The following is a 128,718-nucleotide window of genomic DNA, read 5'->3' on the forward strand; positions in this document are numbered from 1 at the left end:
AAAACCCTGAGCAATCAGGGCTCCAACTTTGTTAGAAATGTACAGGAGCACCAAAGAGTGACATGTTTTATTGAGTGGTGCTGCTGTACTCACTCAGGAAGGAAAACACTAGTTTCTTCTCAGAGCTCCTGCAAATGACTGAATGAGGGGTTTGTTTTCTCTCAAACTACTTTTCTTCTCTGACCTGCCCAAATACACTATATGCCACCTTGGCTGTTAATGCCACACTTGCAGCTTCTCTGCATTGAGGAATAAAGTGTTTTGAACAGGAGACATCAAGGACCACACTCATTGACAATTTATAGGTGCACTATTGAGGATTTCAATGTGTTTTATTGTCAACTTTATCACAGGTTCAACATGGTGATGTCACAGAAAAGCAGCAACTCCTGCCCTCACAGTACAGAGCACCAGCACAAGTCACACTGAACCACATTAGTTACAGGCACTGTTGCAGCAGGAGTTCAAACACCCTCTGCTGCAAAGGAAACCAATGGGGAATTCTCCTGTATCAGGTTTGCAGAAATCACCCTTTTTATGAAGTTACTCGCAGACTTAGTGAGTTTTTATTCCAGCTATAGTCAAAGACTTCCTTCAGGTATTCTGCCACCTGTGTCCTATGATGTGGGTAAGAATCCATTCCTCATACAGCAAAATGTTTTAAAGTCTGACTAATTAATTTGGGAAGTTCATTTACTTCAAATTCTGAAGAAGTCTTAATATTAAAGGTGGAAACAGTTTCTTTGTGATTGGAAAACATAGATTATTTACAATTACACAGTACTGTAATACAAGAACGTACAAAGAAGGTCTTGATCACATCTCAGACTAAGGAAGAAGGGGATACATCAAATAGCCTGGGAATTTCAGATACCTCTTGTGTGTGTATGCACACATACAGGCACATGCAAACTGATCACTGCAACAGTTCAGTCTTAAGGCAGCTCTGTGTCACACCAATTACCAACTTGTTTATCCAGTGGCAGCAGAACAAACCAGCAGTTTGAAAGCAGAAACCAGCTACAGACTTGGTACCTAGGTTCTCTTACCTAAACTAAAATGATTAATTCATTATCTACATCTATCCACATGTTTGTACTTCTTTATTAAAACAAAGTAGCCAGATCTAAATTATTTTAAAAATATTTAAAACAGTTAAATGCTTGCCAAGTAAAGGATTTGGGTTTGGTTTTGCAATGACTGTGAAAATCAAATGTCGTGATTTCTTCAGAACAGGAGCAAGTCAGTTGGAGAATCTGAAAACTCTGCAGGACCTTGTGTTATCTGATATTTACACATTTTAAAAGTTCATAGTGCTTTGTCTAAAAACAAGAAAAAGCAGGTGAAACTGCAACTGTTTGACTTGGGCAATAATTTTAAATATAAATTAAAAATCCTGCAATAGCTGCACAGAAGAAATAAATGATTTATACATAAGAGAACTTTAAGCCACTGGTGTTTCCCTCATGAATTCCTCCAGGACAGTCACTACATTCCTGGCTTCTGGCATTTCTGCATGTTCTACTTTCACAATCTTCAGCAGGATGTCCCCACTGCCACAGTTCTTTAGGAACAGGTAGCACTTGAACAAGGCATAGTGGTTCATTTCAGCCTGGCGGATAAACCTCTTCAGGTTGTTAATGTCCTGGATAGCCTGGGGAAAGAGTAACAGAGCATTTTCTTATCCTCCTACACGGAAGGAAAACACACTATAGAGGAAAATAAAGGATAAATAGCAGCATTTCCAACAGAAATTTTGCATTACTACTTAAGAGTAATATAAGAATTGAATATTGTCTTGGATGCATATTACATCTTTTACTGTAATGATGACGAATGTGTGGACACAACATGATGTTCCAAGTTGTTGCAATAATTTTATTATGGCAGCTCACTTAAGAAGTGTTAGCTACTGAACCCATGTTACCAGCTGCATCAGACTCTGTATGCAATGTTCAGATTAACAGTATTTGAGGAAAACAAACAACAGCAACAAAGAAGGTGAGTCTTACTTTAAATTTGAGAAAGCACCTTCACTGAAGCACTCAGTGAAGCATGAATTCGGGAGCATTCACTGAAGAAACTCTCACTACTTTACAGCTGTTCTTATCAGCAACAGTAAGTCAGCCCTCAAATTAAGCTTCAGAGTTAACCAGTTAATGACATGTATATACCATAATAATCTAAAACTTTTATTCACTGCAAAATAGTATTTTGAATATAGTATTTGCTCCCTCACTACCCCAATATCATCTTCAAGTCTTTAACATATATGAACAGATACCTTCAATTTAAAGTTTTCCAAAATCTGCCGGAAGAGAAATGGATTTCCACCTTCAGCACCATTCACAAAAGCTTGCATCCAGTCCTCACAGAATCTGTTGCTTCCTGTTAAATGTTTAGGAACACAGAGAAGACATGAGAAAAAGCAAATAAGCTCAACATAAATATACAGCTGCATTCACCTGGTTTAATCACTCTCACATAACAAGTGATAGCAATACACCTGGGCCAGGAAATGAGTCTTAAGGAAAAACAATACACGTGGAAAAGAAAAGCAAACACAGCTACAGTGATCACACAAGACTGTGTTCTCATAGTTGAATCCCTTTTCCCAACATTTGTCAAAACCACAACAGGAAAAAAAAAAAGTTTTGCAGATTCCCTGAATTGTACAAGTCGTACTTTCATGGTCCACAAACTAAATGTACTGTGGATTTTATTACCAAGCATTTTTAACCCAGAGTTCCAGTGTGTCTGGTGTAACAAAACTACTCTGGTACCTCAGGAAAACAGAACCCAAGCTTTCTGGGCAGGAGCCTATGAGCTTCTGAATATCCTCAACTGCCTGTAATGTCACAGATTTCAGCAGCTGATGGATCCAAAGGAGCAACATAAAGCATTCCCAGCTGTAATCTCACCTGCATTATGCAGCTGGGGCTGAGGTCCACTACAGTCTATAACCATGGACTTGTGCTGCTCTTCTGTCATGGCAATGCACAGGGAGGTCATTGTGCCTTCCTGGACAAGTCCTTGGAGGCTAGCAGCTGCCAGGAACCTGACACAGAAAGTTTTTGTCAACTGTTTGCTCCTTTACAACTCCTGGACACCAAGGCGACTGTCAGACACAGCAGCCAAGTAATTCAAAGTTCCCTTGGGCTCAAAGTATCTTTACCTGCTGACGTCCTTTTCTGTTCTTTCATCTGCATTTTTTACTTCTACAGGAGTGTAACTCAGAGCCTTAAATGAAAAATAAGAAACAAAATGAAAAAAAGGAAAAAGATGTATGCAACTTTACAACTTCAGTATGACTTTTGTTGCTATACTGCAGTTCTGAGCAATAAATACATAATGTGGTACTTTAAAAATTGGTCTTGTCAAGGCAGTACCCTGTATTATTGCCATTGCAGCTGTTTCTGCAAGCAGATGAAATTCAGCACTTACACTCTGTTAGCTATTCCATCCAGAACCTCCTCAAACTCAGGGACTAGAGATAGGATTAGTCTCTTTTCTGTTTGCAGTGAATAACACAAGGCACATATACAATGTAACATTCCTTTTAATTCAGAGGAATTGTGGCATGGACAGCCTGCTCATGCCATTTGATTTTCTTGTTCTAATTTCACTGTGGACACCATTAGGTAACTATTTTTTAAGTGCTTTAAGAAATTGTTACATGCTTCTTTATCAATAATCAGGGGAAAAGTACTTGCTCTGAATTAAAAAAAAAAAAAAATTAAAAAAAACCCCACAGCCAAAAAGATTAAAAAAAAAAAAAAAAAGAAAAAAGGATTTTTCATTTCCTCCCTCTGGGAAAGCAAATGCAAGAAACATTTTAACCATGCTGGAGTCACTGAGATGCCTTCTGGAGGTTTTTTAGCTACCCGGTTTTAAATACACTTACAGCATGTAGCAGAGAGGCAAGTTTGTCCTGGAAGAGCTGCACCACCCTCTGGATAGGGCAGATGGCATCCTCAAACCAGCTCCTCAGGTAGGGGCTAACACAGGCCTCCAAGTTTTTTTGCTGTGACACATTGAAACATTAAAACTTATACCAAAAGTTCAGATTTCTACACCAATAGAAGCCTATTAATAATCTACCCAACCTAAAACTGAACGTTGGAATCTTCATAATCTCAAACCACAGTGAACTAAAATAATGAGTTTGACATTTAAAGCCTCACTTAATCAGCACTGAAAGGCTTTGCATTTTAAAAAACAGCCAGAACTGTAATATTATGGTATGTATTGAGTGAAGACCATGCAACAGCAGATGGGATGACAAAGAGACTTAAAATGCAGAACTTCCACTAGAAAAATGTGACAAGAAATCCACAAATGTCCTTTCTTAACATTCAAAACTGGTAAGAATCAAGGTGGACATTGATAAGTTCCTTGCAAACCATTACCTTTTGTTGATTATTCTTCTCTCCAAATTTAACTGTAAGTGACCTTTAAGAGATTTATGACTGACACAAAAAGGTCCCCCCTCTCTTTTTTTCCTTTTGACTTGTGTGGCTGATAGCACCTCAGACATTCATTGTACTACAGTGAGTCAAGTGTCTCTCCCAGTGTTTCATACTGGTACTTGAAATACCTATTTTATCTCTATAGATTAAATATTCCAAATAGTTTTAGGAATTAATCTGCATAAATACTAACTTTCACCACTTTCAAACAAAAGTTAGGATTTACCTCCAAATCAAGGTTTATCTTCAGATTTTGAATGTATTTGTCCAGCTCAAGTCTGAAAGTATTTTCTTAAGGAAAATAAAATGCATCAGTTAAGACCTGTATTTTTCCTTTCAGTATATGCCTGTTACTGACATTTTCAGTTACTGTAAGGTGTGCACAAACCAGCTGATTTCAAGTAGGAACAGACAAAACGATAAGATAATTTGTACATCATCTCCCTCTCCATACAGGTAAAGAAAGTTAAAGGTAAGGATATAGTTCCAGACCTTTCTCTGAGCCACCTAAGAAACAAACCACATATTCTGGAGCATTGGTGTCTGATTCCAGCGTTGCCATTTCCAGACCTTCTTGTTGAAAACGACAGTAGTAGCAACCAACTTTACCTTCTGGTATGCTATGAGAAAAGAAAAAAAAAAAAACTTCCTTTCAGATACATCACAATAAATAAGTGCAAAAAGCAGGCATACATGATTTCTGAGGTAATTTTGACCGTTAACATTGGTGGCTCCTATGGCTGTGGTAAGTACAGCCATAGGTGCAGCTCTTAGACCTTCTCTTTTCTCTTGTGTGTGATCAGAGTAGTTTAAAAGGAAATAATCATAAACATCTGTAGTATTTTTTAAGTATTCAAACAGTAAATTATTTAAAACAATATTTTTCTCAAAGTTACCTAAAAAAGGAAAGTGCCACTGTGTAAGGCTGTTATTAACAGCAGCAACAGACTGAGAACACAGAATCAGAACTAAACTGAAGTGCAGCAGCAGGCAGGCAAGATGAGCCAATGTTCTTTTCAGCTCTCATGCACCAATAGTTTCAAAAAATTACCTGAGCCCCACTGATGCTACATTCCCCATTCCTTCAAACAGTGCTCCTTTAGTAAGACGCTTCGCAATGAAACTGCGCAGTTCGGTCTCTGCTTCAGCTGGTAAGTTGGTGTCCAGCAAGGAGAGGCTTTAAAAACCAGAAGAAATCGACACCAAAAGGCAAATATTACTGTTCTGTGTCTCTCAGCATGTGCAGAACCTGCCTCTAGAGGGAGGTCCCTGCGATCTCTCTCTGGTGACAGCTAAGGCATCTCTGTAACTTTTGGCCCATCATAAGCAGTCACTGGTTTGCCCACTCACCAGGAGCCTGGAGATGTGGTGTCAGCTCACGCTGACCTTCCCAGCAGCTACAGACAAGACACTGCCCTCTTTGTTGCTATGTTTCCCCAACTGTAATACAGTTTATGGAAAGATGTCCATTGCGAATTAATAAATTCTTGTTGTAACCTACGTGAAAAACTAAGTCAAGACAGCAATATCAAGTTATCAAGTACTAGTAGCAAAAAGAAAAAAAAAAAGATTTCAAAGTCAGGCATGATTGGTTGTGTTTTGAAAGGACTTTAGAGGACCTAACAGTGATCTGACAGCAATACAACAAAGACTTCAAATCGGGGTGTTGCTGTGATTGTGCTGCTCTTTAGCTGGGCTTTACCTGAAGTCTTCGGTGGAGGGTGTGTGTGCCACAGCGCCGCCGGCACTGCCATCCCCGCCAGCGGCTCCCAGCTGCGCGGACCTGGAACCCAAGCGATTCCCGAGTGAACAGCCCTGACACACAACAGGGAACTGGGGCTGCAGCAGGGAGAAGGCACGGCCCGAGGGCGAATCAAAGCAGGAGCAGGGAATCGGTGCATTGCGGGAGGGGAAGAATCTCATTGGGGAGAGGGGGGGGGGGGGGGTGGAAATAAAGGGAATTCAGGGAGCTGGGAACGGCCAAGGCCTGGGCACGGCCTCCCCGCCGGGGAGCGCGGCACCTCACCTGCGGTAGCCATAGAGGCCATGGTAGGTGCAGCCGTGCCGCTCCGGCCGCCGCTCCTCGCCCGCGCCGCCGCCCTCCTCGCTGCTCTCCGGCTCCCGCTCGTCGCCGTCCGGCAGCGCCGGCAGCATCGCGGCCCCGGCCCCGCCCGTGCCGCGGGAGCCCCCGGGCCGCGCTGCCGCCCCGCCCCGCCCCGCCGCGTGCGCCGTGAGCCCGCCCCGCCGGGAGGAGCCTTCGGAGCGCGGGCCGTGGGCTCACCCCGCCGGGAGCGGTGCCTGAAACGGCTCCGGCCGCTGCAGCTGCCCCGTTTGTGTAGCACTCAGAAAAGTGCAGTACAGGCGCCGCGGTGCCTCTGTCAGTACAAGTAATCCTTCAAAAGCCGGTCTCTGACTTAACGGCGTGACCTGCTAAAATCACATCTTAGAATCGTAGAATGGTTTGGATTGGAAGGGGATTTGGCAGGATTAGACATGCTGTCTGATTTTAAAAAGTTCTGCTTCTGAAGTACTCTTTCGTTGTTAAAACAGCACATTTGTTAATTCGGCTTTGTGGCTACTGGGTAATTACGGAATCACAATCACAGAATCTTTGGGGTTGGAAGGGACCTCTGGAGATCATCCAGTCCAATTCCCCTGCCAAGGCAGGGTCACCTGGAGCAGGTGACACAGGAGAACATCAAGGTGGTTTTGGAATGTCTCTGGAGAGGGAGGCTCCACAATCTACTTTTGCAGACCAGCCCTGTAGGGAGCAGCTATGACCCCCGGCTGCAGCACAGTCTCTACAAAGGTTGGACGTGGCTGATGGCTAGACTTGATGATCTAAAGGTCTTTTCCAACCTTAATGATTCTGCGATTCTCTTCTGAGCACCTGGTGGACCTGGGGTGAGCAAGAGAGCCATGGAGGTAACACAGACACACACCCTCGCTGGATTGTCACTGTAACAGATGGACCAGCTCCAGTCCAGGTGCAGATAACTGAGGTAGTGACGGCTTGACGCACTTAAGATGGTTTTATTGTGTTCTCGGGCTTCCAGGCTCCCCCACGTACCACAGCCTCGCTGTCAGCACCCAGCAACACAGGCACAGGCAGCACCAGAACACTGCACACAGCAGCCAGCTTCTTGCCCAGTAACATTTAGTAGGGAAAGCAGTTTCTCTGTGACATTAAACACGACGACAAGCAAAAGTTAGATTAGGAGAGAGCTCTTTGCTCTGAGAGTGCTGAGGCCCTGAGCAGGTTGTCCAGAGTTGTGGCTGCCCCATCCCTAGAAGTGTTCAAGGGCAGGTTGGACAGGGCTTGGACCAACCTGTTTTAGTGGAAGGTGTCCCTGCCCATGACAGAGAGGTGGAACGGGACACTCCCGACCCAAAGTACTCCGTGACTGTTTCTGTGACACTCTCGGGTGCCTCACACAAACCACCCACAGCCCCAACTGGACAAAATGGCGGCGGCGGCGCGAGGCATCACGGGACAGCCCGGTGGGGGCGAGAGAGTCACGTGGGCATCCCCCCCACCCTGCCGGCGCGGTGTATTCTGGGAGTCCGGAGGCCGCAGCGGTGCCTGAGGGAGCTCGGCCGCCATTTTGTGCCTCTCGCTCAGTCCGGGGCGGCCGCGCGGGCGCTGCGGCTCTGAGGGAGCTCTCACCTCTCCTGCTCTGTAAGTCGGGGCGACGCCGCCATGGGCCGTAAGAAGAAGAAGCAGCTGAAGCCTTGGTGCTGGTATCCTTCTGTGTGGGACGCGGTGGACGCGGAGAAATGAGTGGGGGAGGGGAGCGGCGCGGCTTGGCGTGGTCGGGACTCGGTCCCGTCCCGTCCCGTCCCGTCTCGTCCCGTTCCGTCCCGAGATGCGGCTCAGCCATTCTCCCCACGCTCGTTTCGGTTTGTCTCGGTGGTTGGCCTTGTTCCAGCCCTCTGCTCCTCGGGATGGGGCCCAGTCCGTGCCCTTCCTGTGCTCCCCACCCCCGCACGGCCTCAGGCCCGCTCCCGAGGAGCCCTCGCCAAGGCCGCGGCCTCCCCTGAAGCCGGGACAGCGGGAAATGGAGAATGGTCTTTATCTCTTGCGAAGGAGATTTTAAAGGGAGGAAAACCTACTGCTAATAAATATATCTATTCACGGACGGGTGTGGGATGTGGTTAAAAGAGAATTTTTGAAAAAAAAAAAAAATTCCTTCGTGTCGGAGGGAGCTTTCAATTTGTAATTACTGCATGATAATCACGTTTAATTTTTCGGTATCCAGAAATACTGGTGGATTTTTATTTGATCGCTCCTTCAGAACGCTCACTGTTGTGGAGTGATTACAAATCTACCTTTTCTCTTACGCTTCTTTCCTCTAGCATTGTTTAATAAATTTAGAAGGTGCTCCGAGGTATCTTACCATTTTGTCTTGGAAGGCATTTGTACTTTTTTTAGACATTAATTTATTTCACGTTTCGGTGGAAGCAAGGGACACATTGTGTTAGTAATGTTAACATTTTCTTAATAAAAAGCAAACGTATATTTGTCTCACCTAGGAAATGTGTGGAGTGTTTGCTGAAATACCAATGCTGACCCACGGAAAGGAAGTGCACTTTGCCTGTTCTGTTACATAGATGTCCAAACAGTTCTTTGCTTTAAATATTTCTTTTTAAAAGCAGAGAATTCTTGAGTTACTGCAGCAAATTATGCTGTGTCATAAAAATTGATGGCTGGATAACTGGAAGAGGAAGGAATTTTTAACTAAAACCTTTGTTCTCTTTTATGACTGTTAGTTACTGGTAACTGATTAAAGAGGCACTTCTGAGTAATTTGCATAATTTCCTTTTTGCTAATTTCACACCGTTTTCTCCTTCAGTGCTGTAGAGCATTGAAGAGACAGATAGGTAGGACTTGAACACCATGAGTCAAACAATATGGAATCAGATGATGATTCTGATTGCATGCAGAGACCTTCCCACTTTTGTACCTGTGTAAAGAAGGATGTGCTGGGTTGGATGAGGGTGTTTGGTTTTAGACATCCATTAAATATTTGTCACCCTTTTTAATGCTCGGAGATGCTTCTTGTGCCTTTCTTTTGCTCCAGGAAAAGTCACATTGGTGCTAATTATCTTAGTCGTATCTAAAAGGTCACTTTTGGTATTAAATGTTTCCTTAACAGTCTTCAATAGGTATTGTAATAGGGATTTTGATGATGAGAAAATCCTTATACAGCATCAGAAAGCAAAGCACTTTAAATGCCATATATGTCATAAGAAGCTGTACACAGGACCTGGTTTAGCTATACACTGCATGCAGGTAAGGAGTTTTAGTTTTACGTGAGCTTTTCTTTACAGTATCTAAAATTTAAGTGAAGTGCTCTTAAGAAGGTGGGGGTTGGGGGCTTTCAGAGTCTTTAAAACTGGTGAGAAAAAGACAGCAATGGCCTGCTTGCAGCACAGGAGTCCTGCTGTGTCAGCAATCCAGTGGCCACTGTGCAGCAGAGATCTTTGTCAGGAGTTTTGTCGGAGTGAAGGAAGTGTACTGCCTTGGTTTTTCCAAGTTTATATAAGATGGTTTTAAGGGTAATAGTAGTTATCAGAGATTAGGAAGCACAGATCAAGAAAATGCTTGGCCAGAGAGATTATTCTCGTTAAGGATATTCCTTTTCTGTCTTGAAACTGCCTGAAGAACACAGAGCATTTACCCTGAATTGTGATCAGCAGGATTTTTTTTTTCTTTAGGTACATAAAGAAACAATAGATGCTGTTCCAAATGCTATTCCTGGAAGAACAGACATTGAACTGGAAATCTATGGAATGGAAGGCATTCCAGAAAAAGATATGGAGGAACGGAGGCGGTTACTTGAACAAAAAACTCAGGGTAAGGTGTAATGTGACTTGTTGTCTGTTACTTCCCTGGTATGTTCCTTACTCAGCTGTGGCACTCGGTGAGGGTGGGATTTAATGCATTCTCTGACTGCAGCTCCGGGCATTTGCCAGCCACGTGGGAGGCTGGGAGGGATTTGTCCTTTCCTGTTCAGAAGTAGCTGCTGCCAGAGGAGCTACAATTACCTAATTAATATGGGCATGGTCATTTGTGAGGGTAGGGAGGGGAAAGGCTTAGAGGTAAAACTATCCTGATGACTTTCCAAGTGTTTCCGTTTCTTTGCTGTTCGAGCATACTTTTGGTTAACTGCTTATGGTTAACTGCTTTTTTGGTTTATGCTGGACAGCATGACCTTGACACAAGGACAGATCCCTCTGTATGTTCAGGGTCATGGCAGTGTGAGTCATGTTCCTTCCCTTTATTTGTGACTATGGGTTGGCTCACATTGCATTCTTTCTTTGTATTTCTGTGGGTTTTTGAACATTGGTTTGAATTTTGCCATTAGTTAATTTTGTAGAATATAATTAGTGTTCAGTTTGATCATATGCATTGTACTGTCTGCAGAGAGCCAGAAAAAGAAACAACAGGATGATTCTGATGAGTATGAAGATGATGAATCTGCAGCTTCAACATCATTTCAACCCCAGCAAGTTCAGCCACAGCAGGGGTACATTCCCCCAATGGCACAGCCAGGTTTGCCTCCTGTGCCAGGTGCACCAGGGATGCCTCCAGGTGAGAGAGTGTGTTAGGTAGTTGCTGAAAACCTCAGTAGAAACATGAATTGCTGCCTGTGTACTTGAATGATAATCTGCCCTTTTAACACTGGGGTCACAGAATAGTTCTGTGAGGTGCAGATAAACAGTTTCTTCATTTTCTTCCCCTGTTCTGTGAATGAGCATGTCTTCCTTGGTGTACTGGATTCCGATACCTAATGCTGGCGTTTAGATTGAAGACATCTGGTAGTAAGGCAGATTAGTGGTTCAACCAGTCTACCAGTGATACGTGTTCATGGTGTTTGTAACAGGGTTTTGGAAAAAGGGCAGAAAGGTTGCTGTGTATCTGGAGGCTGCTAATAGAACGCAGATACAGTGAGGAAAGAACTTTGATCAGTGAGTGAAGAATGGTCTCTTCTTGTAATAAGATGTCTTCTTTGGAGACCACTAAGAAAATTCGCAATCATGCAGGGCTGAGGACAATCAAAGTCAAATTTGCAGGTAGTATTTATAGTGCACTGTTTGTAAGCAATGTTATTTCAAAACCCAATAATTTAGAACTTTCAGTTCCAGCATTTAAAGTAAAAAATTTGAGTAAAGCATTTATCCAGTGCAAAGATGACTTATTCGATGACTTTTTTTAGCTGCTGTATGTTATCAGAGTTGTTGAAAATCTGTTTTTCTTTTAAGGTATACCCCCATTAATGGCAGGTGTTCCACCTATGATGCCTGGAATGCCTCCAGTTATGCCTGGAATGCCACCTGGGTGAGTAGCTAGAAAGATTTAATACTATGTGTTCACATGGCATTTCAAACTGTTAAAGGAAAAATAAAGCTAATTTATGGAATGTACATAGGGAATTGTGGACACTGTAACTTAAATATTAAGACTGACCAAAGAACTGGATGGCTGTAAACCAACATGTAAAATATGGCCAAATGGAGTTTATTCATAAAGTATCTTGTCTTTCTCCTGACTTAATAATTAGGAAGTAGTAGTATATTAGTATGAGTTGTTGTGTTGCTTTAGAGCCTTCTGTGAGCCACTGTTCCCTTATGTATTGCACTTAGGTTGTGCATCTGGTTATTAGTCATCAACATAACGGGAGAAAAAGTGCTGGAGAGTTTATATTTTTCTTGTATTTTGGGCAAAAGATGTTGGTTTTTATGCTTGATTGGGGTTGACACCATACCCTATCATAATGTGTTTGGAAATTCACAGTTAGATTTTTGATTTTGTCATAAATTTTCACAGATTACATCAACAGAGAAAATACATGCAGTCATTTTGTGGTGGAAACATGTAAGCATCTCGTTAATGTAATTCTAGGTACATTCATTATGCCATTTTACATAATGTTTTTTATAAGCTTGGAATTATTTTACTGAAAACCTTTGAATATTGCCTAAGAACTTGGGGAAGGTGTCTAGTTAGGTTTTATTACTGTATAGTACATAGTTTATGCTTTTGTCTAAATGAATATTAAAAAAACTGTATGTGAAATGCATTCTACAAAATATTGACCAAATAGACCTAAGTTAGAGACTTAAAAACCTCTCTTGAGACAGAGCTTGAACAACTCCATATGCTCCATCCTTCACACTGCAGGACATTCTGCAGGAACTCAGTTTAATCTGAACTTTATGTTCACTGAGATGAAAGCTCATTCAGACATAAGTATTGATTTAATAGTCTTTGAATTTAAAATTCATATTATAGTTGAACATGGTGTGGATGCTCATCAGAACTTTAGCTTTTCTGGGTGGAAACTCAACAGAATTTAATCAGGTTATTTGACACTTAGTCCTCATGAAATTCCTTGTTAACTTCAGGTGAATGTTATGTTACCTGTAAAAAGTCAAATGAATTTGCCAAAACTTCACTGCATTTCATTTTGGGAGGAGAGGGTGGTGTTGAGTTATGCTTTTGTCTATTCTAATATAAAATTTTGCTTATTTAACCTGATTAGCTTTTGTTTAAAAATTACCAAAGAATTAGGAGACTGGAAGCAGCTTTGGTTTTAGTGAGACACTGGTTCTAGCACTACCTGCAGTTTCTTGGGAAGTCATTCTTTTGGGGCAGCAGGCAGTGAGCACCCAGCACTTGTTTTGATGTCTGCTGGGTGGCAAGACTTACTTTGCATTCTCCAGGCAAAAAAGGGACAATGGGTCTTTGTTCCAAATCATTGCTGCTTCTGCAGTGGTTGTTCCCTGTGTAGCAGTGATAGAGGAGTTGAGAAGAGAAATCAGACTTTATAGAATGAATGCTTATGTGTTCATGGGATTTGATCTGAAAACAGCAGTGGTGAAGGTGTCTTGACTGTCATGCAAAGAGAAACTGATTCTTTGTGGGGTTTTGGTTTGTACTGGAATGCTGCTATCAGCATATCTTGCTCGCTAAAGTAGTAAACATTATTTTGTTTCCCTAATCCATTTTTGAATGTCTGCAGAAAATTAAACAAATCTAGATACACCTGTTTGTTCCCTGTGAAGGGCTCATACATATTCACCTAGGAAAAGAAACCAAACCCATTTTTATTATGGAGAAAAAAATGTTACAATGAGGACTTCTCGTATCAAAAAATCAATCCCACTTCAGTGTATGGAGTGTTTTCTGTAACTGAAACTCCAGAGGGTTTCTTGCCCTATGGTCTCTGCTCTGCTTTTGTCAGTATTTTTTGGACAGTTCTACAGCTTTGGGTTATCTGCCAGTCAGTGTCAGAGAGAAGTAATAGCAGATGTACAGCAGTTATAGTGTGGTTGGAGCTACTTGGTTTTCCTACATTCAGACTCCATGAGTCTACTGAAGTTGTGTTCTTGGAACATTCTGCTGCAGCTGATAGTCTGAGAGAAATTTCAAGAGACACTAGTCCTGGAAATCTCATAATAGAGGAACTGAGATCTAGAGAAATTAAATATTTTGGGTGCTGGGTTATGTTTTGGTTTTATTCTTGTGGAGGCAGTTGGTTTGAAATTGCCTCTCTTGAGAGCTTCTCAATCGTTTACCATTATTTTTTTATCTAATACAGGTATGTGCCTATTGTCTTAACATGTTACCATGAGTGTTCATACCAGTGCTCATTTTCTGTTCAACAGGATGATGCCAATGGGTGGAATGATGCCTCCTGGGCCAGGAATCCCACCTCTTATGCCTGGTATGCCACCAGGTAGGTCAGGGTTGTCGAACTCGTACTATGGTGAGAGTTTAATTTTATTTATTTATTTATTTATTTCCACTAAGATTTAGGATTTATGTAAAGAACATACAGAGTTATGCCACCACCCACCACCTTGATGTGGTTGGATTGCCACAAAAGCCATTATTGTGCAGAGGTGGTTGATTTACGGCTTCTGATTATAAATAATTGAGTTTTATATTATTGTTGAAGTAAAAAATAGAATACAGTGTTTTAGCTTTATTGCACTTTCTCACATTGTTGTGTTGCCTGGTATCTCTTCCTCCCTTTTTAAATTAATATTTATGGCTGCAGTTGGAAAACAGTAATGATTGAAAATGTGGAAAGTGGGGAATAGTGTTGGTGGTTTACCCAGCTAATGAGCCTGCAGTGTGAAGAAACTTAACCTACATTTTGGTCTCTTACCATAGCTAGAAGAGATGTTACTTGAGCAGCTCTTAAGCAGCCCTAAGCTCCCTGGGTGTTCCACCTGACCAGCAGCTGTGGTAACGAACTGAGATCTGCTGATTTGCTTGATGGGGCTCATGGGAGCTAACTTCCCACTGACCCTCTCCTAGAGATCCATGCACACCAAATGCAGGTGTTGTGGTGACACTACAAATGTCCCAGTCCACTTTAGTGATGACTTCAGCAAAGCTGTCAGTGTTTTGGTCACAGTTATGATAAAGTTCAGAAACAACTTAGTCTCTTAGATTTTGGAACAGTGTTATCCATGCTCTTGGTAGTGTAGGTGCAGTGCATCAGAAGCAGTTACGGCATTAATTGTGTTGGTTTATTGAGAGCATAAACTTCATTATTGCTGCTTTAGTAAAAAGCAACTTAATTCAGCATTGCTCTGAAGTGTTTGAGGATACTGCCTGTGCATGGTCATTGAGTTGTGACTGCTGGCATTGCCCTTTGTCATGTTTTATTTTACTGTTGCCTTAAAAATGCATGTTGTAGTGGGAAACTTTGTTCTAAGGAGCACTGGGAACAGGATTGTCTAAAGGAATGTTCCTGCTTCCTGGAGCCTGATCCGTCGCCCGTTGTTTGTGGTTTGTAGGGATGCCCCCTCCTGTTGGGCCTCGGCCTGGCATGCCTCCAATGACACAAGCACAGCCTGTTACAGCCCCGGGCATTCTGAACCGGCCTCCAGCTCCTGCTGCAACAGCGCCAACCCCACAACCTCCAGTTACTAAACCACTCTTCCCAAGCGCGGGGCAGGTAAGGTATCCCAGAGCCTGGAATCTCTTGTTATATTCTTCAAATATCCACCCTGTCAATAGTGCCTGTTTATTATTGAGGAGGCCCAAGAAATGACTGCTTGAGATTTTTGCTTGGGTTGATGTTTAAGTTTAATTCAGTGTAGTGCTTGAATGAATTTTTAAAGATTCTTTTGTTTGTCTTAAAACATCTGTGAAACCAGACAGTTCTGTAAGCACTGGGGAAGAAAGGAGTAGGCAAAAGACTCTTAAACACCTTTAGTTTGTTGTCTGTAAAGGAATTTTGGGTGGGTTAAGAAATGTTAGCTACAGGAATGTGATGGCATAGAACTCTACCTAAGATTTCCAAATTAAAAATCCTGACATGGCTTGTTCTCAGCTGTTCTCATAATGGGCTCTCTACTGGTAAATGAATGAATTTATTCTGTAGTCCTGTTAAACTGGTTAAACATTGCCCAAGTTAGGAGGTTTTATTACTTCAAAAAGTTTAGGAGTATGTCAGTGTAGTGAAAAGTTAATTTCAGTGTTTTGGGGAGGGAAGTGGGGAATTGATAGTGGCTTGTGACCTCTTCCCTTTGAATACACTTTGTTCTAGATCCTGGAGTTTTTATTTGCCTTCAAGTATGTTGCAGACGCCTTTGTAATGTACTGTTTGCATTTTGGGCGTCTGCAGGGAAGATACATGTTTACAGAAATACAGTCCTTTCATAAGAAAGGGCTTAGTGTAAGAAATCCTTTCATCTGGATATTTTCCACCCATTTGTTTGGAGACTTTTCACTGTTTCCTTTCTTTTATGCTACAGATGGGGACACCTGTCACAAGCTCAAGTGCAGCTTCCTCCAATTCAGAAAGTCTCTCAGCATCTTCTAACGCTCTGTTTCCTAGCACAGCACAAGTACGCAGGAAGTCACAGTTCAAAACAAATTGCTTTGCAACTTAACCCTTTGGACCGTCCTGTAAAATCCCAAATTGACTAAACATCTTCAGATAATTTCTGTTCTATTCCTGATTATGTTTAGCTGGTAAAACTGTAGAGTCCTTGATTATGAGTTGCATCTTCTCAGAAATAAGCATATCAAAGTGCCCAATTTTTCTTAGTGTGAAAGAATGAAATGTAACATCCTGGTTCTAAAGGGTTAAAAGAGCATGAAAGCAGTTAAATGCGTTTTAGTGGGCAGTGGTTAGCTTGATGCATGGTGAAGGCTTTTTAGTTTGTTGTTTAATATGGCACATCATAATGTAGGGAATTTTAAATTTGCATTATGTGCAAAATGTTAATTTTTTTTTTGATTGGGAGGTTTAATTGTAAATATGCAGTGACTAGAAACAAAGCATTCTCTCAAAACCAAGGTTTGCTTTGGAGATTGCAGGGTCTTTTGAGATAAGTTTGCAAGACGGACTTTTACTGGTTTTTGTAACAGAAGATTAGGAGATATGAAATTGGGATCTCTAGTGGACCTCTTACCTGCTTCCACTGATTCTTCATTCGCAAATAAAATTAAAGTTCTGTAGCTAGATATAGTACTTTGACAATACTGCAATTTGTTTATAGAAAAAATGTTTAAAACCCTGACACAATAGAGCTTTCTTAAATATTTGATTAAAATATTTTTAAATACCTAATTTTAATGAATACTAGCACTTTGAGCTGTACTCTAAACTAATGGTTGCTAAAATATGTTAATTTAGTGAAAGAATAATGAATTTATATTTAGAGGCTCCTAAAAACAGTGGTTCAGGAAAGATTTACTGAATTCAGTGTTTGAGATGAAATAGTGGGGTGGTTTTTTCTTTGTTGTTCTTTTGTTGTGGTGGCTTTTGACCTGCAAATTCTAGACTTTCCTCTGTGTGTGTGTGTAGATGTGTACATACTGGGGTTTATTTTGTCTTGATTTCAGTTACTCTAGTATGCAATAAGGCTGAACTTTACTTTTGTCAAGCTTGTTGTAATTGCGTATCTCACTGGAACGTTTCAGAGGTCTAACAGTCATCATTTACATTTTCCTGTGCTTTGAGAAGTATTGACCTGTCTCTGTGTTTCACAGGCTGCAGCAGCTGTGCCAGGGCCAGTTGGTACTGATTTCAAACCTTTGAATTCTACACCCGCGACAACGACGGAGCCCCCCAAACCAACATTCCCTGCTTACACGCAGTCTACAGCCTCAACCACTAGCACAACAAACAGCACTGCAGCTAAACCAGCTACATCTATCACAAGTAAGCCTGCTACCCTCACAACAACCAGTGCAACCAGTAAGTTGATCCATCCAGATGAGGATATATCACTGGTAAGTTAATATGTTTTCATTGTTTTACTGAAAAATGCAGTTTATGATGATATGGCAGGTTTAATGGAATTTCATCTGTGCTATGTATATTTTAGTAATGGTAAGAGTGTAAACCATGCAGAACAAATGTAACTGGGTGAATTTTTTTGATTGCAAAGTAATGACTGTCATATTGCAGTGGTCTTGCTGTGGTCTAAGCCTTAGTTGTGGTGGGAAATATCTTAACCTAAAATTCAGTTTGGACTTTCCCTGCATGTGTCTTAAACTTGAAGTTAACCAGGTCTGGATAATAAGTGCAGAACAAAAGACTGATTTGAAGTTGTTTTGATGCTATTACAGCAGCTAGAAATATGGAATTTAGGAATAAAACAAGTGAACGTTAATTACAGTTCAGCAATCTGTGTTTGTAAGAGAAAAAGGCTTTCTTCTGCTGGGGGAAAGGGAGAAGTTGAGTTCCATGCAGAATGCTCAAATCGGTGTGTATTAAGGAAGAAAGCCTGCAGAAAGGGGGGCACATCCTACTGCTGCTGTGTGTAAATGTTACTAGTAGTTTTTTGAATTTGGTAGTTAGAATAGTTCAGTAATCTACTTTGTTGCACCTGTATTTACTTTACTTCCAGTGAGTTTTAACACAACGTGTTGTGGTTGTCTGTTCTGGTTTTAGGAAGAGAGAAGGGCGCAGTTGCCTAAATACCAGCGCAATCTTCCTCGACCGGGCCAGGCTGCCCTGGGTAATCCAGCAGTTGGACCAATTGGAGGTATGATGCCACCACAGCCAGGAATTCCTCCTCAACAGCAAGGAATGAGACCTCCCATGCCACCTCATGGTAATTATAAGTTTCCCATCTTCCTGTTTCTGAAAAGATTTGTGAAGTTGCCTAAGCTAGCAGGGAGGGGTGGAGCTTTTCACAAAATGCATTTCTCACTGTTTTAAAAAAAATTTTAAAAATTACTCTTTGTGTCTTAACTGTTCTGTTTATAGGTCAGTATGGTGCTCATCACCAGGGCATGCCAGGATATCTTCCTGGAGCAATGCCTCCATATGGTCAGGGACCTCCGATGGTGCCCCCGTACCAGAGTGGACCGCCTCGCCCTCCGATGGGAATGAGACCTCCCGTAATGTCGCAAGGTGGCCGCTACTGATGCTCCTACTCACACTCTAATAGGTTTGGAGATTAAACCTTTTCTCATCTTGTGCTGTTAATATAGCCGAGCTTCCGTCAATTAAGGCTTCATTGTGACTTTAAAAAAATAAGTATCTTCCCACATGCAAGGAGCTATTGGACATTCTTATTTTTCATGGGAAAAATTATTTGGAATATTAACAGGAGCTTTTCCTGATGTTGCAATTTATACTGTATGGCTTCTTTCTCATGTTTCATCTAGGTTTTTAGAAGTGAAGTATAGTAAATATGGTTCGTTAAATTGTGAAGGCGCTGGAATTACATGAACATACCACCTTAAAGGCAAGTTCTGTAACGTTATGTTGCTATTTGTGAAATGATGCCTTCACAGCACTTCAAGTGCTGTTGGACTTCATGTCCCCAACGTAGTTTGGTGAGGGCTGTAACTGTTCCCAGCTACTTGTACATTAAAGTCTGAACTTGTAACAATATTTAATGTATTTAGAGTTGCTCCTGTTCCAGGGTTTAAGTAAACTGACCCACTAAGGTCATGTGACTTTTCTGTACTGTTATGAACTTCATTGTAATAAAAGAAGAGAAAAATTTATATGCCTTTTTATTCGTGACCAGCTGTGGACAACTGCCTGAAAGGTTTGTACAGATGCATGCCGTGGTAGCCATTGGTGTAATGAACACAGTTATTGGTGCTGTTTTGATAAAGTCTGAATTCCTTGTTCTAAAAAAATCACTCCTTAGCTGTATGTCTGAGTAGACAAAGACCTGTACACTTATTAACTGACTCCTCAAAACTGAGGCTGCAGGAGGCACATCCTAACTCTTGGTTATAATTTCTCTTAATGCATATGTTTCTTGTGCTTTCTTGTCCTTAGTAAGCTTTAAATTATTTCTAGTCCTGGCACTTGCTAGTAGGATGTGAAACTGCACTGAGATACATCCTAGTGCCAAGGTATATCCCATTAGTTCACTCTGCAACTGATGCTTTTTAATGTGCAAATGGAGGGGAAATTTAGGAGCTTTTTAGGTAAAGATTTCTAGAAGCTTAGGTGCATGGCACATGGGTGAGTGACTTCCAGCTGATGTATTGAAGTTGACCTGCAAAAGAGAAATAGTAGCTTAACCCTCTTAATGCATGGAAGAGTCAGAGCAGGCAAGAGTAATGTGTTATGTGCTGTTTTCTTACTTTAAGTGTTCAGAATTTCATGTTTTGGCAGTTTCTGAAAGGTGAACATCTGTAACCCTCTGTCATGTGCTGTAATCAGGTGTTGTCCAAGTTTCTCAAGCCATTCAGTGGAGGTTTCTGGAGCAAGAGACCTTTTTATCCAAGAGAGGTCTTCCCTCTATGAATTAGTTAATTCTCTGTTTATAAGAGTGGAGGAACAAGTTCCTCTTCAGGTTGTAATTAAGTCTGACATCATTTGTTCCTGTGTTATATCTCTAATGAGAATGTAGACAGAGAGTTTTTGAAGGGGAGGGAGGTGAGAGCCTCTCTGTCCTCTTCTCAACAGAGAAAAGAGTGGTGAATTTTTCATTTGCAGGTCAACTTTAAATACATGTGCCAGCCTCAAGCCTTATCTACAGTTTAATTAATGGGGATATCTCTTCTTTTAGGGTAGGGTTAGAAGGATCATCTGCATTTTTGTGTCACTGTATTCATAGATGGTTGTTCTAGATGTTTGGAGTTTTTCACTTAATTATAATACTGAACTTTATGGCTCTGTTTCCTGGAAGTCTTGCAGTTTTTTAGCTGCACTAAAGTACTTCATGTGGCTTCATTGTGTACTGTCTCTTAAAAGTGCAAAAATACAGTACAGCTAAAATTTTACATTGTCTCAGCTTCTGACCTGTGGTCACAGAATGTCTCAAAAGCACTAGAGCATCCAGAGCAACCTAGTTACAGCAGAGTGCCCTTAGTTTAACCATTAAGAATTGCCAGGCACTTTTTTTCTGAAGTGTTCAGCAGTTTTAAGACCATAACTCCAAGCCTCTGTTGAGAAGCAGTTCTCTCTAATTGCTGGTATGTACTGATCACCTGTCAGATGTGCAGTATTTGGCTTGCAAATGTGCTGAGTGGGCCTTGATGTCATTTTTTTTTTTGTTAGCTCTTCATCTTACTTTAGGCATAAGTCTAACAGATAAAGCTTGTTTTGCTGAGGCAACACTTGTATATTGTTTTTCTTCTGTTTACCTAATTAGGATAATTACACTGAAGAAATTTTTATGATGTCTTGTATTTATATTACTCATAAAATTCACACATTGTAAAGTGATCTTAACTACTGCTTGTAAAACTATACGACTTTTGCTTTTTCTGAGGATCATATTGCTGCTCTGAGGATGCTTTGCCCTTCTGCCCCTGTCAAGTAAATTCCTTCTCCCTTTGGTGTCTTTCTGTAATTTTCCATATGTTGTTTTCAGACCCCTACTTTTCCTGGGATAAAACCTTATTGCATGCACTGTTAACTCAGCATATTCTGCAAGTTATATTAATTAAGTTTCACTCTTTTAAATGGTGAATGTCTCATTCTGACAGTGGTACAGTTTTGTAGCTAATGCTGCATAGACTTCAAGCTTGAATGCAATTGAGAATGATCTTTCCTTAGTAATAATGTTATGAAAATCCTTAAGCACTGCCACATATATTTCACTGGTACTTGCATACAAGCAGGTGAACAGTTTCCTATGATTTTCACCTGGATACCTACTTTCCTGCTCCTGTCATTCCTTTGCAAAATAAGAGCTGTGATGTGGCTGCCTTTAGTCTTCAGTTACTCTTGTCTCTTGTGTGATTCTTCTGTAAAACAGGCAGGTGTTTCAGTGCCTGTGTTGTCTGTTGGTCCTTGCCTTCATTTCTTTGGGTACTGCTTCTTAATGTTCAGAGAGTTGGATTTATGGTGCATTTACTCAAAAACAGGAAAACTACTTTGAATGTAATAGTTGCTTCTATAAAGACAAAGACTTGGTTTACAGTACCAAGTGTTACCAGCTCTGCCAGCAAAATCCTTCATGTAATGCAGCCACGAAAATAGGGTTTTGCATTAGTCAGTCTCTTTCTGGAAAGAGATGGCAGAAGCCTTTGTGTTTTATAGCTGTTTCAGGACTAGTGATGTAATTACTTAGGCAGAAGGTTTGTTTTTGAGTTGTTCCCTAAATGTGCCATGGCAGATCTTGCAGTAAGTGTCACACTTGCAAGTGCATTTTGACCAGTCTTAAAATGGCAATATGATGCAAATGTTGAATACAAAAGATTAGGCTACAAGAAAATTTTGGACACAGGTGGAAAAATAGGTTTAACAAAAAAACATGCCAGAATTTATAGCATCTAGGATTGTGTAGAAGGTTCTCAGTTATTTTATGCATGGTCTCACAGTATCGTAATAAGCACATATCATAATCATAATAATGATCTTTAAGACAAAATGGATGAGACTGGCATAGAAGAACCTTGAAAAAGCCTGGGTTAGTTTTTTAGAAGGCTTTATATACTCTTCCAAACTGCCATTAGAATAGCCTTCTGCCATTGGCAAAGTTGCTTTAAAAAATACTACTTAGCTAGCATATATAAATTGAAAATCTCTTCTGAAACCTTTGGATTACAATTTTTCTCTCTCACAGATGATTATTTTAGGTGCTGATAACAAATTTGAGGCTGGGCTGTTTATCTAATAACAATGGATAACTCTTCCTCGCTCTGTGCATGCATGGAACAATGTAAACAAGCTTCTAGAAAAAATTCAGCTGTATCTGCCTTCTGTGGTTTCTGCTGGTATTTTAGTCTGTGGAGCTCTTGAACAGTACTGACAAAGAACTGGATAACTTACTCTTTTAAAACGTGGATGAAATTGAATGGGATAGATAACCTACAGTTATTTTATAGGAATCAAAGAATTCTGGATACAAGATGAAAACTAAAATACTGAGATTACTTCCATTTTATGAACAGCAAGAAGGGCATTATGATCTTCAGTTAAATTGAGACTGATACATTAGTCCATGAGCTGGGGCCACAATTTAAAATTGTAACTAATGACACTTCTTAGTAAATGTCTTAATAATTGTACTGGTCTAGTTTCTACATGAACACTGAGACAAAGGTGAACATTTTCAGTGTCTGGTGGAATCTTTAACTCACCTTCTCATGAACTAGTACAACAAATACTATCAGTTACGGGAAAAATGCCCCAAGACAACTGACTGACGTTCCACTGATCAAGATGCAAAGCAAAACAAGCTGTCCAATTCAGAAATAGCTACCAACTACAAAAAATACTGTTTGGGCCTAACAAAAGAGGTGCTATAGCAGTCATTTTCTTTTGTTTGCTTGATCACTGGAATTTTGTTAATTTTGAATGCATGTCTTTCTCTTAATTGGGTCATGTTTTTTCTAAAATTTAAATTTTTCTTCTTCCTATAGCCCTGCCATAGGACAGGCTGAGGCAGAGTCTCAGTGTTGCCCTGTTCAGTCTGAGGCAAGTGGGATTTACTTTATTCATTCTAGGGGCTTTCACAGCTTTATGGCTGTTGGATATTTATGTCCCCAAACTTGCAGCAAGTTTGGTGAAGGCCCCTAAATTTATTTTAATTTAGGTTTTTTATTCTATTTTGGTAGATGGGCTCTATATTAATATTCATCTTTTTATTATCACTGTGTTTTTAAAAGTCTTAAGGGGAGGGAACCTGTTTTAAGATGTGTGGGTACCTTTTCTCTTATGGAATGCATTTCCTTCGAGGCTGCTCAGGTAGTCCTTAAGCCACACTGCCCCTTCCCATCTTTCCCTGCATTGCATTTGTGCTGTATTTGTTTTTGGGTTTGCTAGTGTTTGTGTAGTCTCTGAATTAGTGGCATGCAAATACCAATTATTAATGTTTTCTCTTTTGAGGGGTGTATCTGTTGAAAAGCTTAAAGTAGGTTTGAACTAGTAAGTTAATTGCTATAAAATTGTGTATCCCAAATTACAGAATACAGTTTTGTTGAAGAAAGTTGAGATGTTAATACTGCTGCTTGCTGCACCTCAACAAATATTAATGTAGAGCCCTGCAAAGAAATAGAAATCAGATCCAAGTTGATAACACAGAATAGAAGAGTGAGAAATCCAAGCTGTACGTTTTTCAGTTTGCCAGTCTCAGGGAGAACCTTTTCCTTAATCTCACATGCATCAAATTTGAGATTTTGACTATTGCAACAATAGTAAGAGTTGAAAAAAAAATTTTTTTGAAATCTTGTCAAATTCTGTTGCTTATTCAAAATTTGCTATTTGAAGTTCCTTCTTTCACACAGTGACTAGCAAAAATTCTTACCCTTTGTGAAGAAAAAGCTGCTCATTCTATTGTAGATCCATTGTTTGTGGATGCTGGAAGTTGCTTAAAGGCAACTTCAGCTTCAGAACAGCAGGTTTTCCCCAAGGAGGTCTTGCAGCATATCAGCAGTGAAATCATAAATAAACAAATGTGGGAGTCTGGTTTTCCTTTTTTTTTTTTAGCCCCCCCCCCCAAGTTTTTGTGATATATTTAAAGTTTGTGGTGAGGCTTTTTTTATGAGCATAGACTGTTTCATTTCTTCGAGATTTTGCTAAATAATGACCCCCTAATGGGATTTCAAGTAATTTTAATTCAGGTATATAGTTGTAATTAATTTAGAAGAGTGGATGGCACATTGCTGTTGTACCCTTCTCTGTACTCTGTTTATACTCTGCCCTTCACATTTTTCCTGTAGAAGGCCCCCACAAAATCCCTTTGTGCCTGGAAAATTGACATGTCCATGTTAGCTGTTCTAGAATGGGTATTTGAGCATGGTCTTGCTTTGCTAATTCTCGTTGTGGTGCTCCCCCAGATAAGAGTGGAGATAAGAATTTTTCAAGATAGGCTACTGGAACTAGTATTTTCACTTGCTTAATTTTATAGAAGCATTTGACTTAGTTCCTATTTCTGTAGAATGTCTAAGGAAACTGTTTAACTCCATACATTGTGGGGCCTGTACTTCTTGCTTCAAGTATCTGAATCTTTTCAAGTCGCAAAATAAAAAATAGGCAAGTTCCAAATGCCTCTTTATTTTGAGGGATGAAGCGTATTCTTCAGTTACATTCCACTGTTGCAGCTCTCATTACAGCAGTTTGTGTATCACAAAGTTGTACGTCTTGCTGTTAGTGAAATTTCTTTACTACAGGTGACGTTATTTCAGTGACATGACTTACAGGTAGTAACAAAATGAGGTCTTGGAGTTCAGTGTTTTTAAGATTAAGTAGGGGCATGTAACTTCTTAAGGAGGTGGGGTTAATGATACTTGGCTAAATTGGGAAAATTTGCACCTGATGTATTAAATAAGCAAAGTAACTTGGGAGATGTGGTAAATGAAGTACATACCACACACAAAGAACTTTTTAAAAAATCTGTATGCTCGCAGTCAAAACAATCAGACCAGGGAAACAGTGGTAGTGACTGGGTTCTGTAAGAATGCAGCTGCCTGTGACTGTTTTGTCTGTCATGGCTGGGGTAGGTTGGAGGTAGTGGAGAGGAAAAGAAAGTTTTGGGACAGCCATTTAAGGCATCAGGATGAATCAAAGTGTAATTTATATAAAGATTCTTTCTGATGTTCTGAAAAACACTTGGTGAGAGGTTTCTGGCACACTGTAAGCAGCAGCTTAGTGCAGTCTTGATCAGATCAGTCAGCCAGAGCACAGATTCCCAGTAAGGTTCTGTTAAAAGAAATGCAGTTCTACTGCAGTCTTGTGAAGGTGTGGCTGAGCACTGGAGCCTGCTGCTGTGGCAGCCAGCCAAATCCTGTCCTGAGCCCCAGCATCCAGGGTGTTCTCCTCAAGCCATTTGTTCCTGGCATCCTGCTGGGTAGTTTTGACTGTCCCTGGTATGAATATTTGCAAGGCTTGGTATTTGTATACCTGGATGCCGTAGTGAATAGTGAGGCCCTTGCACCTTTTGAACAAGTTCACAGTAACCTGTTAAATTCTTTGGGGCTTTCTTGCTGTAGGGACAGTCGGCAACACTGCTGTTTTAATGGCACTGAATTTGACTCTGCAGAAGTATTATCTTGAAATTACTTACCTTAAGGTTTTTCTTTCTTGAGGATATTAAGAAGTGAAAAAGGTTTGAGAAAATAGTAGAACTTTAATGCTAATATCTTAATTAAAAGCAAAGAAGCACATGACACTGAGAGCTTGAAAGCTTCCTTAAAAATTCTCTTGTTTGCAGTTAAAGTGTGTTACTGATGGCTAACTGCCTTGTACAAGGTTCAAGCTTCTGACATTAAACCTTTTTTTTCCCCTTAAGTTTTGTCTAAATCTCTACCATATTCCTAGGTATTCAGAAAGGAGACGTGGGTTGTTGTAGAATTTCAGCTTCTGCTGCTCTTAGTAGCCAATATGTGTAACTGGTTTTTGTTAACAGCCATTTTAATGACTAGAAATTAATGCAGTACAACCAAAGGAAGCTATTTCACCATCTCCCAACTTAGGAAGCTATGCAATGCTTTGAGATAAAGACGTCATACAGAGCTTTTTTTCTTTTCTCTTTTTTTTTTTTCATTGGGTTACTTGCACTGAATAATTTAGTTTCTTTCTCATAAATTTAAGTGGGGAAAAAATACATTTTGCTCTTTTACTTGTAAAGTCCAGAATAGGAAAACACACTTAAAGACTTTAATGAAGGAACCTGGCAATGTAAGTATTGTAATTTCCTTTTGTGTTTTTAGTAAGCAAAAGGTGACCTTGTTAAACTTAGGGGTTATGTATGAAAAATCAGAAGGGCAAATTAAAAGTAGATTCATAGTTGCCTTTACTTCATATGCTTTTCTCAAGCAACAAGTTGCAGTAATTGAAATTGGCAGCTTTTTTTTTTTAATAACTAAATTTGGGTTAAACACTTTGGTTTAATACAATTTGTGTTTCTGTTAACTAGCAGCAGAATTTCAGCATTTGCTACTTACTGGTAGAGAAGAAAAATTCCACAGAACTGCCAGTACAGGTTAGTTTAATCTGTAAGTACCTGATGTTCCTATTTGAAATAATTTGTTCAAATGATACCACTTAAATACCTGAGGGGAATTTTGGTCTCTGAAATGTGATTGTTACCCACTGCTGATTCCAGTAGTGAGTGAACAGGTTAGTTTTTTTTGGAAGATCTATAATGGATTTAACTATGCTTGTGGACAGGTAAAAAATATCTGCAAGCACCTTTAAGGAAAATTTAATACAGAATCTTGACAAGCAGCCTTTGATCTTACTGAAGGGTGTGAAAATCTGAAGTCAAAAATCACTGTGCTAACATGCCAGTTATTAATGAGGCTGTTTTTTATCAGCAAACCAACAGGATCCTGTGTTGTGTTGGGGGTTAAGCATTTCTGTTTGTAAGAATCCATAGCAGTTTGTAATCTTTCCACTTTCTTTAGCTATTGCTAATTACCCTTTCTTACCCACAGATTTTTACTTTGTTAGGCTTGTAAGCCAGGAGATTGTTGTATGCTTTTTTTTTGATTATTACTTTTGTTAGTTCATTTCAGCACTTCAGAGGCTACCTATGAACATGGTTTTGTCCAGCTGTTTTATCTTACTCCACAGTTACTGTTCTGCTTCATTTAATTCTGCCCTTTCCATATTCCCAGAAATTCTTTAAAAAACCTTAAAATAGGGAAGATTCTTTGTGAATGGGTAAAAGATGCAGCTTTCTCTGGAAGGACTGCATATATTTATTTCTATTTTGACTTTGTATATCTCATCTCTGAATATCAGCAGAAGAGATGAAAACTTCCTCTGTGCTGTAGCACGAAACAGAGATCCACAGCTGGATGGGCTGTAAGACTGCTATAATTCACTTTTTAAGGCCGTGATGTCCCACTCTGAATTTGAGGGGCTTTTGACATCACTGGGGGATAATTAGTCAGTACTGGGGAGGTCATAGTTATGTGGTAGCTGAACAGACACTTCAGTTTTGCCAGCTCATCTGAGGGGGTCTAGAGTGGGTTTATGAGTGACTTTCCACCACCAGCAGGATTGCTTGTATTAGGGTTCTGAAGTCTTAAAGGGTGCTGCAGAATTCATCATAAAAATATACAGTTTCAAGGCAATTTTATCTTCCCAGGTTTTAGGGTAATTACACTTTCAACCCATTGTCTGCCATCTTCTCTGCATCAGTTCTTGGTAATTCACACTAAATTGCTTTGTCTTCAAAAAACTAATGTTGCATAGGTTTTTCTTCCTGGAAGGGGGGAAGAAAAGGGAAGTTACACATTAACACTAATAATTTAGCTTTGTCTCTGTTTGCTTAATCTTAATTACAGGTATACAAGAATAAAAGGGATACCTTGTTGTGAGGCCATTACCCTGTTAACAGAATGTATCCATGGTTCTTACACCCTCTGTTGTTGACCCCAGCTAGTACTTAATGCAATGCTCAATACTAAGGTGCAGTGAGTAACTGGTTTTGGCTGCTCAATTACCTTACCAAGTCCTGGTTTTGACAGTGGTTGGATGCAGATCTGCACTACTTGTACAGCAGCCTGGCAGTCAGTGGGGATAACTAAAGGGCAGAGTGTGTTCCATAGTGTCTTAACAAAGAAAAAGTGCATTTCTCCACGATGGTAGTAGAAATCTGGTAGAATATCATCTCTTTGTGGAACTTTAAATAGCAATTACTTACGGTACTTTCTGGTAGAATAAAGTTTTTCTTTTGAGATAGGACTAAAACAATACTGGAAATTTGAACTTTGATGACCAGGTGAGCAGTGTTAATTTGTAGGTCAACTTCTGACACACCATTAGAGCAGCTGTCCATTGTAAAGTGGTTCAGTAGTCTTCCCTCCCAGTTCTGGTACGGTAGATTTGGAACAGCTTGTAATTTCCTACTATTTCCTTAGAGTCCTTGCTGACACACAGTTTTCCTTTTAGAGTTCCTTGTCACTGTGGAGCAAACAAAAATGAACAAACTCCAGGTTTTTAGTACCTTCACAATGGACCTTTAGGCATATGAGTGAATAGTGTCCCTTCTCAGCAGTATGAGCACAAGTGTGTTTTGAAGGGGTTTTTTTCTGTAACTTGATACTGCTTTTGTGTTAAGTGGTATGAAAGGGCTGGGATTACTGATCTTTTTAAAAAGACAGGTGGTGGCAAAATACTGATGTTGAATTTAATTCAAGAAAGTGAAAGACTGGTAAGTATGTGCATCACTTTAATGCATGCAAATAATAGTAACAATAACAAGCTTAATTTTATAGCATTCAGTTTCCAAAGAAGAATAAGAGAAAATACAGAGCTAACATCATTTGCGTCTGCTGGGAACCTTCTCTGAGCTATTCTTCAGGAATGTGTTATTGCACATAAAACCATCTGTAATGTGTGATCATTATGTAACAGTCTCTGATTAAACAGAAGTGAATCACTGTTCCTGTGTAATTTTTTTCTACTTGAAAACCTATTTAAATTATTATTGCAACAGATGTTACAATGGCAATAACTTGGTACCAGCTTTTTGATTCTCTGTAAGCTGCAGAGACTCATTTATGTGAGCTCTGACTTAAAGTGGAGACAAGCAGGTGAATCCTAACTTCTTAACCTGTAACTTCCTGTTGCTGTTGATCAACTGTCCTGCTGCTAAGTATACTGTACAAAGCTATTGAAGTTGGAAGAGTCAGAATATGGAGGAAAAGTTTCTCACTGTTTTCATGGAAGTTGGTGCCATGGGCATGCTGGGAGGTGCTCGGTTCTAAACCCTTTTTGAGCAAAATGCCAGAGAGATGAGGTAGCTTGGGAGATGGATATCCTTGCACCTCCTGTGTACAGGATAAGAATGGATTACTGTGCTAGGCTGGTTGGTCTTACTTAGCTACCACTGTTCACTTACAGGTTAATTTCTGAGATGTGGCAAAGGAAAGACAAATGGATATTTTAATGCTATGACATGGAGCAGTTGGAGACATTTTGAATTGGGTGTGTGTGACAGGGAGGTGCAGTAGAGGATCCTTCAAGGGAACACAGCTGCTCTGCAGAAGCTCTTAATGGGCATTTGTGCTCTGGCCCGTTCAGCTCTGGGGAAGTCAGAGTGGCATTTGGGAACTGCTTTATGCTAAGCTGGAGCAAGGGCAGTTGTATCTTGCCTGGCAGGTTAAAGCCCTCCCAGTGTGAACGTGACTGGCAGGAAGGGTGGGTCTGCACTTGCTGCCCTGTGAGCTTCAGCTTGGCCTTGTAACATGTGATCCCAAGAGTTAATCTGCAAGTTTACACTTTTTCTCTTAAAACTTGTTTTGGTTTTGGGTTTTTTTTTTTGTTTGTTTTTCCAGAGGGAATGAACTAAAGAGTTTGAATCTAAACTTTTTATTTCTTAAAAGGTAGAAGTGGGCATATTTGAAAAGCAAGACCCCTGTTTATACCTTAAAAACAAGACTCAAGCTTGTACAGTAGTACAAGGGGCAAAGCACTGCTGTCTGCAGAATAGAGTTGGGTGAGTGCAGGCAGAAAAGTTACAAGACAGATCCCTGGCCAAGCTGGCTGTAATTTTTCATCATGGTTGACAGTTCTTTTTCAGAAACAAAGTCTGCTTCTGCCACAGCATTTGAGCAGGTTGTATATGTGGTGAGCAGTCAATGCTTTGCTTTTCACTCCCATAAAAGTTAGTTTCAGTAAGTGTATGTCCTGTTTCTGCTCTGGGTTGAAGCTGTCCCAATGCCCCAGGCTAGACTTGGGGAAGCTGCCTTTGCCCACTTACCTTCTCAAACACAATTCTGTCCCCTGTGCCAGGGCTGGGGAACAGGGGGATATCTCTGGCCATCCAGCTCTCATGTCTGGCCATTGTTTCTGCTACCCGAGGTCAGAATATGAAGGCTTGGATTAGACAATAATCTTGCATCTTCCTTCTGAATTCACCATGGCTTGCAGTTCATTTTACAGTTTTTGGCTGTGCCCAGATCTTGACTGCAGTTTGAAAAGCAAATCATACCTGGAGCCTACTGTTGGAAATACATCCTCAGGTAGGGTAATAAATCTCACACAGAAATGGTAATCTTTCTAATAAAATATGTTTATTAGATTAAAACAAGTTACATGATGGGGTTTTGGCAATTTTTGTCACAGTATTGTCTAGTAAACTGAGACTCCAACAGTGCACTACTAGAAGCTGAATGTGACATGGTTGCAAACAGCACTGAAAAACAGCTTTCCACTTTTCAAATTGTGGATGTATGCTCCCGACAAATTTGAGTTCTGTATTCTGTGGCATTCCTTGGATGATAATGCAAAATCGTTTCTCCAAGTGCACGAATTGTTTGGACTATGAACATATAACAGTGCTTACAAACAATCTTTTATGTCGCCCATGACTGCACGCAACCCCAAATACAGATATGTGTAGTTAGGTAACATTTACACAGAGAAGCAATGTGGGAGTTATGCAGAATTTGAGACCTGTTTTTAATCAGTCCTGATTGCAAAGTTAGTTTTAAAATTGTTTCCATACTGACACTGGCTTTGAGTTGGTTCTTACTTCATACATGGTACATGTCAGAGAGCAATGTCTGTTGTATGAGTTCACTGTTGCTGATTCAGGAAGCAAAATGCAGTTATATGGGACAAATTCTTTTACTGGTCGAGATTATGCAGAAATTAATTTCAAATCATAATCTGTGGGGTAAGAAAGAGATCGATTGCTGTCTTTGGTTTGAAATCTTGCTTTCTGTGACTCCAAAACTCAAAGGCTTGGCTCAAATTTCACTTTACTAATTTCAAAATATTTTAGTTATTTGGTCACTATTATAGTTGTTAATTCTGATTTTCTTGTTGCCTGGTGGTTACCCAGGGCAGTCCACTTTCAGTTTTAAATGTGAGACTGGACACTTCCAATGCAGTACCTTTCTAAGAGCATGGTGCATACAGTACTGTACTATGTACCTTACATTCTTCTGATGGCTGGATCATTTTCAACCTCAATATTGAAAGCAACAAGACCACTAAATGAAAAGCCCAAATAAAAGGTTACATTTTCATTTCCAGCAGGCACTGATTCACGATGGAGTGGCAAGATACAGAGCTCCTTCACATGACCACGTATAAATAAATTTCTGTCCTTGGTCCAGCCAGAAACTCTTTTGAGATGGTCACGAATTACAGAAATATTCCATACAGTTCCATGCAGCCACTTCATTCTCCTCTCATCTAAGGACCCTACCATCAACTTGTCAATTTTATTTCTGTGCACAATCTTACTTAAGCCATAACCCTTTCCCAAAAAAAAAGGGGTGTAGATTCTTTTCTTTCTGGTAGGAACATCTTTCATTTTAATGTCATATAAGCGTTTCAGGGTTTGAAGAGCTGAAGTTAAAATTTCATCTTTTTCAGGATTAGGCTCTTTGTCTAAAGCCTCATCTGGCCAGTACAGCAAGGTGAGCAAAAAAAAGGCACTTGCTGGAAATGGTCTTTTTCCTTTGACAAATCTTCGACTGAGCTCACGAAGAGTTGGCAGTGGAAGGAGTTTGGCTGATCCTGGTGATAAGCAGGCTAATGTGATGTGGCACAGAATGAAATTGATCAAATCATTGTCCTCCAGCCTGTTTTTCAGTAGGTTTTCTGGATAGAAATTAAGGATCCCTTCTAGCTTTTCAGCTGACCTGTTCTCTTTCTGATCTGTTAAGAATGACAGGATATTGGTGACATTTCCTCCACCACTTGCATAAATGCTCATGCGTCTCATGAGCTGAGTGTCAGGACCATTGTTGCTATCAGCAATAGGTGATGCTGAGATGAAGAATTTAGCATATACTGCTGACTGTCTTCTCAGCCACTTTCTGGGATTATAAATTAGTTCTTCCTTATCATCATTTTCGTCATCCTTCTCTTGGTTTTTATCTGTTTGGAAATAGCTTAGTTCTTCTGAAATCCATTCCAGAGCATTGTACAGGTTCTGGCGCAAGTGTTTTAAGGAGGAATGAAGCATTCCCCATGTTCTTTTTATGTCTTCAGGAATGTAATCTGTGGTGAGATATTTCACAAGCTCAGTATATTCCCCCTCTGGACTTCTGGGGAATACAGGCAGTGTGGACAAAAATCGAAGAAGGCGACAACCTACTTCTACTTCTCCAAAATAGCCAGCATTATTCATACTTTCACGTTCTTCCTTTGCTGCCTGTTGTGCAGCCCTGAAGCATTTCATGGCTTTAAGAGCAGTCACTATCTTCTCAGTGATCTGTTCAGGGGTCTCCTCCTCTGTCATTTTATCCACAGTGAAACAAAACAATTTCCGGTAGACTTGGCCTTCTGTATCTAAAATATAAGAATCAGTTGGCAAATGCGATTTTGCGACCTTTGCCCAGTATTCTGCATCTTCAAATTTTTCATTGCTGTAATTTAGTCTGGCAAGCTGCTGGGCAAAAAAAGGATCTTTTCCAAGGAGTTCATATGCAGCTTTTAAAACAGCAATGGCTTTTTCACAGTCTTCAGCTTTACAGACATGTTCAATGAATGGGGAGAAGAGAGTATCAGTACTGTCACCCCTGCTTCTTTTATCACGTCGAATAAACAGATGTCTGATAAACTTTATGAATTCTTCTCGTCCAAATCTGTTTTCAAAGAGTACCTTTTCCTGAAGAAGATTTGCTGCAAGTTGACTTTGTGATTGATTCCCTGAAAGCTGACGCAGAATTTCTTTTGCAACCAGGCAGTGTATTATCTGAACAGATGAAATATAAGTGGTGCTTTCCCTTAGCTCAATAAAAATCATTCTGACTTGTTCACTCAAGTGATATTTGAAATCATACGCTCTTGCTTTACTCTCTGTATATCCTCCCAGCCCCAGAAAAGCCTCACAGTGTGACAGTGAAATGTATGAATTGGGTACATAGCAGTTGAGCAGAGCCACGTAACGCATCAAGCAGGTGTCACGAGAGGAAGGGTCAATGCCTTGTAGTATGTGCATTACTGCATCTCGCACGTACTCTTCACTGAACTCCTCGCACATCAGCACAAATGTAAGTATGAATTTTGTCTCAGTGTATTTCTGCTGCAGTTTTTTAAGTTTAGTGTTGAACAGGTTTTTTTCTGACTCTGTCAGTTTGTGAGTGACAGCAACTGTGTCCAGTGGCGAAGCCTTGCAAAGCTTTTCAGGGTTATTTGATCGTCTACAGCATATGAGGATGAAGTACGGCCTGCAGGTATTCGTTTTCCTGGTTGCTACAGCCTCCATTAAATCGATCTGTAGTTCTTCAAAGTACTCGTCCTCATAATCTTCCATCAGGAGCAGCACAGGAAAACAGTGAGTGATTTCCTTTTCTTCATAATCTCTAAGGGCAAGCACATGCTTGCAAACAGTTGAAGGTGAATATGAGGTCTTAATAACAGCACATCTAAAACGCTTTCTGTTTTTCCACAGAACTTGCCGTGCTATTGTGCTTCCACCACTCCCGGGATGGTGAAATATCTTTAGTTTAGCCACAGAATAATTGTGTCCACTTCCTCGTAAAATGCCATCCAAGAGTTTGCTTGCCTCTATGCATGCTTCACGTTCAATAATATCCCCACAGAGTTTTTTATCAGCAAGCCACAAGTTTTCCCACATGATTTTTCTCCCACGGTAAAAATTTTGTTCTATTTCTTGTTTTTGTTTTTCAGTCCAAAGATTTAAGTTGATATCATCACATTGATCAGCACAAAGGATTTCTAGGGAATACATTTTCTCTTCTTCCCGCAGGGGAAGTGTACACACACCTCCAGTGGAAGCTGGCAGGTGTCTGGGCTGTGCTGTAGAAGGCAGCTTTGATTGGATTGTGGCATTTACGTGACTGAGCTTCATACCCACAATACTGCGTTGTTCTAGTGTCTCAATGCTGCAGGATTCCTGAGCTAGATTAGCCCACTTTCTGTAATTTTCTCTGGACTCTGTAATGCAGATGATGTACTCCATGCCGTTCATCTCTGTATAGAATTCGTGAAAAGTGTCCACAAGTGGTTTCTGCACTGGTGATAGCAACAGAAAAAGCACAATGAAAGAGCGCTCTGGCAGAATTTCCTCACAGATACAAGTAATTACTTTCTTCAGGTATTTTTTTTTTGTTCTAATCCATGTAGTCTCATCACAAGGTTTTTCATCCCCAAGAAAGTCACTGCGTCCATTGCAGAATATCCAGCTGGTCTGATCAAACAGTTTCTGAGAGGGAGAATTATCAGTCTTAATTTCTTTGAAAAAATCCTGTAAAAAATAAGCACTTGTTTCATGGTGCTCTTTGTATTTGCTGTACAGCCCTGACACATTAGAATGTTCGTCAAAGTCAAAGACACAGAAAATGTTCAAGTGCATTAAAAAGTTGATGTGGTTCAGATTATCCTGTTCACATCTGTTTGTGACGAGGATGTACCGTAGGGAGTCATCCATGTAGCTTTTGCCATCATTTAATAGAATTGATAATTTTCTTCCTAAATCTTGAGGTATTTCTGTAGGTGCTTGTGTGCTGGAGAGCTCAGCTTTTTCTCTTTGAGCATCCCTGTCTTGCATAGCTTGAATGAAAGCAGTGAGTTTGTTGCGCTGCACAGGTTCAGACTTTGCTCCTAATCTCTGATAGAGAGCTGGTTCTTTGGTCAGGATCACCTTCTGACTGCTTTCGTTGTATTTGGGCAAATAAACTTCAAAACAATTGCTCTTTACTAAGCTGAATGTTGGTTCAATGTCAACCTCCACTACAAATCTTTGCTCCTGGGAGTCTTTCGAAATCACTTCAACAAACACAGGTGGGTGAATACATTTCCTTGCAATTTCTTGTAAATTACTGCAAAAGCACTTTTCTATATAATCCAATGCATCAACAAAGTCTTCTCGGTTTTTGACCTTCACACCAATGATCTGTCCATGTTTCTGGACCTTATCCTCAACACTGTCCATGACACCAAAATGGATGGTGCCATTTGTTCGAATGTTCATGCAGGCTGAAGCAAATCGTATCACTTCAGAGGCAAATTTTGATTGCAGTTGATTTTTGTTCAGTTCTGCAGCAATGGCAAAAGATTTGTATTCGTGGCAAGGAATGATTAAGTCACTGACTCCTGATTCTGGAGCAAGAACTGTGTCTCTCACATATTTGAAGTCAGTATCCTGACTTCTAAATGGCCGACAGTTTCGAAGCTCTAAAACTTCATCAGCACGTTGGAGCTGGGATTTCTTGCTGCTTTTTTGTTTCTTGCCAGAAGTAGGAGCTGTGTTCTCACTGCTGGTTGTACCCACAGCACCTCCACTTGCTGTGCCCTGAGCAGGGGCATTGCTGGCTCTGGCTGGGCCTGTTTGTGCGTTTGTCCTGTCGGGTGTTTTACTGCTGGAGCCGTCAGCTTGCTGTGCATTGGTCTGGAGCTGCAGAAGTTCATTTCTCTTTTGGATTAAGATGTGGATTTGGCCTTTCTTCATTCCTATGTCTCTGAGGAAAGACTCATCCAGTTCCATAAGTGCTGGACCTGTCACTTCTTCTGCATATAGTTTATCTACATACTCCTTCTTGATTCCAGTAGATTCCAGCCAACATTTGACGTGGTTCTCAACCCATTCATTCACAGGTAATGTTTTGTAATCTAGAAGTTAAAATCAGGTATTACTATTATAAACTAATGTTTGCTTGGCCACGCTGAATGTTAGATTTTCTTTCTGCCAGTCACAGTGAGAGAGCAGGTCTTAATTTCTCAAATATGTCAGTTCCGATGACCAAGTATCCATTATCTTAATCAGAAGCAGGTCTGAACACTGGTGCAAGACTAATAAATCAGCAAAGCAGGAGACTAGGAAGGAGACTTTGAAATGATCCTCAAAAGAAGTCAAGGTAATAACCCAAAATGTTTTTTGGAGGGAATGGTAAGGTTTACGGGAATTGGATTCCCTAAACTGGACAGGTTTGGGTAGATCATGTACCCATTTAAGTTGGATTATTTTCTGCTAAATGAGGATACCATTAATACAAACCCTAAGATGATTATAGGACTACTGATTAGTTCCCCACTAGAGATGAATCCTTCAAATGCAGGTATTAAAAAGCAAATTGCTACATGCAAAGTAGAAATTTCCTGAAAGCAATACTTACCCATTGTCTTCAGTGAGGGAAATCCTGCTGTCAATGAACAAAACCCTGGCAGGGGGGGAAAGGAATTTTTCAGATTTACAGTTCATGTTCCTGTGATAGTTCAGCCTGACTTTGATGTTCTGTCTTCCTAACTTCCTCCCCACCTTTCTGGTCCAAGGTAATTTCTGTACTTCTAAAAGCCTGTTCTTGTCAGCCAAACTTCTTCTGTATGCCTGTGTGAAGGCAGCTGCTCCTGCTTCTGACACACATGTGGTTGTAAAAGAAATAGGGGGTTGCTGGAGAAGCTTGTGCTGACAGCTGAACCCCACAGTTCCTTCTGTTGAAGAAAAGGAGGCCCCTCACTACTGTCTCCCCCAGCTTCTATTTCTTACTTTTTATTGCTTTTTCTCACTTTCCCTGCCTTTTGTTCCTTCACACTCACTTTTTTCCCTCCATTCTTTGGTGGGTACACTCTGCCCTGCTCCTTCTGTTTTCCCAAATGTGTTCTGGTGCTTACCAAAATTTCCAAGGAGCAGTTCAACTCACTGCTGAACCCAGTAGAAGGTTTTCTGTTTAGTAGGGTGTCCTCGCCTCAGCTGTGACATCCTTCCTGTGCCCAGCCTGCATTCCAGGGGCTCAGAGATGGGTGGCAGCAGGAGCAGCCTGTTCTGTACCGTAGGAGGAATGGGATAAATACATCTGCTCGGTGTGACAGCAGAGACAGGAGACATTCACAGTCAGCACTAACCATCCATGGCCCGGTCACCAGGTCCCAGTAGAATGTGCTCTGTGGTGTTTCTTCTCTTACTGTGGTGTGGAGGCTCTGCCTTCTGGTTCGGCAGGTGCAGGGGCTCAGCTAGCCCCACCCCTACAGCTCGTGGTGCTAAGCAGTGCTCTGGGCAAGTGTCAAAGGAGCAGCCACCAGTGCAGCTGGTTAAGGTCTCCACAGCATCTGTAGGTGTAATGGTGGTCACTGAGGGAAGGAGAGGAGTGTTCACTTCTCAGGATCACAGCCTGGCAGGAGGTGAGTTCAGCAGAAGGGGTGGTTTGGGGAGATACTGGTTCTGGCAGAATAGGGTAGGCTGGAAAAAAACAAGTGCAGTTAACCCTTTCTGCATCTGGTCAGCCCTGTGGAAGCCTTGGCTGGCTGAGGCACCAGCATGGCTGGAGCTTTGGTGTGAGCAGGAGTTGGGGGTAGCCTGTTGAGGGACTGCCCTGATGCTGCAGTTGGTGTGTAAGGCATTCCTCAGAGTAAGTGTAAACAGGCTGGTTATGAAAATGGTGGGAGACGGATTTGCACTGACAGGTGGTGCAGCCTTTCCCGAGGAAGGGGGCTAAACCTGTTTCTGAAATACGGATCTTTTAGTGCCTTTAGCCACCTCCCAGGGCTGGGCTTGTACCGTGGGTCAGCTTGCGGTGAATCCCGTCCCGCCCTTGTCTCTCCGCCCCAGCACGCTGTGGCAGCGGACGTCAGGAAGCGCCGGAGAGCGAGGAGCCTTGCCGGGGAATCGAAACTGGAACTGGAGCGGGGGCAGGGCGGGGGGAGCGCGGCTGGAGGGGCCCGCGGGACCCGATCCCTCCACGTTCTAGGAGCAGTCAGGCCTGGCAGCGGCTTTTACTGCAGCGGGCTCTGGGCCGTAGGCGTGGGCAGGGAGGGGGTGCAGCTGGGGGCAGAGCTGTCTGCGCCCCGCTCCCACCTTCCGAGCTGCTCGGACCGGTCCTGGAGTGCTGCCCAGCAGCTCCGACCCCGGCTGGGCGGGTGGCAGTGTAGGGACATCCTCACGTATCGTGAGGATAAAACCTGCTACCAGTAAAATAACCCGCCAGGCTGAGAATGACCCCGCAGCGCACGGAGGGCTTACCTTGCAGAGCCCGCGGATGGCCGAGTGTCTCCAGCGCTGTCTGCCTGCAGGGAAAGGGTTTCTGTAGGAGGAAGGGAGGGAAGGTGCTCCAACACCTGCGGTGCCAGGCTCTGCACGGGCAGCAGCCTGAGCACTGTGGATGTTCTGCAGCTCCTGCCGATCTCTTGAAAATTACTCCGGAAATAAAAAAGAGGAAATTGCTAAGTCCCCACCCCCTTTGCTGTTAGACTCCAGCAGCGTTTGCCCCGCCAAAACCAGCTAAGCGTCAGAAAGGGGTGTGGCACATATTTATTCTTTCGCTTGTATTTTAAATTTTCAGATCCACCTCACATACTGCCTTCTATATGACCTACCTTCTCACTCCAGGCCCCCTCACCAGGTAAGTAGTGAAGAGGTTGGCAAGGGTCATAGAGCACTAGAGGCTCCTCAGCCCCGCCCTCTGTGCCACTGGAGCCCTGGGAGGCTGTGATGTAGCAGAACTTACAGGCTTTCTGTGTCCTGTAAAGCACGTGATCAGTGATCAGCTCAGTTTCACCAAAAAACCATTTACTTATGGGTATTCCTTATCGGACAGCAGCACAAATTCCTGCCCTGTTATCTCACCTGTGCACCTACCTCAGCCACCAGGCTGGAGGGAGCCGGTGTTGCCTGGGGACTGTCAGATTAGCAAAAGAAGCTCCTGGGCTTTCAGGGAGGCTCAGTGCTCCCCCCCTGTTGCATCAGCAGGCAGGCCATGGTTCGAGCAGGCTCAAAAACCAGGCAGGTGTCCCTTCCCGAGGGAGGGGCTGCTGCAGGCCTTGGCCCCTTCTGTGCTCAGCTCTGCCAGCACCAGGTCTGCTGGGGTCCCTGGGCAGACATTGGCACTAAAAGCTGTGGGGTTTTAATCTGAGCACAAGTCTTTATTTAGTAGATTTATAAAAGACCTTTACATGAAAAGTACAAAAATATCAAATAGGTTTTGAATCTTTTTAGGTAAAATTACCATTGTTTTTTCAAGCTTTACAAACATGTAATCTGCACAGTTTGGCATCTTAGATATATTGCTCTCACACATTGTAAAAGTAGGAAAAAATCGTCCTGTAAAGTATTTCCAGAAAAGTACTGTACGTACCCCATCATACATGTTACTGGCAATAATTTATTTAAGACACAATGGCACAGTCATACAAATTCTCACTTTGTAATTTCTCCTTTAATGAATTCCATTGAAAGATTCAGTATCACTTTCCTCTTCCAGTTGTTATCTGATGATTAAATATAAACACAAAATTGATTAAGACTGATTTGGCATGCTTTGTACTTGTACCACCTGGATTTGATACCACTTTGTAGTAAAAATTAAATAAATATAAATACATTAAATAAATAAATTGTAAAAGAACACCCCAGTTACATTAGAATTCAGCATTTCTTCATCTAGCACACGCAACACTTTGTCACAGCTTCAGGGCCAGTGTAAAGAAATACTGCATCTTTAACCACATCCTCCTGTGGATGGAATTACCAGACCACACACAGAGGAAATGGGATTCTACAGCTCTGTGGCACCCCTTAAACACTGCCCTGATTTCACTGCTCTGAACAGCTCTTAGTTCCTGTTTAGCTCTTTTTCCCACGACTCCTCTCACACCTGGCTTTGTGGCCTTTTCTTACCCCTTGAGGGACATTTGAAGTTGATGTGCCACAGGCAACTCGAGCAGATCTGTTCTCATACTGTGAGTTAAGTCAAGGACTGTTCAACCTCTTCTGTGAACACTGGTTCATATTAAACAACAAGGCTTATTTTCAGAATAGGCAAATCTTGAACTGGTGTTTCAAGTCAGTATTTTTTAAAACTGTTTCTGCTGAAGTACGAGGGACTTGAGCGTCCAGGGTAGTACTGATTAAACAGAAATGGTACTTTTATACCATTTTTTGGATAATCTTGAACGATTCCCTTTACAATCACTGTGGTGTGCCTAATGCCTAATGTGGCAGTAGTGCAAGGGCAGGTTCAGGTGAGTTGCTACAACCAAAGGGCTCCTTTTGCACATCCCAGTCCCGAGTAATTATATTATTTCAATCACTGATTTTGAATTTTTTTTGGTAGCAAACACATCTCTTACAAAATCACATACAGTACAGGGATATTGGATGATGGTTATATCCAGCTTCTGCTCTTCACTTCCAGAGTCTTGAAAACTGCCTTGGAGTCAGTAACTCCATCCCCAGGGTTCATCGCTTTACCACTTACGCCCTGGACTCCACCAGCTCCTGATCCAGCACAGGTACAAGGCACTTTTTGGAAACTTGGTTTCTTCAAAGAGAGAGAATTCAGCTCTTTGGTCCCACTTTTCCCTGTTAAGGATAGGCCTGTGCTTGGAATGTTGGTCCCAGAGAAGACAGCTCCATCCCTCTCCTCTCAAACCGCGTCTCCTGTAAGGCTCAGCTCTGCAGAGTCCTCAGCATAGTAATGCTGGAAGAGTCTTTCTTGGCAGCAGATATGCATAGCATGGTAGGTGTGCAGGAGGAGGCGAGGGAAACGAGCTGTAAAGTAACACACAAAATCATCTGGGATGGAGCCCAGGGTCTCCTGCACTTCGGGAGGCAGTTCCCTGTAATGGTGCTTCTGTGGAGGAAAACAGAAGAGGGAAAAGCTCAGTCAGAGGGTTTGTTCAGAAGCCTCTTGTAAACAGAGCTGTTGCTGTTCCTGGACACAGTAACCTCCTAGTGGGCTCTTGTAGAGGAGCTCAATACCCAAATCAGGGTCTGATACAGGCTGGCAACAGCAGCCGGAGGCAGGAGCCCAGAGTGCACGAGGAAAAGACCCCTTTACCTTATTTCTCATCGCCCTCAGAAGGTCCCGGACAGAGCCACCTTTATAGGATCTGAATTTTCGAAGATCTGCAAGAGAAACAACTTTTGTGTGTGTGTGTGTTGTGATGCAGTTTTAGGCGCTGGGGTGTGTGTCTGTAGCTACAGATCCTTGTAGGTGTGTTTCAGTACTTAAACACATTCTTGTATTTGAAGAAACCCTTCACTGGCAAGTAACAGTGATATGCCAAAACTGAGACAGTGCTTTCTGAGACAGATTTTTCTGTCCCAGGAAACTGGGAACAGCAGGTAATTCCCACTCTGCTAAAATGCTGTCCATTACCTGTCTGAAGAGGAACAGTGATGTGCTCTCTCCAGTCCATTTTCACCACTTCTCTTCCGCCTCTTTCTAACTGCTTGACTATTGGACCATCTAAAGATTCTTTCTCTATCCGGTCACTAACATCCTGGAAGAGACATTCAGATTATTTCTAGTTTTATTTCCAAGTTTTTCCCAGTATTTTCAAATTGCTGCTTCTGGCCAATTACAGCCTGTCCTGCTAGGAAGTTAGAATTCCACTTAACTCCATGATAGTGCCTGGGAATAGGATACAGAAGTTCGAGAGATTATTTGCTTCATCCTCTGCCAAAGCCTTTTTAGCACAGAGGAGAAGATAAGGCTGGAAAGGATCTCAAGCCCTCAGCCACTTCCCACTCCACAACAGGATTCAGTGCATGTTCACTCCTGTTCCTGAAAACCCTCCTGGCCCCGTTCTCTGTGGGTACTGCAGCTGCTAGAGGACATCTTCCTCCCACCAGCTGATCTTGGTTCCATCAGCTCTGGCCCCCTCTGAAAGATCTGCTCTAAGACTAAGCCCATTGCTTAGGAGCTCCACCCAGGTTTTACAACTGGGCTGCCTCATTACTCACAGTAAACTACTCACTCAGGCACAAAAGGGAGACTGAATTCAAGACTTGAAAAGGTCTACAGGAGCCCTGAGACCTGAGAGAAAAGGTCATCACAAACCTGAAAGAACTGGAGCTGTTTTTCTAGACTCCAAAAGAAGGGGTGTTTGAGCACACAGCTGGCAGATGGCCGTTTCTGAGGGTCCATGTTTATCATCTGCTCTATTAAGTCACGAGCAACAATGTCTTCTGCAAGGAAGAGTGTGCAAGGAAATTTACTTCTTTTATTTTTTCTACGTTGTAGTGAAATGTAGTGAATGTAAAATTTTGTAATTTTATAATATCTTATACTTCAGAAATTCATTATGGTCTCTACTTCCTCCTGTCCTGCTAGTACAAGTGCTGCCCTCACAGATGTGCTGGGCAACCAACAGAAAGAATATCAAAGACTAAAAATATCAAAGTTCAGCTCTCTCCCACCCTTTAAAAAACATCACAGTCAAGACTGCAGGGTTCCAAATTATGTATTCCAGAGTTGCTCTGGGGATACTAACTCCAAGAACATTAGACCCTTTATTTCAGGAGGACCTGAGGAGGATGACTTTCCTCTCTGCCAGGCTGGGATTAACTGTGGGCCTTGATTCTGTCATTGGTGTTGGTGTTTAGCACCCTGGGCCTCCCTCTGATCCCTGCAGTGCAGTCCTTACCGTGTCTCCCTGCATCCAGAGCCTCCAGGCTGTAAGCTCCCAGCAGGATGTTGGCTTGCCGCTGCAGGGACTTGCCAAAGGGATGGCCACCTTCAGACACCACGTAATAGAAGACACAGCCAGCTGAAAAGATGTCCACTGTGTATGTCTGCAATGAAACAGCCTTCAGTAGCAGTGACATCTTTTCCCCCTGAAAGCTCTGATTCTCACAGGGTAGTTATTTAGCATATGAAAGCAGAAGGAAATTTTCTGACATGCAGATTTTAGCTGCAAGGCAGCCCGGAGCCCAGGCACTGTGTGCTGCCTATTTTAGAGTCTGCCCTGGTCCTGGGGAGCCTGGGGAGGGTGAGGACTTACAGGGTTCTCTTTGCAGTCTTCACTCAGCATCTCTGGGGCAATCCAGCCTTCAGTGCCCGGCACGCCTGAGCGGCGGCTGAAGCTGTGCCTGCCCACTGCCAGCTTCTTGCACAGCCCAAAGTCTGAAATCATGGCTTTGACTTTCCCATGAGCATTGGGCATTGAGATGAGGATGTTGTGGGGCTTCAGGTCCCTGTGGACTGTTACAAACACCCACTTATTCATTCAGGCAGTCCCAACAATCATTGTAAATTTTAAAGTGGATTTCAAAGCTGTACCACCATTCATTAAACCAAAGTCATAACTTCAAATTATTTTCATTGGTAATTTAATTTTTTTATTCCACCATGTTTTATACAACTTCTATCTAAAAACTTCAGCACCCTGAATGGTAAGGACTTGCTTTAGTACTCCATGGCTGCAGAATGTTGCAGGGACAAGGCCAGTGTCAAATCATAGAACCACAGAATGGTTTGGGTCCAAAGGGACCTTAAAGATCATCTCATCCCAACTCCCCTGCAATAGTTAGGGATGAACAGACCAATACCAGATCCATTTTTCTTTATTTCCCAGCTAAGAAAATGTTCGGAAAGGAGAGACATTCTTACCAATATTCAGGGAGTGCAGGTAAGCCAGCCCAGACGTTGTCTGCTGCAGGAGAGTGATGGGTTGTAAGCCATGGTGGCTGAAGGCCTTCTGCTCAACATACTGCAACAGAGAACCAAGAGAGTCAGGCACAGCACTGCTTAGAAACTGCATAAATAATAAATCCATGCACTTCACCCCCCCAAAAGAGACGTGACTGGATAAATTGTGCTAGCTGCTAACACACAGCAAAGAGCTTTTTCTTTTTTGGCTGAAGGTGATGCTCTCTAAAGTCTCATTCAGAGCTAGAATGCTCTGTGCATTCTAGAAAGAAAACCAGTCTTCAAAGTCTGCATGGTAAGATGACTAGAAGGGAGTCCTTTACGAGAAATTTAAAATCAAAAGACAACAGCTTCCGTCCATAAATCACTCCAGGGTTAGGGATGTCCTTCCACAGGTCTGAAAACACCCCTGTTCTAGGACCATGGAATTGTCACAGAGGTGACATTGGGAGTAAATGGAACAACCCCTGTGTCAGGTGCTGCAACAACTTAAAGCTCAAGGGTAGTGAAGCCTTCCAGGGAGAAGACCCCAGGGCTGTGGGTCACCTCCTGCAGGGTGGCAGCGCAGAGCTCGATGGCGATGTACTGGAACTGCCGGTCCCTCTCCGTGCAGAAGTAGCGGATCACGTTTGGGTGCTCGTCGGACTCGCGCAGCAGCTGCACCTCCCGGTCTGCAAAGCTGAAGCACTCGGGGAGAATCCTCTTCACTGCCACATCACGGTTATCAAAGGAGCCCCTGCAGCCAGGGAGGGAAGGCACAAGAACCCTACACACTCTGGAGCCAGAGCATGCACGGAAAACATGACAACAGAAGCCATTGCAGAGACCAATGAAAGCATCTCCTATGCTGGAAACAGGTACATTTGGCCAGTTAACACTTCTTAGGGAAGTAAAGTAGGTTTTGCCAGTGAAAAAATGCGTGAAAATATTCCAGACACAGGCAAAAAGCTTCATTTGTTAGATGTGAGGACTTTCATAAAAAAAAAATAAAAGGACCTAATACAAACACAACATTGGTCTGTTTAATGCACACATTCTCTCCTACCTGTAAACAATTGTCCCTTCAGCACCATGTCCCAATACATCTTTAGGGTTAAACGAAATCTTGCCAACAACCACTCGGTTTGCTTCTCCATCTGAACAAGAAAAGAAAAACAAGCACTGATTTAGGATGAGGCAAGGCAGCCTTTTACAACTACACAGACTTTGGATGGGACCAGTCTATAAAAGTTCTTTAGCTCATGTTTAAATTTAACACACATATAGTCTGTGGTGAATCAGTGAGGCAACATCAAGAATCAAAACACATTTACACACACCTTATGGCTCATGTGAGAAATGAGCAGATCTCAGCAACCAAACTCTTTCTAAAAGTTTATAGATGTCAAATTTAGGAAATGATGACTGACACTTATGGAAGTGGGTTTAGTAGCCTTCAAAGGGACGAATGAGTGCACAGGAAGACCAGGCAGGAAGATTTCTTGCATCCAGTTAATCATTTTAATACTTGTATTTAAATTAGTATCTCCCTGGAATGGCTGCAAGTGACAGGAACACACTGCCCTGGGAACACAAGCCCTCAGCTGGCTGTTGATGTAAAGCAACAATCTTGCTGAGGTGCAGGGCTCAGCCTGAATGAGGACAATGGTTTTTCATCTTGCTGAGCTATGAAGTATAATCAGTAACTATTCTATTGTACCATCACACAGACTGGGGAAATAGAGACACAATAAACAGCACTGAGTCTACTTTACCTCCCTCTTCTTGCTCAGTGGAGAGGCAGCTCCCAACATCAGATGTGGAGACGTTGGAGTAGGCAGAGTGGTTTGATGCTTTGGGGGACAGGTTTGGGGTGCTGGCAGCTGAGCTCTCCGTCCGGCCATACGACGTGTCCAGGAAATCTGCCTCAGGCGGGAGCTCACCGGGAGCACTGAAGGGCAGCTTCTGTTGCTGCAAGAGCTGGATCTTCTCTTCCAGCTGATGCTGCCTCCGCTGCTGCTGGTGGACACTCTGTGAGAAAGGACCTCAGTGAAGATTTGACAGTCAGGTCATGCAAGAGAACTCTACAGCTACTCTACAGCTCTCCTGCACTGTCCCTGCCAACCACATAGGCTGGGGAATGTTCACTCACAATTTCTATTTCATTCTGGACTTCCATTGCCAAAATGAGAGATCACATGGCTTGGTTAAAAAAGCTGTTACTAGGTTGACCAGGCATCTTTAAACCAAAGAGGGATAAAGGTTTTGATCCAAGACCTGGAAAACCTAATAGTGGTGCAGGTGAGGAAGAGAGGATTGAAGCCAGTAGTGCTGAGACCATACCCAAAAAGAGTAATACCTACAAAAACCACAACTGGTGGATGAAAAAGAAAACCTGAGCTGGCACATATGGCCCAAGAAACCCCTGTTAAGTCAAACTTGTGCCTTTGCTCCCCCGTGAACCTCTGTGAAGAGGGAAAAATCCCTGGAGTGTGCCATGAACTCCTGTATCATTTCTGGACTCTACAATGTTCCTGATGCTCCCAGCACTCAAAAGCACATCAAGCCAGGTCAGCATTACCATTGGATAGGTGATGATAAAAGCCACCCAACCCACAAGCAGGAAAGTGCTGAGGATGATCGTGGCCATGTCCTTCAGCATGGAGTCCACCGGAGCCTCCGGCCGCAGGATGGGCCGAGCAGGAGTCTCCTCGATATCCTTGGGAGCAGCTGGAGGCCCTTCTGTTGAGGAGCCTTCGACAATGTCAATGACCTGAGGCAAAGAAAGCTCTTTTAGCTCAGTATCTCTGTGAGTAATGAGGCATTCATAACCAGCCTTTCTGCTACATCATTTTCAGTCATTTCTAAACCTACCAAAGCCAAAGTTTTGCATTTGGGGAAAAAGAAAAAAACAAACAGCAGAAAGCCTTAATTCTGAAACAAGGAATGACACTTCTGCATACCAGTGATTCTGTGTGCTAAGTACACGATCATCTGACACAAAAAATGTGAAGCAATTCCATACAGTTTTCCTTCTGTGTCCTTCCCTAGTTTCTACTCCTTTGTATTTTTCTCTCATGCAGTAAGAGAATTATTCTCATCACAAACCTCTTCAATAGTGGCTTTCTCAGAGTCAGCCGGAATCACATTTTCAGGCCTCTTTGGTAAGTTGCTTGGGAATTTCTCCAGGATCTTTGTCGGGGCAGATAATGGTGTTTCATGGTGCCCTTTAAATAAAACACATTTGTTGAAACAGAAAGTTGTCCTTTTTTAGCAAAGATGTCCCTGATTGCAGCACCTTTGCTGAATAGTGAGAACCTCACAAAACATGATGCTCATGTATGGAGAAGAAAAGAGAAAGGAGAGGGAAGACGGAGGGCAGAGGTCACTGAGAGCTGCAGAGGAACACAAAGTGTTTCAGGGAACTGCCTGACATACTGCAGGAGAGAGGATATTAAGAACTGATGCCTGGAAAGGCTGACCTGGAACAGGGACTAGACAGGCCAAAAGGAATAAAATATGTATTTATTGAAAGGCTCCACCTTGGGCAGTGCAAGAGCCTGGCTGGGACCACACCCAAATCAAATTCAAGATGGATCCCAGTCCAGAGTCTTTACACTTTTATAAGTTTTGGTTCATCTACATATTGGGGTTAATTATCCAACCCCAGCCCCAGGCTATGAAGTCTCAGCCTCCTGGCTTGCCCCTTTCCCTTTGCCATTGCTTCTGCTTTTTGAGTCTCTAGCTGGGAAGGGATTATTTTGTCACTACCCTGTGAAGAGAACTTACTAACACCTAATATGAAGTTTCAGAGTAACACACTAAGCAGCAGGGAATCTGAAAAATAGAAAAGCTAAAACCCAAGGCATTGCAAGGCAAGGGATCATGGGAAGAGAAAGATGGCACTTCAAAAAGCTGAACATCAGACAATTCCTCATTTTTGAAGCAAAATTGTAAATGCACTGAAAAGTCAATTCCAAAATTTAGGGACTTGGGACACACAGGACAGGCTGACAATTAATAAACATTATCTTCAGCCTCTGTGTTTTAATCCATTTACAAAATGGAAAACCTGACTGTCTGATCCATACGATGAGAACTGTGGTGACAGCATGCACAATAAAAAAAAAATCCAAAGAGACCCAAATACAGTATTTTCAGTAAATAATAAATTACTATACCCCCCTCTGAGGGAGGGGGCAAGTAAGCAATAAATAACTTTCCACACATGGAGCACTGCACAGTCACAGAATAAGACAGGAGCCTTGGGAAAAACAGAAGGCAGGTGGATCCGTAACACATTATTTTATATGCAAATGAGGATGAACTAGACACTGTTACTAGAATTCAGTAATTATGGCCAGGCAGGGCCTCCCACACCTATCAGCAGCCAGTCATTCCAGTAGTTGAGCTTGTGCTTTTCCTTCAGCCTGCCCGAAAACTTCACATCAGTGCTGGGTGTGATCACACACTCGCCTTTGTCCTCAATGGTGACTCCTTCTGTTTTTGGACCCTCCAGCAAGGGAATGGCACTGCCACGGGGCTGCAGAGAGATCAGTGTTACAATTACTGTTACCATGGCCTTAGAATATTTAAATAGGCAACTAAATTAAAAAGCTGGAGGTCAAAATGAGTGGGCAAGCAAAGATTACTGGCAGCAAAGTCACTGTGAGTAAACATGGCCATTATGCCCTTAGCAGCTGCTTCCACAACCTTGGACATTGGACCTTTTCAGGGATATGTTGCCTGGGAGATGAGATTACTTCTTTCTTTTTTTTTTTTTTTTTTGTTTTCCCCTAAAATTAAGCAGGATCTATATTTCCTACCTGGCAGCCATAATAAGCAAAACAGAACTATGATGCAGTTTCCTGTCTGTGAGGAGTTACTTTGATGAACAAACCAGCAATTTTAACATGAACCACGAAGCATCAACAACAGCAGTAACCTCAGGTCTGCTCCTGCTGAACCTGCCTGGCACAATTCCTGGGGAGCTGCAGTTACTGCTTTGCAGCATTAGAAATTATTCCAGAAGTAAGGTCATGTATTCTATGGTTGTTAATTATTTCAGGAAATACTTAATTTGCTATGCATTTCTTGATAGAAATCTCAAAACCTCACATTTCTGTAGATGTACAGGCTTCATTGTTTTATTTTCTATTTTAATATAATTTTATGCATGATTCCATTTCAGCCTTTCTTCCAAGCCCAGGACAGCAGCAATTCCATAAAGGCACTTGCCCACCTGGCAGCTCCCCACTTACCACAACAGTGACTCCCTCGTGCACCATGGAGGGCGAGGCGTACAAACTCGTGGAGTATTTCCCTACGTACAGGGTTGGGCTGCAGAAACACAGTCACTGTTAGCAGCAGGCAAATGGATGTGTTACCATCTCAAGCAAAAACCTGGGCAGCACAACCCTGCAGAACCAACACGGGAGCTTCCCAAATCATCAGTATTTGTATCTTGAAAAGCCTTGATCTGTAAAATTGTTTGAAGTACTGCTGTATTATGAAGCCTTTTTTTTTAATTATGAAAGCACTGTCAGTTCATTATTCACAGCATTGTTGCTCATTTGACATAACTCATATCCTATTTCTGCATTTTTCAATAACTGACATTTGCCAAAATGCTGTGCACCATTTTTATACTGTGAAAGGCTTCACATTAGGAAAACAAATTTAATTCCACATTGTGAGAAACTATTCAACACAGAACATCTGATAAAACTTAGGACCTAATTTTAATAGTTTTTTTTCTGTTTGGTTTCTGACTTTACATGCTAAAACGTAAAATATTATATAAAAGAACACCTGGAGAACTAGAAATGCTTTTATGCATTCTTTTCACCATGCTGCAACTTGTAGCACAACCCTTAACTGGGTTTAATGTTAACAGTTTAAGGACAAAGCTGTCAAATGGACAGTGAAAACAGCAGAATCTCAGGCTCACGTTAGTTTGCTCTTGGTCTCCGTTTCCTTTGGGAAGGGATATTTCCACTTGGTGATGTGTCCAACCTCCCCGGACATGAAGGTCAGGTAGCGCAGGGTCTCAATGCCCACGTTGGTGTGCAGGACCTTCCTCAGCCCCTCTCGCTGCCAGATGTAAAAGGCCACCACGGGGGACGCGTAATTCTGGATCCACAGCACGTCCCCTGACTCGCTGTCCACGGTCACCACCAGCCCGTCCCCATTGGACACAAAGTGGGACATTTCTGCAAATGCACAAACGTCTGGAGGTTACCTGGGCTCTGCAGCTTTCATCATGCACAGGAACGGTTCTGCCTGCTGTCACCATCACACCTTTCACTGCACAGCAGCTGAGCAGCAAAGCCTCGGCCAGGACTGGGCTGACACAAGTCCAGCTGCCAGTCAAGAGCACTGCAATCAGGTTGTGCACCACAGTCCAGATTTGCTGCCTCTCCTGCCATTTCTCTCTGATTTTAAGGAATCACACCTTCAAGAGCTGCACCCTCCTGGATTCAGTTTTGCTGGAGCTACCTAACAGGCTTTAGATATTGCAGTATGTGATGGATAAAAATGTGCAGAAGTACATGCACTGCACAAAAAATTCAGAATATCTTTGCCTATATACAAAGTTCCACTGCAGGAGGGAGACAGACAGCAATTAAATTCTTACTGTATTTTATGTCTTCATCAGGCAAAGTAGCTGCATAATCAAAATAGGTGGCATTCCATCGCAGCTCCTTCTTTTTGGTGTCATACATTGTGATTGTGTACTCTGTTAAAAAACATAGAGTCTGTGAAGCAAAAAAACCTATGAGAGAATAGAATCAATCTTCTCAAATCTGAGACACTCCTCAAACACCACACAGCACCCACTGCTGTCAGCATTTCATTTTCCCAACACTATCCGTCTTAAGGAACACATTGATAGGGAGGGTAAAGAACAAGTCTGTAACACATTCCTGTTTCTAGTCAGCACATCCATGGTGTTGCTCTAACTTTATTTAGCACTGTGCTAAATAAAAATTTTATTTAAATTTAGTTATTTAGCACACTGCACTTGTGAGCGGATCTGCTCTATTTCCATCTTCTTTAAACAGTTTTTAAAAAGCTGTATGTCACAGAGCAAACAGTTCATAGCTGGTACTGGAATACACCATTAATTACATTACAAATGCTACTTAGTCAACAAAAAGAATAATTACCTACTATCTAAGTTGAAAAAAACATTATCTCTCTGCTGTTAAAGTTAATAATTCTTCTGCATACAGTCTAAAATCATAATTCACAGTGGTTTTTCCAAGAAATAAACTTGAAAACCTGAACTCACCACAGGGTCATTTGTTATGAGCCTAAACTTTAAAAAACAGAATTTTCTTTTAAACTACAGGAGAAAAAAAAAAAGCATATGACCTGTTCTCCCAAGATACAGGAGGGATGTTGATGGGCAAAGACTTTCTGCAAAAGAGGAAGTCAAGGTCTGCTGTTTCTCCCCTGTCATGAGGTCAACCACGTACCAAATATCCTGCTTTTTACCTGAAATCATAATTTAAGCCACATTACCATTCAGTTGGAAAAACTGCATTTCCATTCAGCTTTTCAGTCTTCTTTTTTCTTTAGTAGACCCATGGATTTAGCACAAATAAAGCATTTTTAATAAAACAGTTTTTCATAGTCAGACTTCGCTTAATCATTTAGCACTACTGGCCAATCCAAAATACTGACCACAAACCCCAAACCCAAATACAATGTTTGGAAATGTAAATACTATTGGCTGAATGATTTTTTTTCACACATAAAATCTAACAGAGCTCTGAGTGCAGCAGATCCCAGGTGCTCTGAGATGAAGAGACTGAAGTTCTCATGTTGAATGACAGGAGGTGGAAAAAACAAGTGAGGGTCTACACCTTTCAAATTGCTAAAGCTTGTAATCCAAACATGCCTCTTAAGACTATGTGAGCTATGGCCTTAAGAATTTCTTTGAAGTTAACACATGTATGTTGTGTTTAGAAGCTTCAAATAAACATTTTTCTCTCATTTACTGGCAAGACATGAAATGGAGAACCAGAAAGAGCATTGGCCCTTCAGGAGATTTAAAATCCCCAATAGTAAGCTCACTCTGATCTTCATATATTTTACTGTTGTGATAGGTAACAACTGTCCTTTCTTCTCCTTTTCTCCTCCCAAATCCATCTGCAATTAGAATGAGTCAGGACAGTGAGCAAAAAAATTATTATTCGTACTATAAATGAACTGACTGTGCCTCAGACAATGGAGGATGTCTAACTGTGGTGCAGTGGGATTTCCAATTTTATCCTAATTATCACACAGTCAGTTACATTTATAATCATAAGAAGATTTTAGTAGAAGTCATATTTTATTGAGAGACTGCATCTCAAGAAACCAAAAATTCTCATCCAGGCATTTCACTGCTTACAAAAGGTACTTTCTCCTTCAGTAAAAGCAATTGATTTTTAATCATCACACAGTAAACTGCATTTCTGTCATCAGAAAGACTTATCAAGGCCCATAGTTAATACCCAAAATAAGGCCTATTTCCTTCAGTTTGTCTGAGAGTCTCTAGATTTTGTAGTTGCTGAACATCTTACAATGTAAAGAAGAGAAAATTTGAGCTCACCCATGTACAGGATCCCATCAGAACTGCGACAGGGAGATGCCTGCACCAACTCTGGGATAGTAAATGGAAGTTTCTAAGGAAAAAACAAACAAACAATAATTTTATTGGTTATTTCTGTTATTATAATAGCTGAGAATTCAGCCAGAGTAAATACTAAAATATTTAACAATACTGAAGTTCCTAAAGGAAATCATACCAGCTGAGGAAAAAATTCTTGTAGGAAGCCAAATATTTTATCCGAGTATCACCACAAAGTTTAAAAATGAAAGTCAAGCATTAGGCAGTAACTGTGGCCTATGTGGATTGGTGATGAATCTGAAAGGTTCAGCATTTTTGTTTGCTTACTAAATCCTATAAAGACCTTTTAAAGGGGTTAGCACAGAAAAAGTATTAATCCTGCATCTGACTGATGGTTTTAGAAATGTACGTGTTTGAGGAGAGTGACACATCTGATTGGTGTTATTTTGGGTACCTTTCCCATCAAATCACACTGAGATTATTCAAAATTTGGATAATAAAACATCAATTTTATTTGTAATTATCATTATTTTAGTGAGTTATAGAAAAGTTGTACATGGGGACAAGATGCGGTGTTGATATTTTCAAGTAGAAATAATTTCTTGACAATCACAAGGTGGTAACATTCTGCTCTAACAAAATGTAAGTATGTTTTCCTTCTGCAAAGGCACGAGGTTGACTGGGGCACTTTTTGGAGAAAATTTAAAAATATACTTACAGTCAAGCCTTCATTGTTCTTGCCACCAAGCGTGTACAAACTGCCATCATTTGGGTCTGGTAGAAATGCTGGCCTAGGATTTAAGCAGCAATTATAAATGATAAAAATGTACTGTGCTTCTCAGAGAGCAGGAAAGAAACTGTGGTCAGCACTGGCTTTACAGAGAAGTTCATCTGACATTAATTTTTTTGCAGTTTCATGTATTAACTGTGAAAATTAAAAAAAAATATAAGGAAGTTTCAGAACTGATAAAACATAAGACCAACAATGTATTTGAATACACAAAGATCCAAATGTGGCAGGCAATGACTCTGGTGAAAGCTTTTAAACTAAACCTACAAACTCTTAAGAATACACAGATTTAGAACAAACCCAAACAAATAAACAAAACCAGAGAGCATAAAGAAGGCAAGAAACAATGAAAGAGTTGCCAGAATTAAGTAAATTTGAAAGGTAAAGAGATCCCTACACCCAAACTACACAAAGAGCCCCAAACAAATTCAAATCCTAATGTCCATGGTTCTATGATCAAAAGAAGAAAGGAGATAATGGAAACAGACTTACTCTTCCACATGGATCGGCACCTGGAGGACAGGATCTGCACACACAGAAAAAGAAAAAGTCAAAATGCCAGCAATTCAATCCTTGAACTCACCAGATACAGGATTAAGTCAAGCTTACAACATCATGTTCTTTTTATAAAGGCTGATGCACAGTTTGAAAGTAAACTCTCTGCAGCCTCCTCTTGTTCTTGGAACTTGGCTCATAAAATGGGAAACAAAGCACTTGAGAAAGTCTTCTGAAGTCCTTCGCTCACTAAATACCTCAAAATTACTGAGAGCTTATAAATTCCTGAATCAAAGGGTTTACACTCCTGATGCCAACTCCATAGAAGTATCCTGATTTATAAGACATACTCTACAACTTCCAAGACAGACATGTGCTTATTAATGGGTTTACTGGCAGAAAACACCTCAAAAGCCAAAAGGATGCAATCCTCTAAGGATCTCCAGTACCACAGGTTAAATCAAACTCCACTGGAAGGAGTCTGATTAAGAGGATGAAACATGACCAAACACATACTATTATTTTCCTCTTCTGTCTCTGTACAAACATCATGATGCAACAGGAAGGAAATAAGAACAAAAACCCTGATGTTTTGACAGCCTTTGACTGGAAAACTGGCACAGATTCTGGGCAGCCTGAGTGCACTGGGATATCTGCAGAGCTAAGCAAGACAAGAACAGGAAAATCAGGGTTCAGTACCCAGGGCTTACAGAGTTGCTACCACTCTACAGGGCATGGCACCACACCAGCTGCTGGGTTTGATGGCAATGGCCTGCAAGGATGACCTGGTTTTACATGGATTAATAAAACATAACCCCCTACCCAAGCAGATCTCTGGCTGCAACACAGCTGAAAGCAGCAGTCACCCGAAGAAGCACATTTAATGCCAGAGACACAAAGAAAGCAGGATATAAGGGATAACAGTACAGTTATCTTTATTTCATTAATTCATTCTTACAACAGTAAACACTCTCAGAGCAGTTTTGTTCAAAACATAACTACGTGACATTTTTTTCTCTTTAAGCCTAAAAAAATACTACAGGATACACTCCCCAAGGTGTCAAAATAAACTCCAAACACACATCAAAGGTCCTAAGAATAATTAACATTCAAACAAAGGAGCTTAGTGACTCATCCTCTGTATCTGTCTCTACAGACCATGCTGCTTAGTCAGACCTTTTACTGCATTAACTACATCAAGCAATTCATTTCTCTCCCTTGTGTGAAGAAACTGGTTTCAGGATATGTTGGGAGGGACCACAACCCCCCACCTTATTGATTATATGTTAATTATTTCTCAGTGTCTTCTTCAGGTATTCCACAAGCTTTATAATATCTAATACAGCACGTGGTGACTTATATCATCAACTCTCCATCTCTAGGGAAAAGCAAGAAAAAAGCATTTGCTGCCCATCATATAAAGTGGATTGACTTGAGCTGAGCTGCTGGGTTGAACTACCAAAAGCAAACTGAGAAGTTTATGGACTCAGGGTATCCCTAAGTCTGGGTGAAGTGACCTAAAAGAAGAGAGACATTAAGAGGTTTTGTAATCACAAATGCTTTATGGGAAGGCAATGCTCAGTTTTGTGAAAGAAATAGCATCATGAATCAGAACAAGTGACACCTGGCTCAGAACAAGCAACACCTGCCTAAGTTAAGTAAGATTTAATGCAAACGCTACAAGCATTGTTAAAGGCAAAAGCCAAAAAAAACTTTGGAAGTTTCTTGATTAACTGATTACACAGGGAGTGTCTCATTTGGTAAGAAAATAAACTCTCACCTGTAGTGACAGTGTCTGTGTGAGACAACGGTAGTTTCACCAGGAGCACTGGGACAACTTTGTCCTATTCCTAAAAATCCCCTCAAAAGATCACCAGGAGCAACAAAGCTGCACAACTTGTTTTTGAAGTGACAACTGACTGCATATTTATTAAGTACAACAATGCAGATTTTCTATAAAATCACTTTCTAGTCAACCTAGGCAAAACATAAGACTAACTAACATAAATAGTTCCTTGTCAGAATAATCTTCAGGAACTTTTAATTTTAATAACAGGACTGTTTCTTCTCTGAATTAAATGGTGGTGTGAAGTTGTTATATGAAATTACTACAATCTGAATCAATCTCCAGCTCTGCTAACTGCACTGTTACTGACAGGACACATCAGCAGAACAACACAGAGTGGGATTGCCTCAAACACCTCAGTATTTCAGGGGTTTTTTCAAGCAACACTCAGGAAAACATGAACAATTACAGGAAATTTCAAAGGTAGATTATGTCTTCTGGCAACTGATCCTGGTTCCTCCATGACATTTGCAGGAAAGTCTGGTTAGTAATGCTTCCCTAGACCTCCCTCTCTGTCCTGAAAATACAGTGGAGAGTAGTAATACAGCAAAGCATTTTTGGGTTAATAGCTTATTCTTACTCAATTTTCTAAGACTGGGCATTGTATTTTTATCAACCAAAATAAAGTGCTCCCTTCTGCTCCAGTTATCTTAAAGATCTGAGAATTTTTGCATGGTTTTATTGACAACACAGCACCACAACAGTGAAAGGACCCATGCACATATCCGTGTGCAAAAATTACTTGCATGAGCTTTTATCCCTCAGCTTGTATTTCTGAAAGCTGTTGGGAAAATGTCACTTAAAGCAGTTTCCAATGTCATCAATAAATGTCTCCTACACTTTAATAAACAACGCCCCAATTCTCATGAATGTCTCTATGTTTTGCAGTGTTTTTCTGAAGCACTCCTGCCTATCAGATGACATGAATGAGTCTTATGGCAAATCCCAAGCTGTTCAGTGTGCACAGAAGCATCATTGTCATGAAAGTCCTTGAACTTCGCTTTGGTACCATGTCTTCAGCATCATGTACTTCATCAGAAATGAAAAAAATCCTGCTTTTACTTGATTTCTTAGCAACTGAAACTCAATTTATGAGCAAAGATAAAAAAGTGGTAGATAGAACAGATTAAGAAGTTACGACAAAGCAGCAGGATTTTTTTTAGTACTTAGTTGCACATGAACCAAAGCACTGATTATTCTGATGGCTTCCTGCACACTGAAGTGTTGTGTATGAATTGTTAGAAAGCATTTATGGATTTCTGATTCATTTCCACACATGAGGTTCTTCATAAGGATGGAGGAGCTAGTTTTCTAAAGGGAAAGGAATTCTTCTGTCACTACTAGCACCATCCACCTGGAAAGACAGACTGTAGAAAGCCATTTCTCAGTATTTTAAGTTACTGCAGTGATGTGAATTTTTTCATTTTCTTAACACTATCATGATCTTGAGCCCAAGCTGTGGCTCTGCAGAGGTCCTTTGAAGACAGACAATAAACTCTTCACATTCACTTTCATGTGGTTTGGGACCTGTTCCAACCTCTATTTCAAAGTTTGTTTTGAAATAAGAACTTGCTCTGAGATAAAAAGAGAATCTTAAGTTCAATTAATTGGTGCCAGGTCTTACAATAGTTTTCATATGCTTGAACACAGACCAGTAAAAGAGGGAGCCCTCTTGTGACTGAAGTCACTTTTTACTCCACAAGGGGTCAAACAGAAAAAGGTCTTGCAAAAGTCAGAGCACTGAGACCTTCTCTCCTCTCCAGCTGCTCCCCACTCAAGAGTTGACATGCTGGGACTGAACCACGTCACTCTGCTTTCAAAATTCCCTGGACTGCAGCTCCCTGTAATTGGGTAGGTCCCTCTAACAGGCCTGATCTGTTCCAACACCAACCACTAAAAGCAGCAACTGGAATGAAAGCTGGAGAGAAAATGTGATAAAACTGAAAAATACATCTCCCTCTCCTTCAAACTTCCATTCCATGTAGCAGAGAAAAGCCAAATTCTTGCAAGGTCCTACAGAAAGCTTTTCCCACTTTCTAGACTAAGAAAACAGATGTGAGAACAGCTCTGGAGCATGGTGGGGGTGAGTTAGGAAGCAGGACACCATCCTGTAAATATCTGCAGTGCTGGAGAGAAGACTGAGTTTTCTATAGATATTTCCATGTGTTTCCAATTTTTTTTCCTTCAGTCTCCACTAAGACAGATTATGTTACTGATTCCTACATTAAAGTCCTACAGTTCAGCAAGCACACACCAACTTTTGCTTTCTGAACTGGTAACACAGCCTCTGTTAGAAAAATTTGTAAAATAGCTTTGTTACCAAAAATAAAAGTTAAAAGGAGACTGATCCTACTTTATAAAGATTTATTCTACAACTCCAAGAGTTTATTCACAAGTACAGCAGTTATTAGAAACCTGTAAGCATAATGTCTGTCTAGTAATTTGGTAAATTATTTGGCTCTATTCCACTTGCCCAAAATGAACGTTTTAACCTGGCAGCAGGCAGATGTCCCAATCCAGTTTTGGTTGCATCATGGCCAGAATATATTAGTGAGTGGGCAGAAGTATATGATACATTTCAGATATTTCTGACCCACACTTTTGCATACGTATATGGAAAAAAAGCCTTATGAAACTGTACCTATACGCTAAATATAATGCATTTGACTTTGTATTTCATAACTACATTATGAGGTAAATTTGCCCTTTGACCAAACTTGGAGTATTTTTAATGTACAAGATAAAGTTGCATGTTGTCATCACTGCAATGTGCCCTTAGAGCCAATGGCTGAAAAGAAGAAGTGGGAGATTGAAACAGTGAATAAGTCACTGCCCCACTGGAATGAGCTGGAAAAAACGGTTTCCTGTTCTGAGGCCCTACCACAAGGTTTGGGCTAACGGGCCAGTTTAAAGCCATGTCATCCTCATCTGCTGCTGCAGGGACAGCAAATGAGGCTAGAGACACAAACCATGCTCTGGAATTTGCTGAAAACAGTACTGTTCTACAACTGTTTTGTTTTGCCAAGCCTTATTAATTTACAGCTATGCACAAAGATATTATTTCTCGCGTGGATAAAACCACTGTTATTAAAGCAGGACATACAGACTGCAGATGAGCCCTTTAAAATCTGCATATTGGATCCCATAAACAGATACAATCTTTATACCTTTGTCTTATCTTAAGAGCCTTCAAAATTCTACAGGTTATGAGTGAGGTGTTGGAAATCAAAACCTTTTAAACTGATTATGGGCCATCATTTTTTGACTGCTACAAAGAACTGAAGATCATAAAAAAATTTATACTGGCTCTAAATGAGGATCCAAATTTGCAGATATTAAATGTTCTTCTGGCAAAATACTTTGAATTATTTCTTAAAGGAAAGCTTTTAAGGAGCTCGTGAAAGGAAAAATAAAAAGAAAAAGAAAAATCCTTTTGAACAATACAACAGGACAGAGAACAGAGAAACAGCTTGTCCAAGACTACAGCTTGAAAAACTGCAGCCTTAGCATCTCAAATTTAGTCTTGTGTTCAATAAAGCAAGCTCTTGAGTTAACAGAGACATACAAGGTGAGTTTTACAAAGATCTGAGGGAACAGCAAAGTCTTAACATAACACTCTTAAAGCTCACACTGAAATCACCACTGTGACATAAAATCTGACAGCAAGAAGGAAAGCTTTCTCCAGATTCTGCCTTGCCAACAGGTTCTCATGACTATGTCTTTCTCTGTCCACCTGCATGTAAACACAAATCTAAAGTGCTGCACCTCTGTACCTTTCAAAGAGGTCTGTAGGAAATGACAGAAGTTGTTTTATTTCCATGACTGTTGGGAAAGAGGTTTAATCCTAAGGAACCTTGCTGAGGATGCTGACTAAGTATCTTGCTAGTGGCAATGCAGAAGATGTGGGAGCCTACAGGAGCCTGTCCCACTGTCACTCAGGTCTCACAGCTCCTTGTATTGATCAGGGGTGGCACCAAGAGCCTCATTCAGCCACTGATGTGAAATGTGAACCACAGCTTTTCCAACGGTGCTTTCAACACCAGCTGCTTGTGTGGGGTCACAGCACAAGCAAAGGTGCCTCTCAGAAATTACAGGGGAAGAGGAATATGGGTTTTTCTCTAAACTTTGCAACCTTTTGCCAGCTTTCAAATGCCCAGGAAATGAGCAGCATCAGCTAGCTGCTCACTGAAAGATCCTGAGAACTGCCAGACAGCAGGACCCATCAAAACCAACAGAAAATGAAGATTTCAAGATTTTAACCTCAACAAGTAAGTCCACAGTTTGATCATATGTAACTGCAGGGACACAGCTTATTTCTGACAGTGGGAAGTCCTATTCCTAACTGACCTACTTTTGCCTGCTTTATGGGCAGCACAAGTACTCTGCCTTTCTTGCCAGCACTCCATGAAGGCAGGAAACCCAAACATGTTATTGTGGTGATAATCATTGGCTCATTTACTCCACACACCTTAGATAAGCTTCAGTGCTAAATTAAAACAAGCCACACATTGCAAGATATTCATGTTTGTTTAAGCACTGCCTGATAATGAACACGGCCTTGGTTTTTTCCACTAATGAAAATAAAATGTACCTGAATTGCCCTTTGTTAAATACCTTGCTGCTCAAGTGCAGTAATAAAATGTTCCCTTCCTGGTGAGTGCCACTGCAATGTTTCAGGTGACTTCCACAACTTCTCGAAGTGCCTGAGCTACAGCACATGGTTTATCTGCTGTAATCAGGATAAAATGGCACCTGCAAAAGCACTCCTTGCAGTGCAGGCAGCTTCCTGCCAGGTAACCTCTGTAACAGCACCAGGACATTGCTGACAGACAGAATGTACCCAGCTACTGTGTTTATACACTAATATTAACAATGAATTCTGCACTATTAGGTCTCTCCAGGGATTTAGCACAGCAAGCTGAATGGGATTTCATTTGCTTCCAACACTGTTCTTGTCTGCTGGGCCTCCCACCCACAGGGTGACCACCAAGTACAGATTTGCAAAAATAAATAAACCCCCTCCTATTACAAATTAATTCACCGATTTATATTTAGAGGCCCTTGTTCTACTTGTCCACTTTTCTCAGTTAACTCAGGAAGTATCTTGGAGCACTGATACCTACCACTAATTTTTCTTTTGTTGACCTTTGTGTGCTGCCCTACTGCACAGAAATAAACTAAGGAGCAGTAAGTGTTTTGAAAAAAATCAAGTAAGCACAACTTACGTACGTAAGATGCAGAAGTTAGCAGCAGAGAGAAAATAAGAAATCCCATAAAACTAGATTATCCAGTCTGGCAGTTCTACAGAACCAACAAGAGTTTTGCAACAAGATTTTTTTAAACAAGGGAGGTTCCTTGAGCAACACACTGATCAAGATACTTCTCGCCACCAAAGTGTGTTCATTTCTTCTTCAAAAACCTCTTGCCACTTACTAAGTGTGGCTGCAAAGCAATGCCAGTTGTGATTCCCTTCTAGACTAGGAGTAGGCAGGGTATGTTTGTGTCACTGGAATGACAAAGAGACCAGCAAGTTTTTCTTAGCCTACAGCAACACTAAATGAGGAAGCTGACCTCTGATTAAATGAACCTGCTTCTAGGCAGGGCTGTTCAGGAAAATGAGGGGTCTAAATTTAAACAGGAGATGGGAGAAAAACAAGGTCCTTCAAGAAAATACAAAGCTTAGCCCTTTATACCTTAAGAAGAGCTACAAACGACTTCTTTGCTTATTTAAAAAGTCAACTTTTTGTCTAACAGATCTGTTTTCAGATAAAAATGGCTTCACAAAGAAGAACAACTGTTTGGTACTGCAGACACCAGATATGTACAATCCACTTCCCACCACTTCAGCTCACCTACTAAACTGACAGGTTTAAAAACAGAGGACAGAATGATGCAGTCAATGACTTCTTCCATTTGACCCTCTAATTTATTTCCAGAAGTGAATGTGCTACTATCACCTCTGCCATACGTAATCAGAGTCCCAGTCCCACTAAACAAAATTTGCATCAAATACTAAATTTTTCATCAAAACAGAGATAGCTCTGCTCAGTAATTAAAATTACAAAATAATTTCCAGCCACTGAACAATATTAAATTCCTTTACAGAAGTGCCATTCTTTTATTTAAAAAATTGTGCTGTTCCTAAACATCTGTTTTAGAAAAAGCCCTGAGGTTTGCAAAATATGCACTGCACCAGAGAATGTAGGGTATTCCAGAGACAGAATCATGCAATCCCTTTCCCATCACTTCCACAAGCTGATACATCTATTCTGTTCTATGCTTGCTAATATTGCACTCATTCCCATAAAACATGATGCCTACCAATCATACACTGCAGCTTAAACATCCAGGGGGAAAAAAAAAGGTAAACAAAACCCCCACAAGCAAATAAATGCTCACATAAACCTAGAAAATACCTAGAGGTGAAATTATGAAGATGAACATGACTCTAGAAATACTGTAGCTTAATTCTGTTACAAGAGAGAAATTTAAAAAAGAAAATTAAGTATTTACCAGGTCCTACAACATTTGGAATTGCTAGTTAATTTGTCTGTTATTCCTGCTATTGAGTAGAGGGCATCAGGACACCTCCTGCTCACCTTCTTTTAAAGTCCACTTGATTGCTCCTGTCCTCTTGCTGACAGCGTGCAAACTTCCATCCAGGGTTGAAACAAACAGCAGTGTTTCTGGCACAGTTACTGAGCTGGTGTTCTGGAAAAAAAACCCCATGTGATGAATATGATTATTTACTACAGAGAGTACTCATAACTGTCAGACAGTACATGGGCTAGAACATCCCTTCTTTTAAATAAACAGACTGAACAATCTTCTTGCCTCTTTGAATTCAGTGATTTTTGGTTTGGTTTAGTTTGCTGTTAACACTGAGGGTCTTATTGTGCTAAGTTCCTCTAGAAACAGACTGGGATATGAAGTTAAAACTCAACCTCCATTTTCAATTTGATATCAAAGTCTTCTTGCACTAGAGTTAGGAGAGAACAGAGACAGGGCTGATCCAGGAAAGGACTGACAAAAGACCATGCAGTAAGTTATAAAGAGTAAGGAAGTTCAGAGCACTCAGGTAACCCATGTCAATGTCAAACCCATCCTCCTCCCAGGCACACAGGTACACTCTGCCAGGTTCAGTCCCTAGAAATGAAGAGACATCAGCTGGGTGGAACCTGGATAAATGCAACTGAACAATGACCAGTACTCTACTGTGGCTGAGACAGATGGAGCTGTAAGCATTGTCAGCTGCTTCGGAGTAAGGGCAAAATATTTAGAATAGATGCAGTTTAAAGGCTGGAGAAGATCCATACTGTTAAATCTCTTAATTGTGGTTTTAGACCTCATGTCTCCCAGTACTGTCTTTCTGCAGTACAGGGTAAATAACACTGTAAGGAATATGACCCATAAGCAAGAGCACGTGCACAGACATCTCTGAGAAAGCAGCAAGCTGCAGGGTCCTAACATCCACTTCACATTCCAGTTCACTCTGATCCTGGGGAGCAGTTTGGTGCCACTGACCCTCCTCCAGCCCAAGCAGCTTTTGAGCCTAGCCCTTACAGAACAATGAATTTTATTAAAAGGGCATCACACAAAAACAGAGGAGTCAGAACTATGTGGTTATTGTGGGAACACTGAGGCTGTCCAAGGGGTTCCATCACACAAAGCAGAATAAGCATGTTAATTTAATGTCTGTTCTTCACTTCCTGCCTAAAGATGATCCCAGACATCCTAAGACTGACCCATTTCCATTTATCAGGGTTCAAGTTTTTGCTCAAGTAACTTTTTGTTTGCAGGCTGCATCTGCATTACTCATCTGCGTGGCACCTGCCATGTTTCAAAGTTTCACAGTTAAATATAGTTCTTAACCTACCACACAAAATGAAAATGTATTAGTTTTACATAATTAACAATGTCTTCAATCACTTACTGTAAAAAACAGTTACTGGTCATGTTAGAATTACTGCAAAGCAAAATACTTAATTGCCAAATTAAAATAACAAGGAATAACTTCCTTGGAAGAATTACACATTTTAGTGCAATCCAACTAAAGCATTATACTTTCAGCCAAAACACAAAGCCAAAAGGATAATATAACACAGTACTAACTAACACTCAGGTTGCACCTATAAATATTGTACATGCTTCTTTCCAGCCATAATCAGCTGGAGCAGACAATTGTAAAACACACAGTACAGAAAAAGATGAAAGTACAAGTAAACAGTACACAAACCACAGATCAGAAATAATTGCTGGAAGGCCAGGAAAAAAAACGAGAGAAGTATCTTAACATATAAATACAATATTCATTACCTGACATTGTTAAAGTATGCAGGCTGCATAGCCATCTGCACTTAGATAAAATATTTACATCTGGGATTAAACTTTGCAGTGTTTGTTCAAACAGGGACAATGCATAACAGTTCCTCTCATGTTGCCCTATAAAAATGTACTGCAAGATGTTACTGATCAGAACTGAACTCAGAGTACCTTTCAAGCCTAACAACCTCACTGGGTGTAAGACCAGAGGGGCTCTGTTGTAAAGTTGAGTGATCTCAGTCATCTGTATTCTAACTTTTGTTGAACTATTGTAGACAGTGTACCAAAGTAATTAATGAAAATTTTGTCCCCTAGGTCTTTTTGTACACACATTCACCAAACATCTTAGGATGGTGTAGTTGATTAATCATCCTAAATCCACTCTTCCCTAAATCAGCATTTAACAAGCCACAATGACTGATTCTGCAGTGAGAAGGGGAAGACATGACCCAACTCCATTATCACAACCTTTCAGGGCTGAAAATCATCTGATTGTGAGGCTCAGTTTAGTGAACACAGTGAAACTGCACCTAGAGTGAAACAGAGTCAGTTGAGCAAGAAAATACAATTGTTAAAGACAGGAAATCAAAACTATTTGAGTTCCTTTAAATTGCAGGTGGGAATTTGACACCCAGAATGTGTGTCTAGTGTTGAAGTTTGGTTGCAACTAAAATAGAACATACAGCAAATCCACCACATCACCTGCATATACAGACTTAAGATTGTTTTTCTAGGCTACTTCTTATTCTCTGTGTAAGTCTTATCTTTTATCTTATTATCTTACAGAATCAGTATATTCTTCATAAACCATGTTCTTTTCCTGTCTTCCAAGTAAGAAGTAAATACATGCAACATTTTCACTAAAAATTTGCCTGTAAAATAACCACCATGAGTATAGTTGGGTATCACATATCAGGAATACATAGTGTATAGAACAGTATTTGTAGACTGTATATTTAAGACTTTCATATTTAACATTTGAATATCTATTTATTGTGGCATCAAGGATACAGAAATTAAGGAATTAAATGTGAGCTCTAAAACTCTGATCAAAACATCAGTAACCAGCATTGTCTTACAAATTACTGACATTTCAGCAGGTTCCTAGGACTTGGGACCAGCCAAAGTACAAACATGCAAAGGGTTCCTCTGCACACTGCACCCAGAGCAGGAAAACTTTTCTGTACTTCCCTCCAGTCACAAGCTGAACAACAGAGAAAGAAAACCGTAGCTGAAGAAGTGTTAATGCAAGTTTCAGTGGAAAACCAAATGAACACCTGGCTGTTGCCTAGACAGTTCTAGACAGTTCTCAGAGAGTTCTCAGATATGACCAAGATCATTAAATCACAACAGCTTTTCCTAAGCTTTTCAGTGAGGGACCCTTGGTGTGGGAAGGGGAAAGAACCACTTCCAGCTACCATCCCATGGTGTCTGGCAAGGTTAACAGGGAGATGTGAACTTCCCTGGGATGGGAAGGACTTAAGGCATTCACCCCTGCAAAAGCCATTAGGTCTCTCCAGCCAGGGAACCCACTGCTCCGGGCCCAGTTCTGCTCCCTGTCTAAGGAGTTTCACTGGGAGTGAAAGCAGCACGGAGGCACTGGGATTCCTGTGAGAAGGAGATCCTGCCACATGCATGCATCATTTCCCTGTCAAATACAGAGCTTTTCTGATGTTCTCCTCAAACCCCTTCCCCCTGCCACCTCAGGTCTGTGTTTAAGTTTCACTTCTTCTGAAGGGCTTTCTTACACTCAGCTATCAAAGTCACATTGATGTGGTCACTGCAACCCTGTGTGTTGAAGATACCATCTCCTTTGGAGGAAAGACTGAATATAGAGCAGATTTCCTTAGTTCTTACCATACTTCTAAATTTCTATTTGAACACAGATGAAATACATAAAATGCCATTATTAAAAATCTTCCATTCACTCATAATTTTCAAAGCACACGATATCATGCAGTTGAGATTACCCAGCTCAGTAGCACACTGACCCTGGTGAAAGCATTTGACCTAAATTTTAAAAACCCCCAGTGTCTCTGTAGATTTTGTTGTGCAATATTGCTCATTTCTTTTGTTCAGTATCTGCAGTAGTCATTTGAAGAAGGCTAGGGAGTTAGCATAACAGTAATGAAACAAGGCTTTATTCTTTCAAAATGCATCAAGCAATAGATATAAAATTGAACAAATTATTTAAATAATTACTTGTGTTTCATCCAGACCGAGAAATTAAAAATGCTTTCTCTTGGTTTTATTTGGGACTTTTATCAGTGGCTAGAGACTGAAGCATCGAAGTTGCAAATATTGAAGAGATTTTATTTTGAACACAAAGCTTTGCAATTAACTGATTAATGGATTAATTAAAGCCTGGGATTAGCACTGCAATGAAAAACTACAAAAAATATAAAAATCTGTATGTAAAAGACACACTTGTTTTCATTTTTCTGTGAAGTATGTAAGAGCTTAGTCCACCACAAAAAGACATCATAAGCTCAGTCCTGAGACAGACTCGAGAACAACTGGTAACACAGATCCTGTCCTCCCTCCCTGCAGGGGTGAGGTCCCAACTGTTGTGATGCAACACAAATTCTTAAGAGACTTTTATTTCATATGGCAATTTTATTTCTAGGAAGATATAACAACTGAAAAAGAAGAAAAATATGTCAGGACATGAAGAAAAAATAACTTAATTTAGTGGACAAAGAAAATGAGACCGAAAGAAAACCTGGTTTGGTTCTTCTTTAATTTCATCTGAAACTGCAACATCTATTTTAACACATACCCTCTCTGGAATTCAGAAAGAGCTTCTACTGCCTTGACAGTCTGTACTCATAACAATCTTCCACATCAACAGCAATATAAGGTTAACAATTTACAATATTTTGAAATTACTTGGGGACCGCTTTAGAAATAATTTTAATAATTTAATTCAAAAGACAAATTTTCAAGCTCTCATTGGATTCAAATTTGACAGATGTTTTAAATCTGACTTCTAATAATCCATAACAGCCTAAAATTTGTAACTAAGCAGAAAACAGTATTTTTAAACTAAAATAGAAATACACTATCTAATAGAAAAAGAAACTATATATACTAGTTAATTCTCCCATAAGAATCTTCCCCTCAGTCTAAATCTACCACATCTTTAGATAAAATGCTACAGCAATCCAAGTAACAAAATTACTCAAAACAATTCTGAAGAACCTGGCAGTCAAGGGAAGGTCAGTGAAAGCTGTAGAACAAGTCTGGTGTGTGTGTGGTGCAGTTCAGTGTCAAAGGCGATAACATCTTCTTTCACCCCAACAGCTCAAATGTTTCTAAGCGTTAGCAAAGCAATGCCTTTGTTTGTTTTATTGTGTTAGAAGAAAAGAGATCCCCACAGCAATAATTTTGTCTATTAATTCATCTGCTTAAAACCACCATTTTTGAAATGAAGGTCACCATGTAGGTATGAATCCCACTGAAGTCAGTGGAAAAAGCAGATAGAAAACCAGGCCACTGAGTTCCTTGAGGTTACAGGTCTGCAACCCAGAAACGTGTTTTGCTGTGGGGGTGATGCCACAAGAGGTTCTCCAAGCACGAATAAAGAACAGAAAAACACTTCCCAGTGACCCTGGAGGGGTGACACTGTGTGCTGATTTCAATAACTGTTGCTGATTTCATAGAAATAATTGTGTGCTCACATGTAAACAAATCAGTCCCACATCTTAGAAGGGAAATAATTTTTTCTGAGTATCAAGTAGGAATACATATGCACCAAACTTAATGTGTTGGGCTCAGTGATGATAAAGGATGGATGGTTTTCTAACTATAACAGCCCTCTAATTTCTTTGATAATGCCTGGCTTACCAAACAAAAATGATGACAAGACACAAATTATCACTCAAGGAAAAAAAAAATCTGATATTCCTCTCATACTTAGCCTCATATACATTTGCATTTTACTCAAAAACTATTAAAAACCATCTTCAGCATTGACAGCACGAGACACTATCCTCACAATAACAAAAGGCCTACACCATAATTTATGCTACTGGAACCACAGCTGGTAAACCAATAAGGATGCAAAGCAAAATATTTTTAGACATTAGCACACACTGCAAGCACTTGGCATATTCATCACAGATAGCCTATGAATCATTACCCTGGTTTTGACAGCTATCTCATTACACTGCCAGGCTACAAGCTAAAACTCTCTGTGCATGATAAAACCAGGCCATGAAGAAAGTCTTTGTAAAATTCAGTGAACTACTGGGGGAAGTTTTCCAGTATAACTAATAATGAAGTTAAGATATGAAAGACAAAAAAAAGAAGTTTTACCTTCTTTAGAAAGCAAAATCAAGTCTACAGATCTTTTAATCTTAAGCTGAATTCTAGCATGTCTTTGTTAGCCATTTCTCATCATGTAACTCAGTCCAGTGCATTCTCATTCATACACCATTCATCCTGCAATGGAAAAACTGAGCAGTACAGGAGGTCCACCCCAACTGCTCCCTGCTGGACTCACCTTGGAGTGTCTCTCCACCAGGAACTTCCAGCTGAGCTTTCAATTTGATTCTCTGTGTAAAACCCAAATGTATTTCGATAGCCACAAGAACACCAACAACCCAAAGGACAGCAGAGTAATAAACACATGAATTTATACTCCAGGATAGAGTTGTCCATGATAATTTAGGTGTGCAAGACAAATTTACATTTCCCTCCCTCACCAAAAAAAAAAAAAAAAAAAAAAAAATCTAAATCCTATTACACTATTTTTTTTGAGCAACCAAGGAGATCTGCAACTCAAATAAAACATGTGTTGATTAACTCAGTGCTTGAACATGTCCTCTGTAAACCTTCTGCTGTCTCACATGTGTTTTCACACCTATCAGTTCCCTGGCCAAACACCTCATGCTGAGATAAAGAACACACCAGAAGAAACAACATCTGGCTGAGACCAGGGATTTTCCATGTCAGGTGCTGCCCACACAGTGTAACCCAGCACTGAAACCCGTGCCACCAGCTGCAGGAGGGGACAGACCCATGTTCCAAATGCCACTTTAATCCCAGAGACATTGGCATTTTTCAGTTGCACTGACTCTGTGTTAGAAGAGAAACAGTGTTTGGAACATCCCAGTAGTCATCAAAACAAGGGATTTTTCACTCTAAAGAGAGCTGTAAATCATTACTGTGTGATATTGATGGGAACTGTAATTTACTGACAGCTCTACTGCATTTCTCATTGCTCTGAGATTTCACCTTTTTTAATGTGCTCCCATCCATTGGAGGGCAGTTCCAAGAACTACAAACTATGTCATCCAAATAGCAAGAAACAGCATTTTTCCTGTCTGTAATGAGCAGTCAGGAAATTAAGACATTTATGAACTTATACAAACTAAAAAAAAAAACAGTATTAGAGATGGGATATTAGGATTAAAAAGACTACATTTATCAGCCAAAGAAGTTACAGAACAGCACATCAGCACCACTACTCTTAGAAGAAAGCTACAGAAAAAACAACTTGCAAAATTTTTAGGCAACTTCGTGTTTTCAAGCTACCTTACCACCAAAATTGTATGCCAGTCTTTCTCATGGGATTTCATTATTCAAGTGACATGAATAGTTTTAAATAAGCCTCCACAGTTAAATGGGTTATTCACAGGTGAGATAACTGTGGCTAAGTTCCTATAACACATAAATGAAAACTAATTCTGAAAAGTGACTGAAGTACAGAATAGATTTCAACTTGGAAGTCATGGTGAGGTCCTACAGCTGGGAGAACAAAAAGACCATGGTAAGAGTCAAGAAAAGAAACAGAAATGGAGAACTCAGACACTGATCTGAGGTGAGATGGCAGGGCAGGGAAACCAAGGGAAGAGGGAAATCTAGAGAAAAATGGGCTGAATTCTACCAGGGCATGAGTCAAGTTTTTTGTGACTATGAAAGTAAAATTATATAAAATTTAGTAATAATTTGTTGATTTAAAACAATATTTTAGGTATTTAAAAAGATTTTAAATGTTCTCATTCAGGACTGTTTTTAAAACCCAGTGAGCTGCAAATCAGTATTTTCCTTGCAAAATCTGAAACTCAAACCTGTGAGGACTATGAAAAGACCTCAGTCCAGCCTTGCAGGGCAGTCTAAGACAAACACATTAGCACTGTACAATAAATATTGTAAAGTAATTTTTGTTGACAGCCTGCATTTAATTTTTTCCAGTTTCCTAATGAAGTAACAAGACTAGGTATGTTACCAGCTTAACTACTAATGTGTTTACTTTACTTCTAAAGAAGGGGAGTGGAGCTATTAGATCCCAGGTGAAAAACAAAGCTTTCAACTTTGCTTAACTTGAACTAGAACCCCTTATATTACAGCAACTCTTTCAGGTAACAATGAACAATCCATCAAAGAACATAACCTAAAGCTTTCTCGTGCTACACTTGACTATAATGTAAATAATGAATGCCAGATGGCCTTTTCATTGTCTTCTGATCTGAAGAACCTACTAACAAGTGCACCTTCCAGAAATGAATTTTTGAAGTTAGCTATCCATCTCAGTACACAAACAGCAGACAGCACCCACTGTAAAGTACACTGTTTAAAATTATTACCTCTGTAAAAATAATCTGCTCAGCATTCCATCTGCTTTGCACCAGTTTCCCTATTCCCTGAACTTTTATTGCTCCACCTATTGCAATACCTTATAACCAACCTGGTTATTTCTTAAGAGGTTTTGTAGGGCAGTGACTTGTGCACTTTGTCTTTCACCTTTGAATTTAAAACTGTGGGTTTGGATCCCAACCAACCACATGTACATTAATGCACATTGCTGCATTTGCTCTGGAAGCAGAAGGATCAAAATGCCGTGACAATACAGAGCTATACACCCTCTGTACATAGCCAGTCACATGTTTTTGGTTATTAGTACATATACAATGTGTGGGTATTTTCCAGAAAAAAACAAACCCCCTCGCTTACTAAGGGACAGAGCAGACCTTCTAGCATGTCTCACTGGTTCCCGACCCATCTACATAGTTTCAGTTTACAGTTTCTTTGTATTATTGTTTCAAAAGTTTCTCTGTGCTACTTTTTAGAAGTACCTGGTGGGAAATTAACTGTGTTTTGATATTGCGAGGATTATGATATACACGTCCAGGTTACATGCCTGGTGGGGCACAGCTGTAGGTACACGGCTGTTGGGCTGGGTCAGGCTGTGGGGCTGGGTCAGGCTGTGGGGCTGCAGCCCCCGTCTGCGCACACCGGGGCACACGGCATTAGCGACAGCAGACCTGGAGGTGCGTCGGCTCCGAGGACACCGCCGGGCTGCGGGCAAACCTTCGCTAACCCCGGCGGGAGCCCCCCAGCTCCCCTCCCGCGGCCCTCCCCGTGCTCCGGCTGCCCCTACTCTTCCCCAGCCCAGCGGGCCCGGGCTTACCGCGAGCCTCGGCGGGAGCAGCAGCAACAGCAGCAGCAGCAGCAGCGCGGCCAGGCTGAGGAGGAGGCGGCGGAGCGGCTCCATAGCTGCACCGCGGGGCCGCTCCCCCCGCACGGCGCTGCCTCCGGAGCGGCGCGCCCGGCGCTCCCCGCGGCGGGCGGGGCGGGCTCAGGGACCGCCCGGCCGGGACACGCACGTCACCCGCGGCGGACGGGCCGCGCCGGGGACCCCTGGGGCATGGTTCGTGCTGCTGCCGGAGCCTCTCCGTTCGTGTGAGCCCCGACCGACCCGCCGCCAGCTCCGGAGCTCGGCCGGCAGCCCCGCGGGGTGAGGTGGCAGCTGGCTACCGCTGCTTTGTTTTTTATTAAAAAATACCCTAAATTCAGGCAGCACTAGTCAGTCGTTTCCCTCCCCCGGCACTACCCTGCCCGGAATAAATGGGTGGTCAGGCGTTGGAAGGGGCTGCCCAAGGGAGGTGGTGGAATCACCATTCCTCGAGGTGTTGGAAGCATCTCGATGTGGCACTGAGTGATATTTAATGGTTTGGGGGCTACAGTGGCAGTGCTGGGTGGACGGTTGGACTTGATGATCTTAAAAGTCTCTTCCAGCCTTGATGAATCTGTGATTCTTCTTTTCCTGCTAATTCTTTACTTTCAGAACAGATCATGCCAAATGTATTTGGCATAGCTCATGCCTTTGACAAACTCACTGTTAACCCTGTGACTTGCAAGGCCTTAAGTAAATGAAAAAAAAAAAAAGCCCCAACACACCCCTTTGAACCAAAAAAAAAAAAAAACACAAAAGGTTGAGTCTTCTCTGAACAGATAAAAATAAACACAAAAAGCATTGAACCGAATGGATGAAGCTTTAAACAGAAGACAGTAAATTTAGAGTGCCTGGCAAAGGCCCAATGTTCAGCCACCTATTTATATAGCAAAGCCACTTTGTCCTTGTACATATTGTTTGCTTTTTAACAGTGATAGCACTAATGGAGCTGCAGGGCACATGGAGTCCTGGGCATGCCATGTGCACACACCAGCTCCCACAGCCAGCGTGCCTTTGATGGTTGGCTGGAAATGTAACAATCACCCAGAATCACAGAATATCCTGACCTGGAAGGGACTGAGGATCATTGGGTTAAATTCCTGCACTGGACACCCCAACAATCCCACCCAGTGCCTCAGAGCCTTGGCCGAATAACCACCTCACCTGCAAGTCTGAACACATAAAAATAGGCTGGAGCTACAAACCACACTGCGATTCCAGTTCTCTGATATGTTTCTTTATGGCGGCCTTGACTTTTAAGAATTTATGCCACGTGAGAACAAGCAAACCCCTAAACACACTGTGTGCCGTGGCAGCAGCACCCTTCCACATTACAGGAGGAATTTTATCAGTTGCTGTATAAGTGCTGTATAGTGTGCCAGATCCGAACTGGAGTTATATCACAGGACTGTTCTCCCACGGCCTCACAGGAGATTGAAATCTAAAACCGGCTGAGATAGGAGGGGAGCCGAGTGTTGGTGAGCGCCCTCAGCCCCCAGGAGCTGCTTCCCTCAGGGGCTGCCTCAGCACCCGCTCTGCCAGGGCAGATCTGACCAGGGCCTGAGCTTTTATATTTTTAATACTGAGCCCTGTTTCTCCACAGCAACAAAGCGCTAGACCAAATTAGAAAGAGTACTACTGTTCCCGAAAAGGCAAAAGGCTGTCCCACACGGCGGGAGGCGACACGAGACCAGCAAGCTCCCTCAGACCCTCACCTTGGCCTCGCTGCGCCGCCCCGCCCGCTGCCCTCACTCGGCCCCGCCCGCTGCCCTCACGCGCAACCGCACCCAGATTAGCACGTGACCTCGGGTTCCATTTCTATTGGGCGGGACACGGGGGCGGGGCTAACCCTTCAATAAAATGTAGCGCGGCGGAACGGGTTCCTCTTTCTCGGCGTGGCTGGCGAGGTGAGCTGAGTGGTGGTCATGGAGTGGGCAGGTTGCTAGGCCGGGCTGCGGTGATGTCTCTTGACACGTGTTAGACTGCTGACATGCATGAAGCAAAACTACTGCTGAGCGCCCCGGCTGCGTCCACCCTGCGGGGCGCCCGGGGTATACCACATCAATAACTTGCCCTTTTCTCTCGATGTTTTGCAGGGCCCGTGCTGTGACCGGCGGTAAATAAAAGCTTGTTGCACCCAGAACGCGTCCGGCTTGTTCTTTTGCGGGAGCCCGCACTGCCTTTGACCCGGCCGTGCCCCTCCTGGCGCCGCCGGCCAAGCAGCGGTGCTACAGCAAAGCGCTTGTTCATAACTGGTGCTGCTCGGCCCGACCCGGGCGGCGCTTTTAAAAACAAGTGACATTTGTGCAGGAGCGTGTCACCGTCGCGGTGACAGCGGCGGCGGGGAGGGCCGGAGTGTTCAGAGCCTGCCTTTCCTGCAAGCGGGGCGAGGGCGGTGCCGGGACCGGAGCGGATCCGGGTCACTCCCCGCGGTTCAGCGCGACCGAACCAAGCGGAGGGGACGGCTGAAGTACTTGAGTAAAGGGCTCAGCTGTAGAAAAGACTTAAGGAACAAAAGTCCTGGGATTGCTGCCTAGCCGTTGCAGGAGTAGCACAGCTGGAAGGCAGGAGCGATGCGTCCAGAGGTGGGGGTCATCTATCACGTGGAACAAAAGAAGAGGCTGCCCTGGCTAAGCTGCAGTTTTTCAAAGGGCTACTCTTTTTAGATGTTCATACCGGCAGGTATTGGAGCATTTTCTGTCAATACAAAAGATCTGTAGTCGCAGAGGAATAGGACACTCTAGTCGGACTGTAAGGGATAATTAAGCTCCCAGAGGCTGTGAAAGGTGGCAGAAGTGAACGTGTGTCAGTTTGTTCTATAATTGCTGGTAATGCTTGCACGGTTTTACTAGCTTTGTAAACGTCTTCTTAAAGCATATTCCTCATATGAATACTAATGTGCTGTGGTAAAACTTACCTGGCAACTTTTCCTTCCGGAGTTCAGCATTGGTTAACCCTGAAACTGTCATGCTACGACCACTAAGTACATGCATATAAAAGTCGGCAAAGCACAAGACACACTCAACATTAGGAAGCTGCCTTTTTCTAATGAAGTTTTTAAGACAACTTGCACTAGATAGTGGCTAAATGCTGTAGAAATAGTTTACTGAGTTGTTTGACATGGGATAAATTTATTTAATAAAACAAAGCAAGCAGATTGTAGTTACCCACAGTTCATGAAGTGCAATATGACAATCTTGTGTACTAAGTCTGTTTACACATTAGTGCATCTAGTCCTCTCACTTTAGTTATTGCACATAGAAATTAACTCATATAAAAGACCTGCGTACAAGACATGCAGACTTCATGAAAGGCAAATAATGCCTACAGAATCAGCAAACCCCAGAATATACACAGCCTGGAATGGTCAAGGAGGAGTTCAGGTAACAAATATAACCACTAATATTTCAATTAAAGGTAACCAAAATAGGTGTTCAAATATAGAATTAATTTTAAATATATTAAATGCTAGTTTTCTTTTGTTTCAGGCAAGGTGCTGTTTAAAAAACCTTCAATATAATAGTTTCATTTAGAGATGGTAAATCATCAAGATATACATGGAAATTTGATTTACATCAAATGTGACAACACAACGTACAAAAAATTTCTTAAAAAATTACTTGGAAAAAAAAAAAGAAAATCATGTTATAAAAGGAGAGCCAAAGCTCACCTTCTTTGTAAACTAAAACATTTTCTGACATCCATGAACAGTTGGCAACACTGAATATCAGAAAAATATTACATGTTAAGGAGTGGATATGTAGTGTTCAAACCTTGAATTTACTGCATACATTTAGCCTTGATTCATTACATCTGACAAATAAAAGGCAGTTCCCCCTTCCCCTTTAGTTTTGGCCACTAATTAGCAGAAAGAGTCTTTAATCATAATCAGCTCAAACAACTGCAATGCTTGAATTTCTATGCCAACAAGTCCAAGAAACCAATGCATGGGGATCCAAATCTGTCAGCCACAGCGGCTTCCACAAGCACCAGGTGCTGTCATGTCTGGGGCTGTAACTGAGGATCCAGGCCCATGCTTTGGGTATAAACACAGTGCAAGGGAAAAGACGGCAACAAACTCCTGTCAGAAAAAACTCAGTGTTTCATCACAGCAAGAGGCTCTATGCACAGTTAGGTCACTACTCCTGGAAATGTGCAGTGTTGACACTTGGTGTGTGTGCTCATGTCTCTATAAACATTCAGAATTAATCAGGAACCAAGGTGATTGTACCTCACTATAAGGCGGCTTGCTATGGTTTGGTCTCATGGCTTTACCAACTTTTTTCCTCATTTACAATAATCTGACAGTCCCATCTTCACTGATAGTTGTGTTTTATGGCTAATTGCTTCCCAAAAAAAAGCATAAGTCCAGTATGAAAAATGTGTATACAGCACATTGAATCAATATTACCTATACATCCAATTTACATTCTTTTATCCTGAAAGCATTTCATATTTCGATTGCTTGACACAAGCTATTGACTGCAGAAGTGAAAGAACATAAAACAGTTCATTCTACACCTCCAACTGCCTGAGAAAGAAAAATATTCTTCCAGTTTTATAAATTCATTCCTTATTTAGGATTTTTTCCATTTGGCACGCAGTTCCTTTGCTGCCAAACAACTTTTCAATGCTTTAATGCACATTAACGTAGCATGAAAACAAGCTAAACAAAAGGTGCATCAACAGGCTCCTTGATCTGTTACATTTGAGTTCCTCCTCCCTCCCCACAAAGAACACATCACCTCAGCCTCCCAGTTAAAATCCTGATGGCAGCCAGTACAAAAATAAATCAATGGCTTAATGGAATGGAACTTCATGTAGCTGAAGTACATGGGAACAATAACCAGGCAAGTGAGCACACAGGAACAGGGACAGGCAGTCCTTGGGAGGGGGGAGAGTGGCACAAGTTAAGGATGAGAACTACAGCACAGTTTATAAAACCATGAGAGTAACTTTTATAATACTGTAAACTGCAAGAGTCTTCACATGTCATGGTTGATCAGAGGCCTCCATGCTCAGATCTTCAGGAGGGCATGTGGAGGAGCGGGGATCCATGGCTGAGTGCATTAAAGGAATATAGACATCATCCATGTTTGGCATGACAAAGATTTTCTGGGAAAAAGATGCAATGAAATGACGTTACATTGCATATATCACTTGAAACCTTAGTTTTCCAATTTTAGTTTAAAAAATGCAACGCCTTTACAGAGAAAAGGATCTCAAGCTCGGCATTAAGTTGGTGCAGTGACCACTAACTGAAACCATTTTACTGTGTTGCAGTTGTAAATGAAACTCAGAAATATTAATATCTCTGCATATTTCATTCAATTAAAATGGTACTACGTCACCAACTTTTCCTAATTGCTTTCTCAGCTCTTACCCATCCATACACTTTCAAAATGCACTTTTAGTAAGATAACTGGTTTTGATTTCTGGTTGATTGTATAGGTTTGGGTCCAGAATCAAGCTGGTCACTATTCCTATCCTACATGTATTTGGAGGGGGCTTCTTCCTTTTGCACTATGGTCAACATGATTTTTTAAAAATTACTTTAAAGGAAGCAGTAAGAGAAATAGTGCCATATCTGCTCTTAATTTTAGGCAACAGTTTGGCCCCCTATCACTGAAGAACACGTAGGATCATGTTCTTATTTGATTACTACAAATTTTACCATGGTACCTATTTCAGAGAAATGTAATTTTCATCTCTAAAACAGATTTCCACCCAGGTCTACACACGAGTCTTAAGACCATCCCAGCAATCAGTTTCAGCTGAGTTCTCAACATCCATCCCACTGGCCAGGAGCAGTGGAGGACATGACTAGTTATAAATGAAACAGGGGACATATGAAAATGAAACACCCCGCCCCTTTAATTGACCAAAACTATCATCAGTGAAAGAAGAATGTAAAGGAAACACACCTGGAACTCCTGTTCCAGTTTCCTTGCTATCCAGTCTGTTACATGAACCAGAGTCACTTCTCTCTCACCAAGTTTTGGCCGCGCTTTTAACTCCAGGTAGGGAGGCCTTCGGAAGCCGTACCTTGGGAGAGAACACAGAGCAGGAATTATTACAGACACCCCAACAAAATAAGTATTTAAACCTGTAACAATTTTCTCTTATTAACAGCTCCTACCTCAGTTACAACTAAATTGTACCATACCTTTCCCAGAAGCCATTTGAGCCAGGCTTTACCTTTCTTCTTAGCTTCAACCCCTCACTTAGCACACCTTAAACATTGCCCAGCTCTGCTCTGAGCTCCTCTTACCATATTCTGTCAGTGGGTGGAGGTGGAATGTTAATCACTAGTGTTCCTCTGCACTCCTGTACTTCAACTGTTAGCAGCAATGGAGTATTGGAGACCTCTTCAATTTTCTTCTTAATAAACTCAGTCTCTGTTGCTTTCTGAAAGTATTTTGACTTTGTAATTTTATCCACAATTCTCATGATTTTACTTGTCCGATGTCCTCCAACATACCTTTAGATAGAGAATAGGAGAAGGACATCAAGATAATTTTCTTAAACCTGTTTGCTAAGACAGACATGGATTTTCTATTAAATCATTAAAGTTTTTGATATAAAAATTCTGAACTGATACATGGCCAAGCAGTACGTCCTAGGGCCTGCACCCAGCAGCTGTATTCTGTCAGTCCCAAGTGTCTGGCAGGAACTCTGTTCTGAATCCAGTCTGAGCACCCCTTCCCAGACAGCATTGGAAACACAACATTTTTTAAAACTGCAAATACACTTAGATCATTTATGCCAGCAAGCTGGCATGAGAAGTGACAAATTATCTACTACCATTCCAAAAAAACTGTTGAGACACTGATGCACCAAGATATGCACAAATCATCAGCACAGAAGGCCCAACCATTTTGTCTAATTATTTAACTGTGTGCTGAACAAAAATGTTTCCATTTTAAAGTACTCTAGCATTTACAAGTATAAGGATGCTGAAAAAGAAGAGGAAAACAGTGGGTGGAATGATATTCCAAAAATGGTTAACTGTGTCTGCAGAAAGTGGGCTTTTCATAGCAATTGTGTCAGACAGCATTCCTGACTTTTGAAACAGATGCTTTAAGGGCTGAATACGTCTTTTCTCACCCCTATCTCAGGTTGGAAATACACACTCCAAAAATAGCACATTTGGTATTTTCCACACACTATATCATGTCTAATTGTGGCTCTTGGTGTTACGTAGCAGAGATAACCTTCCTAAGGAAATGACATTTTCCTATTCAGGGTAAAAATAAAACTATTCCTACTCAAACTTTTACAGTTTTGTCCTTATCACAACATAAGACAAAAAGCTGTTCAGCTGATATAAAAAGGGTAAATAAGTTTTGGCTTTGGGATTTTAGGCTACCTGTATCTTTAGCCAGAGAAAGAAGTTTTTCTCCCATCAGATTCTATAGTGGTAGTAATGCAGATTTTTAATAGGTGCTAAGAAATTTTTTTCAGTATTTTACATCAAAGATTCTTCATTCACCCTCTCTGTCATCTTGATAAGAGAGTTCTTTTTATGATCTATGAATTTCAAGCAGCTACGAAATGCATCAATTGCAGTAATTCAAACAACTCTTCACACAATTTTCAAAAGCGTTCAGGAGTAAAATACTAAAATTCTCTGGAACATTTTGAATAAGTCATGAGTCTTTTGGTATATTCACTGTAAAAATCACTTAGATATGTTCAGACAGAAAACACTGTGATTGTGTCAGACATTCTGGGCTCAGACATTCAGCTTTCTCATTGCATGGCATAATTGCAATCAGATGCAGAAAGCAAAAAATCAGAGCCACAGCCAAAACAAGGAATGACTGTGGCATCACTGATGTTGGGAAATTTTCTTTGAAATCCATGTGCAGCATCAGAGGGCAGTATTGCACAACCCAGACACACAAAGACCTCAACGGAAAAAAAATAGTAACACAAAACAGGCTTGAGTAACAGCTGCTTTCTTAAAGAAAAGAAAATGGAACACTGAAAATAAGGGATTGGCAGGATCAGCATAGGGGTAACACTGCATAAGAGGGTTTCAGGTTTTCACACAAAATCCTTTTCTTGGCTCTGCTACCAGGTAGGACAGGCTGGGGAAGGTCCCCAGGACAGCTGGGAGCAGTCCCTGCAGGGCTGGGGTGAACAGGGCTCCACTGCTGCCCTGGAAACAGGAGACTGGGGTTCCTCACTGCTCCGACAGACTCACGCTCTGCCATTCTGGGGGACAAACAGCATCACAGGACTGGCACCAGCTATCAGGTGTGGGGGAAGGGAAGGATTAAACAGCTCACCCTTCTCCTCCTGTGGTCACCTGCTTCTCTCCTGCCAGCTCAGGAGCATCATCTTCCTCCGAAGAGCCAGCACTGGAGGATTCCTCATCGCTGTCTGCAAGGCAATACGCCCTTGGCCTGAAACTGAAACAATGCAATTTCCAGGTCAAATATAATATCCTTAAATAGCTATTCATCCTGTACAGTTTTGGCTGACATTACAGGTTTCTGAACTTCCCCTCCCCTCTCTTATAAATGCTATCTAAAAGAACAAAACCAAAAGTCTGGCAGAACCAGCTTTCAAAACAGAAATCTGTTTTCCCCAGTGGAACATAATCCTTCATGAAGGAGGCTGGCATGGGAGTGGCTGTTCTACACATTCAAATCAAATGTGGAGATTATTCAAAATACATTTGGAAGCATCTCTTATTGCTCATGGTTTTCCATGAGTTGAGCAGAATTAGGGCTGGATAAACCATTTTGTTTGAATGTCCTGGGGAAAAAAGTGAAGTAACAAACAAGTGTTGCCTTTTGGATATAAAATACTCCACACTAGTGACTAATTCCTAGACTTAAACTGTGGAAGATTTATGCACACTATCACAAGAAAAAAATTTAAATATTTTAAACGGATTTAAATGTGGATACACTTTGGAATTAACAGATCTCTAGTGAAAGCAAAAGCTTGAAACAGTTACACAACACAGGCTTCAAAAGCATATGGCTTTAGCCCTAGGGACTATATCCATGAATGTAATACTCTACAGCATGTTCAGAACACACGTTTTATCTGTGTCTTCTTTGTGTGTGTGTGTGTTTTCTTGGAAATGCATTTGAAGCATTAATAACCTCACACAGGGCATGGACTGAGGCCACTGCCTGTTATTCTGTACACAGAACAAACTGGTGGTTGCTGCACAAAGTCCCAATGTAAAGGGACAGTTCAGGTGCAGCTCAGAATGCACAAGACTCCTTCCCCACTGGAGCAGTAATCCCAGGACCTGTCCACACTGAAGCATTTCCTACGCAGTCTGTGGAATCAGAATTGAAAACCTCTTCCTACCAAGAGCAGCACTTTGTACCTGCAGAGGAGTGAAGGAGCAAACCAAACTGAGCCACCTCCCCAAGGACGTGGGGGTGGTGGGTGGTGCCTGTCACTGGCCCAAATAGCAATGCTGCAGCTGCTCCTTGCAGAAATTCACATTTTTAGGTCAGATTCAAACTACACATTTTCCACCAGGGTGTGACCTCACTACTCTTTCCTGTGCACGTTGTAGCATCCAGCTCAAAGCCTGCTCAGGGCATTCTCAACTCTTTCAGAGGTGTCACCTTCTTAGGAGAAGGTATTTTTATTTCCTGGTTGAAGGGGTCCTCTGAAGTGCCTCACAAGCACCAAGTGGCTCAGACCACAGGATTTCCTTGCATTACACAAAGCAACAATAAATAAGCTTGAGTGAGATTTCAGGGGAGCTCTGTATACAATGGACCATTTATATGACACAAACATTGGCAGAAAAAAAAATCACTTTGGAGCTACTGTATTGTAAAGATTGCACAATATTTTATGAATTGCCATTTGTCAGTTTGTTTTTATGTGGTTCAACAAAGCCAAAAGGACTGATGGGTTAAGAAGCTGCAGTAACTTTGGGTTAACCTGTCTGCTTTTGCCTCATCGCCTGTTTAGCAGAATCTATAATAGATTACTTTTATAAAATTGGCAATTAAATAGTTTCCTACCCTTTCTGAGAGCAGCATTTTCCTGAGAGGGCGTGCAAGACAGCATTACCAGACTGTGTCTCAGCACACTTCACTTCTATTTCAAACAGCAAGTGCAACAGTGACCTATTTGTCTTGCTTTACACTGACAACAGCCACAGACAGCTAAACCCAGAGCTGTTTCCCCCCCCTCCTCTCTCTGGATGAGTAGGTGCCTTTCTCACACCACTTTGTGATTACTGCCTCTCAAGAGATGATTTGTTCTGAGCTCCTAAAGGCCATAAATGAGCTCAGCAACCAACACACATCACTTAGTGACAACGTGACCATGGATGCAAACACATGCAGAGTAATTTGATTTGTCACAGCAATTGACAACTGATAATTTAAAAAGCCAGTAGAATTAAAATTAACTAACACATTGGAAGGCATAGATGAGAATCAAGCTGTTACATACTTTTCAGTCCTTAATTTAGTTAATAAGCATTTTATTTAAGGAAAAAAAAAACCAAAAAACCAACCAAACAAGCAACAAAAAACCCCTCATCCAAACTAGAATACATTAGACTGCTCTTTATGTAAAGCTGCTACCTGGCCCTGAGCTTTGAAACATCCCAGCCCTGTGCAGGAAGCAATGCAGTTAATGCTGATAACTTCAAGTAATTGGTTGCTTGGCTACAGGCACTTAAATCTGCCTTGCTGGGGCCTATTTCTCAGCCAGCAGCAACATGATTTTTATATATGAATCAGAGTGTTCACTAATTATTTCTGAGGCTGTTTCTGCACTGAACAGATATGAAAATACACAAAGAAAATCCTGAAGGAGTGGGAAGAAAAGCAAGAATTTGATTTGTATAGATATTTCCTCTTCTATCCCCCATTTTTTGGGCAGGCAGGATTAAAGAGATTTTGAAAAATTCACACCTACCAGTTATAGTGATGTAAATTCAAAAATATTTATTTCAAGCAGTGACAATGAGAATCTAGGTCAATTGTAAATCCTCTGAATTTCTACCAGTGTATGTGATCATGCAGCAAATAGTTTTTTTCACATTTTTTTTCTTGTCATGACTGCACTGAAATATAGTGCTGCTGTAAGGATTACTTCAAGATATCTTAGAATAAATGGTCAGACCTACAACACGAGTATACAAAGCATCTAGTATTTTAATTGTGAAAGACCATACTGATTTGTTCATAGCTAAACAAATGGCCAGATTTAGAGACTATTTCCTTGATTTGTAGGCAGTGGTTGTACATTAAATCAGAGACCATCTACTGTTCAGGGCCTGCAGATTTCTTAAGTACAAAGAGAATACAGCACCAAAAAATGGACTCCAGAGCTAGGAGTGGATCCATCCATGGATGGATATTTTACAGATGCCACTCTCTAGGTTAATACAAACAGACAGATGGGTAACATCCAAACATTTCAAAAATGAGAGGGACAACACAAATACAAAGTAGGTAGTTACTGTATGGTGTCTGCTAATTAGTCCATCTACATAAGGCATTTCACTCAGGCAGAGCAGGCAAACAGAAAATAGCTATGAGGAAAAACAGAGACTAAAATAGGGATGTGATTACTCTCACGATACAATAAAGCTTTTGAAAAAGTCTTTACATAACAGTTAGAACCTGTTTGCCTTCCACACTGTTTACTACTCCATGATTTCCAGCTGCAGCTGTACCATGCTGCAGTAGCCTGTTATACCTGTCTATTTCTGCATGTGTGTATCTTCAGTATTTGAGTTTTATCTGGCTAAAACCCAAACAAATCAAACACAAGACAAAACTAAATTTTAGTCAGAGGACATTTTAAAATCCAACTGATATATACACATATATAAAAGAGTTGTACCACAGAAGCCTTTTATTAAAATTATCACTAGCATAACCAAACAATAAAGTTGCACAGAAAAGCCATGTTCCACACCCACTTGTATGAAACATCCCCAAAACTCCTTGCAACCTACTGCAGAGCCAGAGATGCAAATACACCAGGAAAATCCCAGCTTTTCACAATGAAAGCACCATTGCCATCCCTTACCCTTCCCTGCCGATCTCGCCAACCTTAAACGCCTCCCCAAGTGGCTCTTTACCAAGTTTGGTCAAGTTCATCTTGGTCTCCAGGGTCATTAGAAAAGATCCATTGTAGGACATTTCCAAATCAACCCATAGTCCTAAAATAAACAACAGAAAAAATGTCACTTGAAGAGCAATCACAAAGCAAGCTTTCCGATCACATTAAGCTCATGGAACAAAGCCAGCTATAAATCCAAGCCACACTGAAAGAGAGTGGTGAGCACAGCTAATGGTCTAAAAAAATACCGTGATTTACATGCACCTAAACTGCTTAAAAGATGTGAAATTAGATAAAGGAAATAGAACACCATCAGGAATTCACTTCAAAACTATTTACAGCATTGCTCCAAGCCAAGCAGTAATGGGGACACTCCTCTACATTGCTGACACTGTCCAAGTGAAGCACAACTTGAAATCCCAGAGCAATATTGCTTCTCTCATGCCATAACCTGCTGCCTTTTGTTTTCCCAGTGATGTATTGAAGATCAATGACAAGGTTTCCTCAGTAACTGAGCTACAGGCATTCTTCTAGGATTCAGTGTAAACAGAGTCATTACTTAGACAATTCTAGATGTGCAATATTATGTTAAATCCAATTGTCTGTGCAAATTATTTGTTTTTTGATCTCCGGAAGAATTGTCTTGGGAATACTTTAAGGTTAGTTTCAGCCTTTTAAGTGACAACCTGCACCAAAGCTGTAGGTATTTGTCATCCAGAGACTAAAAAACAGATGCCACTAAACACAGATCATACATCTCCCTTTTCCAGATACTGCAGCTGCACAAAACATTCCCTCACCAGTACCTGGCACAACAACCACTGGCCCATTACACTTTTACTTACTTATTTAAAAGCAACTGAAACCAGGACAAATGGTAACGACTCTTTTGTGTCTTATTGTCTAGGAAAGTCACACTTTATCAGTTAAAGAACTATTGTTTTCTTTTCTGCAAAAACATATCCTTATCATAACCCCACCCACTTGCGGTAACAGAAATAGAGGCAGCTCCCAAAGACCTGGTCACTGGCACCCTGTGAGGTTACATGCTGGAAGCAGGATGAAGTCAAGTTGGTGCTTTACTAACCCAAATAACTTTTCCACCACATTTTTTCTAACACTTCTAAAAACCTAACACAAGAACTCAAACACAAGCTTATAAGGATTTTTTTTTCTCTTTACGATAGGAAAGTATCAGTAAGATCATAAAACCTATGAAATCAGCTTAACAGATTTTTTGGATAATCAATGAGTCAGCAGAACTCAATCATCAATATAATTTTAACAGCAGATCAAATTAAGTAAAGGATGCTATTACTGAGAGGGAAAATTCCTTCTGACCATAAAATGTTCATACACTTTTTCCAGAGGGAAAAAGGGAGGGAGAGGGAGGGAATGAAGAGTTGGGCAGATGGTACCATTTATTCAATTTTCTTGTTCCCTAGCCTTGACAGAGTTACAATAAAAGCTACAGCATATGCTGTCACCCAAGCAGGACTGTATTAACAGAAACAAGATTTTTTTCCTAACATTGTCTGTTAACAAATTTAGTTAATTAAAGAAGGCATATAATAAAAAAAAAAGTACTTGTAACCAAGCACTGGTAAAAAAAAAATAGTATGGCTATGGATGAAACAAAGCACATTACAATTAGTAACTACACTTCAAAGCCTCACAAAAGGCTACCTCGAATGACTGCCTCAAACACTAAAAATACTCCAAAAACTTAGAAGCATTCATTCTGGATACTGCCCTGAAACATTCCCCAATAAACCAAGTTGTTTACCCATAGAAATACATTTATTCTTATGAAAACAAGCATTTCTAATTATCATCCCCTTGTTTATGTCCTTTTAAGTATAATAAGAAAACAAGTTATTCCAGTAATTACTCACTGCAAGCTCTTTAAAACCCAAAGAGTTCACATGTCATTCAACAGTATGGGAGAAGTTAAAGGATTAGAAATTCTACCATAAATGTTTGCTTGTCACAGTTTAACTGAACAAGAAACTGAAGGAACTAATTGATCTCATTGCTGTTTCAGCGATTAATGGAAGCCAAGTGTTCAGTGGCTCCTAAATCCCATCTCATGACTTAGAGCTACAGTCCTTGTTTACAACTGAAGTTATGAGAACAGAGAGAGGAATTAAAAAAAATGTTTAAATCAAGGAAAAGGAAAACACACTGACAAGAACCCTGAAAAGAAAGCCTGATTAAAAAGAAATTATGAAACCACTTTACAAGCATCACACGTGTAATGATCTTAAGAAGTTTTCCTTCGTTCTCTAACTCCAACTAAAATTTCTACCAATGGTGCAACCACTTAACTGAGAACACTGGAGGGCTCTCTAAATACTGTGGAGAACCTGCTGTCCCACACAGGAACCATAAGACAAGAAGCAGCAATATGCTTTAGTTCCCCAAATACTAACTGCAGTCCAGCTTATTCTATCTATTCAACTCTTCTCTTAAAAAGACAGATTTTGTTCCTCATGCCAACCAAAGAGTTTGCTCTTTTCAAACACACTTAGTTTATAAAGCTCAGTGGAAAATATTCTTTGGAAAAGTTGAGAGCAGAGTACCCAGTGTTTTGTAGATAAGGCTCCTCCCCAAAGAGTTGCAAGTCTCAAGTAGATAAGGGCAAGCAGTAATATTTGGATAGGACAGGCAGCATTAACTAATGTATGTCCAAGAGAATTTTAATATTTCCCCAAAGTCTGTTTTGTTCAGTTTATGAGGGAAAGGTTAGCACTTACTATCCTCATGCTTTTGGTCAGTGATTTGAGTGGCACAAAGTTTTTAGTATTAAAGTTTATTAATCTCCTCCTAAAGCCCATGCATCTGGTATTCCTGAAAGGTCAGGTGACAGCATGCCAGGTCTTCCAAGGAAATATTTCCCTTTGGGCCAATTAGAAATTTCTCCATGTTGAGTGGAGAAGCTCTGATGCAATTCAAAATTAAAGACTGCTCTGATTATATCTTAGTTGGCATCTAGCTCTCGTCAACATGTAGAACAAATGCTTTTGAAGCTGAAAAGCATTATTCCAAGTTTTTCTTTTTTGCAAGACTACTTAAGTGACACGAATATCCTCAAATATGTGACCATATGCAAAACAGAAGGAATAGAAAACAAACAGCTCTAATTCATAAAGCACCAGTATGAAAAGTCATACAGCTTTAAAAAAAAAAGTTGTATTTAATATTAAGGACATAAAATGATCCTGTATTTTGAAGTTCATTTTCACAATAACACTGTATTCTTGTTTTCCAAGTTATTACAATTGTATTTTCTGAATCCCTGTTTTCAGAACAGGGCAGCTTTTTTTGGAGAGCCAAACCTGTTTTCTCCTATGGTACAGAACCAGATGTGTCTCAAGGAGATGTGCATTGCCCTCTGTAGTCCATGACAGTATCAGGTAAGTGTTTGCATCTCTGTTGCATGCAAATTTTAGTTTAGTTCAGTAATTATTTACTATGGAAAGACATGATCACAATTCCATATATACAGAATTACATTTACTCAGGGGTATTTATCTCAGGCTCAGTGTATCTCAGAATAAGCTTTCATTACATGTACCTAGAACATACACAAGATACACAGATTGACATTCTGTTCTCCACAGATACAAAGCAAATAGCAGCAGGTTTTTAAGGCTTTTTTTACCTCTGTGATCAACAGAAGGTTTGAAGGCTTGAAGGATCTTGGGCACTGCTATCCCCATGTCAAGCTCAGTCAGAGTCAGCTCATTCATGAAGTAGGGCAGCTAAAATGAAAGCATATAATAAAAATCAAATACATGTTATGGAACTAAACATCAATTTCCTGAGAGAAGAAAGCTCATTAAAATTCAGGAATGGACTGAGCTGAAGTGTCACCATGAAAGAACACAAATATAATTACATTTATTTCTTACTATTCTAGTATTTCACAGTTGCCAGTTTCAAAACTTTTTAGGGAGAGACTGGGCATCTGAACTTGTTTTTAGAATTATGTTGACCTTAAACCATCAGCATGCTTTTAGTCAAAGTATGTAAAAAGCTCAAGAATGAAGTGTAAATCCTATTTCACTGAGAATAAAAATCAAAGACTTCTTTGATTTTTACCTTCAGTCATGTATTTTATCACTGATGTTTTAGCAGTGTCTCAGTGTTCTTTTATTTTTGGCAATTTCTTTCATAGAACATTACCTTTTAAATCTGTATCATAGTTTTAGTAAAACAGAGGCACAGAATCATGATTTGGGTATCTATTCACTTAAATATTTCTAATTGACAGAAAACATATCTCCTGTGAACAAACACTGCTTGAACGCATCAAAAACACATCCAGTCGCCATTCCCAGTCTTTCCACTTAAAAAGTTACCAGTGAGATGTCTGGGTACCCTGCTGTAACAATTGTGGTAGCAGACAGGCAGAATTAGGCTACTGGTTATTTCCCAAAGGCAGCACTATCTCACGTCTGGTGCTGGCAGCTAAATTTCTTTGCTTTCCTCAGCAAGACAGCAATTTCCTTTGCCTTTAGGAACAGGCAAACTCCTCCCCAAACAGCAGGAGCTGAAGGCCTGTGATGAACTGCTGCTGTTCAGAAGGGTTACAGAAGGCAAGAGGAACACTGAGAAGTCACTCAGAAGCATCACTCCTCCCTTCACCCTTGAGATGGTGCAGCTGATAGAAGCTGTGTTCTGTCACCCCATAGAGCTTTTTCTGTAACTACTGCTCCCACTGACATCCTACAAGTAGTTTGTGTTTGAAGTTAACAGGAACACATTACAGCTGTGGTTCCCTGATGTCCTCTACCTTAAAAGCAATCTACTATTTCCCAAAGCAGATTTCCTCATTTATATGCAGTTCTATTAATCTCTAAAGTAAATACAATAATACTTTAAATTTTACATGAAAACTTGACAGATACAAATAGCTAATCCAGCTATAGTTCACTTTAAACAGAAGCAGCAAAGTTAACATGCTGAGATCCATCAGAAAGTCAACTGCCACTCTGGAGCACATTTACTGTCTTTTATATGTAGGTGTGGAATTAGTCTTTCTTGTACAATTTTAAAACTCAAAGACTATGTGTTTCACTTCCTTCAAAAGGAGTGTATAATACAAGAGTCCAGATCAGGTACCTTTATTTTGCTAAGTTTCATTTGGATCTTCTTTGACACTAGATCAGACCAATACTTCTCTCCTAAAAAATCCCAAAATATTCTTCCAAGCAGAGCGTTCACCCAGGCCTCTTGTTCTTCTTCTTCAGCTTCCACGTTGGCATCTGGCAACTGAAAACAAAGCAGGTTATTCAGCTCTATAAATTCTATAAAATTAGGATAAAAAAGGCCTGATTGACATGGGAAGTTCAGTGTTAAGAGTCCAGGTCAGCTCAGAACACCAAATGCTCAGCACAGGGAGCACTTTACAAATGCATCAGCTGGGCTGCCATGAGCCTGTCATCATCCTGACATGCAGCAGAGGGAATGAGACCACACAGATATAGACTGACCTCTGGCAATGAAATGAGAAAGTTGTATGTAATTTAACCTCTGGCAGAAAAAGCAGATAAACCCAGACTGGGCAGACTTATAAATGTGCTTGCAGTAAGAGATGCTGTCTCTTGCCAGTCAGATCTGGAAGAACAGGTACTCTACTCATTCTTTGTTTTATCAAAAAATTGGAAAGCAAGACCCAACCTTACATCCTTAAATCCAGTTCAGAAACAGCACAAATAGATGATAAACACAGTACAGGGAATCACATTCCTCCTTTCAGTGTTTGCATACAGGATTCAAGGAAACAATACTGTTCCCTCTGCTGCATTAAAGGTTTTGTTTACAGTCCAAGAGAATTCTGTCTTAGTTTCCTTGAGAATCATCTTGAAACACCTGGGAATATTATACATTCAGATGCTGTATCACTGACTACACACACAAAAGCCAAGGCAGCTGAAATAATTTTGGGTGTGTACACACACTACCATGAAAAACCAGGAAGTTTTCATGAAGGAAACACAACATATTAAGTGCCCGCAGTGACAGAAGAATTCACCACCCTACATTATTCCAGGCAGAACTCCTGAAACTAGCAGAAAGGCAGTGCCTTCTAAGACAGGCAGGTAGATGCTGCAGTTCTGAACATCATCTCTTGGCAGCTACTGCTTGCAAGGGCTGCAGCCTGGCTCTGCCAGGACGGGTGAGGAGCCTCTGCTGTGACACAGGTTCCCTGCCAGCACTGCTCATCTATTTATAGAATGGCTTCTGACACGTGCCAGATTCAGCAGCAAAATCATCACAGCTTCAGGAGTGTTTGGGGGCTAGAATATGTTCTCATGGTGGAACACAAGATTTGTTTATTCATACATTACACCATGGCCTCCTATTCCCTTTTCTTGGTATTGTATGAAAGTCTGGAAACAAAGATGCATGATATGAACTACAGCTTTTAAACAAACAGTGGTCATGCTTAACAATAAAGATGTGTTTATTATGAGTGTTGTGCTTAGTATTAAGGTTCTGTTTACTGAGAGTGACTCAAATGCAGTCCAGAAGGCCAAAGGATTAATAAGAGCTACAGACACTGTTAACTCTTCCTTTGGAGAACAAGTATTACCTTTTTCACAGCTGTAGGGCTGCTGTCTGCACTGAGGACTGGACTACCTGAAGGGCTTTTCTTTTCCTGTGGAACACACTTTGCCATATAAATATTGTAGTCCAGAAGCATTTTCTGCCTCACGTTGCCAGCCAGGTCCTTATGCTTTGGCTGGGATGTGATTTCTTCTGCACTTCCCTTGCTGCTGCTCCGGCTGTGCGTGAGAACTCCAGGCTGACTATCAGCTCTAGTGTGTGCTGGCAGCACCCCTAAATTCAAAGGAATAATACCTGTTCAACAGAGAACAAATCTGACAGCCAAATACCACAGTGTATCATCAAACTTTAAAGGAACGAATTTATTCCACAGATATTTCTCCTGAAAAAAAGACCAGTGTGTTACTTTCTTATTTTACAGGCTAAAACTAAATTCTACTGCTGTGTTGTTTAGGTGGTCCTAAACCCAAATTAGCCAGTGTCTGCTATGATTCAGCACTCAGCAGGCTGTGGGACTGACTGGAGGAGTCAGCTGATCAATAGCATATTTAAATATGGACACTCACATATGTATAACACATGGCAGAATTCCCAACAGCCCTGCTGGGGAATGCCAAAAATAAAAGTCAGGTGATTGATATGTACCTATGACTAAAGTATTTTTTTCCCAATCTAATTATAGGCTGTTGCAATTAGAAGGACTGTCAAAAGTATGTAACCATTAGAATTTTAATTGGCTATTAATTTTGCATTTGCGTTTCAAGAAGTTATGTGCCAGAAACAAGAATGTTAACTAATTTTTAAAAAGCTTCTCAGAGAAAAAAGACAGAAAAGCATGAGTCATTCAGGTTAAAAACTGTATCAGAGGATGGGTTTAAATTAATATTCCAAACAACTGATCGATACTATTGACTAATGTTTGTTGGTTCAAATATATATACCTATTCATATATGTATTAGTGCAGAAACTTTTATTTAAACAGAGAAATGTGTTTTCTTGTGACACTAACCCATGAGAAAGCTCTATCCTTCACAGGAGACTAGAGTGGAAGGAAGGATGGAGGAGGAAAAACTGGTAATGAGAGAAGTGAGTCTAATACTGCAAATGTTGACATCAGCTCCAACACCCAGAAAAAGGAGACTGAACAATTAATCCTTACAAATAAGACAGGAGTTATTACAGTCACTGAAAAACAGTGTATTCAAATAAAATAGTCTAAAAATAGTAATAATATTTGAAACCACAGAGCCAAGAAGGAAAAAGGTGGGGGGTAAGGTGGCAACAAGAGGCCAAGGTAAAGAGAAAAATATTTTTGGTATTATTATTTTTTGCTTTTAAAGATCACTGTGGCACCACCAAAATGTAACTTTGGTTTGTTTCTTTTAACAAACTTTGACAAGAATATAGAATCTGAGTACCTGGCTTGCTCCCACACAAACTAGGTAGCTTCTTTGCTTCAGATTTGAGCTTTGATGCGAGAAGGAACCTTCTAAACCACTCCTCCTTCTCCCTACCCGTCCTTCCAAAGAGATAAAGCACTTGATCCTTTTGGCAAGTGTACTTCACTCCATCCTGAGGTTTCTTGGATTCCTCGTTGTTTGAGTCCACTTTTTCAGCAGGTAACTTCTCCTCTGCAGTCTCCTTCTCAGCCTGGGCCTTGGCCATGAAGTCATCCTGTTTGGCGAGTTCAATGCAAATAGGGTATTTCTTATTCCAAATTCGTTTCCGTGCCAGGCTCTTGGGAACCAGGGAAATCTGAAGGATATATGAAAGGGTTAAATGAATTTATTTTTCACTTGTATCCTCCATGTTTCTATACTCAAGTGAAGAACACAGGAATGCAAGAGAGAAAGATCCCACACTGGATCTGCCAGTTTAACTGACTTGAAATTGCTGGATTGAAATTGGTGGATGTCCAACCCACTATCACTAAATCTTTGGTGAGCCAAACCTTGGAATTAAAAAAAGGACATATAAGCAGATTATACCATGTGGATTAGAAACTCTTGTTTTCATTTAAATTATCTTATTCTCATGGATTTGCAGAAAAAATAGAAAACCCAAGAACTTTACTTCTGGGACCATGGGGAGAGAAATAGGTAAAATAATCAGAGTCCAAACTGAGTTTTGAGCCTAACTTTTCATTCTCACCTTATGAAATTGAGCATCTGAAATTTGTAACAGCCACATCAAATACGTAAGAGTCAAGCCATAAGACTGATTTGCATATAATGATATCCTAAACTCAGTATATTTATATCAAATTAAGACAATACCAGTAATTAGAAGAGTGGTTAAAAAAAAAAAGGTTAAAAACTCTTATGTGGGGTCTAAACTCGACAGTGTTCTCCAAAAACTGTGGGCAAATACCTTGAAGAATAGGCATAATATGTTTATTACAGTCAGGGCACCTGGTACTTCTGTAATCAACTGAGACTGGGTGGGGGGAAGTACTGGAAATTATTCTAAGCCATGGGGAACCACCATCAGTCAAGTGCTCCTGCAGTACATGACAGCTTTGCTTGTCATCATGGTGGGAAAACAAATCTGCAAAAGGCAGGAATCTAAGTTTTTGCTTTATCCTTTTCATTATCTGCCTTTAACGGAAGGCAGAGCTGACAGCATGCTCCTTGCCCATAGAGACTCAGAGAAAAGGAGGGAGGTTTTCCTCACTGTTGCCTTGGTCCCACTCTCCCTCTCACTTCCAGTCAAGTGAAGCATGGTTTCCTCCTACATCTGTACTGCCAAGGTCCTCGACTGATGCAGCACATTAAAAAAATCCATTCCCTTAATAATTAGGTATTGATGTATTTTTTACAACAATGCCAATGGAATCAACTTCACGTGGCAACTCTTGACATATCTGAGGGAGGCAAACAACATGTAGGAAAACTGTTCTGGCATTACTGTTGATGCACTCTTCCAGTGGCAAAAATCCCTATCTCCTTCTCTAGACTGGGGGTATCTAGAGGAGGCCACATTCCAGACACCTCTCACTCTCCTCTTTCACATTCACATATGATGTACATTCCCTCTTTGAGTGAAAGGCAAATGTTGTCTCAGCTACCTTGGGGTAGAGACAATCACCAAAGATTGTTACACCATTTTGGTGTAACTTTCAGAACAGCCCCACAGTCATCTCAGGCACTGGGAACAAATCTCAGAGCTCCCATGAGTTAACTTTGCTCTCAACTGCCAGAGGAAAATCATGCCTTTCCCTTACTGTGTAAGTATGCACTTTCTCCCAGATCCTGCTCAATCTTCCTCCCTAGCACAATCTTTTGCAAGTTAGTCATGACAACAGTTTTGTTTAAATAATGACAGAATGTAAAAATAGAGTAATGAAAAAAAAATTCAGAGCTAAAAGAATTTGCATAGTATTCTTTGTTAAAATCAGATATAAGTAAGATACTCACCTTGCTGTCTGTTAGTTCATAAATTTTTTGACTGACATATGTGACTTCAGGCTTTGGCTCATTGTACACAGCTCTTCTAGAAATATTTTTATTGGGTTTTGAAAGTCGTAGGGTACTGCCTTCGAGTCGCACATAGACGGAGTGAGTCAATGTAGCATGGTATGTTTCTGGATCATAATTATAAATTTCATTCATCCATCCCTAGAGAAGAAGACACTGTTAACATGTTTTTAAGCTGCTGGAAAACCAAGTACAGCATGTAGCTAAAAACTTAAATTATTATCCCAGCTTTTGCCAAAGTCATTTCACTTTGTGCACAAACAGAACGAGGCAATAAATGCCCTAAATGAGGTAGCACCAAACCAACAGAGCATGAGATATGAATGAGATCTCAAGTACATGGTGTGGTTTTTTTGAGTCAGTCACTCTGTATATGCAGCACAGAGTGCTCTCACCTCATCCCCAGGAGCCACAGTGGGATCTGCAGATGCAGGATGCCAGGAAGAGCCATGGGGCAGGAGGGCTGAGCAGCACAGCAGCTCCTCTGCTCCCAGCAAGCTTGGACACTTTAATCACACGGAGCCCAGGCAGAGAAAACAGCCTGTCTGCTCATAAAACAGCACTGACACTGTAATCACCACAATTAAGGACTCAGTGGAAGACCACAATGGAGTTTGCTTCCATGCACCATAACCACTGGGAGATCATTTAACATGTTGTGTAACTGCCCAGCTACAACACAGGAGTCATATATGTGGATTAAATTCAATTAATTTCTGTGCTGTAAAACAAAACAAACCAGCCAGTCCTGCTGTAACAAGCCTCTAAGTGCTGACTCTGACCATGAGGCTGACACTTCTCCTCTTCTCCAACATCTGATTACAGAAATAGAGATGATAAATGGGGTAGAAGGAAGGCAGAATACTCATTCAAGGAGAAGTTTTCCTTCTCAACCTGCTATACAACATTCTTTGATCATTGTTTTTATCTGCACATCAGAACCTTAAATTCAGCATTCTCAATATTCATCAGTGTCAACAGAAACCAAAGGGGAGCAGAAAGTCAAACGGAACCTTTACAAACACCTGCATGATTACAGTCTGGGAAGTGGGGAGAGCTGAATGAGCACCCCAGTATTTCTCAAAACAAAAAGTTGTAACTACCTTATGCAAAACGTCCCCAAAAATATTGCAAAAAAAAAAAAAAACTTATTAAAGAAGTTTCCACCTGCACACAGAAATGTAAAGTTTATTTTTATGTTAATTTTCTTCAGTTTCAGTACTACATAATTTTCCACAGTAGACAGCACACACTTTCTTAGGTGCCATAGTAACAGTGATATCTGTTTAGCTTACTCCAACATCTAACTCTTTTTACTATAAACCCTGAAAGAACTAGATAAATTAGCATTTCTTTTATGTTCAGGAACGATTAAGTCATTCATCTTTGCTCAGCTCCAAAACAGATTATATCTTTTGTTAATAGAAATGCCTATACCAGGACATACTCTTTGAAGAAGCTTTATGATTGTTTTTTTCTTACAGCGGGCTATGCACAACTCCTATATAGGAAATACAGTGCATGAGGAAAACCTTTCTATAAGCCATCAAATTCTGCACAGCGGGGCTGATGTAGGTTTGAGGCACATCCCATCTCCTTCCTAGAAATTATTTAGCCAAGACATCTTTGAGCAGACAGAAATTAATTTTCATCCAGGAACTCCAGCTGGACTTACTGAAACACAAGAACATCACGTGAGCTGCTCAAAGCCACTGTGTGTGGGAACTGGAATATCCATATGGCCCACAGATCTCTGGAGCAACTCCCACCTGCCCCAGATCAGATCTCCAAGCTATTTCTAGCTCAGACAAAGTCTGGAGCCTGCAGCCAGGCAAACATACAGATGGGAATTTGCTGCCTCAGAAGTTTCTTGCCTTCTCCTGAAAGTGTTCAGCCAACACTGCATCAGCTGGCACAGAGTGAAAGGGCTGCTTGGAGAGTGGGTCATTATAGGAAGCTTAGCCACATGAGCCCTTTCTCTAAGTCTAATAAGCTTGCTATTTTCAGTAGAAAGGTTGGAAACCTATGGGTACATGTGGTACCCAAGCAGGAAGGTCAGACTGCACCTGACATTCCTTTAACAGCCTGCTTGAGGTAGAACTGTGATGCAAACAAGGAGTGATTTACTCATCGAAATCTTGACTTCCCTGTGCCAAAGTAAGAAGCAAAAATCCCTCCTGCTTTTCTGATCCGTACCATGTGCCCAGGCTTTCCAGTTCAAACAAATGGATTAGCTGTGCAATCTGCCAAATACACAATTCTCACACCCTGCAGTGCCTCCCTTGCTGACCATAACCCAACAGAAGTGCAAACACAGCACAACCACCAGGTTATCAGCAACTGAAGAACCAAGTTAAGGTTGAAGTATTTGGGGTTTATTTTCAGACAACAGTTGGGATGAAAGAGACAGCACAGTACTACAAACCCTCCTTGTACATTAAATTTTAGTTTTCTAATTTCTAAAGATGAAGCTTCTTCTTTGCACTTGATTTTCAAGTTATTTTGTTACAGAGATACATTGCATGGCTGATCCTAAAATGTTAATGCTTCACTAAATGATGATTCTTCATTCTATTAATGAATCTGAAAACATGTGGTAGCTGCAGGAATTTTATCTTACAGCTTTAAAGGAGGTAACAACACCGCCTGCCTTCTCACTTCAGGGATCTTCAGTTCTGTAAATTGTTTCACCTAGAGAAGGTTATCCAAGAAGCCCCTAAAGTCATTCCAAAGTTCCTGCACTTTAAGAACAATTTCAGCAGAAATACCTCTGCCTCTCTTTTTGCAAAACCAAACTGGAACAAAAGATTCACAGATCACAGAAACCATTTTGCAATGCACCCAAACAGAGAAGCTGTGCTACTATAACGTGCTAGCAACAGATAAATTCTCCCAAACTACTTAAGCAACAATGGATTTCCTTGTGTAGGAGAGGAGTGACTGTAGGATAGTTTTCTCTGTTCTAGCAAAGTTGTTAAAATAAGAAATTTAGTAATTCTGGGAGGACAATGACCACAGTCATATGCCACTGTGCAGCTGCTGGCCATTGACACTGATCCTGTGATCTCCATTTACAAAGGTCAGCAGCTGCTCCACACTCCCAGCTGAAAGCAGGAGAAGGTGCCTGGCATCAGGGAAGCACCCTGGGCACAGAGCTGCTCCAGGGCTGGGCAGCACCACGCTTTCCTGGCTCAGGTCACAGCTACAACTGTCTGGGAAGGCTCAGCTCTCTGGGACGTGGCCACCTACAAAAACAGTTTCAAGAGCTCCCCCCTCATCTTGACTTTTCTCTTTCCTGACTCTGGGCTCCTGATTTTTTATTCCAAGTGCAGTTCAACAGATTAATGTAAGAACTGCACAGTCAAGCCCTTTTAGTGTTACTTATTTAAGGTCTCAGGTGTGTTACAGCATAACCTGAGAGGGGAGGATGGGGAGAACTGCAAAAGATCCCTATGAAGCACCCAGAGGGCTGGGGAGCACAGACCAGGTCTGTGGGTAAAAATTAAAATTAAAAATTAAAATCATTATTTACGGTACTTTCAAATACATAAATAAAAGAATCAGCAAAAGCCACTTTCACAATACAAGCCCAAACCTGGATTAAAACTGTCCCTAAAGCTTCTTAGTGATATTAACTGGTTAACAGCCATTATTATTAAATTATATAATCAAATGCTTTAGCACCAAAATTTTTCCAAGACTGTTGATCACTCAAATCACACTATTTGTATTAATATCCCTCTTATTACCACTCTTTTATAATACTTAATTGTATTTTGCTTCATAAATTAGGAAAAAACATAATGTATTTTTTGAGCTTCATTCACAGGGAATACAAAGACATAAAAAAGGTCTGAGGTAGGAGAAGTAACCATCACCTTAACTGGAAAAATCATTTGTCTGCCAGAGGCCACTATCAAACATGAAATCCCTTGGATGGCACTCAGGAGTAGCACACAGATAAAAAGCCTCCACTTTCTGTACAGCTGTGGCTCAAAAACTCCATTTCTCCAGCAGGCAATGCCACTTTGTTTTCCTTTAAGTTCTTTCTAATGGAAAGGGTAAATTTTTCATTCCCATTTTAGCTATTACTTAAAACCTTTCATATCAGCCAGCACAACACAAGAGAATACACAGCTGAAAGGCCAAGAAGGAAGTTAGAAAAGACTAATGGATTAAAGAAGGAAAAAATGTGGGCAGAGGGAAAAAAAAAAAAAAAAGATAAGAAGGAAGCCAGAGAACTGAAAACTAGGAGAATAGGCAGATGCAAAAACATGCAATGAAGATTGCAGGGGTTTTATGCATTTTCTGGTTGGGGGATGTTCTCCCCCAGTACCAAGGACATTTGACTGAAGGAAGTACAGGCACCTACAGAAACACACACCAGCACAACAGTCATCTACTTTTTCCTACTGCCAAGGAACAATTTTGTGGAAGACAATAACCTATTCAAGTACTTCAGCAATTCCGAGGGGAAATTTGCACTAGTTTTTGAAACCTGGGAATGCAGACTTCTCAAACAATGTTTGCATGGGGGACAATGGACACAAACTTGTACAAAAGCAGCTGGACAGCAGTTTGGCAGAATCTCAACTCCTTGAGCCCCATATGAATGGATCTTATTCAGAGCATTTATCCTGACTGCATGACAGCAGTCCAGAATATCAGACCAAGAAGTTCTGAAGAGAACATCTTTATGCAACAGCATCAAGTTTTATTTTCTTATATTCCCCTGAGTTTTGGTACAGATTAAGTCTTCAGCTGCCTTTTCAGAGGATCTAAGATGTCCACTACTCATTTTGACAGATGCAAATAGAAAATAGTTGTATGAAGTGGGAATAATAACTTGCAATCTGCTAAATCATATTACATTATGTTCCACTACAATATGGACACTGACCTGGTATTTTTAACTCCTGGAGCGTTAAATATTAAAGACAATTACTTTGTGTGTTATGGGCAAAAGAAATACATTAGGTCATAAAAATCATTAATCTACATTTATACAGACTTCTCTGCACTGTTCATTTCTTGCCTACAGCCATTTTCATAAGACGTAATTCCTCAATAAAAGCATTCAAATATATTTTAAAGGTTCCTGACTAAAAGCTCAAAGACAGCCTAACACCAGCCAATAAAGAACATCAGGCTCTTCACCAGCTTTTAGTTACTGAGGAAGGGTCTTGGATCCAAAGAACAAGGACTGAACTGAAAGTATGTAACAATTTGTACACAGGAGCAACAGGTAATTCAGTTGGGCACAGAGGAGTATTCAGTCTGAATTCACTACAGCAAATAATAAACACAACTAGTATTATTCGGAAAAAAAGGGAACACCAAGGAAGAATAAGGGCTAGACATGCAACTGCCACCTTTATGCAATGAAAGTAGAGTTTTATATTCTGTTTCTCTAACTTTTCAGTTACTTAAAGACACATGAAATTAGCCATCACTACATTAGACTGTACAGCATATACTCATCTGAATTTAAATTCATTAAACCTTTGTGCTGTTACAATTGGAGATGTACCTTCAAATAGCTCAATTTAATATTTACACAAACGCAAAAAATGCTTCTACAAATACTGTGATAAGCATGTGATATCAAGTGAAGGTTACACCACCAGTACTCAGAAATGCTTCTGCTGCACATCAGAAACCAGTAGATTGTTTTCTTGCTCAGAATTCTGCAATTGGTAAAACATTACTTTAATTCATCACAGATGGAGTTTAGGAGGTCCCACAGGGACCAGAAGCACTAAAGGAGCAGAGGGGTTGGATGGATCACAGCTGGACAGGCAGCAAAGTGACACACAAAGTGACAGCAACTTGCAGTATCTCAACAAGTGGAAGGCAGAGAGCAGGAAGGATGAACTTTCATTTAAAACCCAGCTCTCAGACACATTTTGCTGAACTGTAATTCCTATTCCAATTTCAATTAGCTCATTTTTGAGAAGAACCCATATGCTCTCCAACTCTCTATGCTCTACTTGAGCATGATGCTTTTGTCTCTGCGTATGAACAGACCAGACCAGGCAAATTACTGCCTAGACAGCAAAATATCCCAGAAACAAAATACATCTCCCAAGATGCAGCTTCAAGCACAAATGTTATTTTATGCACTGAACTTTGACGCTACTTGCCCTCAGTAGTTCAGCTGGATCGTTTCAAATCTATCAGCAAAGCCATTTGCCCTTTTACTTTTCAAGAAATTCCATTTTCTAGTAATCCCTAAAGACACTGAAATCTTATATATTCTTGGATACCAAACCATTTGTGCCCCTGCCAAAGTGAGTTTACCCTATTTACAAATGGGGACATTTCAGCTCATTTACACCCTCAGGATAAATCTAGTTTACTCCTTCTACCCAAAATAATGCAGACACACAGAGAAAGTGCCATGACCTCACCTTCAGTATTTCAGGTTCTTTGATGTCTAGAGCTCCTGGATTCCACCGCTTTTTCAGGCTTTTATGCAATTTGAGATACTCAGGAGTACGTGGAGTAAGAAGCCAAATCACACAGACAGCTACCATAAATCCAAGGGCCATTCCAAGTAAAAGTCCACTTAAATAGCCAGGGAGAGGGATAATAAGGTAAGCATAGACTAACAGTACTAATAAGTATAAAGTTTTCACTGGTATTTGAGGCTGTTGCACATCCAGATTATTTTCATCTTCACTACTGAACACAGTAGCAGTTTCCTCAGTCATCTCGGGATCAACCACAGTTTCAGCAGGTTTATCAGTTTTGCTTTCCTCCTCTAGCAAGAAAAAGTCTTCAGAATACAGTTCACAAAACTCCTCATCCTCCCTGCTCACCAGTGCTGACAATGAACATTTTTCAAGTACTAGTGAAGGTTTTGACCCCACATCCTTTGTGCTTGCAGACTGAGAGCTTTTGGTCTCCATCTCTTTTGCATGTTCTTCTGCCCCTCTTGACTGATCGCCCTTAGTCAGGTTTAAATCACTCCCAGAGAAATCCCCTTCCGAATCACACTCCTCTTCCTTAATGCTGTAGTTGTTATTGCTTTCCAAATGGCCATTCAAACTGGAAAGGTTTGAGAGTTCTGAAGCACTTGAAGATAAGGCTTTGGGCCTGTGGCTACTACTTTCATCACCCATTATTTTACTGAGCAGCTGAAGAGGCTCATAGATGACCTCAGAAAGGCGTCTTTTTGTATCTTCGATTTTAGCTTCCATTTCAGGTACTTTAAAAAAGGAACGCGTGTCGGAGGGGGATGTTAATGGAGAGGAGGGGGCAGTTTTAGAATCACCACTTGTAGCTCGAGGTTGAGTGAACTGTTTGAACAGATGCAAGTTCAGTTTTGAGTCAGGTGGCCTGTAAGACACAGCTTCAGACTCCTGTTTAGACGTGTCTGTAGACAGAGATTTCACCAAGGTTTTCATTAACTGCCTATGTCGCATCGGTGGGGTGGGTTCTTTTGGTTCCACTTCTGTTGAAAAGGACTTGACTAACCCCTTAAAAGGCTTTGAAGTAGAAACTGTGGATGATCCACTAGAGCAGGCAACTGATCTGGAAGGGGATGAGGATGGGGAAGACAGACTGGATTTCTGTTCCACAGGTGGTGCTGCTGCACCTGATGCGCCAAGTGTGTGACATGAGTGTGACGATGGAGACAGGACTGGTGGCACTGCACTGATTATTTGGGATAGGGAAGGAGAGTCCAACAGCTTTACAGTTTCTGCAGTGGGCAGAACTGCAGGGGATGAGGACAGCGGTGGTGCAGTCTCGGCCATGTTAAGCGAGGTAGCTGGACCAAAAAGGTCATGGCCGGTATGCTCAAAGCAGAGGTCTTCCTTGGCTTCAAGTGCTGTTACAATGCTTTGGTCATCTAGTTCCTCATCAAGAAACTCTTTAAACTCCTCTTCCTCCTCTTCTTCCTCCTTCCCAAATGCAGAGAAATGAATAGTGATGGTTTCTCGGGAGACAGATCGTTGGACCTGCACTTTTGGTGTTGACTGCTTTGAGGACATTTCACCGCTTTTCTCTGCATGGCTACTGTTCCGACTTGTCATTGCAGGTTCCAGAGAGGTGTCAAGAGTCTGGGAAGAAAACGTAACACCACGTTAAATGCATCCTACCCCCCTCCAAATGCCCTTATTTTCAAGCATTAAGCTAAACAAAATTTTACATAGGAAAAAATCCCAAATGAATTCACACCAACAAAAAAACATGAAGCAGGAGGTGCCTAGGCTCAAAATTACAGATCTAGGTCACTGTGTGCTACATAACGTATTTCCACATACCACAAAATGGCAATATTAAAACACACCAGGCTGTAAAATTATCTTCAAGTGCCCAGAAATTACAATTCATCTCTGAAGCATCACCTTTCTACTTACTCTACCAGGTGTACCTCTGACTTCCAGAGCCCCATCCACCCCAACACACTGAAATTCTTCACTCCTAACTCTCAGTCTCCTTTACATGCAACACTTAATGCTTTATACCTTATAAATAAAGAAAATTTGAAACTTAAAGCAAAATCAGATATATGTAAAAGTCGTCACTGCAGGATGGAGCACATTATTTAAGCATTTTATTGACCCCTGAAAGTGAATTCAGCACATATTTATATGGAGAGGAAATGGCACGCATTTAAACCAAGGCACTGGTGACCATACACAGAGATCAACCAGGAATTACAGGATTAACTCTGCCTCTCCAGCTGGGAGGCAGCACTTTATCTCCACTGCCAAGACAGCGAGTTTACCACTTCAGTAACTGAATTATTTTTCAGAAGCTGTTAAAATGCTGTAATCAAAATGTCAAGCTGAATTAATGTGAGGCCTTTGCTGACGTCTAAAGAGCAGTTCAGAAGAATGATTATGTGGTGGTGAAGAAATTGCACTTTGCAAACAGTTGTGATATCAGATTGTATTATCCAGCAAGCCAGTGCCACCTGTTCAGCATCATCATCCTACTAAAGGTTGCAGCCCTTTCTACTTCTTCGCAGAGCTGTTCATGTTACCATTTTTTAACCTGTCACTAAACTAAGCTGGGTTAAACATTTTAAAACTCCAGATCTTTGCTACACAGCTTATTTAGAGTGACTAGCTGTCCACAACTTCCTACACGCTATAGTTGTCCATTTTACAGCTCCTAAATTGTTGACAATTCCTTGCTTCTTCCAGCATTTGTGAACATCTCAATCAGGCTGCATGGACGTTAACCTGCTTCATGCAAAGCCTTCCGAAATTAATTTTCAGGGTGTGTTTGTTCTTTTAAGTTTCATTTCTGCTGCATATGACAGGGAGCCAGTTTGGGTTCAAAGGACTTAAAAAACCATTCACACCCTGGTCAAGCTTTCACTTGACATCTCACCCTTGCTCTGTACACTGCTTAGGAGATAAAAATTCTTCCTAAAGATCACTTCTGACTTGAGCTTTTACCATGGAGTAGCTTTCTTCTGTCCTCCCCAAAATCCATGTGACCCATCCAAGTAGCAGCATTAACACCATCAACAGTAGCAACATTAGCATCATCCTTTCAGTGATGGAGAAGTGCCTCCAGCCCACCTGGGGCTCAGCAGGTTGTCACCTTTCTTAAGGTTTTCTACATCTGTGGATCAAGTAGTTATTTACCCAAATATTAAGAACTCTCAGTTACCTGAAGTTTACATACACACTTATCAGTCACCTGTATGTATAACTTGGGTGAGTGCTAAGGTTGCTAAGAAATTTGGTCTCTCATTTCCCTGTTGGATTAGCACAACTGCGAACCACCAGCAGACAGAATCCATGCTTCTGTCTGCTGTGCATAGACATGGTTCTGTTTCAAACAGTTCAGACTGCAAATTACCACATTTTTTTGACAAACACATCCAAATTTATCTTGGAGAGGGAAAAAAATACTACTGATACATATCCAAGCTCATTTCTATAGTGCCGGGCCATCAGCTATCACACGTGTTTAATATTTTGGCCCAGTTGTGAAACTGCAAAACTAATACACCAAAATTTGGAAGTACAAAAACCCTACACATTTTCCAGGTTACTAAGCCATCACAACACCATACACTAAGGAAGGAAAAAAAAGAAACAAACAAAAATCAAAACCCCACAAATATAATAACAAAATCCCCATTGCACACAATGCTGTTGGCATCAGTTTAACCCCTTCTCTCCTGCTGTTTAGCATTAACCATTTATCAGTCATCTAGGAAAAGCAGGAGAAAAATATCAGCAATTCCCCTCCCCCCAAGTAGCATTTTCACTGTGACATTTTGTATCAGCTAGAACTTCATGGGTTTGGATAGCTCTTTAGCACACTGTGTTTACACTGAGCATTAATTAGCTGGTGTTTAAACACCAGTTGCCATGCTGTGCTAATGCAGTGCTAATGACCTGAAACAGATGAACTTTACTTGCACACACCAAACGTACTGAAAAGAGATTTTACTGCTTATTGAACAAGCAAGATTTTCTTAACATCATGATGAACTTAACAGAGAAAGGAAGGAAATTCTTGATTAGCCAGTATTTGCCTACCTTAAGCAGGTTACTGTATCACAAACTATGTCATATAAAAGAACATGTTTCCAATCCATTCCTGAACACAAGCTCTGTTTTACTGCAGAAGATTTGGGCTTTCGTTTTTTCTTCCCAAAGTCGATGTTGAGAAGTTTTTCCTTGACAGCTCTTTCAGTACGTGTTAGGTTGTGATAAAGCTATTTCATCAGGTTCTTGAACCATACATTTTTACCCCTTGAATAATTTTAACACATTCACCTCTTACTCATTTCTAGCTATATTTTCCTCACTCATTTCCTTCCCCTACTCCTCAACTCCTCTCCCAGCTGTCTGAAGACCTGATGTTCCAGCCTCACCATTTGAAGTGGCACAATTCCAAACTGTTTGGATTTGTTATTGTTACTTGCAGAATTAGATTATATTGGTATTTTTAGAGACACAGGTTTTCACTGGTCCATCTTTTGAAGACCACACTGTTCCCCATTCTCTGACTGCCTCTTCAGGGGTTTTCTGGTGTTGATTCTGAAGATGCAAGGTGCAGGCACATAAACTATTACTTGAGTAGTAGTCTTACACCCTCAGGCTTCAAACAATTCAAAACATGAACTTTACCCAGAAGGGAAGAAAGCTGCTCAGAAAATAATTCCTTTCTCCCAAAGGTTGGAACTTCGGATGCTGTTGCAGGGTGGAATGAGATAGCTGCCAACCAACTGCTGCCATTTCCACTTCTGACCTCAAGGCACTGCATCCCCAACTCCTACAGAAGAGCAGTTTATAATCCTCACCTGCAGGCATTGCTTTTAAAGCTCCAAGAACAGGAAACACTGAGCCAGGCAAAGAGGGAATGCAGCTGCCTGGGACAGACAACATTGCTCACCCAGCCCTTTCCTACAAGCAGGGAGGTAGCGGTGCTGGAGCTGAGGATGTTTTTACCTGGGTGACAACATGTCTCCACCATGCTGTGATGCACCTGGTGACAAACAGGGACACCCAGGGAGAGGCCAGCTGTGGGTTAGGCCATGGCACCTCTTGTGAATGTCACTGCAGTAACTGTGCTCTTTCCCAGGAATGACTAACTGGGAGTTCACAGGAAGAGCCAAGCACCCAGCAATGTGTCCTTCTGCCCAGCAGCATAAACGCCCTTCTGTTCCTTTCCCCTGCAGTGGACAAACACACCCCACCCTTCTCCAGCTGAGCCCCAGAAAGCACCTGTACACAGCACTGAGAAAACACACAGTCCATCCAAGAGCCTGAGACAATTATCCCACCAACTTTATACAGCAAAGCAATTATTTTCACATAACAATTTAGAAAGCGATTCAAACAATAAAGCAGCAAGCTAGGAACTAACCTAAAAGGTCAAAGTTGCATATACCACACTTAGTCATAATCACTAAGCTTGAGAAACAGGCTGGATTGGGTAACTAAATTCACATGCTTTGCTGCAGCCAGCTACTCCATTCACATTGCTATTACTTATTGCAACATCTTCATGAGGGGGAAAGGGTGCACAGTACACTGTATCAGCAAAATGCTATCAGAAAAATGTGCAGCAAGGTTCAACACTTGTATTTTTGTTGCTATTAAACACAGACAAAAATGTTTTCCACAAAACAAAAATTCTTTTCCTCTTAAGTAAAGTCTTACAGGTTATTAAACAGCACAGCAGTACTTTCCCCTGTATCTGAGAGAAGAACAAGTCCCAAATGCTACTCAGGAAATAACAAATTTGATTATTGATAATGCTACAATTCAACTTCTTGCAGGTTACCACAGGGGTTCACAGGATAAGATGTTTCTCACTGGTTATGCCTCTGCTTTCCCCAGCAACCTTTCTGGGCCATCCCTTGTCCAACATGCTGCTCTCCAGCTTTGGCAGACTGGGAAAGAAGCACAATTGTTCTTTAGGATTCATGGGGTGTTTTTATAATTTTGGATTACAGGACAGTAATTTTCAAGTGTCAGACTCAAAACAGGTAAACATTTTATACTCTAAATCTACCTTCCATTTGGCAAGAAGGAGAAGCAGTATATTTGTTTTAGACAATCTCTGCAGCCTCCATGTGGAGTGACATTTTATATTAACAGGAACAGGACCCCACTAACACATTACAGCCATGTTCCAAACAGGGAACACCTGCACAAGGCAGTATGATCTGAAATTCATATCTGCTCCCAGAAGTTCTAGATTCTGTTTGATTTACTAGAGATTCAGCCAGTATCTGCCTTCCAACACTAAGACATGTGGGAGAACTGCTGCAATTCTTTGTACTTATTTAAAATAAGTAACAGAACTGTCAGCATCAAACAAAATTTTCTGTTAAGAACAAGAAGTCTTCATTTCAGGTCCCTCAAAATGAAGCACAATATTAGTGTAAAGTACTACTTGGCCACAGAAGTAGTCTAGAAAGCCAATTCCCATATGGCCCAGAATGCCCTCCCTGAAGCAGAGAGCACAGCTGCTGGGACATTATCTGTCACATGGATTTCATCTCATTCAGCAGATCTATACCATAAAAGACCAAAAATGAAGGGATAGGAAATGCAAAATTCAATGTTCTTTCCTATACCCATTCAAATTTCTAATTATGATCAATTAAATTCCCCTGGCATCTCCATGAGTTAATGTATTCCATAGTTAACATCTATTGTTCCTTTTACATCCACTACTCATTACTTTTAAATGAACTACAGAGCCAGGGTTGGTAATTACTATCAAACAATAGCCCTGTGAAACCTTCCTGTCAGGGATCCAGTTACCCAGCCTGGAGATAAGGCTCAATTTCCATCAGGATCAAGAAGGAAGTTTTGCTTCACTTTCCAAATTCATGCAACTGGATTTGAGATGCAGAGGATGGGGGGAGGGGGGGGGAGGGGGGGAAGAGGAAAAAAGAAGCCCAACAAAACCTGTTTTAAATCCAGGGCAGAAATGAAAAATTTGATATCAATATCGAGTACTATTAAATGACTGTAGTCAAATGTGTTGAGCAGAAGCCAATCCCTGATCATGGCCAAAACTGATGGTGCCACCCACTATAGACCATAATATACACACACAATACATACCCCTGACAGAGAAACCCAGGTCAGACAATTAAGCTGGGTGAGAACTAAAACACCTCCAGCAGAAGAAGTTCTCTGAGCATCATTAAAAACCCAAACATTTTTGTGCAAATGCTTTTAAGTCCAGAAAAATTTAAGTTAAATAATCAGCATTTAAGTACTTTTAGGGATACTTAAAAAGAGGATCTTAGGCAAGATTTTAACATCTTGTCAATGAGATTATACTTTTAATGAAAATTATTGAACTATTAAAGAGACAAGTAAGAGTCCTTTTAAGTCCAGGACAGAAAAGTCAAGTAAAATTGCAATGGCAAATAAGGAACCTTCAAAACTACTGCAAGTTTGCTGCAGACAAAATTACTGGAATTTTGTTGCTGCTGCTGAGGTTCCCAAGCTTGTCTTTACAAAACTTCAAAAATAATAAAGCAAAAATTGTTTAATGTTAGCTAAGCGAGTGTCTTCTTCATTAATATTTTCCCCAGAGACTTAAGAAAGGTCAGCTACCACATTAGTTCCTTTGCCTTTACAGATAAAAAATAATTATAATTTCTTATTCTCCTTCCATGACACACCACTTACCAAAATCTTTAAAAGATGCACTACAGCCCCATTTTAACAAATACAAAAAGCTAAGCAGTTTCCTCCAGAAACTCAGAAAAATCTAATTTCTTTATATTTCGTGATTTTCTGAAGGCTGAAGTGAAGCAGTATTTTTAAGAAATCCATCATTTTCCCTAACAGAAGAAATAAAAAGTTTTAGGCAAAGCTCTGCTCTTTGGAATAGATTCAAACTACATCAGAGTATAATTATATCACAGAACATTTACTCCCAGCTGGGACAATAAGAATTAATAAAAATGCTAGTAAGTATATAATAGATTCTCTATTCACATATTCTCCTCCTATGAACTATATTCTTGCTTATCATTTGTAATTGCATGCAACAGGTAGCACCTTTTCCTTCCAAAACACTCCCCATTAAACAGTTCAAAGGGACCTTTCATTAGTTCTCACAACAAAATAAAATAGTAAAAAAACACAAACATATCCCCCCTCTCATCCTCCATCACAGATTTTGGGGGTTTAGTCATTTCCTATAATGCATATTGCTGCCTTTAAAATTATGTTAAAATGTGTTTTTTCCAGGTAGCTAGTTGCTGGCCTCAAAATTACCTAAAAATCTAATTTGGCCACAAGTGACAAGAGAAATGCCCCAGAAAAAAAAAGTTTACAGACCTAGATCTGACATTTCTGCAGCAAGGGAATCAGAAATAGACACATTAAAACAAGGGCAAACTCAGAGGTAGCTTAAAGCCAGCTTTTCCCATTTTTCTTAAACTGCTGTATTCCTCAGAGTCACCCTGCAAAATCAAAGGAGAGCAAAAAAAAACCCCAACAATGGTCTTACAGTATTGAGCAACAAATATGTAACTGCTGTATTTGCTCTCTTCTAAAAGGGAGGACAGTCTACATCAGATGCTTCTGGTGCTGCACAAGTTCTGCATCTCAAGAGAACATGCTGGATTTCTGTAATAATAAAGCATCAAAAGCTTACACATAAAAAATTACATCCTGTGGAAAGGGTAAATGGTGAGGTAAAACTCTGCAGAATTGTAACTTGCTTTCTTATCTCGGTGGAGAAAAAAATCACCTCCTCATTAATCTGATAATAGATTATCTAAAACCTCAGTGGATTAATCCACAGCTGAAAACTCTGCCCACATCTCCGATTAAATTAAAGGTCACTATGAAATCTTTAGGGGAAATTTTGACCAAGTGACTTAGAGAAAAGCGTGTTTCCAAAATTAAGTAAAATAAGGTGCCCTGAATCCTAAATTAAAAATGGCTATTCAGAATTGTCTTGCAGGCTCTTTTTTTCCCAGTGCAAATGCACACCAATAGGTAGAACTACCTACAGGTAACAAGTGAGCATTAAGGACTTCTTATATTTACATTCATTTCCCTAACAAAAAAATTCCATCAATACTCACAGCACCTGCCAAGATCAAACAACCACTACACGCCTTCATATGAAAAAGCTTTAAAAATAAACAGGCTTGTCCACATGAGGCTAAACTCAAATACACAGAGGAGAAGCACAAATTAACTCAAATTCTAGGTCCCCACATAAAATGTAGTTATGAGAGATTATTGAAAAGGAATGGAATCTACAGATTTACCCATAGGTATCAAAAGACATCTCTTTTTTTTCGGGGGATTTTTAATGATTGATCAAATTTCATATTTCTTATGTACAGCCTTCATTTTAATTTCATGTTCTGCAGAGGATTAGCATGCAAGGTGCTTTATGGCTTTTAAACCCGACAGGACAAGACACAGAACACAATCATGGTTTCGTTAGGTCTCAGAGATGTTTTCAAAATTACAAAAGGGGATATTCTCTGGTATTATTAAATAGGACTAAGGCATTTAATACTTAAAAGTATTTAGTTTTGAACCTAGCACATCCCTAAGAAGCAAGGTAATAACTCTTCAAATAAAATAAACAATTAGAAAAAACAGACAAAGATCTACAGACCAGCCAGCTGGCACAAACCAAAACAAAAACAACTGATCAAAGCAAGGCTATTTTCAGAAAGCTTAAACTGTCTAGGCAAGGGGAGGCTACACTTACATTTAATACAAATATATAGTCATAGTATTCATACCTAGCTAGAAAGGCAGTTGTACTTAACACATGAAAATTAATTATCTTAAGGCACCTGGAGATACAGAACAAGCTGCAAATATTAACACAGGGAACTGCTGTTAGCACATTGATTACAGTTGTTCACCTTCTTGAGTCTCATCTACCCAAGGAAAACTGTCTTTGATAAACACAGAAAATGCATTTATGAAAAATCAGGATTTTCCAGTAGCTCTGCAAGGAGAGGGTCCAAAGGACAGAAACACTTATGAAAAGGCCAACAAACAAGTCTTCAAAACATGCAAGTCTTTTCAGAGCTGCCATCAAGTTTGAAAAGTTGTGAGATAAAAGTAATTCAAACCAAAAGTCAAAGTTCTCTGCAGTTTCTTTAAAATCATTTTTCCCAGCACCTAAGAGAGGTAGTCCTGCCAATCACTCCATGCTGTGCAATGAATGGTCTCTCCTGTCACTGGATTCCAGGAAAAAAATAATGGAGACAGGAATCACCAGCATTTCCTGCTACTTGGAAACTGCAAAATAAACATAAATCAGCACCACAACAGAAAAGCTCTTTGTGATCTAATTTCAGAAGAGAATGGACTAGAATTCCAGACTTCTCTGAAAGCCCTGTGCAGGTAATCTTTTTAGCTTCAGTATTATTAGGAGGGTGAGAAAAATTTGCTTTAACTTACCTGATTGAAGAGCAGTGTTCACACAGATTATGGAACAAGTAAGATCGTAGTCACTAACACCTTAAAGCAGCAAGAGCAAAGACTGATAAGCACATTAATGCAGCTCTAGAATCAAACATATTCCTGGCAAGAACTATGCAGAGATCATAAAACTACTGATGACAGCTCCTGTGCTTAAAATATTTGAACTTCTAATTCATAGAAAGATCCATAGAAGGTTAAAAAAAAAAATCTGAAGAATCCTTGTCCTAAGAATAGAAAATAAAATGTCAGATTTGGAATTGGTGAGTACCAGACATTTCACTCTCTGCTTAAGGCAACACTCATTCAGATTTATGTTCAATTCAGATACCTAGAAACTAAAATGAAAAAGTTCAGCAGCACTGTGGTTTTCCAGGACAACGTCCAAGACACTGCAATGGAACCCAGATGGCCCCAAACAACCTGAATTTTTACCATGCAAAGGACAAAGCATTTTGTTTAGTTAAAAAAAAAAGCCAAAAATCCAAGCAAACACACAACACAGAAACACTGCTGACCCTCAATGAGCAAAGATATTAAGTGAGGCTCAACAAAAACATTAGGACAGACAACCCAGACCTCCCCAGCTTCCCAACTGACTGTCATGACATAAAAGCTCTTGGGAGCTTTTCAGCCTCTCTAAAGCTCCTAGAGCCTTGCAACTGTTACACACATTTCAGTATCATCTCTAAATGACTTATTTTAAATTAAAGAGTAGCTTAAGCATTTTATGATTAAAAATACTGGACTCTGAGACAGACACAAAACCACTCAGTCAAGTGCATAAGGTTGAAGCAACTATACAATTCCTAATTATTCTATTAGAGTCCATTCTAGTATTTCACAAAATCCATAGAAGCATTGAGGCAAAAACCGGTATGTGGCAAAAAGCATTCCCCCCTGTGTTTCTATGTAAATACATTGTCTTACTTTTCCCATAGTATTTATAACTCTAAGCATTTCAAGGTGTAAACTTATTGACAGACATTGGCAAGAATTTTCCCTGGACTTTGTTATTAAGAACATGAAAGAGGCCTTGCCACAAACAGCACTGAAATCAAAGGCAGCAGCTCCATCTGCATTCCCCTCTGTCTCCTGCATTACACACAGAAAAGTACTTAATGAATCAGTGAATATACTAAAGCTTTCTCGTTTTGGTTTTGGGTTGCTTTTTGGTTTTGTTCAGAAGCAATGGAGGTAACTTCTATTTCTAAAAGCTGCAATACACTTGAATTGCAACATCTGACAGGTCAATTACAGACTGCCTGGCCTTAACAGCTGCTTTACAGGCCTGACTCCCATTGAAACCAACCGAGTCAGAAAATGATGAGCACCTCCCACAACATATTTTTTATGCCTAATTGCTAAGAAACCATGGGAGGTAGATACATGAAAAAAAAAAAAAAAAAAAAAAAAAACACACAACTTTGCTGGCATTCTGAATTTAAATGATCATTTTACAGGAAAGTAAAGATAGCATATTGCTCATAAGGAGAAAGGAAGCCAGTACACTGAGAGGGTACTAGGGCATATGGGGATCCTCCCTACTCTGTTTTTCTCACTCAAAATGTGGCACTGATAACAAGCCTGGATGAATAATTTGTCATGTGAGTATTAAAAAAAAAAAAAAGGCAAACAAGTAAGATTGGAAATAACATAAACAGAACTCTTCTCTCTTCTTTTTTCAGCAGGACGGATCTACCCCAACACAGTCTTTCCCAGTGTGAATCAGGTCACCAGTGTCAAATTAAGGAAAAATAAAATTTTCCTTAAAATGTTTAAGTTCATTAAAGGTTTTCTGAACTTTTTAGCACTCTTTGAGAAATGTTCTCACCCATTACTCATTTGCTCTCAACCTTTTCTCCTCTATGGTACAATTCAGTCATAGCACACAGACACAGGTCCTTAACTTAGTGGAAGGCAGACCTCAGGTACATCAGTACAATGGGATTTCTGTAACTTAAATCACTCCTCCAGAACTCTGTTTCAGAGAGGCACATACTAAATTTTGACCAGCTACACAGGGAGCTGTGAAACACACACAAAGATCTCACTTCTGAGAACAATAATCAGCGTAGTTGTCTCCAGGAATTTCATCTGGCTGTAGAGTAGAAAGGTCAGCAAGTGGGCGTCTTGTAACAATACACACCAAAATTCACCAGTTACCTGCTGGATTCACAGTGCAATATGAACAGCCTAAAAAAATTAATGAATTTTTAAGAATTTCCAGTTCTACTTTACATTCAAGCTATACTAATGCAAACTCTCTGTTGTCATTCTCCTTTGCAGTTACTTCCTTGTATAAAAGAGCTAAGACTTCCCTTTCTTATCCTATATTTGCCGTTCAGTAAACAGGTATCATCAGTGTAATGTTTGTCCAGGAAATGCCTTCAACACCATAAATAATTTCTACAATCTCAACCAGTTAAACAGTTAAGGATGAATGCACTCTCCTCTATAGGAGTTACATTTTGTGCACACACATGCACAGAAAGTGTCATTAAAGCAGCTTCAAGGAAATTAATTTAAGGTCATCAATTTTAAGGTCTTGATTTGCTGGGAGATAAAAGAACAGCAAAACCCACTAGATAAATTCAAAAGGGCAAAGGGAAATAAGTGTCTTTGAGCCATATCCTGCCTTGTCCAATTACAGAATTATGCAGGCAAGTCTAATTTCAGGCATAGGGCAATGCTCCTATATCCATGTTTAATTCATCCACCGGCATTTGTTTATCAAAGAGAATCAAGTTCTGAACTACCAGCACTGTGAGTAGGTTTGTGGGTATGCACAGCACATATTCATCAGGGTGTGGGTGTGTAAACGAGGCTTTTAATTGCTCAGAGAGGTCAGGGCAGAGAAGCCAAGCAGGAGGGGCAGCTCAGGTTGTCTTCCAGGACAAGGTGACAAAATAGTGAGAAGTGAAGGGTGAGGAAGCTGCTCCAGAGCTGCCTCTGCCATGCTCTGTGCAACGAAGGCTTTAGAGACAATGCTGGTCACTCTTTTCGGGAAACTGGACAGTGCCAGTGGAAATGCACACATGGGATGGAAATCTCTCACCTCCATTGGTCACCACCCCATGAGACAAGCTCCTCTCTGTGAAAATGAGCAACAGCCTCCACACCCTCTCAAAGGTTCTCCCAGCTCTCTGAAGGATCAGAAGTGTTATGCCAACAGACAATCCCTTCTTCAGCAGCCTGAGATCTGAACAGACCACACATACCAGCATGGATTCGCCTGGGGTTACTAGAGAAGGACGCTCAAAAAGCCACTGTTTACACCTCACCCATTTGTGTCTACAAAGAAGTTTGCAAAAGAGTCAGCCCATGGTATCTTCACTGGTAAATGCACTGCTTAGGGCAGCTGAATGAAAGAAGCAGATTAAAAAAAAAAAAAAAAAAAACATATCCCAAGAAAGCATAACCACTCATGATACAGCACCACAATTTACTAATTTTTAACATTTCAACTGTGAAGTTTTAACTTGGTTAAAAGAATGACAGCTACCTAGACAGGATATAAAAGTAAATTGGAAAGTTGGCCCAACTCATCAGAAAAGCAAAGGTCAATAAAATCTGTTTAATACTCAAAAACCATTGCCAATCCACATCTCAAACCAGCATGACAAAAGAAATGGAGAGCCACAGAACTAAGTAGTTACACTCTTAAATACAACACACCTCTTAATGCATCTTTTCAGAGTTTTCTGAAACTGTCAGGCACCGCTTTCAGCTTGCCTGAAATCTCTCAGCAGTATTAAGGCTTCTGGGAACACCTGGTCTGTTATAAAGGGAATGATAAAAGGGAATAAAGGGAATTACAAAATAGGAGAAAGTTTGTATGCACAGCTGGTCTGTTCTCCATCTCTTGCTACTCACTAACATATAAATAGAAGAATAACACTTTTTCTTTTCTATAAAAATACTTTCGTAAAGTTATCACGCATTTGCTCAGAAGGTTTATTCAAAACCTGGCAGAGCATTTATTAACCAGCACACTTCTGAGCTGACAGACGCTCAGGATTATCTTTCCCTTAGTTATTTCCACTTCTCCCAATTCCTTTGTTTAATACTTCAAGTCAAGTTGAAAAGGAAGAAGTGTGGAAGTGATTAGACAAAAAAAAAAAAGCTACTGAGGAGGTCCTACAAAGATAAGCCTTACCAAATATCACAGCAGCTCCAAACAAGAGCAAACAATTTGTACAGATCACTTTCATTTCCCAGCAAAGTACATTTATTTATGTGATCAACCCCAAGCATTACACAAGTCCTAGGAAAGAAAGTGAAGCCCCTCCAGGCAATGGGGTGACAGACACATATTAAGCAAGCAGAATGGTAATGCCCAGCTTGGAAAACATCCAGAGAGAAATCTTCAACTTGGCCTGGCCACAGCGGGGCAGGGAGATGGGAAACAAGAAGTGGGAGGTGACAGCAGGCAGGGCTGTGGGAATGGTCTGCTCTTGCAAGGGCATCACCCCCAGCCTCAGCTGGACGAGCCTGGGATGGATCCCTGGCAGAGCCCAGGCACAGGCAGGCTCTGGATACTCGGGGTTTCAGAAGACAAGGAAGCAGAACATGCTGCAGCTCACAGACAACTTCCACTGTCTCTCCATGTCACATGTTCGGCAACATTTCCTACCCACCTCCCACAACACAGGCGTGTGAGCACCGCCAGCTCCTTTCCTGCACAGAACCCTCATTCTTTGAGCCTGTCTGGGCTCATAAAAAACAAATGTATTTCTTTTCTCAGTCTTAATCCTGATTTCCAGGGAAACAGAATGGTTTTTACATCTCTCTATGTAATTTCAGATCAGAACTTCACTGCAGCCCATGACAGGTCACATTCACATTTCACTCCTCTGCCATCTGCTTTCAAAGTCCCAGTAACACAGGAGAGTCCATACCCTTGTGCTTGTAATTTTGCAGTCCTACTTTACAACTGAAGTGTAAACAAAACACATGAAATCCAGAGTAAGATCTGGTCTTGTAGCTCTGTCTTCCACCATTAAAACCCAATATAGCAATTTTTTTGGCTCAAACAGATCCTTTAAAAGAGCACTCCAATGCCTGAATAACCATTTTCATACTCTTTCAAGAGATCCTATTCTATGCTTGACCATCCTACCTTCTCACAGCTCCAGGACAATCCTGCAGGACAAGAAATACAGTCACAGCACTAAGGGACATTCTGCAATATTCCTGTCATCCAACACCAGCAGGGTCAGAGAGCACAACATTTTATAAACCACTGAGACACTGGGCAATGAATATTAAAGCCCAATTCACACAACGATTCATTTCCGCTGCCCTCCTGCCCTTTATGGGAAAACACTGCTGTTTACCATGTTTATTGATCTTCTGTTATCCATTGTACATCAGTCCTCTTCCCTTTCAGAACCCCAACTGAACTAGGTATTGATTTGGACTTTGCATAGCAGAGTAACACACCTTACTGTCAGGAGAGGAGAGAGTTAAAACAAATAGGAAAGACAACAAACAGAAAAGTAGGAGTTTTGAGGAGCAGAAAGGCAAGATCAGAGAATAAACCCTTTTATATCATTATATTCTCATGTCTCTCCAAAGACACTAACAATTGGCTTCAGCAGAGACAACAGTACCCAGAGAATAAATGACTGCTAAATAACACCTTAAAACTCTTCTCTTCCCACAGGGTGAACCAGGAAGAAAAAAAACAGCAAAACTTACAGGGATTACTGCACACTGCAGACACCTCAGTCACTCTAACCTACTCTACCATCAAAACTTGCTCCTCTGCTTCCTTTCTCTCACCATTTCCAACAGAAGCAAGACTGGCCTTGGCTAACACATGAAGTCTTCAAGCAATGCCTCTCAGATTCTTTAATTAAGCAATTTCAACTTAAGACACTTGGGTTTTATTTTTCAGAGATAATGGTCATCAAAGAGTCCATTAAAAGAAATTATGAAAGAGGCAGATTCTGCATTACTAAACTGGTCCAACTGGAAGTCCTGCACTACACTGGTTGTATTGTTACTGTGCTGACCAAGGAGAGGAGATTTTGCTCCCTACAGACTCAAACTCATGAAAACAAGTTAGCACATGGCAGCCTCCAATGCAAAACTCTGAAGAGGACACTACTTCAGTGCTGTCTCTGCACAAGGTCAAACATCATCCCTCACAATGCTCTGAGGGAGCAGGGGCTGAGACTGCTGGGTGAGAATAAACTCTCACAGCCAATGCACAGCCTTCAGGTCTTGTTGTCTTAATCTGGAAAGGGGATTTTGATCAATTATTATTAACTTTCCACCTTCAAACTTCTTCTCTTGACATGTTAACAGAAGCTTCATAGAAGCCAACTTCCAAGAAGAGGTAATTCACAATTCTGTCAAGAACAGCTGATAATATATTTTTACATGATAATTGGGATTTTTGTCCAGAAAAGATGATTATTTCAACCACTTGAAGTACAAACACCCCACCCCAAACCAACCCTTTACTTTGTGAATTTGAACCATTTAGCACAATCCTCTACAATAAGGAGAGGTACACATTTTTTCTTTTGGTATCAACAGTTCCAACAGTATATTGTTCTCTCAGTAGCTCAGTGTTCTACCCTCCTCCGCCTTTAAAGCGCAACACATTCTTTAAAGTGTCCACTTTGCATTATTTAAAAATGTTCATGCCCTTTATCAGGCACACGTGGCATCCTTGAGCACTTCCAGAGCTGGTTTCTACTCTGAATACACCTCTTCTAATACAATACCCACTCATGACAGCTCACAGTATTAACTCTTATCTTCATTTCTCTAATCTCTAAGCCTACATTATGCTCTCATTTTCCGGCATACATTGTCATCTGATTGTTTCATTTATGGCAGTAAGGGTTTCTAGAACATGAGGCCTTTATTCATAGGTATGTTTTAGAGCACACTGAATAAGTATTACTACAGTGGACATCTGATACCACAATTTCTAGCTTACCAAAGGAAAAAATAAAAAATCCAGAGATTTGAGAGAGTTTTCCATGCTCCAAAACTGTGTTTAAGACCAGAATTTACTTACCCTCCCCTCCATTCTTCTGAAACCTACACTTTATCCTAACAAACAGCCTTTATTTTTCTTCAGCTCCTGGGCAGGTGTCAGTTACACTCTCTGCACACTCAGCACCACAATTTATTCACCTCACAGGCAGCAACTGGCTAAAGCTCAGTCCTTGAGAGCAGGACAGGGGAACATGTCCTTACCTATGCCTGCTGCCATGCCTGTGACTGGTCACCTTCACTCACACAATGTAACTCTGGTGGCCTTCCAGACGTGCTCCAAGAGAAACCCTCTGATTTCATCACATGGAGTTGGTTGAGTTGGCACAGAAGGTAGGGACAGAGCAGCAAAATCCTCAAATCCATCAACTAAAAAGCTGTTGGAATGCAACAATGCACCCTCAGTCTTCTAGCTACATGACTTTAAATGTATTTCAGCTATATCAGACTTTTATTTGCTAAGTAGGTTTCTGTATCTCCCATTACTTTGTTTACATACCTACCACAACAGAGAAATCACTGGCATCACACATTATGTCCAGGCTTCTTGTTCCACATTCTTTACTTTGAAAAACACTTGGTTTAGAGGTTCTTTAGTTAGAAACAACTAAGCATTTGGTATTGAAAGCTGGAAGTCCTAAGAGTAGTTATCACACAAAAAGAAGTATGCAATTAACACACACTATTGGGCCTCATTCTTCTTCAAGCTCGAACTTCAGATTTTTTTTCTTTTTCTTTCTGAAATAGGTCATTTCAGTAAGTTCTTTGCATGGACCAGAATTGTTGTCCACAAGAGAAGTGTTCAGCTTGCCAGTACAACTCCCAGGCAATACCATACCCCAGCAAATTCCAGGGTAAGACATCTCTGAGCACAGAATCAACTTCTTAGTCTTTTACCCAAGGGAGAAAGCATCCTGCACTGCTTCAGAAACACTACCTCAAGCCTCAGCATTTAACTTGGACCATAATTAACATGCCACCCACAACACAGCACCTTGTTGGATGAGCTCTGAAGTCAGACAGAACAGTAACCTCCCATAAATCATAAAACAGCATGATGTCAGAGTCTTTAGAAGTCAATTTTAACATCCCAAATCACTAGTTTACCCTTAAAGTGCTTTTTACATCTCATTTAGCACATTTTCAGTTCCAAAAAAATCAAAAGAGGCTACTCACACTGCCCGAGTTTTATTCAGTTTAGGAATATTAAGTTATTTTAGTACTAAAAAGACAACATTTTCTTGTAAAAATATACACCCCTGAAATTGTGAGCGTGCCTTATTTTTCCTGAGTTACACAGGCAGTATCATCCTGAAAGAGGAGTATGACAAAGCATCTTAACAAAAGATAATCTTACAGCACTGAAGACTAACGCTAATTTATCTTATAATACTTAAGTTGCATACGAAAGTTTAAATTAACCTCCACTGTGTACTTCATTTCCCAAAATTATGGTTAGGAGTTCCTCGAGGCATTTGCTGACAGATACAAATCACCAAGAAGTTGAGCACAGACATTTAGAAGGAACTTTAACACACGCTGAAGAGACACAGCACACGGGTTTAGCCCCTGAGCTACAATAAAGATAGCACAGATGACACTGAAAATTAAAAGAAACAGAAACCAAGGAGCCGACAGCTAGGGCAAGAGAGAGGAAACAATTTTAGCGGACAGGAAACCTCTCGCCTTTGGTGGCAAAAGCCAACTGAAAAATTCTCCCCCGGTTCCAGCAGAAGCGACCGCCGCCACCTCCTCTGCCGCTTGTTTTTAAGGTGTCGCTCGTACTCCGGCAGCTCCTGCCCAGCTGCACGCCCGGCTCGGCAAACCCCGCTCCCGCTCCGAGGGGGAGCCGCTCCATCCCGCCCAGCCCCGCACCGGCCCGGCCCCGCTCCCCGCGGGCTCCCGGCTCCCCCCCGGCCGCCATCCGCCCTGCCCGGCCCCGGGAGCCGCCCGCGGCCCGGCCCGACTGCCGCCCTCGGCCCCTGCGCTCGTCCCTGCCCGCAGCCCGCGGGGACCGGCGGGCGCTGCCGGCTCGGGGCCGCCGGCCGCCCTCACGGCGCTGCCCGGCCCCCTCACCTCAGCCGCGGCTCTCGGCGCTGCCCGGCCCCCTCACCTCAGCCGCGGCTCTCGGCGCTGCCCGGCCCCCTCGGCTCTCGGCGCTGCCCCTACCCCTCACCTCAGCCGCGGCTCATGGCACTGGCCGCTCCTGCCCGCGCCGGGCAGCGGCAGCAGCGGGAGGCGGCGGCAGCGCCGCCAATCCGGGCCCCGCGGGGGGACGGGCCTGCCCGAGCCGCCGCAGCGCCGGCCCGAGGGGCGGAACGGGGCGGGACGGAGCGGGGCGGGGACGGGGAAAGGGGCAGGGACTGGGGGAGCCCCGGCAGCAGGAGCGGCCCTGTCCGGCCCCCGGGCGCAGCCGGTGTTGCTGAGGCTGGCGGTGGTGACGCTCGAACGGCTCCCGGGGCGAGGAGCCGCTCGGGCCCGCGGCCGCTCCCGGGCGTGTCGGGCCTCCCGGCCCCGTGCGGGCCGTCCCGATATTCCGCCGGTTCCAGGAACGCGCGCTCGGTGCGGGTTTGTGTCACAGGCTCAGTGCAGGGTTCGCCGCTGGCATCGCTGAGGGAGCGGCTGCGGCAGGAAGCGTGTGCGCGACCAGGCACGGAGAAGCTGGTCGGTATCTAAACATTCCAGAAATGGCCAAAGATTATCGGCTCCCTAACCGAGCAGGCACTTATCCCAGGAAACGTGCCCTGGCAGAGGTCATTTTATTTATCCTTCATATTTCCCAATTTGCAGCACACAGAGGAAAAAAAAAATTCTCTATATGAAAAGATTGTTTTCTCAATAATGGTCTTATGCAATAAATTACAGCCTTTCTATGCTTTTACGCTTTACTTAATTGCTCCTGCTTATGAAAGCAGTTAATGATGACATTACAGCATTACACTGGGTCAGACTGATGCTGGCCCAGGTTTCTTTAGTCAACCCTTGGGTTAATTTGGCCATGCTAATTATATTCTTTTTAATAATTTCAGTTTGAATTAAAACATAAAGAATCCTGCAAGATCTTCCAGACTCCATTCCATACCAGCCTTTAAATTTATGATACTTAATGAGGTCATGGGACAAAATTTATTTACTAACCATCATTTAGTGGAATATGTGAGCAGAATTCAAATTACTACAAACTAGTCATTGCGGAGAGTTAAGTATAAATTATTAATTTTCGAACAGTTTCCTGTGTTACCTGCAGCTGTAGCTGTGCTGAGGTCTGGGATGCTGCTGCACCAAGCACTATACATATAGTACGTGGTAGGGGTTGCAGTCTAGGTCAGAAGCAGGTGCAGGTAGCACTCAGACTTCTCTCATTAAATGGCAGCAATAGTTCAGTGCTTGTGGAAGTGAATTATTCACAGGCACCTTTGAGTTCTGTTTTTAAAAGCACAATTCCTGCCTGTAATGGAAAACAAGAGTTACTGAGAGCAGCCAGCACCTGCTAAAATATGCTTCAGTGAGGAATGGCCTGAGCTCAGCAAATGGAGGGTCAGAGCCTTCAAACTGTTGGATGTCCAAGCACTAAACTCAGCAGGCTTAAGGCTCACAGCTGAAGGAACTGAAGGAATCCAGCAAAATACTGCATTGTGTGGGCATCACTGCAGCACCTCAATTTAGTCTTAATTTTTTTAATGAAAAAGACAACATTCTATTTGAAACACAGGTATAAGTGTATTCATCTAGGACACGATTCTGTTCATGGCTGTCCTGGTATATAGGAAGACCTTTGAATCCTTATACAAAGCCAATGTTAATGTTTCCAGAGTCTGGAGATAAGATAATGGCTGTTTCCTTAACAACAGGTTTTCCCTGCAGGAATAGAGCCTATGGCTGAAACTATGGCTGATGGGTTGATTTTGGCTATGTTAATCTACAAACAACTCACTGGAGTATCAGAAGCTTTTTCTGCCCTCTCTTTGCATGTAACTTAGGCAGCACATGGACTAAAACTCCTGACCTCAAGATAAATATTTGTGCACCTGGAGTTAGGTCCTCAGCAGAGGCTTCTTCCATAGCATGGTATGTGCTGAGCAAAGGCTGGAGTCAGTCACTGGGAAAAACTGGGCACAAGCTGTGTCTGACCAGGGTACCATGCTCTGAGCTTCATGGGAATTCTCTTCTAAAGGCAAGTCCCAGTCAGGTTGAAGAGGAGGAAAAGAAAAAAATCTCAAAATATTTTAATCACTCAGTGCTGTAAGAGTAAATCCTTTTGTTGAATTATTTACCTTCCACCTGTCCTACAAAAGGACAAGAGAATAAATTAATGCTTATTTATTTTTAATATTAATATCCCATGCATAAATATACACTCATTCTGAGAAATGGTAGCCTGCAGGCCCTGGAAACAGGTATCTACAGTGAGGAGCTGCTTTTGAAAATAATTACTTTAATATTTTGGAATATGTGAGGGAGACATTTAAATGCCTTTAAAAGCAGTGCTTGAGCAAGCTGTAAAATAATAGATAATATTTCTCCCCCAGAGCTACTGTGAGGCTCAGTTCATTCTTTATAATGTCCTCTCACAATTTAGGGCAGTTTAAAGCCTCCACTTTTGTGAGAAAAGAACATTACATGAGCTTTAGGGTTCCACATGGTTTTCTCAAATCCTATTGCTGTCAGATTCTGGAGAAGACCCAAGAGCTGCAGGACAGCCCTGCTTGCAATTTTATGCAGAGAAGCTTTAAGAGGAATGAGGCAGCAGCTGAGCCTGAACGTGTGAATCTTGGCAGATCCAGGTTTGTGTGTGAGAGAACAACTTTACTCTTGGTTTGTTTGGTTGTTAACCAGTGCAACATTAAATGCAACAGAAAGAGGCTTAGCATGGAAAAAACCCAAATAGGGTTTTGCACCAAGGCTTTGCACTTTCCTGCACCAAGTGTGTGCAGAGCCCAACAAGGACTGCCACTGCTGGGGCTTCCCAGTGCTTCAGCTGGCTCTGATTCTGGGTATGGAGGGGGGTATGAACTTCCCACAAGCCATATTCCTTCCACAGCACTTGTGGGCCCATCTGCTTGTCAAACACCCCAGTGAGAGTCTTCTCAGCACCTCACAAATTCTTTCTCTGCCAGTGGCTTCACTGCTTCTTTGGATCTGAATTATCTAACTTGCAAATTGCCCATCCTGTTCTCCACCCCATCACTTCCCCCCACACTGATCCCAGCCCCTGGGCCTGGCTCCTTGCTGGCACAAAGGGGCACAGCCTGGTCATACCCTCCCCAGGGAGCCTCCCCAGACAGCTTCCCCAAGCCTGGCTCCAACTCTGGCTTCTCTGTTTCTGAAATCACACTGGAAACTGCAGAAATTCCGAGCTCTTGTTGCTAAAGCACATTATTCTGGGGTTTGGGTTTTTTTAATTGCTGCTTCATTTTTAAAGCTGAGCTGAGGATAGTTCACAGAATCACAGGATCATTAAGGTTGGAAAAGACATCCAAGATTATTGAGTCCAACCTTTGACTGATCATCACCTTGTCAGCTAGACCAGAACATTTGTAACTCCTCAATTACAAAAGCAGGCAGGTCTCAAATCCAGTTGCAAAACAAAATATCCAAAAGAATGATGGAGAGAAATAACATTTTAAAATTACAGGAATTTAGTCCTTGTTTGCGCTTGTGATCTTCCTATTTCCTGCTCTCTCTTATTTTTTTTTTAAATTTATTTAAGGCTTCCAGACTGCCAAATACATGTGGAGAAACATCTCTATGCAACTACCCACGTCAAGTCCTTGTACTCAGAGAACACACATTTCCAGAGCCAGAAGAGAGAGGAGGTCCTAACTTGCACCTGTCTCCAGTGCAGCCTCTGGTGGCTGCCAGGAGCTCAGGTGGATTCTCAGGACAGGCTAAAGCAAGGTGAGCAGAGGCAGAGCCTGTCAAGGTGTGGTGGTGCTGCCAAGGTGATGCCCAGAGGCAGAGCTGTTCCCAGGCAAGGTGCTTTGCAAGGCAGCCTGGGTCAGGCAGTTTCAGTGCTGGGAATTTGCACTGGTTTCTCTCAGATCTGCAGAACATTCTGAATGGTTCTCACATGGGTTTGTCTCTCCCTGACACTGAATCCTGGCTGGGGAAATGGCCAGAACACATCTGCAGTGATGCCACCCATCACTGGGGAAGGGGCAAGTCCCTGGGCCACCTAGAATAGCCATGTGCCGGCTGCCAAAGTCACAGCAAGGTTGTATGAGCTGGTATCTGTATTTCAGTGTACCTGGCAAATGTACAAAACTCTAAAAGCCTGAAATCTGATCTGCACATGGTGGAGAAGTCAATACCCCTCCCTCCACCGGGACCTTGGTGAGGTAGGATATTGTGGCTGAGTGCTGGAGCACTCCAGAGTGCAACTGTGGCAAAATCCAAAGCTGGGGGAAGGTTGAGGGATACAGTGGCACTAAGGCTGCAGTTTGTTTGTACAGGTATTGCACCACAAATCCTTGACAGTATCAGATGCTACAATTTTCAGGAAAAGCAAAGCACAAAATAAACAGTAAGTCCTGACCTTTCAGCTGCCAAATCATTCACCTATTTTAAATCTACAAGTAAATTTAGTTCTGACATTACAGAACAGCTGAAGATACTTATTTAAATCAGGCACATACACTGCAAATTTTCCACATGCACAGGAGCATTAACACCAGGCAGCAGCACCCTCTTGCTCCTGCCTGGACAGATACTATGGTTCTACACTGATGGACCTAATTTAAATGCTTAGTTAAGGGAAAAGAGCATTGATTATAGACTAGAAATGAACAGCAGCCCTTCTATCCACAAGTCCAACTGTCAGAAGGTCCATAATGTTTTTTGGGGGGCAGAAGGAGAACATATGGTTGGGACATCTCTGGTGATTTTATTGCCCCTTGTCTTCACAGGGAAAGTCAGAAAAATTAATCTGAATTAATAACACCTGTGACTTGAAAGTTACACAAGTGAGATTTGTTATTCAAAGTGGCCTTCATTTGATTTAGCTGTCTTCATTTTCCAAGTACAGTACACTGAATCAGATTAATGCCACTTAATTCTGAATATGAATATCTGCATAGGTTTTAATAGAATTTTACTAATCTGCTTTAAAATATAATTAAGCTCAGGTTTCCTGAGTGTCCCCTTCAAGGAAAGACTCACATCAATACACTTAATGGGAATTATTCCTCGATTGTGCTGGCATGAGATCAAAGCATCACTATCATAAAAATAGCCACATCTTGCTTAGATGTCTTTGTTCTGAGAGCATTAATACCCAACCCAGAGCTGAATGTATACCTGCTGAAATGGAATCAGAAATGGCAGCATGAATTGAACTCTTAGTTACAAAAGAGGGATGAAACACTGACTTTTGTTTCTCCAGCTGAGATAGAGAACAGGCATAGGTGGTCAGAGTCATTTCCATGTTCTGAAGGTGTAAACAATATGCACTGTTTTCATAAGGCTGATATAATTTAGGCTGTTGTGCAGTTCTGGACAGTGTAATTTCAAACCTGAATGTTGCTAGAACCTTTATTTACATGAACTTCATGGAGGTGTGAGGAACTGCTGTCTCTTTGACATTAATTTGTAACCTTCCACTGAGCAGTAGCATCCTCATGGCCCATATCTGCCCACCTTCTTTTTCCAGCCAAGCTTTGCTGGGGAGGCTGAGCTTAAACAATGAGAACACGAAGGTGCAGTCACACCCTGGAACAAACAAGAGCCCAGTTTTGAAAGGAAACACAGGATTGGTGTTTTCCCAGGTTAAAGAACTGCCTCTGACAGAGCACTCAGTGCCTGTCCAGTCACACAAATGTCCAGTCACCATAGCCAAGATTCAATCCTTCCCTGCTCTCCCTACAGCCAACCACCAGTGGCAGCTCCATCCTGGCCCATTTCTCCGACAGATCCTGACCCAGCCTCCAAAGCCAAAAGTTCCCAGTGCCTCCACAACTGGATTCTTGTTCTGAACTTCACATTCTCCTTTATCACTTTAGGAGGAAGACCTCAGTAAGAGATATATTAAATAATATCTCACTATGCAAATCATTCAGGTGGCTAAATAAGGAACCTGTGGTCCTTAGGAAATCTATTATAGGCAGTGAAAAGGGACAGGTTCCAAACAGGACTCTCAATGGCAGGACTGGTGAGCAGAGCAGCCTCTTAGCTTAGACATGCCAGGTGGGTGTCTTGTGAGGCACTGAGAATGTTCTGCTCACCTTCCCTGTGTCATTTTCATGACTTGATGCATAATCCAGTCTCCAAACCTGCTCAGGTGTCCTGACCTTTCTGTCCAACTCCCACAGCCATCCCCTATTGCCACTTTGTGCAAACAGCATCACAATGGGCAGGGCAACATCTGGCTCCATGTGACCTCAGGGTTTTCTCAGCGTGCCATTAAATCTTTCAATTAAATATTGCTCAGTAATCTGTCCAGCAAGAATTCCTGAGTCAAAATTTCAAATGCTGATGGATAATGTAATATGTTTTCCACATAAATCCAATGAGATATGCTAAGGAATCTGATATGTACATGCAGAGTCTGCGCTGGAATAAAAAGTAAACTGAACATGTCTAAGCTTTTAGAACATCAAATCCAGATTCCAAACAATATTAAAACCTTCCAGATTTGAGTGAGACTCACCAGTCAGTGCTGCCTTCCATTGTATTTAGACAGAGAATTAATCTTGATATTCAAAGCCTTCCAAAACCTGCATGTTTTAAAAATAGTGAAATTTATTTCTCTTGAAGTATGGCTTGTTACAGCTATTTAGGAACCTCTTACTGAAGTCAGATGGATCTTGAACCTCCCCTGGGGATGGTTTAGATGTCAGTGTTCATCCATTAACAGATTGGAAACCGTCCAGGGCAATATTGCAAGAAAACACCATGTCAAGGCTTTCTTCCAGTTTCTTCCTCTGTTAAACAAGATTCTCTGAGCAGAATAAATCTACAAATAAATCCAAGGTTAAATATGATAAATAGGGCAAGGAATACAGAGAAATTCAAATGGGTATTAGCAATGCATCCTGCTCGTTGGTCAGAGGGGTATTTCTAGTCGGAAGGGGAGAATGGAGTGAAAACACTTGGGCAGTGAGAACCTCATCTTGCCCCGATTCCATCATTCATTCCTGCTCCTTATCACTGATAGTAAGTGTGCAAAGGTCTTACTCTTCATCAGCACAATGCCACATGCTGAGTGTGTAGCACCAATTGACACAGAGTTCAGGCAAAAGCTTATGGGACCTAAAGAGGTTTAATATTGCCTTTCACTGGATATTCTTTTGTATAACAACCAAACAGGCAGCTGAAAGAGGAACAGCCACCCTAAGAAGGCAAAAGGGAAAATCTGGAGAAGCTGGTGCATTCAAGGTTTCTGCCAGCTGGAAAACTTCTGCTTGGAAGATGCAGGGAGGAGGACAGTGCCTGGGGTGACAGGGAGCTCCCTGTCAGAGAGAAGGAGCAGCCTTCTCTCTGAAACAGGTAGAACCAGATTAACCCTACAAGAACGACCTTGAGAATAAAAAAGTGCTTATGGATAAGTGCTGGCTAAAAGAATTGAAATTGCATGCAGAGAAAGAGAATATTGTCTGATTCCTCTGATTTTAGAGGAAATGGAATTTTGTACTTTCTTTGTAAATAAAAGGGCTGCATCAAAGTACCTGAGTGATCAATTTTCCCTGCTATTAGAAACAATCTGCTGGGCACAAAACCTTTTAAGAGCTTTGGTCAAAGATGGGATATAAAAGGATATAAAAGCTCCATTCATTTCCTCGTGGAAAGGCAGCAACTTCATCCCTTTGACTGCAAGTGCATAGAGCTTGAAAAGCATGAAGGGGACATGTGCTGGGGACATGATGATGCTGCCACTCCTCCTCTGCCCTCAGCCTCATCTTTCACTGACAGAAGCAGAAAGCGGGTGTAGAGCAGCTTTGTGATTTGTGCTTTGTGAAAAACACCAAGTGATTTTGGACCAGTGAAATTACTGTAGAAGACACAGCAATGAGCACACAGCCCTTTCCATGTTTGTATGCAATGAAGAAAACACAGATGTGACCTTTGTCAGCAGTCAGTGCACTCATTAGTGTGTCAGAGATAATAACTCTTACACATGAAAATCTGACCTACATATGCTACAGAAGAGGAAAAGGCAACAATTTTCTTAAGTCTCTATTATACTGTTAATGATTATAAGCTGAAAAACTAGACCATAATGCAGGAAACTTGTAATTAAAAAGCATCAATTATCATTTTCTCCTTGCAGGGCACATTAGTCAGGTTTGCTTTCCACCGTCCCCTGGGGAATACAGATAGACACATAGGGCTGTGTGATTCATTCTGGAACAGTCAGAAAGGAAGCAACTCAGTGGGAAAAGATCAGTTTCAAGATAAAAAAAAAAGGAAAAGGAAATGATAGTTAAGACACCCCTTTCAGTGTTTCTTGTTTGACAAAGCTCAGGTGTGTGTAAGGCTGTTTCTAACAGACCAGCCCTTACCTCCCTCCAGCCATGACTAAACTGGATTTCTGCAGTGTACACAATGTTCTGAGGCCCCAGGGCTGAGCCAGCTAATACCTTCAGTCATGCTGAACATACCATCCTTCTGCAGAGACCAACTGGGCCCCGAGCTCCCTGGGAGCAACGTGAATCTCTTCAGAGGGCTGCAAATTCCCCTCTCTCCTGCCTGAAGGTCTCTGACTCCCAGCCAGGGTGGACAGATCATCTGGAGGTTGTTCAGACTCAGCATTCACAGGTGGAAACAGTTTCTCAACAGTGCCAATGTGTGCTGTAAGCCCCTTCAGAGTGGTTCTTCCAGCCCTGAGGAAGTGCCTAGAAAATGTGATCCATCACTTTGTGTGCAAGGACTTCATTCAGACATCCTTGGCTTTCTGTGTTTCCAGCTCTGCCATGGATCACACTGCAGAACCACAGCTCACCTCCAACCACCTCTGAGCTTCTGCCTCCTAACAGCTACTTCAGT

General features: G+C 41.2%; 5 protein-coding genes and 2 non-coding genes across 22 annotated transcripts; 3 read left to right on the top strand and 4 right to left on the bottom strand.

The window, feature by feature from the left end:
• Window positions 1–313: 313 nt before the first annotated feature.
• On the bottom strand, window positions 314–6,669 carry C20H17orf75 (chromosome 20 C17orf75 homolog). Its single transcript, XM_062506050.1, has 10 exons — window positions 6,499–6,669; window positions 6,172–6,261; window positions 5,521–5,646; window positions 4,952–5,089; window positions 4,696–4,753; window positions 3,905–4,024; window positions 3,176–3,240; window positions 2,922–3,058; window positions 2,285–2,388; window positions 314–1,654 (listed from the first exon to the last, which is right to left on the bottom strand). The coding sequence occupies exons 1-10, from the start codon at window positions 6,621–6,623 to the stop codon at window positions 1,445–1,447; spliced, it is 1,173 nt and encodes a 390-aa protein (XP_062362034.1). The 5' UTR covers window positions 6,624–6,669; the 3' UTR covers window positions 314–1,444.
• Window positions 6,670–8,051: 1,382 nt separating this feature from the next.
• Window positions 8,052–29,260, top strand: ZNF207 (zinc finger protein 207). 6 transcript variants are annotated; one of them, XM_062506477.1, is made up of 14 exons: window positions 8,052–8,210; window positions 9,636–9,762; window positions 10,188–10,326; window positions 10,897–11,064; window positions 11,736–11,811; window positions 12,301–12,348; window positions 14,142–14,212; window positions 15,285–15,445; window positions 16,248–16,340; window positions 17,491–17,733; window positions 18,398–18,560; window positions 18,716–18,899; window positions 23,290–23,344; window positions 26,784–29,260. In XM_062506477.1, the coding sequence occupies exons 1-12, from the start codon at window positions 8,170–8,172 to the stop codon at window positions 18,874–18,876; spliced, it is 1,491 nt and encodes a 496-aa protein (XP_062362461.1). In that variant the 5' UTR covers window positions 8,052–8,169; the 3' UTR covers window positions 18,877–18,899; window positions 23,290–23,344; window positions 26,784–29,260. The 6 variants fall into 6 exon arrangements, with proteins under 6 accessions (XP_062362461.1, XP_062362462.1, XP_062362466.1 ...); XM_062506478.1 differs by lacking the exon at window positions 16,248–16,340 and having other exon boundaries at window positions 14,142–14,242; XM_062506482.1 differs by lacking the exon at window positions 16,248–16,340.
• Window positions 29,261–30,872: 1,612 nt separating this feature from the next.
• On the bottom strand, window positions 30,873–39,284 carry LOC134052174 (sterile alpha motif domain-containing protein 9-like). Of its 7 annotated transcripts, none has more exons than XM_062506469.1 (5): window positions 39,110–39,284; window positions 38,757–38,800; window positions 37,412–37,976; window positions 36,916–36,960; window positions 30,873–36,412 (listed from the first exon to the last, which is right to left on the bottom strand). In XM_062506469.1, exons 4-5 carry the CDS (start codon window positions 36,917–36,919, stop codon window positions 31,761–31,763), a joined length of 4,656 nt encoding a protein of 1,551 aa, XP_062362453.1. In that variant the 5' UTR covers window positions 36,920–36,960; window positions 37,412–37,976; window positions 38,757–38,800; window positions 39,110–39,284; the 3' UTR covers window positions 30,873–31,760. The 7 variants fall into 7 exon arrangements, with proteins under 7 accessions (XP_062362453.1, XP_062362452.1, XP_062362450.1 ...); XM_062506468.1 differs by having other exon boundaries at window positions 38,757–38,817; XM_062506466.1 differs by having other exon boundaries at window positions 38,757–38,930.
• A 348-nt stretch (window positions 39,285–39,632) lies between these two features.
• Window positions 39,633–71,738, bottom strand: ERN1 (endoplasmic reticulum to nucleus signaling 1). Of its 3 annotated transcripts, XM_062506475.1 has the most exons (23): window positions 71,667–71,724; window positions 65,811–65,826; window positions 62,496–62,607; window positions 54,048–54,081; window positions 53,484–53,556; window positions 52,748–52,820; window positions 51,523–51,645; window positions 50,783–50,884; window positions 50,096–50,357; window positions 49,407–49,485; window positions 48,526–48,688; window positions 47,254–47,372; window positions 46,727–46,918; window positions 45,921–46,176; window positions 45,212–45,302; window positions 44,713–44,902; window positions 44,128–44,227; window positions 43,520–43,719; window positions 43,163–43,310; window positions 42,577–42,704; window positions 41,893–42,016; window positions 41,572–41,639; window positions 39,633–41,364 (listed from the first exon to the last, which is right to left on the bottom strand). In XM_062506475.1, exons 1-23 carry the CDS (start codon window positions 71,714–71,716, stop codon window positions 41,158–41,160), a joined length of 2,910 nt encoding a protein of 969 aa, XP_062362459.1. In that variant the 5' UTR covers window positions 71,717–71,724; the 3' UTR covers window positions 39,633–41,157. The 3 variants fall into 3 exon arrangements, with proteins under 3 accessions (XP_062362459.1, XP_062362458.1, XP_062362460.1); XM_062506474.1 differs by lacking the exon at window positions 65,811–65,826 and having other exon boundaries at window positions 71,633–71,738; XM_062506476.1 differs by lacking the exons at window positions 52,748–52,820; window positions 53,484–53,556; window positions 54,048–54,081; ... (1 more) ...; window positions 65,811–65,826; window positions 71,667–71,724 and having other exon boundaries at window positions 50,783–50,903; window positions 51,523–51,600.
• A 1,893-nt stretch (window positions 71,739–73,631) lies between these two features.
• Window positions 73,632–73,694, top strand: LOC134052238 (small nucleolar RNA SNORD104). Its single transcript, XR_009933863.1, has one exon. It is a non-coding gene; the product is annotated as a small nucleolar RNA SNORD104 (small nucleolar RNA).
• A 154-nt stretch (window positions 73,695–73,848) lies between these two features.
• On the top strand, window positions 73,849–73,981 carry LOC134052239 (small nucleolar RNA SNORA50). Its single transcript, XR_009933864.1, has one exon. It is a non-coding gene; the product is annotated as a small nucleolar RNA SNORA50 (small nucleolar RNA).
• An 805-nt stretch (window positions 73,982–74,786) lies between these two features.
• TEX2 (testis expressed 2) lies at window positions 74,787–105,277 on the bottom strand. Of its 3 annotated transcripts, XM_062506048.1 has the most exons (12): window positions 104,911–105,275; window positions 100,213–101,868; window positions 93,743–93,943; window positions 91,745–92,081; window positions 90,351–90,619; window positions 88,877–89,026; window positions 87,414–87,513; window positions 83,717–83,849; window positions 79,972–80,094; window positions 77,949–78,158; window positions 77,602–77,722; window positions 74,787–76,792 (listed from the first exon to the last, which is right to left on the bottom strand). In XM_062506048.1, exons 1-12 carry the CDS (start codon window positions 105,166–105,168, stop codon window positions 76,670–76,672), a joined length of 3,681 nt encoding a protein of 1,226 aa, XP_062362032.1. In that variant the 5' UTR covers window positions 105,169–105,275; the 3' UTR covers window positions 74,787–76,669. The 3 variants fall into 3 exon arrangements, with proteins under 3 accessions (XP_062362032.1, XP_062362030.1, XP_062362033.1); XM_062506046.1 differs by lacking the exon at window positions 104,911–105,275 and having other exon boundaries at window positions 90,351–90,598; window positions 100,213–101,859; XM_062506049.1 differs by lacking the exons at window positions 74,787–76,792; window positions 77,602–77,722 and having other exon boundaries at window positions 78,021–78,158; window positions 83,769–83,849; window positions 90,351–90,598; window positions 104,911–105,277.
• Between the last annotated feature and the right edge of the window lie 23,441 nt (window positions 105,278–128,718).

The sequence above is a fragment of the Cinclus cinclus genome, chromosome 20 (genome assembly GCF_963662255.1).
Source record: "Cinclus cinclus chromosome 20, bCinCin1.1, whole genome shotgun sequence".
Taxonomy (NCBI): domain Eukaryota; kingdom Metazoa; phylum Chordata; class Aves; order Passeriformes; family Cinclidae; genus Cinclus; species Cinclus cinclus.

Excerpts from the sequence above, each read along its gene's own strand:
- C20H17orf75 (XM_062506050.1), bottom strand. The coding sequence starts at position 6,623 with ATGCTGCCGGCGCTGCCGGACGGCGACGAGCGGGAGCCGGAGAGCAGC. Across the intron at positions 4,754-4,951 it reads TCAGAGAAAGGTCTGGAACT|TTTCAGACTTGAGCTGGACA; the intron begins ATATCCTTACCT and ends TTAAGAAAATAC. Across the intron at positions 3,241-3,904 it reads TTGCCTCTCTGCTACATGCT|GCTCTGAGTTACACTCCTGT; the intron begins GTAAGTGTATTT and ends TTTTCATTTAAG.
- ZNF207 (XM_062506477.1), top strand. The coding sequence starts at position 8,170 with ATGGGCCGTAAGAAGAAGAAGCAGCTGAAGCCTTGGTGCTG. Across the intron at positions 8,211-9,635 it reads CAGCTGAAGCCTTGGTGCTG|GTATTGTAATAGGGATTTTG; the intron begins GTATCCTTCTGT and ends AGTCTTCAATAG. Across the intron at positions 15,446-16,247 it reads TCTTCCCAAGCGCGGGGCAG|ATGGGGACACCTGTCACAAG; the intron begins GTAAGGTATCCC and ends TTTATGCTACAG.
- ERN1 (XM_062506474.1), bottom strand. The coding sequence starts at position 71,716 with ATGGAGCCGCTCCGCCGCCTCCTCCTCAGCCTGGCCGCGCTGCTGCTG. Across the intron at positions 43,720-44,127 it reads CCTGCACTCCCTGAATATTG|TCCACAGGGACCTGAAGCCC; the intron begins GTAAGAATGTCT and ends TGTTTGTAACAG. Across the intron at positions 42,017-42,576 it reads AACAGCTCCAGTTCTTTCAG|GATGTTAGTGACCGGATAGA; the intron begins GTTTGTGATGAC and ends TGTCTCTTCCAG.
- TEX2 (XM_062506048.1), bottom strand. The coding sequence starts at position 105,168 with ATGTTGTCTGTCCCAGGCAGCTGCATTCCCTCTTTGCCTGGCTCAGTG. Across the intron at positions 101,869-104,910 it reads GCAGCTTTCTTCCCTTCTGG|ACTCTTGACACCTCTCTGGA; the intron begins GTAAAGTTCATG and ends TTTTCTTCCCAG. Across the intron at positions 78,159-79,971 it reads GTGACCACAGGAGGAGAAGG|GTATGTTGGAGGACATCGGA; the intron begins GTGAGCTGTTTA and ends CTCTATCTAAAG.